At 43.9% G+C, this 144179-nt stretch overlaps 1 protein-coding gene across 1 annotated transcript; it reads right to left on the bottom strand.

The window, feature by feature from the left end:
• Positions 1-48243: 48243 nt before the first annotated feature.
• Positions 48244-140677, bottom strand: skia (v-ski avian sarcoma viral oncogene homolog a). Its single transcript, XM_039800641.1, has 7 exons — positions 139287-140677; positions 59013-59129; positions 57178-57293; positions 55320-55675; positions 54793-55115; positions 51297-51527; positions 48244-49103 (listed from the first exon to the last, which is right to left on the bottom strand). Exons 1-7 carry the CDS (start codon positions 140193-140195, stop codon positions 48915-48917), a joined length of 2241 nt encoding a protein of 746 aa, XP_039656575.1. The 5' UTR covers positions 140196-140677; the 3' UTR covers positions 48244-48914.
• Positions 140678-144179: the final 3502 nt, after the last annotated feature.

Here is a 144179-nt window from a genome sequence, read left to right as displayed (position 1 = left end):
GCCTTCAAAGAGCCTGGGTCTGTCCCAGGTGTCTGCCTAAAAGGAAATTTTTCCTCACCACCATCTGCAAAGTGTCTCGAGAGAACTCTTGTTATGATTTAATACTATAAATAAAATTGAAATTAAAGATTAGCGAGCAGTGGACAAAACAGAGCAACATTTTTAGCCCAGAAAAATGCAATGAAAAATGGGCCCAAAACAAGTTCAGCCGTCCCTCAGTGGCTTATTTAGATATATTAATTCTGTTGAAAGTCACAACCGATATGACTACATTATTGTGTGGTGTATTTGGCCTTCTGCATGACTCTTCTGCAAATATCAGCTACTTGTACACGCTTGTGTAAGCGTGTGTTTCATGTGCATACTATGAAAAGAAATTCTGCCACTAATGACTACCACACTACAGTATGTGGGTGAAGTGATGTTTTAAAGTACCATTGGTATGAAAATATCATGTATCATACATTAATCACAGCTAGAAATCACTGCCGCATATGTTCATATTACTTTTACATAAGTGCTGAATGAATTTAACATGGAAGTGGTACTCTTTTATAGTTCGGAGATTTTAAATATACATTCATTTTGTTCAGTTTTTTCCTCAAAAGTGAACACATTACTGTAGCAAGAGGTAAAAGTAGTAATTGAATTGTGTATTACAACTTTATTTTTTATCTTATCGTGTCAGCTTGTAGGGCATTCTGAACAACTCTATCACCTGACAGAATATTAACCCGGATTACATGTGCTGCTCACGTTTTTCAAAAATCTAGAAAGTGGACCCTGAGTTGGGATTGGGAAAAACATCCACATTACTGCAGCATGTGGTTAAAGTAAAATACTGAAATCTGTTCTGCAGTAATTGTATTTAGAATTTAAAGTGCTCATATTATGCTCATTTTCAGGTTCATAATTGTATTTAGAGGTTGTACCAGAATAGGTTTACATGGTTTAATTTTCAAAAAACACCATATTTTTGTTGTACTGCATTGCTGCGCTCCTCTTTTCACCCTGTTTTAGCTACATAGTGAGGCATCTTAACGTGCATATAACACAATAAAGCATAATATGAGCACTTTAAAAAGGATCTTGGGCGCCTGGGTTTCTCACGTGGTAGTGCGCCCATATAGCCTACAGAGGCTCAAGTCCTCAACGCACGAGCCGCGGGTTCGGTTACGACCTGAGGCCCTTTGCTGCATGTCATTCCCCCTCTCTCTCCCCTTTCATGTCTAAGCTGTCTGGTCACAAATAAAGGCCTAAAATGCCACACAAAAAATGTTTTTGCCATAGCAGTGCAGACCACAGCTCGCAAATCACAATAAAACATTATGTATTCTGTACAAATGTATTTATGTTGTATGTAATTGTATCTATGTTCTGGAGGCCCGCATAATGCATGCTCTGTGGAAAGAAATGTATTATAATCTATCTATCTATCTATCTATCTATCTATCTATCTATCTATCTATCTATCTATCTATCTATCTATCTATCTATCTATCTATGTAGGCTATCCATCTATATGATGAAGACCATGGGACATGGTTAAAATTCTGGAACAAGCTAGTTAATGGACATTGAGTTGGGATTGTTTTGTCAATTTTTCTTTTCATTTTCTACAATATCTGTGCATGGCAGCTATGGTTAAGGTTAAGGAAAGATTGTGTTTTAAAATGAAAAGAAAGAAAGAAAGAAAAGAGAAGAGAGAATCGTTCGATGTGCCACGCGGCCATTCATCTCCCCGACTTTTACATCCTTCTGCACATAAACGGCAAAATATTTCTTGCATTGGTGCTAAATGTTGGCATTGGACATAAATCGTCCTTTATGCTGTAGGAATAGTGGGCTTTTGTAAAAGAGGAGATTCTAGAAAACACATTTCTTATGGAACTAAATGAAATGAAAACACCTTGGTCAAACAATGTTTTCGTATTACATTAAAAATGTAATGAAAGAGAACTCAACATTGAGAAACCCTGAAACTGTTTTAACTTGAATTTTCTCTTCCAACATGTCTGTGTGTATTGTGTTTTGTGTGTGTGTGTGTGTGTGTGTGTGTGTGTGTGTGTGTGTGTGTGTGTGTGTGTTGTCTTGTTTAACTATATTCGCGGGGTCCAAAAACCGGGAGTCCAGTATACTTGTGGGCAGTGTTGTGCCTGAACGCGTTCATTGAACGATAGTTCATGAACTCGTTCATATTTTGGGCGAGCGTGAACTGAACGTACCGTATGAACGTTACTGTGAACTCGTTCATTCTGGTGTCTGTGAACGGCACGCTCTCTCAGTTTAACTTCGTTCAACAGGGTTCCAGATTTCTATAGAGCCTTCTAGGCCAAAATCCGGCTAAAACACACCGTAAACAGACGTTAATATGTAGCAGAGAAAACGCCCAATCTGGCAACACCAGCCACCAGTGTCTCCCCACCGCATGCATCATCAAAACAGAAAGCAGCGTGGAGGCTTCGTATGATCATTTAAACCAGTTTTATGACGAGGTCGGTGAGGATGCGAAAAATCTTACATTTCTGTGCAAACTTTGCCCGCCGGCTTTCAAAAAGAAAATCCGCACTTCAGTCCCATCCACAGCAAACCTGAAACGGCACATTGAACTGATTGGATATGAAGATGAAATCTGACGCATAGTTTCAGTGTTAAAACTGATAAAATAATTGCGGTCTGTGGTTCTATATGAGCGGTGGCAATCATTTTGAAAAATAATAGCTCGCAGCAGGGGCGTAGCACAAGACCCTGGGCCCTATGCATAGGCAGTCCTGATGGGCCCCCATGTTCCTCAACTCACCCCCCTCCCAAAAAAATAAATAAATAATCGGGCCTCTGTACACATGAATCAGTAGGCCTAGATGTTTATAGGGTAATAACTATTAACTGTAATGCTTAGAGTAGCCTGATGACACACATTTCAAACCTCCTTTCTCAACATTCTCTAGCCTACTGTGGTTACTACTACATTTTGTTGGTTTTCTCTGTACCTTTACTTGCCAGCCTGCGTACTATGGTGTCTCTCTGATCATCTGCTAATGTATCTGGCCATAGTCCTGGATCCTAGTCCTGGTCTGCGCTGCTCTGCCTACTTTCCAGTTCCTCATCTCTCATTTCCACAGTGTGCTCAGAGCAACACTCATGCTCCCTGCTGTCTTCACTCCCATCATCCTCAATCACATCTTCTCTATCATCCTTCTCTATGAAGGATACATTTGATATTAACTTCTTACCCTAATTGTAACCTAATATAATACAACACACTAAAATGTTAGTGTCACTTAACACCTTTAAGTCAAAATGGCTAAACATGGTTTGCTTTAATTTTGATATAAGCTCACCTTGTCTCAAATCCAAAGAGGAGGCTGAGGGGTCTGTTGCTCCCTGGTGGGACAGTTTTTGAAACTGAGGGCCATGTGTTTCACAATGTTAACATCTACTGAATCTGACATAACTATAATGTTGACATGATATGTATCTACCAATGAGCTACCAAGCTACCTATGACACTGATTAGCCTATTATTGCTAATTATAGACATTATAGCCTATTCATTTAAAATTAAACATGTTTTAAATTAGGCTATTACAATGGTGTGTTGTATGCAAACAGCATTGTTAGTGTAGTTTATTTATTTAGCCTTTACCTTAGATTACATGTATAACCAAATTATCATTTGAAAGTGTATGTTCTGCTCTTTATATGGGTTGTCTCAGTCCGTTTTTAGCACTAACAGTCACGGAGATATTCAAGCAGTTTAGCACCATGGATTTCGTTTTCTAGTTTGTGCTCACCTCTCTTTGAAAAGAAGTCAGTTACCAATTGTTTCCCCTCATTCTGTTTTCTCTCCTCCTCCTGTCTTTCCTTTCTTTTTGGTAGCCTGATTTGGCTTTCTTTGAGAAAGACATTCCTACTACAGAAGTTTGCGCTCCACCAGAAGCTCAACTGAACTAACGTAAACAAAATGCGTGCAGATGGACTAAACCATTTGGCGCATTAGCAAGGGGTGGGTGAGTCTTTTTTGTATACAAAATGTAGTCAGTCAATCAACCAAGTTATTCAGCCAATACACTAACTTTACATTTCATCTGACATGCATTATGAAATTTAATTAGGAAATGAAAATATCCAGATGAAATAAAATATATTCCAGACTTTTCAAGGGCCCTCTCTCCCCTTGGGCCGGTTTTACCCCCAGTCCGATGCCCCTGGCTCGCAGCAACTTATGGAAAAAAGATCTATGAACTACTTCATTTTTGGAACTGTGAACTTAGTTCAAAATTTTGAAGTATGAACTGAACTAGTTCATTTTAAAATTTGTGAACTGAACTTTGAACTAGTTCATGTAGAAAGTGAACTTTCCCAGCACTGCTTGTGGGGTCCTGACAGCTTTGTGGGGCCAAAATGCTGGACCCCACAAGTTGAAAGGGCTGTTTGAGGGTTAAGACTTGGTTTTAGGATTAGGGATAGAATTAGGTTATGGTTAGGGTGAGGGTAAGGGTTAAGGTTAGGCATTTAGTTGTGATGGTTAAGGTTAGGGTAAGGGGCTCATTATGTCAATGACATGTCCCCACAAAGATAGTGCTACAAACCTGTGTGTGTGTGTGTGTGTGTGTGTGTGTGTGTGTGTGTGTGTGTGTGTGTGTGTGTGTGTGTGTGTGTGTGTGTGTGTGTGTGTGTGTGTGTGTGTGTGTGTGTGTGTGTGTGTGTGTGTGTGTGTGTGTGTGTGTGTGTGTGTGTGTGTGTGAAGGAGGAGCTCAGGCTGAGGAAACACTGAGACCTCAAGGTCTATACGAAGGCCACAGCAGGAAAACACACATCTCAGCTTATGTCAAACGTCTCAATTCCCCGTTTACAGACACCTCACATCATTATACTGACAAATACGTCTCGTTTGTTTATAGATTTATGTCATATGTAATCAGGAATGTCATTTTCATTTGTTTCAATTATGAGATAGGAATGAATGATTCATAAATATTCTTGTACAGAGAAGGTGTTCGTATGTATGCACAATAAATTCACCCCTCTACTCATTTAGAAAACTCCCGAGAGTATTTGGATGTGAACATGAATGAGTATAAAGAAAACTATCACTGCTGATCCACCAATGCTCAGTCCGGTGAAATGGAAGCTCTGACAAAATTGAGGAGAGAGTTGTAAGACAAAAGAGTAAATATAATAATATTCTGCCGCTCTCACCTCAGGTTGATATATCAGCTTGCCAACAACAGGACAATAATATTCAGGTTGTAGTCCGTGGGTTTCTCATATGTGGCCCAACATATTCTGCTTCTAATCTGAATTGTGGCAGTGCCGTTTTGAAAAGATTTTTCATTGAAAGATGTAGGCTATCTATATGCAAACTGAAATGATGTACGTGTTTATTTGTATATAGAGCGGGGCAATGAGATCCGTTCACAAGCGGACACTTACAACACATTCTCACTCCCAGCGCGACAAAGAGCGATGCTTGGTCAGGTGCCTTTGCCGTTTGTTACTGATGCAAAAAGTCTCCTTTATCGTCTACATCTTTGGTGTCATTTTTAGGCGCGCTTGGTCGGGACTCTTGCCGTGGCTTTTGGACGCTCTGGGTCGAGATGTACGTTTCAGTTAGCCTGGCTCCGCCCTCCTATGTACTTCCGCTCAATTTTCATTTTCCTTCAGTACACAGTCTGGGTTTGCGGTATATTCTCGGGTTTCTTCGGCCAAATCTTTGGCGGTCCAATCAAAAGAGGGAGTGGCTGAGAACAATGACGTTGAGGTTGTGCGCTAGTTTGAGTTGTAGTTCTGTAATGGCGGCGGAGAAAGATGTGAGCGAAGCCATTCGGTCCGTTGTGGCAACGCTGCCGAATGTCCAGAAGTTAAAGCCCGAGCAAGAACAATCATGGCTGAGTTGTGTTGGTGGCCATGATGTCGTGGCCCTCCTCCCCACGGGGTTCGGGAAAAGTTTCATTTTCCAGCTCGCTCCGTTAGTGGTAGTGGAGTTGGCTAAGGTGGACACTAGCGATGCTAAGCCGACGTCACGACCGAACGTTAGCGATTGGTTATGGCAGATCCAGAGTGGCTCTGGGCAGATCCAACTTCAACAGAGTACCCGCCTTCAAGGAAGTTAACACTTGTTAATGGAGAGAGGCCAGACTCTGTACAAATGAAATGTACCAGAGTCTGGTAGGACCAGGCTACGTTTCTGTGACATGCGGCACAAGAACGGGACAGTTAGGTTTAAGGAAAGGCCGTGGGTGGGATTACAAAATGTACCTTTCAGTGACACACAGGGAGAACAACGGACATGAACTCCGTTCTCCTCGATGAAAGTCCTGTCCCCCACCCCAACCAACCTCCTTACGCAAATTTTCCGTCTCGTTACCTTTGATGTCATCTGACACCGCCGTGATCAAGCTGCTGCTCCGCCCGGTGCGTTCCATACAGACGCTAAAGGGTGATTTTCGCGTCGGTATCCATCGCTGAGAGCCGCTGACCAAGTGTCAGTAGTTTACGAGTTGGGCGTGAGAATGGGCTGTCACTAAAGAACACACGTGGAGACGCATTCTACTGCCAGGTGTAGACACACGTACTTAGAGAGGTCCACTTGTGATCGGATCACTCAGGACAGATGTTAAAACCAAGTGAAAACAGGGCCATAGAGATGGAGAGTGATAACGCGTTAAAGCAACACTATGTAACTTATAGCTGCAGCTGTAGTTCCAATGAGACAACCTGTAGGGGGACCGAAGTGGCGGGTAGCGTGAGCTGTAGTTCCAATGAGACAACCTGTAGGGCAGGGGTCACCAACACAGTGCCCACGGGCACCAGGTAGCCCCCAAGGACCACATGAGTAGCCCTCAGGCCTGTTCTAAAAATGAAAATTGAATATTGATATTATCTGTTTCCCACCTTGTTAAGTCATTGTTGATAATTATTGTGAGAAATCATTAACATGATCAGTGTCTTCACATAGATGAGTATCATTAATCATTAATAATCATATATAACTAAAGGCAAACTGAGCAAATTTGTTATTTAAGAAGAGTGTATTAAACTGGTAGCCCTTCGTATGACCAATACCCATGAAGTAGCTCTCAGTTTAGAAAAGGTTGGTGACCCCTGCTGTAGGGGGACCGAAGTGGCGGGTAGCGCGAGCTGTAGTTCCAATGAGACAACCTGTAGGCGGTCCGAATCGGGAAAAGTTACATAGTGTTGCTTTAATGGCCCATCAACAAGGACAAAAGTATACAGACGCTCTGAGGCGTCGGGTTTGGCTGATGGAATACCCCCAAAGAGCCTGGCGGTTTAAGCAAGATAACCCTGTTGACTTCACAATGACATCATCAGGGCACAAATAGCCGTCTTCACAGGTGGAATATTCAATTCATATGTCTTTATTCACCCCTCAGGGGGCAATTGAAGGCAAGCACACAAGTTATGGTTTTCAAAGAAATTCATAAAAAATTGTCATCAAAATTACTTGACTACCTACTTGTTCCCTCCCCTTTTACAAATCTCTCTCTCCCTCTCCCTCCCTCTCTCTTCCTCTCCCTCTCCCTCTCCTTCTCCCTCTCCCTCTCCCTGTCTCCCTCTCTCTCTCTCTATGGACTGCCCCTGGTCTAGCCTGGCCTTGTGGAAGCTCAGATAACACAGAGTTTTCCCGTGTTTATCTGCTGCAGCCCAGGCTAAGGACAAAGGGATGCTTATCGCCACTTCAGTGTAAACGCGAAGGACTCTGCTAACTCGGCACAAACAGTACAGACTGTTAAACGCAAATGAATGTTCAGAGCCACAACCCATGCAAGTTTAAAATAGGCAGGTTTTTATTTGTTCTAAGATAAGAATTAAAACATATGAGTCTCTGAGTGCAATTTACAGCTTTCCCATGTGTAATGTGAAAGTTGTGACTCATAGTGACAATCTCTGATCCCTCGGATCTACAGAGCTTTTTAGCCTCTTTTAGCCTCTTTTTAGCCTCATCAACCCTGTTTCCAGCTGCAGACAGCTGTATTCAGTGAAAAAGCTCAGATTAACCCACTGTACTTTCCCGTGCCTACTAAATGATACAGTTGTGTGTTGCGAGCATAGTAGAGCATTTAACAGCTAGAGAGACAGATATTTCCCTCAGAAGTTGGTAGAGACCAAAAACGTAAAAGCTTAAAAAGACACCAGCACCATGCAACTGCCAACATGAGGTGGACACAAACATCAGTCCAAATGAATGACAATGTTGCTATGTATATACTGGATGTGTAGGCATTAACAACTTTTTATGTAACTGTTGTCTACAGCTTACTCCGCTTGTTCCAAGTGGCCAAAAATCAATGAATGCATCTCTAAAGCTGGATGAAATGCTAAAAGGTATCATGGATGTAGGCTGGAGCTGCACTGTGCACATGTTCCCCTAAACAGCAGCGCTCATCAGTAATCACTAATAATTTCTGAAAGGCAGCCGAGTTACAAAGCTGCTAGCTCCAGAAATATATTTAGTCAACCTCAATTCTCAATCGTAAAACCCAAACTAACACTGAAAACAGAAGTCTACTGCGTGGTTTAATAATACGGTAGCGTTATGATTGATATCATTAGTTGTAAATATCTCAACTCTAAGACACCAGTAAGAAGCATAATTCGAGATTTTTAGCATATCATTCTAGCATTTCAGTTCAATCTCTTCAGCAGAATTTTAAGCTCAGTGATGTTAAATAATGGATGCATCATACTACACTGCTCCATGGAATTTGTATTTCCCCTGCTATATTTTTGGAACAAGGGACCGAAAAAAAAAAAAAATGGCTTCTTGTTCGGGGTGTCTTGATTCTCCAAATCCACAGTTCGATTTGATTTGATTCAATTTTCAATTGAAACTTTGTTTTTCCAACAGCGACAACAATCCCTTCATATTCTGTTCATAGTCTAGCCTTGTTAAAAAATACAGTATCTCAAAAAAGTGATTTTAGTACATATTTAGTAGATATATCATTATATCTTTTAATGGGACAACACTGAAGAAATTACACTTTGCTACAATGTAAAGTATTAAGTGTACAGCTTGTATAACCGTGTAAATGTGCTGTCCCCTCAAAATATCTCTCAATGCAAATCAAACCAGCTATTAGGCTAACCGACATAAAACCATGCCAATCTCTAGGTATGGTGAAGGGTATTTATGCAAAGTGTATTTTCTTCAATGTTGTCCCATTAAAATATATAATGAAATAGTTGCTAAAATGTGAGGGGTGTACTCACTTTTGTGAGATACTGTATATGGCTACATGTGGCCGGGTTGGCTCAGTGGGTAGAACAGGCGCACATATACTGAGAGGTTTATCCCCTGACGCAGAGGTCCAGCGTTCTAAATTGACCTGTGATGATTTCCTGCATGTCTTGCCTCTCTCTCTCCCCTTCATCACCATCCTGTCGATTAAAGGCAGAAAAGCCCAACAAAAATAATCTTAAAAAAAAAAGACGAAATATGGCTACATCAGTTAGTGTAGGCATTTGAGCAATCATCAAATGCTGTCGTTGTCTTGTCTCCATTTTATCAAAGGGAGATGATAGTGCTTTTGACATTGTGTGGTTCACATATCTGTCAGCCTGCTCAGCTCTCATCCCATGCCCATTTGCCTGTTTACTGCCTCCCTGACCTTTTTTTACAGGTGAGTCCCTTTTGCTTTCTATCAGCGCTGCTCAGCCACACACTCAATGATCTCTCTCTCTCTCTCTCTCTCTCTCTCTCTCTCTCTCTCTCTCTCTCTCTCTGTACTAGTACCTCGTGAAGGTGGCCTTCTCATTTTGAAGAGACTTGCTATTAAGAAATCTATCCCATCTACATGCAGCCTGCAAGCACCACAGCAGCCTCTCTTTGAGACAGATGGGAAGGCCACCTCCTATAAATCAGCATGGCTGAGATATTTGTGGCCAACTTGGGGAAAGATTTAATGCCGGCTGCATATTGGAGAGCGTCTATCAGGCTCTGGCAGAAGGGCTGAGCGCCGCTGGGGGCGGGGAGTTGGAGGTAGACAGGAGGAGGGGTCGTGGATGGAAGGAGGATCTTTGTCATCAAAGACAGAGAAAAAGATACCAAACGAAAAGAAAAAAAAAAAAAGACATAAACAAAAGAGAGAGGGGAAGACTTTAAACATGTCACATACCCACAGGAGTTCTGAGTGGGGAGTCAGCTGATTTGTGAAGTGCCAGGGAGGTGTAGCAGGCAGAGAGATGGATGGGGAGAGGGTTGCAGAAGGGTCAAAAGGCGGTGCCAGGTTATTACAGAGAGCCATGAATTAACTCGGGCTGTCATACATGGATAACCTTAACAACCCCCACACATAATACCCTGGCTGATCCCAAAGATCGCCAAGACATCACAGGCTACCAACCGGGCTCCGCCGACCAGAAGTGCTCGCAGGTGGCATTGAGACCGTAAATAAAGGCGAGGGAAGAGAGGAGGGCTAAGGGCTAGGCTAAAGCTAACCCCTTATCGGCTATCTCTACCCAGCATTTTCCACGCCAATATACGGTCATCAAAGAAAATAGATGAGCTGCGGCGGTGGATCACCTCTCTCAAAAGGCTTATGGACCCCAACATCATCATTTACACAGAAACACGGTTTAACCGCGGTATTCGCGATAGCGCCTTTACGCTAACAGAGCCCTACGCCATTGGGTACAAGCAGAGGTAGGGGACTGTGCCTTTATGTCAACAAAGCAACCCGTTCTCATTCCAAACTCATCAAATACTGACGCTCGGTCAGTGGCGAAGGTAGCTGGTAGTATTAGAGACCGAAAATAAGGACATTCACCCAGGAGACCGGTGTCCGTGTCCCAATCTTGTCCCGCGTGTCACTGAAACGTAAATTTTGTAACCCCACCCACGATCTTTCCCTAAACCTAACTGTCCCGTTCTTGTGCCGCATGCAGGGCATGAAGTTAACTTTTTTGATCACCAGCCACTTTGGCAGGTGGTCAAAAAAGTTAACTTCATGCCCTGCATGTGGTCACCCCATGTGGTCAGCCCGACAGCTGACAAGATGAAACAGCAGCAACTTTCAGAGACTTAAGAGTGAAAAATCGTTCCAGCGTACATTGATGTTACAATGTCTACATGTTGGCAGGACGGTCTGAAGTGTTTTGACGGTCTTTCGCTGTACGTTTTGTTGGTAATGTGAGATGTTCGAGTCACACACACGTCTCGTCTTCATAACAGAAACAAGGAAATGAATTTGACCCGTTCTCACTCCCGCTTGGTCAGTGGCTGCGCGATAGGGAGCCCCGGCTGTCAATCAATGTCTTCCAGTGATGCGGGCCCCTGATTGGACCAGGCCCGTAAGCAACCGCGTACCCTGCTTACCGATAGTTACGCATCTGAATCACTCAATTCTCATTGGCTAGGTAGATTGACAGTGTTACCCGCCAATTGCAAAATTCACCCGCATTTAGCGGGTGGGCGGGTGTTAATTTCATGCCCTGGCCGCATGTCAGTTAAAGGTACGTCCCGAACTAAGCGCGTCTAAAGAAAGATGTCAAAGGAGACTTTCTGCGTCGGTAACAAACGTCAAAGGCACCTGACCAAGCATATGTCAAACAAATATGTTAAACAAAACTTGGCGCACTGACACTGCTACAATCGAGAGGCATTGCTCGGCTAAACTGGAATATCTTGTGGTGTCCTGGAGACCTTTCTATCTGCCAGAGCGTTTTTACTACGTATTGGGTATGAATTCAGGCAGGGTTTAAAATGTTTACATTCGTCACATAACTTTTTTTGTGCACAATCAACACCATGAATGCCTTTTGAGGAGAGACTGTCTGAAAGTGTGCCATCATCCCAGTCTATTTCATTGTCTCATCCCTCTCTATGACAGCAGGCTTTCCCCCCGGTCTTTGAATGTGGCCGTTTTAAACAAGTATTAAACATTTTTGCCTTTAAGCATGCCATTTAGTTCGTTTGAAGCCAGCTGAGACCTTAACCCTAGCTCTAGCCTCTCTACTCTGATGAAATCTAAGAACCCTGGGTGGGCTTAATTCAGAGACTGTAACAATGCTTTCACACCAACATGCAAAGGCAACACTGAACAAAGCAACATTGCTGTTTTCAAAGAAAATTGCAGCTGCATGAGCTGTAGCGACACAATGTGATTTATCGCCTGATTTTGCAGCTAAAGTTCAAAGAAACTGAACTTGTCCAGAGGCAATGCGGCATAGACATAAAGAACTTGTCATAAAAGCACCAATGTCACTGTAGGGAAGAATGGAGATGTCAATTTTGTCCGGCTCTGAATTCTGGATATGGATTCAAAAAAGAAATCTCAAGAATGTCAGAAAATATCAGAGAGGATGGTGAGTTAAAAAATTTACATTTACATTCCAATATGGGTTGTGGCATCTACCTGCTCTGTAGCAAACCTATCACCAGACCAGAACATTGATATTATATTCTGTAAAATCCTGGATTCAACTGTCACAACTTTTTTTTTATTCTTTCTTCATACAATATCTGCCTGTGACAACGATGGTATGGTTGTGGTTAAGAAACTCAAACAGAGAACATTATTTGCAAGTTTGTGTGGTGGGATGCATCCTACCATCTCCCTTGTGAAAGTGAGACTTGCAACATGCCCATTAGGGCTGCTGATCTGCTACTACACTATGAACTCTGTCCCCCAGAGTCAGAACCAAACAGGGGGAAGCAGCGTTCAGTTTTTATGCACCACATATCTGGAACAAACTCCCAGAAAACTGCAGGTCCGCCGCAACTCTCAGTTCTTTTAAATCAAGGCTGAAGACCATTCTTTTTATGTTGCCTTTATTTAAATAATTGTTCATTTCTTATACTGAAGTTGCATTGTTGAAACTGTATTACAGTCTATATAAGCATATAAAGAGAATTAAAAAGTAAGACCGGTGGGACAAGCCCATTCTGGGAACGGCAAGGATTGCGGGTGAATTACGTGCAGCCTAAAATCTCGTATTTTATCTGCTTTAATATTTTTTACTGTTTTTAACTGCTCTTTAATGTTTAATTTCTTATACTGCACTGTAACTTTTATTCTTGTATTTTCAGTTTTTAAATCTTTTTTATTTAAAGCACTTTGAATTGACCTGTTGCTGAAATGTGCTATACAAATAAAGCTGACTTGCCTTGCCTTGCTGCAACGAATTCCGAAAGTCGAATATAATTTGAATAGTAAAGAAATCAATACTATGCTGAAATTACTATTCAAATGTGATTTTTGGCTAAAGTTAGCTAATCTCCCTCTTCTCATGTTACGTCTGATGAACAATAACTTACGGGAGTGAGAGACACAAGGCATTGTGATCTAACGTTACGTACCGAGTAATGTTAGTACAGGGGGGAGTGACAGGCTGCGGCTGGAAATCGGAAGAAGGATGGGAAATAGTTTTAACATGACTTTAAAATCAACATCCACCGAGCCAAAATGCTGATGTTATCATTAGTTAGCTTGTTCTGGTTTCCCTGAGTTATAGGAGCTTAGCTGGGAGCTTCATGGAGACACCTAAAGTTAACGTTAGCTGGCCTACAGCTGTCAGAGTTAGCTTTGACTTCATACATTACCTTCTAATAGCTGTATTCTCAGTAACGAGACAATCTGCAATAAACAGGTTGCGTTTAAATCACTTAAATAGTAGTGGCAGCACCGTTTGGCTTAGTTATCAATGTTGTTAGCATCGTGGCTAACACTATTGTTACTTAGTTTATGACAAATCGTTTCAGCTGTGCTTTCTAACATGATGTCATTGTGCTAACCGAGCAACGTTAGCCTTTACAACAGAGCCGCTTCACTACACTTATTAGATAATGTTTCATTACAGAGTTCTCTGTTGATTTGTGTTTGTCGCTGTGTGCGTGGTGGAATATAATGTAAACAGAGAGCAGCGTGCCAGAAATGCAATGCGCCATGACGTAGGTCCCCTTCAAGACCAAGCTGATGTTGGAAGTCCCTCTAGTGGACAGAATGTGTAACAACAACCACATGATTGTAGTGGCATTGACAATGCATAAGCCTGAGTAGTGTAGTACATATTTATAACAGGCTACATTTGAGCATTAAATATTTGAATATTAATCGAATATTTAAAAAAATTCCAAATGAAATTCAGATGGTATGAATTGTCCAAAATGAACGTAATACTTTTGTAGGATGGGTAATACTTTACATCATGGTCTTCATACACTCCTCCATACACTCCTCCTTCTAGGAACACTGTCTGGGTACCTGGCCCTGAGGTATTGTTCCTGAACTGCAGACATGGTGCATATCTCAGCTTCGTGTCACAAAAGCCTATAAAAGCTCATACCTACTTGTACTACAACTTGTCTTTGGCATGCTTTCAATAAAACAAAGATCCAGAATCATGTCATTGTGTCACTTTTATCAAAGGGAAGGGGAGTGCAGCCTTTCATACATAACAGAGAGAACAAGAGAAGTATGGATGAATGGAAAATACAAACTGTATGAGCAATAACACAGATACTTGTCCTCTCTGCATGAGATTTTTTTTTTTTTTACTTTAACACATTCTAATCCACAAACATTGTGCGTGGAGGAAGTGTCTGATTTGTGAACCAATGACAGCTTGAGGAGCCAGCGAGGAACAGAAGAGGCCCCAGAATAATCATATTTTGGAATATCAAATTAAACTCCTCTTTTTGGCTGACCCCATATGTTTGATTTAATCTTTTTTTGAAGGAAATTAAAGGGAATAGCATTCACTGGAGAGCACACTCATCACCAGACAACCAGTGATTCCATATGCTGCAGTGCTCCATCTAATTACACTGCTGTGCCGAGGCGCGCTTAAATTCAATCCAAGATGAGGTGTGCATAAATGCATGGAGGTCATGTAACAATGCGATGAATTTTGAAAAGAAACACAAGGCAACAGTAAACATAGTGCTGCCAACAAATTATAGAGTTACACTTTAGGCCAATCAGCAGCAAGTTCTACACATTTGAAATAAGTTAACAGTTAAAGGGTAATTTCGTTATTTTTCAACCTGGATATTTTCCATTGCATTTGTATCGAAGTGTTTGAATTTGAATTTGGTCCAGTATTGAGCGAGAACACTGTAACCGGCAGCCGTGAACCGGGCTGCGATGTAATCATAAAGGGCAAATGTGCACCGTCAATGTACATCCACAAAGTGTTGTTTTTGCCACTGACAGGCTCAGTAGTACAGATTATTATTCTAAGTGTATGACATCATAATGGAAAGGATCCCTAGAGAGATAGACCTTTTTTTTTAAAGAGTAAAATCATTTTTGTTTAACCAGAAACGGCTCCAAAATCGCCATCACCAAACACACCAAACTCCATTTAAATTAACAGTAAAAGGGTGAATAAAGGGTTTATTTCAACCAAACCAGAGTGGTGATAGTTGGAACAGTGAAAAGACAAACCAAAACGGCTTTTGATTAATTGGATTAGTTGTATTTTATATAGAATAGAAAGGACTATTATGTACACAAGGATGCGGAAAAATATGTTTTAGAACCCAGAGAATCAGCAGACCCAGACGCGAGCAGCAATCAGAGCTTTTAGCATGATTTCCTCTTATGTCATACCGGTTGTTAGCCTGGTTGACACCAGACCCTTGTCAGTTGTAACTGAGAGTGGGTTTTGGAAAAGGTTCATTGACAGTTCATTTCCAAAAGGTGTGTCACCAACGGACGCCACTCAAACGCCTCTGGGCGCATTGGATAGTCCTTCAACCAATCAGACCCGGAACGCTGCGCTTCGGTAGCCGTCATGTTGAATGTAAACAAAAAGCTGCTCGCCGTCGCTGTGCTATCGTCGTCGCGTAAAGCCCGCCTCATTGGTTGTGATTGGTTTAAAGCCCGTGATTGGTGCCTCGATTTTGGGGACATTGGAAATGGGTTTGAATGGGCTCTTTGCCAGACTGACTTGCAGAGCAAATTTCAAATTTGCCCGGAAGTTCGTCAGGGTTTACCCAGGCTAACCGGTTGTATTTAAACTCCTCCCCACCTAGTTGCAGCATGTGAAGGCAGGGGCCTGGCATGTTGCAGGGCCTCTTAGCCTGTAGTGCTGTTGAGCCAGTTAACCTGGAACTGACCCATGGCAGAGACAGCAGCAGAGAAAAGGAATAAACGAGACAAATTGCCAGTGAGGGCTGGCGTGAAAGATGGACACAAAGAGGGAAAGCATGGAGAAGGAGTGGGGAAAATCAGGTGAAAGATAAGGAGAGGTTGACAGGAAGACAAAGGAGATGAAGAAAAAAAAAAAAGGAGGTAGGGGTTCACAGAGAGGGGAAACTCTGCCTTTGAACCTTCCAAGGCCAGCTCCTTTCATCTCTGTATCGAGCCACTGCAGTAGGTTTGCACAGGTTCCAAACACTCACAACTCCTCCGGTGAAGCGTGCAGAGAGGGGGCCAAGTCCCAGTTTGGGAAGCGGGTCTGTTGATGCCCCGAGGCATCGAGTCTCCTTCACCACCGCTTCTAGCAGACAGTGGCCCTGCATTAATCATGTGCAATGCGATAGTCGCACCCCATCCACCCCCACCCCGTGGATGTTGGCCACTAAACAGACTCTGACAGAGGGGCCTCTTTCTGGAGCAGCTCAGCACACCTGTGTACTGCTGTGGGTGAATGAAATGATGAAACTGATGAAATGAATAAAAAAAAGACAAGGGCCAAGAACACTGACAGGAAAAAATGCAAGGCGCAATGTTGGCTAGCCAGTGGCTAGTCTGCTAGCTTAACTGACCTTCCAAGTTCAAACCAGTCATACTAGCCTGCAGCTATGCTAATATTCTAATATGCTAATATATCTCCACAGCGCCGCGGAGGAGGGTCTGGCTAGACCACACAGCATTACGGGATAGGAGAAAAACATGCTCTGGTTTATTGGCTTTTCTTTAAACCAATCACAATTGTCTTCACGTAATCAGAAAACTTGAGCGCTTGGCTAAAACACATGACATGATGGCAGGAAAAAAAAACAGGGTTATTTGACCACTAATGCTGTGGAAGCACAACTGTAATATCTGAAGGAAAACACCAAGCTGTCAGTTGGCTCATCCACAGCCAGTAAAATGTGCTGTGCATTTTGAAAAAAAGGTGCATTTGCTTCATTTTCTCACACATACAACATGTTATTGTTCCTGGCCCTCCAGCGTAGCCTCAGGTACCTCAGCCTAACGACGCTTCACAACGTCTTCCATCAGAAAAGTCCCTGTTGTTCTCACCACTGTGACATGTGCGTACGGGAGCCTCAGCGTGGGCGTAGCGAGCCAGTCCGTCTGTCCGTTTAACGTTGAACTCATGTCACACTCAGTGTCTGTTGAACGCCATCAGAGGAGCAGTGAGTGGGTGAGCCAACACGTGTTCACCATCGTTAGAGCCGGTCAACTCACCACAGCCACTCTTCAAGCCTACTTACTGCTCGCTCTCTCCAACACTGATACTGCACTACAAAAGCCTACACACAGAGAAACTGCCTGCTCCCTTAACAAACTGCAAAAACACAGTTTTATATTGTGTACACACACACACAAACACACACACACAAACACAGGCCTCATCTATGAAGAACAGGTAGCGCACATTAATGGGTTATCCAGGAGACTACAAAGGTTTGTACATTAATAATTCTCCATGCAACAAAGCCAGAGGGGCCCCTATAACAGACCCCGAGATCAGAGTCCAGTCTTTGTGTGTGTGTGTGTGTGTGTGTTTGTGTGTGCGTGTGTGTGTGTGTGTGTGTGTGTGTAGGAATGCGTTTGCTGTATGCTACCCGGTTTATGTGCTCTGTCCCTCTGTACATCCATGCAGGATTTGTATCTGCACACACACACACACACACACACACACACACACACACACACACACACGTGAGCTACTTATCAATGAGAAGACAGGGTCGTGAGTTTGACTGTCCTTCTGAACCACATTATTGATCATAAAGTGAAAAGTCCTGGTGTAGTATTGCATGCAGTCATGTGTTTCACTGTGTGATACGGTTGCCGAGTAGTCTAAAGCACATATGGCTGATTATATATACAGTATATAGATTGTATAGCCTATATGTACTACCTCCATATACTGTTGAGAGGAAGATGAGTGTAACAGCAGTTGTTTTTTTTACTTAATAATGAAAATGTGTGAAGAGTATAATGTAATAATTACAGTGGAATTAATTGAAATATTATAAAATGAATTTGAATACAATTTCAATTATCAATCAATTTGCATTATCATATAAAGAATTAAATATATTATTTCTTTTCTTGTTTGTCAAGCAATTCTATTATGTTTACATTCTTGTCTTTTCATAGTCATAGTTAATATTTAATAATAAGCTATTGCACTGTTCAATCCCTGCACTGTTCACTTTTGCACTACCACCATAGCACACACTCTACCATATAGCACCTTATCAAGGTTATCGCATCACATGGTCAGTCCATACCAGACACCTTGGTAATCACTTCACAACTTGTTAACTCTTTAAATTTCTGTGAGTGATTTTTATGTATGTGAGATATATGTGTGTATGTGTGTTTGTTGTGTCATGGTTGTCTAAGCTACTGGATGCCTACAATTTCTATCTATCTATCTATCTATCTATCTATCTATCTATCTATCTATCTATCTATCTATCTATCTATCTATCTTTCTTATCAGCTAACATAAAATAATGATTCTTCAGGGTTGTTTTGTTCTTTGTTTTGTTTTTTCGTTCTGCGCGCTGGTGCCCCACTGCATGCAGCTGGTGCCCTTTTCATTATTTTTGCCCCTGCTTTTCAGACAGCCTTAGTCCGCCACTGTTTGCAAGCAAGCGCTAAAATCAATGTCCCCACAAACTAACCCTGCAGGTAGGCTACAGAGGACAATCGCTGCCAGCTACCAGCTACGGAGGAACAGGCTGGAACAGGCAGATGTTATACATTCAGGGCTCAGCTCAACACTATGGGGGGGGGGGTAGGGCCATGCTCCCTTTAATTTTTCAAGATATTTGATAAAAGAACACCTAAAAATATTTACATAATTTGGGAAAAACATCCTATTTCTTTCTGATGTTTGTCTCGCTTTTTCAACATTTTTGTTGCTTTTTTTCATCCTGTTTTGCACCTTCCTAAAATAATTCTAAATAAGTCATTTTTTAACAAAAATTATTTTGTTGCCTAAATCATCTCCTCATGGTGCTGGCCACCTCTGGTAAAATTGCCTAAATCCTCAGTTGAACAGGTCAGTGATTCTACACCTTTAGTATAATTGCCTATGTCAAGCATGTGACTTAGGCCGTTTTATTTTTTATTTTTTTTTTAAAAACCTGAAAAAATGACTTTTAACAAAAATGATTTTGTTGCCTAAATCATCTCCTCATGGTGCTGGCCACCTCTGGTAAAATTGCCTAAATCCTCAGTTGAACAGGTCAGTGATTCTACACCTTTAGTATAATTGCCTATGTCAAGCATGTGACTTAGGCCGTTTTATTTTTTATTTTTTTTTTAAAAACCTGAAAAAATGACTTTTAACAAAAATGATTTTGTTGCCTAAATCATCTCCTCATGGTGCTGGCCACCTCTGGTAAAATTGCCTAAATCCTCAGTTGAACAGGTCATGTGATTCTACACCTTTAGTATAATTGCCTATGTCAAGCATGTGACTTAGGCAGTTTTATTTTTTGTGTTTTCTGAAAAACCTGAAAAAATGACTTAGGCAATTATTTTAGGAAGGTGACAAATTGATGACTCATTTTCCCTTCGCCACCTAAAGAGAGGCAAAAACTGTCCAGTGTTACCATTTTTAAAGGTGCTCTAACCGATGTTGGGTGATGTCACTTTTTGTTGACGTTCGAAGTATTTTCAAACAAAACAAGGCTAGCTCGCCCCTCCCTCATCCTGTCCCCTCTCCCACCCTTCCGTGCTTCCGCCCACTAAATCTCCCCCCAAACCCCACCCCTAAATCCTTCTTGTCGGTTATTGGCTGGAACGCGGGAAGACTGTTTATCTTCGTGGTGCAGGTTGGCGCGGTTTGTTTTAGTTGGCGTTTGTGGCGCCTGGGCTGTCTACAGAGACCCTGTTTTTTTACAGTGTGTTCAGGGGACATGCAGCTAGCAGATAGTGAGGAAATGTTTTTTTACAGTGTGTTCAGGGGACAGGCATCTAGCAGATAGTGAGGAAATGTTTTTTTACAGTGTGTTCAGGGGACATGCAGCTAGCAGATAGTGAGGAAATGTTTTTTTACAGTGTGTTCGGGGGACAGGCATCTAGCAGATAGTGAGGAGATGTTTGCTGTATGCGACAAAAACTGTTGTAGCCTAAAAAACCCGTGACATCACTTAGAGCACATTTAAGATCCATAACATACTGTATGTAGGGTTGCTCCATTGATTTGCAGGTCCAGTAAGAGAGAGACTGAGGAGAAATTACACAAAGTTGAATGTTATTTTAAAACCCCTAAAAGAATTGGGGCTTTAGAGAAACCATTCAGGGCGACATTCAGAGGAACCATGGCTGCAGTTTGCTGCGCAGGTGTATTAAGGCGGCTGCTGCTGTGCAGGAAGATGCTTTCTCAAACAGAAAACAAAATCAATGCAATCTGCAAATTAGCTTCATCCTGTTGGCTCTAAAAGCAGCCACGGAGACAATGAGAGTCCTTCGAGTGGAGCCAAAGTGAGCAGAGGGAGCACATCTATAAATTGAATTTAATCCCATTTGTTTCAGTGTGAATCATCAGCGCAAACATACAGGAAGTAGAATGTGGAAAATATGAGCCAACTATTCATCCTTCTCATATTTAGGTCATTTTAGCTTAATGGACTGGGACCTTCATACATGTTTCTGCCATTTACAGGAATTCCCATTATGAGAAGAAGAAGAAAAAATGGCCTCATCGCATATGTATCTCTTAATTATTAAATCAATTAATGAGTCAGGTGTGTGACCTGTCACTGTTCCTGAGAGGACTTACTTAGTGGCTCGTAACACTGCGGGGAAATTAGCATTGTTGAATAAGTGTTATGATTTCAATGAAGCAGATCTGTGGTGATTATTCAGTATTCTCTGCTCTGAGACGCTGGGGCGTGTCACCTGAAGGCACTGAGCCAAAGAATGTGTCGCCGCCATGGGCCGCTGTGCATCGATAGACTCTTGTTGCAGTTGTGATAGTTCGCTAGTTGGCTTAAAGGACAAATCCGGCGCAAAATGAACCTAGGGGTTAATAACACATGTGTACCGAGTCGACCGTTCTCTGGGATATGTTTTCATGCTAATCGAATGTGACCAGTTTTATCGCAAACCGCTAATTAGCTTATAAAGCTAGTCATCAGGGCACGGGTAAAGTAAAAAGAAATCTCTATTTCTATACCACTAACAAAGCTCTGTATATACATGACGGTACAGTCTTTCTAAAATATGTCATTTACAAGCTAATTAGCGGTTTGCGATAAAACTGGTCACATTCGATTAGCATGAAAACAAATCCCAGAGAACGGTCAGCTCGGTACACGTGTTAATAACCCCTAGGTTCATTTTGCGCCAGATTTGTCCTTTAAATTAGGTTTAAAAATCAGGCAGGTCCGCTGAACGCTCTGAGCTGAAGAACGAGCCGCCACCATGAGTCACTGTGCATCGACAGACTCTTGTTGCGTATGTGCAATCGCTAGCACATATACTAAAAAAGTAGCACACACAGTCTAGAGCACCCCCCCCCAAACCTCCCCCATCTCAACTGTGCCCTCCCTGGACGAGTCTCTCTCCCCGAACTCGGATTAGCTAAATGTAGCCTAATGGATATTACACGCACACACAGTGTTGCCAACTTGGCGACTTTCTCACTAGACTTAGCGGCTTTTCAGACCCGTTTTTGCGACTTGCTCCTCAGAGTAATATCAGTCGGCGGCTGCGGCTCCTCTGGCAGCAGCACAGCGTGTCTCTCTCTCTCCATTTCATCTCTCGCAGTGCGCACGCTGGGCAGCAGTGTCGCCAGGGCATTTTTTTCAGGGCTTAACCCTGAACGTTTTGAGTGCACAAAAAAAACATAAAAATAAAGCTTATTAATCCACAAAAATTCCCAGAGGAGGACCCCCCCCTGGACCACCCTACATAAGCCTTATGCCATGTTTACTCGTATCACTCTGCTAGTCCAAAATTGCATTGCATCTTGGCAGCGCCCCCAGAAAATAGCTGCATTTCCACTGACCTGCTAAATATATTAACTGCACTGACTTTAGATCAGTGAAAATTCAGTCCAAGAAATGGAAAACAGCATATGACTTCATGTGACGCACATATACTGCTACAAAGAGCTTAGATGGCGAGGATGTGCTAATAATTATATATAGTACTTAGCCTGAGCAATACACTTACATGCCGGTGCCGCATACTATTTTTATATTGGGCCAGCTCACGGAAATCAAATGCCCGCCCACGGATTTATGTCTGCTGCTGGGTCTGTGCAGTAGTACTGCCCAACACCAGGAAACGATAAATCAACAAAATTGATATATAGCGAAATCATATTCTCTCAGATACCATGTCAACAAAAACAAAAATTCTAAGCTTCATAATAATGTTATATGTCTGCGAGGCTTTTCTAATAAATAGCATTCAACGCTACAGGTTGGTCATGATATTGTGTACTCGCCCCTGGTCTGTGACTCCAGTCATTCTCCATCTCAGCAGCAACAACTAACGACTCTGGCTGCCAGAGACTCATTGATTTCTCCTGCGCTGCCCCAGAGGCTGCTGGTCCCTGTCCTTCAAATGTTCCATGATAGGCCGGGGCCAATCTGCAGCCCCGCTGTCACAGCCAATGATCAGGGACTATAGGACGAATTCTCCTGTCGCTTTAATTATGCAGCCATTCACTCAGCGACTCGCTCAGTGTGTCCAGGGTTCACAGTCGGATGACTGCACTGAGAAAACATAAACATGAGCGTAATTCCATTTCAATTCAATTCAATTCAATTTTATTTATAGTATCAATTCATAACAAGAGTTATCTCAAGACACTTTACAGATAGAGTAGGTCTAGACCACACTCTACAGAGACCCAACAATTCCAGAAATTCCCCAAGAGCTAGCAATCAGTGCGACAGTGGTGAGGAAAAACCTTCTTTTAGGGAGAAACCTCAGACAGACCCAGGTTCTTGGTAAGCAGTGTCTGACGGTGCCGGTTGGGGGTGTGATGAACAGTGGCAATAACAGTCACAATAAAGATAATCCATCAGTGACTAGAAATAGTAGTTGTAGTAGTTCATGGCATAGCAGGGCACTGCAGGGTGTCACAGGACATAGCAGAGCACTGCAGGGAGTAGCAGGACGTAGCAGGGCGTAGTAGGATGCAGCAGGATGTAGCAGGGCACTGCAGAGCGTAGCAGGTGTAACAGGGCATAGCAGGGCGTGCAGCAGGACCACGGCGACAGGCTGCAACCATGATTTAGGGGCCACGCTAATCCAAGGAAACATGCTGGGCGTAACATCGCAAGGCAAATGTAATCAGTCATGGTTATGGTTACTTTCATATGATTACCAATGCATAAAACTGATATTGGATGTTTATTAGTTTATTGACATAGTCCTCCGAAGAATACGTTACGTTGTTTGGTCCTACCCTTTAATCCGAGCCATAGCAACATTAATAAATTAGCGCTCCTAGCGGTAGCTGAAAATAAGAACCACAGGAGCGTTTTCCGTCCTCATACCTAAACATAACAGACGCGGTTTTAAAGTCTGGGTAAAGCAAAATCAGTGATTAGGTGATTGAAAAACAGCAATATTAAATCAGGGTTTAAAGGGATACGCCACCGTTTGTTGAAATAGGGCTTATCACGGTCTTCCCTAGCTGTAGATAGGTGGGCCAACGCATTTAATTAGGTTGTTTTTTTGTCTTTTGTTGGTTCACTTTTACTCACAACATACTAACTGGCAACATAGGATTCCATTCACTATGCTAAGCTAACTAGCGGCGGCGCTGCTGGTGTTGCATCGGACTAAAACAATGCATGCACAAAAAATGCGTTGGCCCACCTATCTACAGCTAGGGGAGAACGTGATGAGCCCTATTTCAACACACGGTGGAGTATCCCTTTAATAGTTTGTATAGTTAGATCCTGCAACTCAGAAACATTACATTACACATTTTCATTATCAATAGCTTCCATCACACAGAGATTCTGCAATACTGCGGTAAAGAAGATCTGCCGTTACGCTGGCTTCACTTTTTTTTTACACTGAACCAAACAACGCCGTGTGACTTCGGACAGCATGCCGACATTCCACGAGCAACACAGTGTCGGCGTATAGTGTGTGTGCAAGTGGTCCCGTCATGCCGGCTGTGCCTTTTACACAGACATCCATTCAGCTCTGAGACTACCTCCACTCCCGTCTTAATGGAGGAACAATTCTGCACCCCCACCCCCCCACCCCCTATTCCGTGTTCGTACCTTTTATACAGAACGACAAGGCAGAACAGGCTTTGTGAAATGTCTAATTTCATTATGTCCCTGTCAACTCATAAATGTAATTTATATAAATTCTACATCTTCAGAAGAGATTTACATACTCAGCAGGGTTAAATCATTATGTTATTGTTATGATACACCCCCACTTCAAAGATTATTTTCCTAGATTATATTACTTTGGACCTTTAATGTATATTGAAAGCACTTACCTCGCTTGCCTATCAGCAAAACTGACTGGTGGTCAACAGGGCATAAGTCAAATGTTAGTTTTCATTTTAGAAGAATGTACATTTCTACCGATTGTTCAAACAATCGATGCTAAATCATTTCACATGGCTCATTATTATGTATTATTCCACCTGGCAAGACAAAAGAACGAGCTGTGATAGCTCTGTTTCTGACTGCTAATGCTCCCGTGGATGTGTCTGTGTGTGTGTGTGTGTGTGTGTGTGTGTGTGGGCAGAAGCCATGCACTGCGGGTTGATGGTAGCACTGAAACTGGATGTTGGCAGCGCTCCAGGTGGATGGAGGCTGAGCGACGCCTCGGCACTGAAATATTGATTCAGAAAGCTGAAGCACCCGCGGGCCATGGGCTGAACTTGGACAACACATGCAGAAAAGTGTAAAACTTCAATCCCAGGATCTGCGCACAGTGTCACACAGCTGTAACATCTGACTGAAGAAAGGATTGGTTCAGTGCCACTTTAAGGGCGTTTTTACACCTGTATTGTTTAGTTTGTGTGTAGTCCCGCATTGCCAGACCTCTCTCTACATTGCTGCTGCGGAGGAGGATCTGGCTAGTCCACACAGCATTCTGGAATAGGAGAAAAAATGTGCTCTGGTTTATTGGCATTTCTTTAAACCAATCACAATCGTCTTGGTCGGGAAGGAACTTGTTTTGGTGGAACTTATAACTATATGTCTCCTTGCATGTGTTCCTGTTGAAGCTGAGACCTCAGCAGGTCCAGGTGAAGGCTCGGTCTTCCACGTGGTGTTGGATATAGCTGCTGCAGTTTTCTCCTTTTACATAGTCTCGCATTGCCAGACCTACCTCCACAGCGCTGCGGAGGAAGGTCTGGCAACAACCACAATCGTCTTGGGCAGTGCTTAGCGCCACACGGAGCAAAGGCGCCTCTGCAAAATAGTCTCGGGAAGGAACGTTCAAAAGTTGTTTCAGTTGTCCAACAGAAAACTCTGGATTGGACAGATAGTCTAGCTAGCTGTCTGGATTTACCCTGCGGAGATCTGAGGAGCAGTTAACCATAGTCCTCACAAATCCACCGGAGTTTAGAATGCCAACACAAAGAAAGAGGAAGGTGATAGAAATCCGGCTAAAAATGAGGGACATCCGACTGAAAATGAGGGACATCCGGCAGGACATCCAGCAGAACTATCCCGTAAATGAAACGTTTTCGATATAGACCAAGTTCGGTGGAATCAGACCCTGGAGCGTTTACCCCCATGATGCGGTTCGTCTGGGCAGGTGTGAACCAACCCGGTCTCACGGCAGTTCGTGTAAATGTCCACGTTATTCTTAATCTATTGATACGTGTTCACAGAGACGTTTTTTTTCTTGTTTTTTACGTGTAAATGTCACGTTATTTTCTCGGGGAAGAGGTCGCTCCATAAGCCGGGAGGCGCCCGCAAGCGCCCCGCTGGGGACCCGCTGGATGAGGCGGTCGGGAGGCGTCCGAAAAGGACGCTCCATAAGCCGGGAGGCGCCCGCGAGACGGCCCGCGAGGCGGCCCGCTGGGGACGCCCCACAATAACGGGATGGCGGAGGTTGGGTTTAGGAAAAAACTTACGGGGAAAGGGCGCCTTAAACGCCGGGGAAAGGGCGCCTTAAATGCCAGGGAAAGGGCGCCTTAAACGCCGGGAGACGCGCCACAGTAACACGCGGGACAAAACGCCACACGCAGGGACGCCATCCCCGGGAAACAAAGCGCCGCACGCGGGACGCGATCCCCGCTCGCCCGGACGCCATCCCCGGGAAACAAAGCGCCGCACGCGGGACGCGATCCCCGCTCGCCCGGGTGAAAGTCCTGTGTTGTTTGACCCATCCACCACCCCAACCAACCTCCCTACGCGGATTTTCGGCTTTTTACATCACTCCCTACCATTTCGTGCTGTGGCCACAAAATATGCTTCCCATTGAAATAAATTACTTTACATTTTCGTGTTGTCCACCGCGTAAAAACCGACAAAAACGTCTCCGTGAACACGTATCAATAGATTCAAATAACGTCACATTTACACGAACTTCCATGAGACCAGGCTGTGTGAACACAGCAATCGCACTTGGGTGCAGACCAAAACAACCGGACCAAGACCACCTCGAGTAGGTCCGGTTACAAACAATCTCGGGTACGTTTCGGGACGGTCCGTTAGTGGTGAGAACAGGTCGTCATCACTCGCAAAGTCATGGCAACCAAATGAACAACCGTGCAAGTATGGTAGTTTCTCCTCAGGCAGAGTGACAAACAGCGACAAAAGCCGCGACATGAAAGCCGCACTCACGCGGGTCCCGTGAAATATGACAGCAACAGTTTATTGGAAAATAGCGTTATGGACACTGAATTTGATGAATTTACTCTTTATCAGACCCCAGATGAGACAAGAAGCTGACGTTAGCGAACCCTGCGGTCCCTCTGCCTTTGACTCCCCAGTGCAGGAGACGTTGTATTGGTACTGTATTGTAGTGATATAGGGCTGCACAATTAATCTCAATGTTATCGAAATCGCAATATGGACTAGTGCAATATCCAAATCGCAGGGGTGGGGCGCAATATTTGTTTAAGGCATAAATATGCGTCTAACTTTTCTGAATGAAGTATTATGGGGCTGCAGAGAGACGTCCTGGGCCTACAAATCCCACCTTACAGACTAAAGGAAAACATCTTTGTTTGGTACAGATTCTTGCAAAAATCACACTACATGACTATAATACATTTTTATTTGTGTTTCAATGAAAATGAGAATGATGATCCCAAAAAATTTATCATTCCCTCCAATATCATCAATAATATCGCAATCGCAACATCAGTCAATTTGACACGTTCCTCATATCAGTCCCTCCAGAAAAACGCAATTATGCGATCGCATAATTCAAAGCATAATCAGCCAAAGTCCGCATATTTATGCAGGGGCCGCATTTTTTCAAATACGCCGCACTTTTGCCGCATAAATTGCCGCATAAATTGCCGATTTCTGTAAAAAAAAATGCGGGGCTTGCATGATTTCATAATCTCCACATTTTGCAAAAAAGTACGGTGGCCGGGAAGTGCAATGCAACATTACAAAGAATGAAACACTTTTACATTTTGGAAAACAAATTTACATTTTGGAAAACAAATTTACATTTTGGAAAACAAAATAACATTTTGGAAAACAAATTTACATTTTGGAAAACAAAATAACATTTTAGAAAACAAATTTACATTTTGGAAAACAAAATAACATTTTAGAAAACAAATTTACATTTTGGAAAACAAATTTACATTTTGGAAAACAAAATAACATTTTAGAAAAACAAATTTACATTTTGAAAACAAAATAACATTTTGAAAACAAATTTACATTTTCAAAAACAAATTTACATTTTGGAAAACAAAATAACATTTTAGAAAACAAATTTACATTTTAGAAACAAATTTACATTTTAGAAAACAAATTAACAAGATGCAAAACACTTTTACCAGTCCCAAACAAATTTACAAATGACAGATTCTTCACGGAAAGGGAATTACCACATACCGGAAGTGATGAGGTGTTGTTGGTGAGCGCAGTCAATTTGTGTTGTTGTGAGTGAGTATATGGCGGAATGAAGTTTATGGTGACTTTACGGTGGTCGGTGTTTGGAGTTTTTATATGACGCGGACCTGACGGAAACACAGGAACGATCGACAGCCAGCGCCGGATCGGGGCTACAGCAGGGGGCAGCTGAGTCCGTCTGCAGCTGCAGACCTGGAGCTCACTGCCCATTCCTGGGAGCCAAAACGACACCACGCAGCTGAGACCCAGGCCGTATTGCTGGCCCGCTGGAGGAAGGGAAGCCCGGAGAATCAGATCCAGGACTGAACGGAGGGACTGTCACAGCTGCTGAAGTTTAAATCACAGGTTTCCTAAAGGAGTCTGGCGGACTCGGACTGTGGACACCAAACACTTAAAGTCTCGTTAAATAAATAAATACATGCAGAAATAAATGAATCATTAGTGGGGAGTGAGCCTGACATTTCAGTCTGTTTAAACTTCACTTTGAAGCAGAACCTCTTAGTTCAGAAGGGTGAAGTTTCCGTTTGTACCATATCTGTGAACTGATTATAATAAATATTCTTTGTATTAACACATTAATTAGTCTCTTTGTCTTTTGTTTAAAAACTAGAACATCGCATGAGATTTTGACGATTTATAGTGATTTTATTTCGTTAGACCTTTGCCTACACGCTATGCATTAAGGACGGCCCATAGACGTATATAAGGCAGTGCCTCCCCTGTTCCAAGATGCGGCTCTATTGACGCATTCGATCCATAACTGCCGTAGTCAAGGCGACATGTATACAAAACCTCATCACTCCGGTATGTGGTACATTCCCTTTCCGTGAAAATCTTCATTTGTAAATTTTTCGACTGTAAAAGTGTTTTGATCTTGTTAATTTGTTCTAAAATTAAATTTTTTAAAATTTATTTTTTTTCAAAATTAATTTGTTTTCAAAATGTAAATTTGTCTAAATTTTTTGTTTTCAAAATGTAAATTTTTTCCAAAATTAATTTTTTCTAAAATGTAAATTGTTTTCTAAAATTTATTTTTTTTCCAAAATTAATTTTTTTCAAAATTTATTTTGTTTTCCAAAATGTAAATTTGTTTTCCAAAATGTTATTTTGTTTTCCAAAATGTAAAAGTGTTTCATTCTTTGTAATGTTGCATTGCACTTCCCGGCCACCGTAAAAAAGTCACATATATCTTAGCAGGAAGTTGAAAAATGTTGCGTTTACTTCACACAAGAGCAGCCACGTGTCCATGTTGCCATGGGAACGTTATGAAGTGATGTAATTACGCGATGTGAACATCATCGAAAAGCAGGGTGTTGGGGGGAATCACTTTTTTTTCTCTTTTTCATCAAACCGCAGTTTTTGCAAGTTCCCGCAATATGATTGCATAAAATTGCATAAATATCCCGCATATTCCATCGCATTTCTTTAAGAAAACATGCCGCATAATCAAGGATTTTTGCCCGCAACAATCACAAAAAAACTCCGCATTTTACTGGAAGGACTGTCACATGGTGCAGTGTGATATCTGTAAAGCTGAACAGACTCACAGTAGTAACATTAGGCTAAAAACTGATTTTATTTCGATGCAAAGACTCTTTCTGTGAGAAAGGACAGAGAAGGGACACTAACACCATATCCTGGCATGTAATTGTAAGACATTCGTTGCTTTTGAGAAACGAGTGCAAATAAAGCGAACTGTTGCTAAAAAGGAACTACGCGCTGTTTTCACTCAGCCTAGGTAACGTTACTGTTGACGTTCAAGTAGGAAGGCTGTGAGCTGGGCTCTCTGTCTATCTGTTCTAAAGCCTTTGATTCATTTTTGAATATGCCCCTGCAGCTCGAGCACTATGCTGCCTGTTTCTCTGCCTGTCTTTTTTCCCCCTCTCGCTCTTTTCTGCCTCTCCTCTTTTTTTATCAAAGTCAACACATTTACCACTCCTTCCCTCCTCCTCTTCCTTGTTTCTGCTAACTAAACCGACGTGTACTCTTGGGGTAGCCCGGGAAGTGCTTTGTGCCCCGTGTGAGAGGCGTTCATTTCAAACTGAATAGTGAGGTCCTCTCAGTCTCGCTCTCGGAGCTCGTACACCCCCGCAAGAGACGCGGTATGTAAATGACAAGAGCTCAGTAAGGTATTGGCAGGAGTAGCCGCACTCACAGCGGCTTCATTTGCAGGCAAGACGAAGGCGGCGGCGGCGGCGGCGGCGGCCTGCGTTCGTATTCCTCCATCTCCTCTGAGACAGCAGAGACGGAGTAGGAGGAGGGAGGCAGCCAGCCCGTCGTGTCCCACTCGTCCTACTTCTTTCGTCGCCCGTCCTCTCATCCTTCTGTTTTTTTTTGTTCCCCTCCCGTCGTCTTACGCCTACGCTCTAGCGTGCCGTCTCTTTCCTGCACGAGCTCTGCGCTGTCTTCTCTGCGTGTAAACAAACGCACACATCCAAAGTGCATTACAGGAGCTGTGCTGTATGTTCACGCTGTGCAGCGGGCTGCTGACGGGCACGTCACGCCACCGCTGCCTCATCACTGTGACACTGATGTCCCAGCGCCTCCCTTAACTACTGTCAGTTACGACCCCCACCCTGCACCCACTGCAGGCGATGTGGCAGCCCCCCCCCCCCACCCTTCCCCTGCCTTGCTGGGCGCTGTGTAGTCACATTGCCTTGGCAGAGCCCCCTGCCTCAGCCAGCTTTTTCCCGGGGGAGACTGCGAGATGCTCTAACCTTTGTTTAGGAGTAACGTGTTGAAAGTGAGCTGAAGCTCTTTTTTTTTCTTTCCTTTCTTACTTCTCTCTATTTTTTTTCTCTTTCTTCCCTGTCCCGGATGCCGTTTACAGGGTTTACCTGGATACACTGCGTCCACCGTGTCTCAAGAGAAATCCTCCATACGCTAACCCCGGCTTGAAAAGGAGGAAGTTGACTAGCCGCGGCGAGAAACTGTGGCCATATTCTTCTCATCCCTACAGTTAGGATTTTTTTTTTTGTTGTTGCCACTCTATCTCAGAGCAGCAGAAAGGCCTTCGTGAGTCACCCACAGGTGCCCACAGTCTTTCTGAAATCATGCCCACACAGGCCTCGATGAAAGCTGCCCACTGCCAGAGGCATCCTGTTCACTTTGTCATGTTTCTGCGAGGGCACACCCCTACCACCATCCACAAAAGCTTCAGCTGTGGAACTCTTCAAACACTCGCGTTCGCATCCTTGACTGCTTTTGAGCTGTTGTGGTAATGACTCACGAGCCAGAGACCCAAGACGCCTTCACAGCAGGCACGTCCTGAGGAGTTCATACAAACTCCGCCGTTTTTTTAGCGTCTTTTGCGTTTGGTCAAACAGTAAAAAGCAACCGGGGAAACCTTAGGGGCTTATTTAACCATTCAACGAACGCGCGGGGTTGCGCCGGCGCATGTCCAAAATCCACTTTTCTAGTTCGACGCCCGAAATGCGTTCGCCGCGGTATGGTTCAAAAAGGGTTGTACTTCGTTCTTCTATTATTATAGTGTGTTTTGGGGAGTAACATGCAATAAACCAGTAGCGTCATCTCTCATTCCCGACGCGTTAAAAAAGCCGGGCGCGCGCATTGCTATTTTCTATTTTAGAGGATTTGCAACGTAATTAATTTTTTGTAATCTTTTGCATGTTTGTGTGCTGCGCTGCCCAGCGTTTTACGTAATAACGCTTATTGACTTTAGACCAGGTTTTGTTGGTTGGCGGCGATCACTTCCCACTTTCTCACGATAGCAATACGCCAAGAAGATTCACCTCACACATCCACACCTGTAAGACAGCAACAGCCACATGGGGTGCATGCAGAATGAGGTGCATTGGTATTTAAACGATACACCGTTTGTTGAAATAGGCTATAGGGTTCACCGTTTACCCTGGCTGTAGATAGGTGGGCCAACGCATTTTTTTGTCTCAGTGCAAGTAATTAGGTTGTTTTTTTGTCTTTTGTTGGCTCACTTTTACTCACAACATGCTAACCGGCTACATTGGATTCCATTCACTACGCTAAGCTAACTAATGGCGGCGCTGCCAGTGTTACACCGGACTAAAATAATGCATCCACAAAAAATGCGTTGGCCCACCTATCTACAGGTAGGGGAGACCGTGATAAGCCCTATTTCAACAAACGGTGGCATATCCCTTTAAACGACGCGGGCGCTGGACAGGAAATTGACAACTACGTCGGTCTTAAACTGGCAAAGACACTTGTGTCGGGCTTTGCGCTGCAAGATAGGGCCTTAGTGTAGTGTTAACTACCGTCCCATGCAGCGATGCTTCTGTTGCCTCTAACTTCCGTTTTGGAGCATCTGAGAGCAGCGCAGGCATTTAAGTGGCACCGGAATCCGCGTTGCTATTCGGTCCGGTAGATACCGGTCGTTTATGGAACCGGTGCCGTATTAGCACCAGGTTTTGGTACCCAACCCTATGTGTTAGTGTCTTTCTGAGAGAGATAAGAAGATGGATATCAGTCTCATGTCTGTGAGACTCCACCGCACGCTGAGAGCTCCCGCTTCCGACCTTGCAGACATAAATAATCAATCATGGATCAGTTTTCTTAAAGAGATTAAACTTAACAGATCACAGATACGACATCTTTTACAGGTATAGCCAGAGACGGTTTATAGTAGGCTATAGAGCACATATGTCAAACTCAAGGCCCGCGGGCCAAATCCGGCCCCTTGCAAATTTTTAACCCGGCCCGCAAATCAATTTAGGTTCATAATAAATGTTGGCCCGCCTTGTTCTGCGCCAAATCTAAAAGACGGGAAAAAGTTTGCAAACTGCAATCACGAGTCACTCAAAGCCGAATTTGGCAGATTTGCCGACTTTGAGATTCCCGCACAACCAACGAGTTTGCATATTCAGGCCTACTTTTGAAAATGTAATCAGAATGCATGTTTTTGCTCAATTCTATGATGACAAAGGAACTGTTTTTCCTGACGTTATTAGGACTTTATGTGGACCAAATTGTATGTGACAAAGACTATATAAGACATTCATTAATATAATCAAATATATTAATAGTCGACTATTCGATGATGCGATCTAAGGAGCCTGATTCGACTACCAATCTCACAGTCGTATCTCTGCAGTGTCTGAAAATGTGGTTTTGTAACAAAGTATCATTCCATGCGGGCTATATGCATGCTGAATGTCTGATTTAAATAGAATTGCTTGTTTCCTTTACCCTGGAAATCCAGAGTTCTCGCAAGTGCCCAATTTGAATTTGCTCAGAAAGTCACTCTGGCATTCAGTAATGATGCTCATTAACTATGCCCTTGTAGCCGAGCTGCACCAATCACATCGGTGTATCTGATATAGGCGGGCCAGAGGCAAGCTGAACAGATGACAACAGTTTAATCTACCAGTTAGCTCCGTTGGTAGCTAAGCGTATGGGGCTCTGGAAAAGTCACAGTCGTAGTGTTATCCAATTACATGCAGTGAGATTTTCAAATGCATTCTTGGTGCCGCCCCTCGAGTTGGGCCATTTTCATTAGTCAATGCCAGACCCTAATCTTTCGGATTTGGGTCTGGATTTCCAGGCTATGTTTTCCTTCCCAATTAGCAACGAGTACTAGTACTTTGCGGAATGCGGATGGGGGGAAAAATCAATCAAACTACTGTAAACAACAGGCTGTGCTCCTGCCAATGGCTGTGAAAGAGGTCACGTGGCATGCGGATTGGAACATTTACAAAAAGAGCACTTACTGCTAGGCCACTGGTTGAGCTCCCTAAGGTTGCTGACCCCTGTGATAAGGGGAAGCAGGACAAGAGGGAGAGAGAGGGGAATGAGTGACTAACGTATGGAAGCCTTCCTAACTGAATTTACGCTAAGCTTCATTTGGTCCATTCATCTGAGAACGATCCATCAAGGCTATATTCAAGGAACACTTTTGACAATATGTTTACACAGGCACTGTTTCTCTTGCTGGCTTGCTCTATTTGGGGGGGGAGGGGGGTGGGCACTGAAATCACCAAATTAGCGAAGCACTTTTATTTGACCTTGTGAGCACACTGCCAATGCCACCCATGAGTAAATGTGTGAGTCACTGCTTCAAGTCGCCGGCCAAGAGTTGTTGTCGTCTGTGTTAAACTGACAGCTCAGTTCACCTGAAGGAGTTTTCCTGTAGTGCTGCATAAATGGACGTATAATATTATATATTTCTTGAAGCTGCACTTTCATATGGCTCTTAGTAGCTTTGCTTATTTAAAGCTTATGTACTTGCACTTACTACTTGTTGTCTGGAGTTGGCACCTTCAGGGTTGAAAGCACTTAATTGGAAGTCGCTTTGGATAAAAGCATCAGCTAAATGACATGTAATGTAATGTAATGAAGACGTACCACAAGTTTACACTGGATGTAAGTCTGGCAAAGTGATAATGGCCTTGATATGATCCAGCCGTTGATTCGCAGATTTGCGATTTGAGAGATTTAATTGCGATTTGGATCAGTCCTACACCTGCGTGAATCACTTCACTATCCAAACATGCACATGTATAAGGAGCTGCCATGTGTTTTATTATTAGAAGTCCACTCAGCTCATTGACCCGACTGTTTTTATCAGGATTTATTCTTCCTCTACAAACCTCCCACACATCTCAGGCTACAGTAGTTGACCTCCTGAACTCCCAACGCAAATGATCAATATTTACTGAGATTACTTTGCTGTAGATGAATCCAGTGCAGCTGTGTCTCAATTTTATATACTACATACCAACTCTGAAGCCAGAGATATACTCGCTTTTGACTACTCAAACGCATGGCGGCTGCCTGGCGTATCCTGCTTCCGTTTGGTCCGTCGGTTGTGCAGCAATGGACGCTACGCGGCTGTCTACACCAGTGTGTGGCTACAAAGCAAGTAATTACAAGTAGTAACAATCAGCTTTTTTGGCCTACGATCCGATTTTTTAAATATTGATAATCTGCCGATACCGAGCAGTGTTGTAATGGAACGATTCACAAATGCTTCGCTACTGTACTTAAGTAGAATTTTCACATATCTGTACTTTACTTCGTTATTTATATTTCCGGAAACTTTGACTTTTACTCCGCTCCATTTCCTAAATAAAATGTATACTGTTACTCCACTACATCTCCCCTAAGCATCTTAGCTACTCGTTACTACAAAATAAAATCAGAAGAAATGTATTGGAAAAAAAGCAGGTTTGGCGAATCATTGCTCCTAAATTGCCAAGATAATGCACGCTCCATTCCAGTTGGTGACCTAATGCAAAAAAAACAACAACCATAGGCCAAAACTAAAGAAGAAGAGGAGGAAGCATAATGACTGATAGTCTCATGGAAGCACCTGGTGCCGCCATGGTAACAGACGATGACCACCCCGACGACAGTGGTGATGAAGATAACATCATACACCTTTGGCCCAAAAGTTCATAATCAAAGTTTTTTTTTACTTTTACTTCATACTTAAATACATTTAATATCAGAAAATTACTTTTGATACTTAACTACAGTAAATATCAGATACTTTTTCCTCAAGTAATATTCTAAAAGGAGACTTTAACTTCTACCAGTCCTTTTCTGGTAAGATACTTGTACTTTTACTCAAGTATTGCTTTCGGGTACTTTATACAAGACTAATGCCGAGTCCGATACTTGTATTTGCCTAGATAATGGAGCTGCACTCCTTTTTTTGTATTTAAAATAAAGTAACTTAAAGATGGCTTCAGCTTAACTTAGTAAAGCTATAATGTTCGCAAAACTCACATATTAAATCAACTTCTACTTAGAATGGTGTAGAATTTACTGACATAAAGGATTTGTAGCTTGTAATAAACGCTCCTGTAGATTCAATGCTTAGTGCAGATTTACATTAGTGGTCTACCTTTTCTTCCTCAGTTCGTTCTGTTACATCTACAACATCCATCCATCCATCCTTTCATCCATCCATCCATCCATCCATCCACATCCATCCATTCATCAAACCATCATCCATCCATCCATCCGTCATCCATTCATCCAACCATCTAGCCATCCATCATCCATCCATCCATCCATTCATCCATGCATCAAACCATCATCCATCCATCCATCCATCCATCCATCCATCCATCCTTTTATCTATCCATCCATCTATCCATCCATCCATTCACCCATTTATCCATCCATCTATCTATCCATCCATCTATCCATCCATCCATCCATCCATCCATCCATCCATCCATCCATCCATCCCATTCATCCATTCATCCATTTATCCATTTATCCATCCATCCATCCATTCATGCATCCTTTCTTCCCTGCTGCAGATGTCAGGCTGGAACAACTTTGGTATTGGATCCAGAGTGATGTATCCTTGGCTGGGAAAGCCCAGCTTATTGGCCATCTCTCAGTGACATCCTGAAGGGCTGACTGTGGTTGATGGGATGTGCCAAGCTGCTGGATTGACAGGCAAAGTGCCTGAGATGCTGATCATTTTTGTCAAGCTGAGACAGTAAAATGCTGCAGCGACCCATAAATATTGAACCTGCCTAGGGGCCAATGACCTGCACTGGCTAACTGTGACCTTTCTGGCAAAGGCAAGTGGATGTGTGTGAGTTTTTGTGTGGGAATGTTAGATAAGTCCATTAAGCTGCAGGGAAGTGTCTATTTAGAGGAGAAAGGGGGGAAAGATCAAGTCTGCTGTATTTGGTGAGTTGTTTTCTAGGTGGAATAATGTAATTACAAACAGCATCAACACAGCCTTCACATTTGGCTTATATGATACGAATCAAATTGTAAAAAGTGCAAAACTACTGATAGCATACCATTATCAGCAATCAGTGTCTATCATGTCAGCAACACATTCAGATTCAATCAATGCGTATCATTTATTTATGGATTAAACACCTATCTATTAGAATATTGAATGTAAAAGTTTGCACTCTAATAACATGTAATCCTAAAGTTTTTATTATTTATTTTGGTAACACTTTACAATAAGGTACACAAAAAAATAGGTAGTTAATGATTAGTTACTGTTTTTGAAAGGGTAGTTACCCTTATTTTTTTTGTGTGATTTTACCATGCACTACAGTTTAAAATGCAAATGTTTCATTTTAATAACTCAAAGATCCTAGGTGCTGACCCTGCTGATAAAACCCATTCATAGGATGAAAGCCTATAAATTGTATTGGGATATTGTATTGTATATTGGGGTGGTGATGGCGCAGTAGATATGACACATGCCTTTGGTGTGGGAGACCAGGGTTCGATTCCCACTGTGATACATCAACCAATGTGTCCCTGTGCAAGACACTTAACCCCTAGTTGCACCAGAGGCGTGCGACCTCTGACATATGTAGCAATTGTAAGTCGCTCTGGATAAAAGCGTCAGCTAAATGACATTGTATTTGGACTCCCTCCCCAGGGAGTCATAGACTCATAGATAGATTGTGTGAATAAACATTCCTGGGCTGGTTTAAACCATGACCAATTAAAAACATCCACCTCGTGACTGCACTGAAGAAAAAGTTAAAGGTGCCCTGCCACACAAAACCGTTTTTACTTGCATTTTTTGAAATGTGTTAGGTCCATATGTGTTTGTGTTATGTTGTGAATGTGAAAATGAACTGCTACCTCCTCTGTCAGCTCTAGCCACTGAACAGAAATAAGCAGAGAAATCAGGCCAATTACAAAAGCTGGTCAATCTGACATCATGTTGCCTGAGCTCATTAATATTCATGAGTTCGCCCAGTTGGGCTCATGGATGTATTAAGAGAACTGGAGACAGTGTTCGGCGGGAAGCCCCGTACGTTTCAATGAGAGTGCTCAAAAGCGCATTAAGACAACATGGAGCTCGGCTTTTCCGCATTCTTGGCCCATGACGTCACGGTGGACACGCGCACTAGCAACAATTTGTTTGTGTTGTCGTAGCAACCGGTAGCAACATGCTCGTTCATGACCTTATCTCTCGTGGCTCTTACAAGTGGCGAACTCATGAACTCGCCGTTTTCATTGTCTGAAATATTCACTAACGTTAAACATTGTGTTTTCGTTGTTCCCGATCATTTACATGCTTAGCTAAATAAACGATAGATGTATTTAGCTAGACAACCAAGGAGATTTAATCATTATGTCGTGCTACTAGCTAGCTAGCTACTAGCTAGCGCTAGCAGTTAGCCTGCAGTTTTGTGAACAGAGCTCATCCATGGCTTCATCTCTCATCCACGTTACAAGCTTTACAGCATACAGCCCTCGGATGTATCATAAGAGAGAACCAAGGCCATGTAATCACTATGTCTGTAGTAACGTTATGTAGGCATGATCTTAATACAGCCATGCTAGCTAACCCTGATGTTAGCAACTAGCTAGCTAGCCGATAGCCCCGCCAGTTTGGGAAACGCTAAGGACGTTACATCCACGTAACAGGCTTTACAACATACATACATCCCTCGGATGTATCTTATACTTCATAAGATAATACCATGGACGTATTAATAGAACACATGGTGAATTACAACCATTAGCTATATCCATTATTACAGCTAGCTACATGAGCTCGGGAAAACAGTCATGTGAGCGGACGTGCGCAGTCCCGTGGGTCTGCTCGCGTCCATTATCGCGTTCATCATTTCAAATTTAATAATTCTGTATTCGCTTCTAGTGAATGTTAAAAATGTTAAAAACGTAACGTTTTATACAAGGACCCTTTCAGTGTTCGGGCTGGTAGGTTGATATACCCCGAAACTAATTATCCGCTGAAATATAGATGTTTCTTTCGCCATGTAATGTCTATGTGAAAAGTCTTTCTGGGCCATGGGGTGCAGTACCACCGTTATCCGCTAAGCCCATGTTGGCATATAGACTTAGCGCTCCTCCTGGGGGCTTGGTTGGGCTGGGTAAAGGATGCTGATAGCCAGGCTCTCATTGGCTAGCTGTCAGCCAATCAGAGTCAAGCAGCTTAGCTCGTTGAATATTAATGAGAACTGGCACAAATCGAACTGAGTCTTCCTGCAGGCTTTCTATACCACGCTAGAATGGCTTGAAACAAGGTAACCAAGTCATTATTTCCACAAAAAATGTTACAGAGTCCATGGTAGAACTTCAGACATTACCACAAAGTCATGAAATACATATGGCAGGGCACCTTTAAGGAATCATCATATTCATTAGGCTTCATTCTCTGAGCACCATGAATTTTCTGGGAAATCTAAAGAGAAATTGTTAATGAAAAAAAACTGACTGCAAATTCTGTTTTTGCCTAATGCAAAAAAAGTAATGGCTGACAAAGTATTTCATCATACTGTTAGAAAAACGTAATGTAAAATGCTATAAAGCAGTCCTAACCAATCATTTCTAACATGATCCACAATGGTCTTATCCAAAAAGAGATATTAAAGAATAACCACCATAAACAGTAAGGCAAAATCTCTGATGGTGGACAAATGAATATCATATATTAAGAATTTATGAATGAAACAATGAAAATAGAAAATCGTTAGGACATGAACAATAACAGTAGAGCGATATGGAGACAATAACATGAACACAGGTAACACACAAAGCACCCTAAAAAAACAAGCTTGTAAATACATTATGGTTGTATTTGGATTACATTATATTGTTCATTTTCTTTTGTCCATCCGTTCACACATAATAAACATGTATCCTTATAGCTTCTTCAAACATGCTGGTCCGAAAGACATGCCAGCATATCTAGAAAACGCTTATCCCAGCGTTCATTAAAAAAAAAAAAAAAATCCTCCAAATGCACTAAATGAATTAGACATGACATAGTAATTGACTGTACATTATAAAACAGCAGGAGACATGGAGGCAGAGTAAGACTGAGAGAGCTGCAGAGAGACTCCAGAGACTAATGAGCTAACTGTGGGGCTTCTTCCTCATGTGACTGCTGTAATTGGGTCAGTCAATAGCCTAGTGTGCTGCTGCTGCTGCTGCTGCTGCTGCTGCTGCTACTGGTTCAGAGGAGCCCAGAGCCATCTGACATCTCGGCCCACACTGCGCTGACGATGTGGGCCACAGCAGCAGCCGGAGAGCCGCCTCCAACCAGCCCCAGTGTCTGCTCAATCGCTGTACCCGAGTTATCTGCAGACAATCCCCATCACCAGCCATGTTCATACCACGTCTGACTTACTATTTATTAGTCACTTAGTAGTCTCGCATCGCCAGATCTTCCTCCGCAGCTCTGCGGAATAAGGTCTGGCTAGTCCTAGCACATTCTCACTCCCATCGCGTGAAATATGCACGCTTGGTCAAAATAAGGTCCAGGTTGAAAAATCTCTCCTTTAAGTCAAAGTATATAAAAAACAAACATTTAAAAAAAAATGAAATACCTTTAAGTATGTATCAAAAACAATCCCAAGTGACAGTCCACTTATTTTCCACAGCTTTCAACCGTCTTTTGATTGAAAATGACGCTAGCTAGCTAACAGCTACAGCTAACATTTGTACAGCAGGATTCTGCTACCTGACCTAAACACAGCGTAGGGTTTACAGGCCATTATGTCGCACAAACGCGGGTACTTTTGACTGTGACTGGAGTAGAAAGGACAATAGTAGCTTCTCAGCGGAGCACATGTTTATGTGGGTTTAGTCTCTGCTGTTTTCTTTCCGTTTCTAGCATCCTCTTTTTATTTATTTTTTTTTATAATTCATGGTTTACAAATGCAGTCTGTGCCAGCTCCTTTTGTCTTTATTTTGGTATGGAACCGAATTTAAAGCGGCGTTTGAAGGTTTTTTTTAAGTCTTTAATTTGTGTTTCAGAGAGCCGCGTGCCGTTAACCAAACCAGAAACCAACTTCACTCGCCGCTTCTCCCCGCACTGGTTAGCCAACTGAGAAGCTAACTGCTAACCTAGGTGTGCACGCACGGCCGTGTAACGTGGCTGTGTGTGTGTGTGTGTGTGTGTGTGTGTGTGTGTGTACACACACACTAATGAATGTTTTCATCAAAAGCTGTCAGGCTGAGTGGGCGTTAACTGGAGACCTAGCGCACATTCCTTTCTAGTTAAGTGTTTGCAGCTCATCTTTTTTGTTTTTAAGCTTTTCACAGTAATTATGGAGGTTTCTCCAGCGGCCGCCCTTAGACCATATCTGTGTACATAAACCGGATGAGAGGGTGGAACAAGAAGAATGTTTAGTGTTGTTTTGGTATGCTGAAAAGTGGCCTCTGCACTATACACTGAAACAACTCGTCTTTGCTGTTAGCTGAAAGGGGTCTTATGGATTTCCTTTCTGTCATTTATATATATATATATATATATATATATATATTCTGACGTTACATGTTTTATGAGTTTTTCCTTTTGTTTTGTCTCAGTGTGTGCAGCTGCTTTTATTTGCTCTTTCTGTTCTCTGAATGCTGTAATTAGGGATTCAAGGCTGGGAGGCTGAAACCGACTTCTTTGAGATGTGTTTCCATTGTCTTTTCAGCCCATGAATGCACATATTTCATATTTCAAAATCTCCCCTAATCATTAACCACGTACCAGATGACCAGTTAAGTAGCCCTTGGCTTCCATAAAGTGAATAGCCGCGCAAACAGCCGGGCAAAAGGTATATCATTAGTCTATATCGACAAAGTTCCACTTCCGGGATTGCTCCGTGGCCGCCGGAAATCCCGCCGGATGTCACTCTTTTCGGCCGGATGTCCGTTACCTCCCGCCTTCTTTATGTTCTAAACGCCGGTGGATTTATGAGGACTATGGTTAACGGTAAATCCAGACAGCTAGCTGGACTATCTGTCCAATCTGAGTTTTTGAACCTGTGAACGTGCACACGTTCCACCAAAACAAGTTCCTTCCCGAGGCTATTTCGCAGCGGCGCCGTGGCTCCGTCCGAAGACGATTGCGATTGGTTTAAAGAAATGCCGATAGACCAGAGCACGTTTTTCTCCCATCCCGGAATGCTGTGTGGACTAGCCAGACCCTCCTTCGCAGCGCTGTGGAGGAAGGTCTGGCAAAGCGAGACCAGTACATCTATAGTAATATATGTGTACTATATTATGTGACCAGGTTAACGTAACATTTTTGTCTAGCAAAGAAAAATCCCAAAATGTAGAGACTTTATTTGGCTGAGAGTTGGGGGGGGGGGGCAGCATGCGAATGTGTGTGGCCGGCCAGTAGTTATCTGTCCGTGAATCTGGGGGGGCGTAGCTGCTTCTGAAGGGGGGGGGGTTGTGTACAGTATAATATTAATGGATAATGCATTTTATCTGAAGTCCAGCAGGGGGCGACACGTGCGGTTGCAAAAAGAGTTTGGTTTCTGTAGAAGTCTATGAGAAAGTGACCCACTTCTCACTTGATTTATTACCTCAGTAAACATTTTCATAATGAGTCTACGGTCTCAGTCGCTAGTTTCAAGTCTTCTGCAACACAGAATGATGTTCATTTTTTGAATTATGGTCTCGTTGATTTTAAAATCGGCGATAAAGCAGGGGGTGTTTTAGGGCGTGGCTATGATGTGATTGCCAGTGAAAGTGTGTAACGTTAACGTAGAGTGTAAGCAGCTCCTCCCTCACTAAAATCGTCACATCCGCAACCAGGATGGCATGCGCCCGTAACGGCAAACGCGACGACTCATAGCAGATCAACACAAACCAACGGGTGACGCCACACATGCTCTGTCCATTAATATTATACAGTCTATGGTTCACATATCAACAATCTTTGCACTTACTGCACCGTTAAGTAACATGGTCAGTGCGGGACTTTTACTTGCAACAGAGTGTGGTATTAGTACTTTTACTTAAGTAAAGGATCTGAATACTTCTTCTACCAGCGCTCCCGGGGTCGGGAACCAGTCTTGTAGAAGAAACGATGTGCGTCTCGCTGATTTTGAAGAAGATCCCCTCCTTAGACAACAAATATTTCAGTTGCCCTGAATTCTTTGGTGAGATGAACTAGAAAAAACACTCAGTCTGCAATATCTGCAGGATAATTAGGGTTTATATTGTTGTACCAAACCAGGCAGCAAAAAAAAAAAATAGGAAAACTGGGTCATTCAATCTGGACAAACAACTTTATTTCTGGTAATGCATCTATACACTGTACATTCAGTCACTGTAGTATATAAGCATAGCTATTTTCAAACATAATCTCATAAAGTCCTTTACTTTACAATATAGTCCGTGTCGTGAGAGAAGAGGAAAGGGTGTTGGGAGGGAGGGATGGAGGGAAAAAGGCGTGAAAAGATGATGGGGAAACAAGGAAGATAGATGAATAAGCCAAGCTTTTTCTGTTTGTTCATACTGTATATGTGGCGTTAATAAATGGGAAAGCGTACATAAAAATATTTCTAGAACTGTAAGGTTTATATAGTATTAGCAGCAGCACAGGGCTAAAAAAGATACATGAGGAAGATGAGGGGGTGGGGGGAGAGGGGGAGGACGACACAATCTGCAAGGTGGCGTAGTCGTGTGTGTGTGTGTGTGTGTGTGTGTGTGTGTGTGTGTGTGTGTGTGTGTGTGCGCGACCCGTACGGTAGGTCTGCTATCTGATACTGAACATACTGTTAAAAATATATATATGAACTGGTGAAAAAAGTCATTCGATATAAAGACTCTACAGTAAAAAAAAATAAAATAAAAAGAAATGGATTAAAATGTTTATGTAGGGAATATTCTCTTACGCACTGCTGTTTTTGAAACATCTCAGTTAAAACACAAATTCAAAATTCCAAAAAAACAAACAAAAAAAACAATACAGCTATTGTAAGAAAAGATTTCTTTTTGAAAAAGGAAACACCATGTACATATATTATACAATATCGTAAAATGAAAAAAAAAAGAAATTATTTACATTTGTAAATTCTTATTCAAATCTTCACACTGGCTAGTATTTGTCTATTAATATGGACTGTTATTGCTGCTTTACTGTCCATTGTTTAGCAAAAATGATTCTCCTTTAGAAAACAAGACGCTGTCAAACTGCTTTTTTCCTCTGTTTTTTTTTTTGCGCGGGAGAGCGAGGAGCCAATGTCGTTACCGTCCCCCTTTTCTTTTGTAGAAAACCGTGAGTAAAGTAAACCACGCGCAGGCTATCAACTCGTTTGAGTGTAAAAACGAACTACAAAATGTACCAATTTTTAGGTCCGCCAAAGTCGCAGACGCGGTGTCGTTCTCTGAGCAACATCGATAATGTTCGATAAAGAAAAAAGGGCATTTTTTTTTTTTTTTTTAACATAATGCCCTCTTTATTATCCTCAACAAACTGGGCATAAAACCGTCTTTATATACAACCCAAAGTAACAATTCACCGAAGCCAGTGGCTTTTCAAGATCTTCTATAAAAAAAAAAATTGTTTGAACATGCATATCATTGATTTCAAATGAAGGAGAGAAGAAAAAAAAAAAAGCACTCATTCAGCAAAAAAAAGCCTTCAGCGTTTAGCATTTGCTCAATTGTTCTCTACACTGAAAAAAAATTAAACAAGTTTGTAAACTGTTTTTTTTTTTGTTTTTTTTTAAGAATACTGATAAAAAGAGCTGCTGAGCGAGGGATGGGGCTTTTAATTTGAAACCTGCAAACAGGAAGTTGATGAGAAGCCCGGCCCCCGACGAGATTTTTTTCCCCCCCACTGCGGCCACGCCAAGACCCGCCCTTTAAATAGCTACTATTGGCCAGGCGTCCATGCTTAACGCAAGGTAACGTAACCCCATTTGTTCAGGTCCTGTCCCCTGACCAATCAGCTATCCTAACCGTAACCACTCGAGGTCAAATGCCTAACCTCAACCAATCGGGCTGCGTCGTAGGGCGGGTCTTGGCGTGGCCATTGCGGGATTCGTAATTTCGCGGCCCCCCGACAGCTTCATCATCACTGTTCCTACTCTGGAAACCTTTAGCCCACGTCCAGGCACTTGAGGTTGTCCAGCATTGCATTGACTTTTTTTTTTTTTTTTCGTTTTTTTTTTTTGCAAATGTGAAGTTTTTTCTTCTTCTTAAGAACAATATACTGTGTGTTGTTTTTTTATTTTTCATTACCAATTCCTCTTCTAAATAAGACAAATTGCTTTATATTGCATAATACAATAAAAACTCTTACATGTACGGTATCAATGCCCAATAACTGACTATATGTATGGCAAACTCAAATTTCATGCATAAAGAAAGTATGAGTTTTCAATTGAAAGAAAAAAAAAAAAAAAGTGAACATAACAGACAAGCAATAAAAAATATCTCCACGTTTTAAAAACATCAACAACCAAAAGGAAGGGGAAAAAAATAGCATTAACACAATGTACATTCTGATTGCATTGTACCCACTGTGTGAAGGCAGATTTTCATTTTTTTTGGGAATAAAATCACATTTTATTCTTTGAACATGTATGTGGCTTCTTGTTCACCTTACTGACGCATGCTGTTTTTTTTTTTTGTCAAATTTTTTCGTGAGTTGTAACCGGCTGCTCAAGCGACATTTGTGTCAATTATATTACAAAAAAAAAAAATAAAAAAGAGTGCTTTGCCAACATACAAAAAAAAAAAAACGTTCCAACAATCCGAGAGCGCCTCAGCGGGCAACGGGGAGAGCCTTTTTTTAGATTTTTTTTTTCTTTCCGTTTATTTACAAGACTTTGCCTTAAGGAAAAACAGAACAACAGTATTTATTCGAGATGCATATAATAATCAAACAAAATGCTTACTGGATTTATATGGTAGCAGTCAACGTGTATACGATGAAGTTCTCAAAGTAAGATTTGAAGACAATAGTGGGAGTACAATGCATTATAACAGGATTTTTGTTACGACAAAGTGCGATTCATTATTGTAAAGTCGAAAAAAAAACTAAACAGAAAAAACCAACAACAACATATATTTATATTTACATACCTTAATTTAATTAAAAATGAACATTTTGTGGGGGAGGGAGGGGGGGGGGTGGGGGGTTTGCCAAGGGAGCCCCGTCCAGCCCACTATGATGTCATACATGATGGTTCTGATGGAGTTAAAAAGAAATAAATAAAAAAAAAAACAAAACATGCCGAGTGTTACAAGAGCAGAAAACAAGGCCACGCTCACATCCGGAGGAATTATTATTTATTTATTTATTTTTTTAATCTTTACGAGATACAGACTTCGGGGTTTTAAGCCAAATGCTTAAAAAGAACATTTGGCAACCAAGAGTGTGACTTGGACTGGCGCTGACACTGTCGGATATTATCGCTCATCCCAAAAAACAAGTGCTCGTTTTTTTGTTTTTTTTTTTAAAACACTGCATGTTTTTTTTTTTTTTTTTTTGCTTTTATTTATTTTTTTTACATCCAATTCCCAATCCAGGGCTCGATCCAGAGAGAGAGAGAACACATCAACCCAAACGCAAGACCGCCCGCCCGGAGAAATTAGAAAGAGAGGATTTCATTAAAAACACAACAATGGGAGGAAAAGACGGCTCGCTTGAACTTTGAACTGGATGTCCCCCCCCCCCCAGACTGCGATGGCTTCCTGAAAAACCGACAAAAACCACGGTGGCACTGTGGACAGTTCATTTGAATTTTTTTTTCATATATATATTTTTTTTTAAACAGAACAGAGGGAACAAAAGAAACCGTCTCTTCTACACTTCGCTATGTAGTCTCTCAAATAGCTGACGAGTGTCTTCAAAGTCCTCCGTCGTCGTCGTCGTCGTCGCGGCGAGGGACGGTGGGCGGCGGCGGCGGCGACGACGACGACGCACACAGCTGTAACCCCTCCCGACGGCTGTATAACTCGGATATAATATGATCATCTTTCAGCATTCGTTATCACAGACGTCCGTCACTTGTGTTCTCGTTGGGAGAAAAGCCAGACACGGCCACAGTCTGTCCTATAACGTCTGTGGTTTGTTGTTGTTTCTCTCTTTCATTCTCGGGATCCCGTTTTTCTTCTTTTTTTTTTAGTTCTGTGAGTTCGGAAGGTGCGAGTCAGTGCTTGATTTAGAGAAACACCCGTTTCCTTGTTGCAGCATTGTACTTTGCCGTTTCCAGTCATTTTTCCAAGGAAACCACTCACTTGACTTTTCACGGCCGTGGATAAGAACAGCGCTCCCTCGTTCTTTGTTGTTGTCCTCTTTCTTTTGTCTCTGGTCGGAGGGCGACAGGCTTATCTGGGCCTTCTTGCGGGGCAGGCGTGATGGACAGTGGTGCTCCGGCACATCTGGGTGTGTTTATGGTCTGATTTGGGCAGAAGACGTTGGGGATAGAGACAGAGTGCATTTCAGTCCCGCCCCCACCTCCCCCCCCAACCACCACCACCACCACCACCACCGAAAGGGGAAAAGAAGAACTCTCCGCTCTCCGTTGACTTGTATTGCGGAAAGGTTTCCTCCTCCTCAACTCCGTCTGCTAGCAAACAACAGAAACATTCCTAAACGCTGCTGCGCGGTGCTATTACACCTTCCAACAATGTGAAGAACTCATAACTTACGTTATTTTTATAAGCTGCCGACTCGAAAAAAAAACCAGAGTTTTGATGAAGACTAAAGTGGATACAGGCGTATCAGCAGGAATCAGCAGAGAGAATGGGGAGACTGGGGGACCCTGACACTAAGCTAACGATACGTTCGCTTAAAAGGCGCTCTAAGCGATGTTGGGAGACGTTGTTCTTGTTGACGTTCAAAGTATTTTCAAATAAAACGAGACTAGCTCGCCCCTCCCTCCTCCTCAGCCCGTCCCCCCCCCCCCCAAATCAATCCTTCTTGTCAGTTATTGGCTGGAACCCTGGAACACTGTTTGTTATGTTTGGTGGTGCAGGTTGGCCACTTTGTTGTTGTTGGCGTTTGTGGAGCCTGGGCTGTCTACAGAGGCCGCGTTTTTTTTTTTTACAGTGTGTTCAGGGGACAGGCAGCTAGCAGATAGTGAGGAGATGTTTGCTGTATGGGACAAAAAATTTTGTAGCCTAAAAATGCGTGACATCGCTTAGAGCACCTTTAACCTATAGACATCTAGTTCGCCTAAACTGACGTTTGAATATTTGACTTGGTAACAAAATGTTTTTCGGGTCAGCAGTAGGGATGTAACGATCACACTCAACTCGCGATTCGATTCACGATCCTAAGTTCACGACACGATTTTCTCAAAAAAAAAAAATGAATGAAATGACTGAAAAATATTCCTTTATTTATATATAGAACTGTGCGAAACAGCAGTTGTGTCCTCTTATCGAAAGAAACACAAAAGAGAGAAGACACACTACATGGCAGAAGGGTATTTTACATTAACATTAAACGCAACACAAGCTTACGGAGCCGTACTCAAATGCAACACTTCAGTCCCGTCACTGCAGTAGTCCCCTCTGTGTCTTTAGCTGCAGACTGTTGTACTGCAGACACACTTTACAACCGTTTAGCTGTCAGCGTTTTAACCGTGATTAAGCCAGCTAACGCTACGAGCTAACGGCCGGCTAACGTTACCTGCTGTGTGATGTTAGTAGTAATGTTTGTTTTTTTCATCTCAACCAGTTGGAATCTTTTCACATTTAAATCGATTTTTAACCGATTTTCAATGCATGGTTACATCCTTAGTCGGCAGCTTATAGAAACTTAAGTTCTGGGGTATACACACTGTTGGTAGTGCATCCCACCACACAGCAGCGTTTAGGCGTTCTTCTGGCGTTTGCTAGCAGATGGAATTGACGAGGAAGCGACGTCACCCAATACAAGTCGACGGAGAGCGGCAAGCGTTGCGCTCTGTCTCTATTCGCGGCAATGTGGGTGGGGAGGGGGGTGGGGAGGGAATGGTCGGACGCGGCGGCGAGGTTGGCCGCTGGGTCAGTTGTCAGCGTGCTTGTCCCTGGGCGTCCCCTCCTTGTCGCTGTTGGATTTGGGCCAGAGTTGCTGCTGTAGCTCCTTCACCACCCTCTCCAGGTGCTCCCTGGCCTCCCGTTCCAGCAGCAGGTCGGCTCGGAGCTGCTCGCGGTCGGCCTCGGCGTGCTGCAGCTTCATCTGGAGGTCCTCGATCTGGGAAACACATGGCAGGAAGCAGATGTGACTACAGGGGACAGAGCGTAATCTCCAACCATTGGCCCCGCTCAGAACAACTGAGCTGTCACTGTGTACATCCACTGCTTACATAGCTTTTTCATTCAGACACGCTAAACATGTCATCCTGTTCTAGACAAAAAACTGTTGGACTGTGTGTAGAATTTTTATATATGTGTGTGTCTTGTATGTATTTATATTTGCTGCACACCTAATCGCCCTTCGGGGACACAAATCAAGTTGAAGTTGTACATGCTATCAAGCTGACGTCTAGAAACAGTCGACAGTTAAACTTTTTTAGCCAAGTGATCTTTGAGAGCGCAAAGATAACGCTCCAATCAAATGTCTTCCTCCATCCCCGGGTTGTCTTCCTGTCGACCGAAAAGCAGCTTTTAGTTTTTCTGGGTCAAAATTTTAAATGAAAACTATTTTTTTTTGCAATGTTTTGGTTGTCTCTTTCGTGACTTTTCCTGATTTTGTTGGCGATTTTGGCGAGCCTTTTGACATTTTTGTCACTTTTTTTTTCAAAGTTATTTTTATCATTTTTTTGCCTTCAGATGCTATGAAATAAAACACCCAAATTCAATGTGAACTGATCATTTATTTGACTTGTGAAGAGTAAAGGTTGTAGGGAACCAGTTACTTCTTTTTTTGAAAATGTGGTTGAAAGAAGCCCCAAATACCTCAAAAACTCTTTTGAAAATGGGTCAAATCTGACCCGAGGACAACGAGAGGGTTAATCGACTTCAAATGAGCATTTTGTGTTCATTCGGCCCCAGTAGGATTTCGCAGCTCTGGTAAACATCTCGTCCTAACGACAGCCTTCCCGAAAGCCGACTGCAGTCTCTGCGGGGAGGTGGCGCAGACGCAGCTTGAGAGCATAACCTCCCTCTTGTTTGGTCTAATCTGCATTTCCCATGGTGCCCGAGGGAAGTCGACGTCTCTTCCTGTTTCCTTTCGAGGGGCGGCAGGGGGGCTTATCCTACGTCTGTGCACTTGGGGCTACGCCCATTTATTTTTGACTGGGGAAGAGGAAATGTGTGTGTGTGTTTTTTTTCCTCTGCTGACCTTAACAGCGTTTTGAGACAGCGAGCCTCTGAAACACTGCAATTACTCGGAGGGTGTTGACACAAGCGTCTAGACTTTCTACCGTCACAGTCGCACTCATCGGACTGTCAGCGTCTGTCTCCGTGTCCCACGTTTTCTCAACAGTATCATCAACAGATTGGTCAAATAAAAATTAGTCTGCGCTATTAAATCGTTATTTATGTATTACTCTGCACATCTTACTGTGACCTGTGCAACGTGCCATCTCAGATCCATCTGTATATTCATCTGTATATCAGTATATATGTTCTCGCCACGTGAAAATAATGACGTGTACAATATGCCTTTTTTCATACTCGTATGTATATTCATCTGTGTGCATATTCTCCCCACCTGTAAATACAAGAAGTGTTCATATTACAGTTATTACTACTTTTTGTTATTTTTTGTGCTGTATTGAGCTGCTGTGATGAGTGAATTTCCCCAATGTGGTGTCTATCTTATCTTATCTAAAGTTTCATCCTATGTTAAAAGTTTTTATTTGAAACTTTATATGCATATATGTATCTATAAAGTTTTTTGTGTACTCTTCAACATAGTTACATTCTATCCTGTTTCTACGCTGTTTTGCTGCACCTTTTTCACATATATCTCTAGTTGTTATTGATGTTTTTATACTTATCTTGCTATTAAATGTATTATTATTATGCCCCTAAAACTTATGTATGTATGTGTGTGTATGTATGTATATAGCCAATATGTGTGTGTATATATATATATGTGTGTCTGGGTGTTTTTATACATTTTCTTTTATCTCTTTTTTTCCTTTGTTTAAAATGGAAAACTCAATAACACATTGTTCCAAAAAAATATATATACCTCAAACTTATATTGGGAATTTGTATTTACGCAAAGGGTTTTTTATGTATGTGTGTGTATGTATGTATGTAGACAATATATGTATGTATATACTGTATGTGTGTTTTTATATTTTCTTTTATTTTTATCTTCTTCTTTGTTTACAATGGAAAACTCATCTAACACAATGTTCACATTATTTTGGACCGATTCTTGAAACCCAGCCCGAACCCTTTCTGACGCTGCGTCTACGTGCGGCTAACTGACCTGCGCCGAGTATTTTGCGCGGAGCCGACCGGCCTCGCAGCCTTTATCGCACACTCTCAGCTGCCGGGCTTGCTCCAGCTCCCGCTTCAGACGGATCCGCGACTCGTTGGCTTCCTTCATCTTCTTCTCGCTCTCGACTCGCAGGCGCTCAATTTCCTTCCTGAGGTTCCGCTTCGCCTCCGTGGCCTCCCGCAGCTTCTCCTTCTTTGCCACCCGCAAGAACTCCAACTCCTGGGAACGGGAGAGTGAACAAGTTAGCATTCTGGGCTATATACGATTATTATGCACTTTTTCTTTACATAATTTGAATGTATCGATACAAAAAAATTAAAAAAAAGTCTGCGAGTGGTGAGACCAGTGGGTTTATCTGTCACATGGCTGATTTCAGGGCGGGGATACATACGTGCCAGATTCAATTTGTATTACGATTCTAGAAGTATTGCGATTCGATAGTGTTGAGTATTTTCTTTTCCTTTAACCAAAACAAAAGTTGAATAATACAATATATCATTTCTAAAAACAATTATTTTTATTTTTTTTAAGAATATTTTTTGGGGCATTTTTAGGCCTTTATTGACAGGACAGCTGAGGAAACGAATGGGGAGAGAGAGGGGGAATGACACGCAGCAAAGGGCCGCAGGTAAACTTCTATATATGGGTGCCCACTCTACCAACTGAGCTAACCGGGCGCCCAAAAAAAACTGATTGAAGAATGCACATCACATGTCAGTCAGTCAGTCAGTCAGTCAGTCAGCTTTCGCTCAGTTTGGCTGGATACGGAGATGATGTAGTCACTGTCGGCGCTACCATACAAACAGAAAATATTAAGGGTGAATCATTGGTTAAAAAAAAGTAATAAAAAAAAATATTGTTTCCGGGGGAAAGAATCGATTTTAAAAAAACTCTTAAAAATCCCGATAGATACATGAATCAATTTTTCCCCCCCACCCCCTAGCTGTTTTACCTAGTTGACACCCGAGAGCCTTGCCTAGTTACAGCCGGCTGCAGTGTCACTGTTTACACTGAGCCAGGTAAGGCTTAGGGCAAAGTGTGGGCTGACAGGTTTCCTTCCTCTGAATCACTGGAAGAAAGTGTGTTTGTGTATGCGTTCGCAGCCTTCTCGTGAGAAAGCTAGCAGGTGAGACAAACATGTCCGTTGTCAGGCTTTGTTGGTTCCTTCACAAAGAGTGAAAAGAAACAATCCCCATCACACCCTTTACTCTGCAGGGGGAACTCTGTCAACACCCATCAGGGTTAGTTCAACTCAACACAGCAGGAATGCTATACAGTGGGTTGTTTTAAACTAACGCCACTTCTTATTTAGCTTGTAGATTTGGGTTGGATGTGTGTGTGTGTGTTGCCTCTCCACAGGTCCTCTAAACATTGACGGAAAGTGAAAGTGGAAAGCTGTCAGGCTGGAATTGCTTTTTTTTTTTTTTTTTTTTTTTTTTTTTGCTCAGGATGCATTTTGTGCTGCTCACCCACACAGGCTCCTTCGTCGGCGTTTTCTTGTTCTCAGTCCAAGACCAAAAATAAAAATGGAAGTCTGGCCTTTCCCTTTGCGGCAACATCCCCTCCCTTTGTTAACACTTGCCAACTCATGCTAAGCTTCGCTGACAGTGATAATGACTTCTAATCCACTTCTGCATTTTGATGCCTGAGCTCAAGTAATTTCCTCAGTGTGCCAACTTTGAAAACTTTGTGTCACGTCTGATTTCAGGAACGTAGGGAGAAGCTTAAGGTTCCTATGAGTTGCCACGGGCCGCTCGGGCCGGGAAATCCCTTTCTCTCAGCCAACAGTGATGCACGTTATGGCGTATTCACTGAAATGAAATCATATAGTAGCTATTTATAGCATATCAGTGTGAGAATAGAGACATCTAATCACCAGGGTTGTAGATCTAAATACTGGCAGCTATCCAGTGATATTAGGCTGTCGCTATGGGCAACCTTTGTCACGGTTTGTATGAGTCTCCATCTTTAATTATTTGCCAAACAGACAATCACAACTTTGACACATTTGACTGATTGGTGGCCCAGAATGAAAGCAGTTTGCTCCTATATGTGGTATGAAAATTGAAAATTCCATATTGTGTTTTAAGTTGTCTTTGGAGGAGCTGTTATAAAAAAAACTTCTGGGGCGATTGCAAGTCAAGTCTCGAGTCAGTCAATCCAAACTAGTCCGAGTCAAGTCTCGAGTGAATCAAAGAAGTCAGAGTCAATGGGTCAAGGTCTCAATTCAATAAAGATAAGCTCCAAGCAAAGTGTCAAGTTAATCAACGTAACTCCAAGTCATACCTCGAGTAAGTCGGGACGAGTCCAAGTCAGTTCACAAATTACAAGTCAAGATGTAACTCTTTCCGGGTCGACCGTTAACATGACATTGCAACATGACAACGTTTTCCTTTCTGATCTTAATAGTGGATAGCAAATTTATAGTGCTTTTATTTTTCAAAAGCGGAATCCATGACTTCACTTAAAACACATTCAAGTCTCGAGTAAGGTCAAGTCCAAGTCAAGTGTCAAGTTTGTTGTTTGATGTGAGTACATGTTTCAAAGTCTACAGCTTTGTGGCTCTCTGGCTTTGGAGTTGTTGGAAGGTGTATGTTGTCACTCCTAATGAAGCTATGCTAGCAGTTTCTCTATGCTTACATATATTTCCCTATGTTTTTGTGTGTAAGTGACTGATTGAAACAACAATCTTTGAAATGAGTCCAGTATTTAGCGAGAACACGGTGACAGGCAGCTGTCTGACAACATAATGGTAAAGACCCCTACAGAGATAGACCTTGTTTTTAAAGAGTAAAATCCTCTTTGTATAATCAGAAACAGCTCCGAGATCTCTATCGCTAAATTTGCCAGACTCCTTTTAAATAAACAATGCTTTCAGCGTGTATAGAGCCAGCGTATTTTTTTTACATGTAAAATCGATAAACCATGTGTTTATTTCAACCAAACCAAAGTGTTGATTGTCGGAAAAGTGGAAAGACGAACCAGAACAGCTTTTTAAAAGGTTTTATTTTGTGTCTGCTGACTTCAAATTATATGTATTTTACAAAGATAAAATTACTGTTTATTTACACGGAGTACTGGTGGGTTTAGCAATAGCAATTTCGTGGAAGTTTTTATGTTTAAAAAAAAGAATCTTACTTTTTAACAGAAAGGTCGATATCCGTAGAGATCCTTTCCATAATGTTGTCAGACATTCAGACTAATAATGTAAGCATGTCAGTGGCAAGACAAGCACTTTTGTGGACAGAAATTGAAGGTTTAGCAACTGCCCAATAACATTGTAGCTTGTTTATCTGACTGCCGAATGCAGCGAGCTTGCTTAATACTGGACCAATGTCAAAGATTGTTGTTCACATCAGTCACTTAGACACAAAAGTTCACCAGGTTGAAAAAAAACATGTACATGTATGAATGTTCTCATTTGACAATGGGAAAGATATATTTCGATACACGTCGTACATTCTTACAATAATCTGAACCCTACCTGCTGGAGGCTGCGTTTGGCCTGCAAGGCTGATCCCAACTTCTCCTCCTGCTTCACCCTCATCTTAACAATCTCATGCAGAAACTTCTCCTTTGACTCTTTGGAGTCCAGTCCGCTGTCCAGCGCCTGCCTCAGGCTCTCCAGCTCCGACTCCAGCCCCAGCTCTGAAGGGGTCACGGGGGCTGCGGCGGGCGTGGCCGCGGGGCCCTCGGCCGACGTGACCGTGCAGACGGGCCCCTGGGCGCCCGGCGAGCTCAAGTCCTTGGCCGAGCTGCTGGACGAGGTGAAAGACGGGGACGACAGGGAGGACAGGGACGAAGTGACTGTTCGGAGAGACCAGAGACACGACAGAGGGTGAGGTTTGTGGGAAAGCGGACATGTTCTGGCGGTTGAATTTAGCTGGAGCCTTTCCCGTTGTCAAGACTCCGTTGATCTTGTCAAACCGGGGCTCGATTTAGCTGTGAGGTCGAGCCCCGTAACAAACAATCTACACATATCTAGCTGATGGCATTGAGCTCTTTGCTTACATTCGTCGCGGCTCTCCACTTCGATCTCCACCTCAGAGTCCTTGTCGTCCTGAGGTGGCGGTGGCGGCGGTGGTGGGGGCGGCGCCGGCGCCGGTAGCTTGCTGGCAGCGGAGGACGGAGGGCAGGGGTCCTCTGGCGCCGGGGGCAGGAGCTCCCCTGTGGCTCTCCTCTTGTGAGGCCTGGAGTTGGAGTTGGAGTTGGAACTGGAGTTGGCGCCCTCGCCTGGGGGTTCACCTCCACTTGGATGGGAGGTGCTGGGTACCGACGGGGACATGGGACCCACATTCCCCAGGGGCAGTGGTGTGAGGGCGACGTTAGGGGCCACAGCTTTCTCCAGGCTCTTGTAGTTGTAGAAGCTAAAATGACACGGGACATGATGCTTACGTACAATAACATACATACATTTAGACTCTTTGTTTGTCTCTTTGTGTCACTACACCCTGAGAAAGGCTCCATCCCACAAGCGTTGGTGTGCTTTTAAATGCCTTGCCAAATGAATTAAAGGCCTTTTATTTTTTCGTAACCAACCATGAGTGCCTGGATATGTTGTTTTTTTTGTTTTTTAAAGACTATCTTTTGGGGGCTTTTCCCTTTATTTGAAAGTGGATAGACATGAAAGGGGGGAGAGAGATGGGGAATGACACGCAGCAAAGGGCAGCAGGTCGGAATCGAACCCTGCTCCGCTGCAGGACTCAGCCAACACGGGGCGAACGCTCTTACTGGGTGAGCTAGAGGCGGCCCCCTGGTTATGTCTATTTTTTATTTATTTTTTTGGCTTTTTGGGTCATGACTCTTCCTCTACATCAAGGTTACTTTATGAACAAGATATGAATTCTGCATGCAAGTAAACACAGCCAGTTTCATTTTGTATGGTGTGTTTTTGAACTGCCTATGCCAACCAGGGCAGAGAAACGTTCAAATAAAGTGCCTGCAGCTCTTTCCTCCCACTTAATGACAAACTGGGCAAGATCAGCTGTGATATGGTGCAGCCTGCACTGGCAGCGCCATGCCAAGTGGGTGCCCACGGTATGAGTGTGTGTCAAATGTGTGTGAATGGTGGAGAGTGGGAGGCTGTGGTATAGTCAGACTTGACCCCTCTGACACCTGCCCACCCAGACAAGTGAGAGAGCATGCTGGGAGCTCATCAGATCCAGCTGAACAAAATGGCTGTCGTCTCTTGCAGTAAAAGCTTCTCTTGGGCTACATCCGCACTACTGCTGTACATATATATATATATATATATATATATATATATATATATATATATATATATATATATATATATTCTTTTTTTTTTTTTTTTAAGCATTTAAAAAAAAAAAAATCCCACGTCCCACAAGTGAGTTTTATCTCCATCCATATTAACACGCCTGCCAACGCATATCACATGACCGTTGGCATGTGTGTGCCTGTGTAAACGGGAAGCAGATTGTCTGACGTTGAAAAGCATGGATGTGTAATTTCAAAGTACAGAAAATAATTTGGAGAAAGAACAATGGCGAAAAGTAAGTGTTTTGCTGTAAGGAATACGCCACCGTTTGTTGAAATAGGGTTTATCACGGTCTCCCCTGGCTGTAGATAGGTGGGCCAACGCATTTTTTGTCTCAGTGCAAGTAATTAGGTTGTTTTTTTGTCTTTTGTTGGCTCACTTTTACTCACAACATGCTAACCGGCTACACTGGATTCCATTCACTACGTTAAAAAAAATATAAAATATATTTGTTTTTAAACCAAAATGTAGTAGTGTAGACGTAGCCTTAGAGGCAACATAATGCATTATTCCTTTATGTCTTTTGGGGTCAGTTAAGGGCTGTTTGGTGAGAGTGGAGCTGGCTGTCCGGCCCTGTGCTGAGCTCACCTGTCTCTCAGCAGGGCCAGGGGGTGACTGGAGGGCTCCTTCTCCCCGGCCGAGATGTGGGGGGACCAGGGTCTAAAAGCTGAGGGCCTCTGCCTCGGCTGCAAGCAGTTAAGCCCCTGAAAAAGAAGACAATGATAATACTTTAAATCACAAGTAGGGCTGCAAAATTAATCGCAATTTGATTGAAATGGCAATATTTGTTATTGAGTAAGTATTGTGTTGCTGCAGAGACATCCCGACCGACAAATCATATAATATCCCACAGACTACTTTTGGTATAGATCCTGGCATAAATCACCGAAAGAAAAATGGTAATTCCCTCCAATGTCGTGAATCATATCGCAATATCAGTCAAAATAATTGCAAATTTGAAATTTTCCTCATATCGTGCAGCCCTAGTTACCAAGTAATAAATAGATTACATTTAGTAATGATACCCAGCCAGCGAGCTCAATAACAGTTGTTCCATTTTTGTATCCAGTCGGGGCTGGACATCGTTTGAAATGTTTGGATGCCGATACGATACCTGACTTTGACATAAACATAAACAAAAAATGCGTTATTCTACAAATTAAAATTAATATACAGTCTAATATTGAAAGCCATTTCGATTTAAATCTGATCAAAGAACAAGTAAAAATTATTATGAATCTAATTAGACATTTGGGGCTTTACTCGTGATTATACATAGTCACTTATTAGTGTTACAAAGTGCTTTTCATGTAGACCAGTCCGTAGGGCTGGGTATCCTTCAAAAATCTTTGATACCGGTACCAATACTGATACCAATACCGGGACTTCGATACCGGTCCCTGAACAATACTTTATTCAATACCAATTTTATGGAAATCCGTTTTGACAAAAAGGAATTACAACATGACACATTACAGCACAAAAGTTTAGTTACTCTTTACTTGAAGGTATCTACATAAGAGTGTCATGAACGTGTCATGACAACGTTTATGACATAACGCTTCTTTTAGTAAGTGCCATTCGGTTTTTGCCGTGACAAGTTATGGTTAGAGTTTGGGTTAGGGTTCATGTGTCACGACTGTGTCATGTGTTCATGACAGTGTCATGTCACTCTTATGTAGATACCTTCAAGGAACGTGGAACCAAATGTTTTATACGTGAGCCCCGTCTCTGTGTAACGAAGACTTTTTCCTGCCTGCCTCTATGACGTGTAACGTTAGACAGCCAATCACCAGCATGTTAGATCTTGGCAGAAGCATGCTGCGTGCTCATTGGCTCACTGTTGCCGATGAGATTTGCTCCCTAAGTATTGAAATTTGGTCTGGGCATTTTTTTTCCGATACTCGATCCTAAGGAGGCAATTAGGTCGGTGCCCAAAAAGTATCGAATTTGGTACCCAGCCCGACCAGCCCGTTGATTAAAAGGGTGTGAATATGTCACGGTAAGTAATCGTGCTATACAGATTGATGAGTTATGTGACCGGAGAGGGGTTCGTGTGAAGATTAATTGTCGAAGACGTTCTAAGTATACCTCCATCCTAACTTTATCTCCATAGCAGATTTTTTTTTTTATTAGGGAATATCGATCTTCACAGGGGACATCCATCATTATATTGTGGTTATATTTTGTTACACTGGTCTCTCAAACTTCGCTCCATCTCAGTAAGTCAATCTGCGGGGGCTGGTGGCGTCTACAGTTACCCCCTCCGTTAGCGCGGCTCGCCAAATCTAAATTTAAAACGCTGCCTTCCATCCGAAAACTTCTGTCTAATATTACATGACATCTCATCCCATGCACCATGCATCATCCTCATCGTCGTCGTCGTCCTCAACCCTATCCCCCCTGAGCATAGCAACACCAACCTTATTGGAGGCGCCCAGGGACTGGAGCCAGTCGTGCTGCTTCTCTTTGTCAGCCAGCAGGAATTGCGATGGGAAGTCTTCATGTTTGGGCTTTTTGATCGGGATGGGATCAGACGCCTGGAAGAAAAGAAGGACATTTGCTTTCAGTTAAAAAAAAAAAAGCAAGACAGTGACATTTGGCTGTATTTCACTCAGGGGAAATTTAGCAAATCCTCTTTTTTTTCTCTTCTCACAAAGACATTGCGTGCTTATATAAACTTATGATCGGGACCATCTTCGGTCTGCAAAGCGATACCATTGTTGAATACAGCGATAACTATATTACCTGCGATAAATAAGCAGATATTAAAGTGTTCTCAGTTCTGCTGCTTTCAGTGTTCTGCTAAAATACAACTAAATTGCTTGTTGAATTTAAAACAAATGAAAGGAAATCATTTCCAACATTCTTTGATTGAACAAAATGAAGATTGAATTGAACAAAAAAAAGAAATTATAGTTACACTTTGCAGTTTTCTACTGATATTTTCTTTCGACTGACACAAAAAATGCCAAATGTCTTTCATCGACACATCTGAGTCGATCCCCCGATTTGCACAGGATGTCAACTTGGCAGCTGGCTAAGAGCTGTCACACTATAATGTCAGTGAACTGAGAATGCACCCAATAGTGTCAGACAGACCAATAACGTACGTGTGTGTGTGTGTGTGTGTGTGTGTGTGTGTGTGTGTGTGTGTGTGTGTGTGTGTGTGTGTGTGTGTGTGTGTGTGTGTGTGTCTGATAGCTGGAAGTGCGAGTGTGTTTACATGCAGCTGTGCGGTGCTGACTTTGTTAATTCACACACAATCCAATACAGCTAGGTGTGTTTGCTCATGGGCAGCCAACAGAGAAGGCTAGAGGTGACTGGGGCAGTGTGTGGCCGCGTGTCCAAGCGTGTGTGTGTGTGTGTTTGTGTGTGTGCATGTGCGTGTGTGCGCGCGCGCCTCTCTCCCCCTCTGTCTATCACACACAGACACAACCATACAGACAAACAACTAAGGGTTTGTTTCTCTTCCTCTGTTAGGCTGGCTTCGTGGCTATGACCTCAGCTTCTCCAAGCTGTGGCTGTCACTAGCTGCGCCACACACACACACACACACAAATAGATGCCTATACACATGCTAAAAGCAATTGCTATATATTATAGATTATACACAGTGTATGCATCAGGAAATTAACCAACTTCAAGTCCTACTACTTTGCATGGGTCTTATGTTGACATGTTATGTAAAATAAAAATAAACAATACCTCTTATATCTGGATTTAAAACACTAAAGTACTTTCTTTCCAGGGATTTAAATTCTGGAAACTTTTAGACTTTATGATGTTACAGATACATCGTTTGAAAAGGAACATAACATAAATGTGAAATTTAAAATTAAGTTATTGGACATTTGCATTGAATGGGCATGCAAAAAACCCAAATGAATTAGCATGTAGAGATTTTCGGCAGCAAACACAAGTAGAGGAAAGCTCCACGATTCTAACAGATAGTGTTTAGTCATGGATCCAATGTTTTCCACCCTTTGTCTGTGTTTACAGGTGATGAGGTTAAAGTGGAGCTCACGCATGCGATGCAGATCTGGGCCGGCTCTGTCAAACCTACAATATTTCTGGAGGGGAGGCATTCACTCACTCATACAGTTCTCTCTCTCTCTCTCTCTCTATGGTGTCAGCAGGTGGTCATTTGTAAAGGGGTTAGATACTATCTCTCTCCCCCATGTTGGCAGTGTGTCATGCTATGCCACGTGTGTGTAATCAGAGCTGCTCTCGCAGGGAAGTAGCGTGGCTAGACGAACAAATACCGCCGAGGTCTGCTGATGGGACAGCTGTCCTCAATCCACCACGTCCGCGAGCCCTGATGTACAGCTCCAGGACTTTCGAGAACTTTCCGTGACGGCACCGGAGCGCTTCCATGACGTACTTTTCTGCCGGGGTCTGGCAGCGCACCTCGAGAAGTTTTCATGACGCAAGAGAAAACTATTTCTTTGACGCTGGATCTAAAAGAGGAACACTGTTGTTGTCAGTTTCTTTGAAGAGGCCATTCAAATGTGGAAATCACATTTATGGATTTCTCTCAATCTATCCAATAGTTGGTCAAATATTTCAGTCTGGACCAACTGACTGATATAGCCATTACAGCTGGTATGATAATAATGTGGAAACAATGACTAAGTGGGTAAAGGCAAATAATAAAACAGCTAGTACTTCTGGTACGTTAACATTACATTTCTTTACTGGGATGCTGCCTTTAACCAGGAAAAGACAACACTATCGTCGTGTCATATCACGATGTTAGGACATCCAAAATTTAGACAATATCTAGCCTCATATATCGATGTCGAAATAATATTGATATATTGCCCAGCACTAATAGCCACCCCTAGAGCGAGGTTTTCAAGAAATCCCAACCCAAGACACCCAAAAAAAGACAGCTAAATTACATTTTCAGTATCTGATTTCACTTGCATAATGCATAACCATTGTTGTCATTGTGTTCTCCACAGTGTGTAGGATTCACTGAAATACCTGCCAAACTAGCCAACTACAAACAAACATTTTGAGATTATAAAGCCTTTCTTTGTAACAAGAGGATGGATTTTAATTGTTTAGTATCGTAAAAAAAGCAGTCCTGACTGTGGCTGGTAGGTTTGTGGGTTATCTAGAGATGAAGAGATATGTCCTACATATCAGGACAGCAAATCAGGGCTTGAGGCAAGTGCAGTTTTTTTTGACCCGCCGTTCAGTCCACAACACACACACACAAAAAAAGCACAAAAAAAAAAACACCCACACACACACACCCCCCGCCGCCGTCGCAAGCCCTCGTCTCGTGGATTACCGGTTGCCAACACCGCGGCTTTCCATCAGGGCGAGATCCGGCCGCCGGTAATCTTGGATGGAGGAGAGCGTCGGGGGTCAACAATTGGCAGCTGAGCTCATGGGGGGTCAAGCTTTGGCAGAGATGGAGAAATCTGCATGTCTAGATTACTGAACAGTGGGCTGTGTGGACATGGGGGCTAACAGGCAAAACTGCCAGCTGATAAGAAACCAATTAAAAAATAAATAAAAATAAGCGGCTTGGTGATGTCATTGCACTGGTTCTCTGGGGGCCCTCGGGCTGGTTTTCAGGTGAGCCAGTGCCACACTGAGGAGTGCTGTAATTTCACTAGAATTTGATTCACTTGGAATGATCCCATTAGAGCGCATGAGATCTTCCTATGTGGAGAGCAAAAAAACAGATACACAAGATAAACATACACACAAACACACACACACACACACATAGCCACACAAAGAAGAAAGAGACCCTGACTCCTGGGTGAGTGACACACTTTTATTGGAAACTTTTACATATGCCATACTACGGCAAGAATTTACAGCAGGTTGCTGATGAATAAAAAGCTGACTGAGTGCACGCACCATACGCGAGGCGTTATGTGTGCATATACTGTACATTTTCGTTGCACTTTGCAGCCTGCACCCTTTATGGTCTGGTGTGGATTACACAGCATAGACAGGATGTCACACTTCTAAAATAAGGCTTCCCGATTAGCCGAGCTGTGTGTTAGACGTGCCCAGACTGCACCGCCTATGTACTCCGCTCCAACACATCACGCTGAGAACATGGCATGATATCTACGCTCTAGCATTACACCGGTATCTGGGAGGTGACAATGGCCTTTTTTTTTTATTAAAAGTCAGATCTGGCCTTTCACTGAAAGTCAGATATGTATATATTGTATTGCCGTTTTCCGTGTTTCCAGTGAAAAGTCGTGCTCTCAGAGCTAGTTTTCTTTTGGCACGATATTAGCCAAGCAATGGCACCAAGAATCAATATTGGACCTTTGAAGCTAAATCAGTCAAATGCTAATTTACAGCCCCTTACTTCACACATGGCGGATAGGAATAGCCCCTGCATGAGAAACTCACAAAGCCTCAAGTCATGGGGAAGCATATGTGGAAATAGTGAGAGTGGCAGGCCCGTCTCAGCTGCCAAAGGGGGGCCCCATGCAGGGGCTCATGTGTGAGCATGTGTCTGGGCGAGTGGATGTGGGTGTACATGTCTGTTTGTATGGCTGTGGGGGTTGTGTGTGTGCGTGTGTGTGTGTGTGTGTGTGTGTGTGTGCGTGTGTGTGTCTGTGTGCGGCAGAGACAGGATGGGTGGGGTGATAACAGTCTTCTCGGTTGAAGACTGTCTGTGCCTTCTGAAACCCTCAGTTTCAGAACACTTCCTCTGTCTGCAAGGCCATTGATGTTTGTCACAGTGAGACAAAATACTATGAAATGCATTTGCATTTTTTTGGAGCAATATAAAGTAAAAGGATTTCTTGACGCTCGTACATAAGCAAAACCATATTTGCTGGTCTTAATCAGTCTTTTTTGAAAGCTTCTCTGCGTCTCAGCGCTCTAATACCTCTTTAGCGGACGATCATGGAGTAAAAACAACCCGATTTCTAGAACATTATATATAATTGAATCTATTACTAAATTAAAGGACACCACAGAGCTCCAATTCAAGAGATATTTCCATAAGTATCTGCAGATACATGCAGTTTAGAAGAAAACTTACATAACTGTTAAAAAGACAACTGGGGAAGCGAAAGTTCTAGAACTGACTGTTACACTTTCACTGTGTTGACCTTTAGGCAGTTCAATAATACGTTCCCTCGCCAAGCTGCGGACATTTCTGAAACGCTCCCAAAGACCCCTGAAGGAATGCACGAAATGTTCCAAAATCAGTGGTGCGTTTTGGGGGCGACACACTAGGTTCTTTATCCTGTTCTTTAACCTTTTTTATTTTTATTTTTAATAAATCAAAAGAGTTGTTTCTGTTCGCATGTAAACTGACACAGCAAAGCCACACTGGACTAGAACCTTTTTTATTTTTATTTTTAATAAATCAAAAGAGTTGTTTCTGTTCGCATGTAAACTGACACAGCAAAGCCACACTGGACTAGAAATGAGTCAGCCAGGCGAGAGTTCATGAAGAGTTGCGTACAGCTGATCAAACTCCATCCAAGGAGTCGGTGGAAGAAAAAAAAAAGGAGGTATAGATTTCAAACCCCCGCCCCACCCCCTCAATAAGAACCTCTGACCAACGTATCCACGTTTAAATTCCTGTTTCAAGTTCTCCCTAATTAGAGCAACAAGCAGTCAAGTAAGCAAGACATTTGGAGGAAAGGTTGTTGTTGTTTGACTCCGCTGGAAAGATGCCAGGGGGCTGCGAGGGAGCTCACGGTTTCTGGAATGACTGTCCTCTGAAAACTTGATCTCAGGACATAAGCTGCCAGCTGTGGTTCAACTCGCCTTAGCAGACAGTCTGTGGTGTTGACAACAGGACTGTCACCCAAAAAAAGGTCACCAAATTGTACTGGCTTTGAATAAAGCCGCATGTGACACAATCCATTTCTTGACACAATCTGTCATTTCCATCTATACCCGCCTGCTGGTTTCATTTTCGGGCACTCCCTCCTCTCGCTGTCTATCCGCAACCCCCACCCTATTCGTCTATTTGTCTGAGTGCATTTCCTGTGTCATAGATTACAGGATGTCCTCTACAAATAAGCAAGATTCCAGTCGCAGAGAAAGAAAGCATGCACAATAAGTTTGACAGAAACTTGCAGAAGCATGGCCAAATTAAGTGCCTGGGGCTAAAAGAGCTTCCAGTACAAACTCATGGCAGGATCTATAACACTATCTTTCTCAATTTCTTGTAATGGCCCAAGATGACTCATGTCTTAAACCTTACCCCCAACTACTGCCATAATGTAACACCAAATAGTTAATACAGTACCGTATAAAATATTAAATAAAAAGTAACTTTGTTAGTTTGGCAAACCAGTAATCCACTAAGAAGTAATTATTTCACTAAAACACACGTGATGTCTCAGGAATGTGTGACATATTTGAAAAAAAATGGTTCAGTGTTAACATTTGACAACAAAATCCTGGTCCACCTTGCTAGCTTTTTCTGTAGCTTTTAACTAGTGGTGTAACGGACCATAGTTGATCAGTGGTCCGTACATTTAGCTAGCAGCTGGATTAAAAATGCCGACAGCTAAACGGTGTAAAACGGTGACTGTATTTCATTGGAGAGGATTCCAACACCGGGACTTACAACAGTCTGCAGCTAAAGACACAAACTAGTAGGGCTGCAACTAATGATTATTTTCATGGTTGATTAATCTGTTGATTTTTTTTCTCGATTAATCGTTTCCCAAAAGCTTAAGACGACGGCCTCAAATGTCTTGTTTTGTCCACAACTCAAAGATATTCAGTTTACTGTCACGGAGGAGAGAAGAAACTAGAACGTATTCACATTTAACAAGTTGGAATCAAAGAATGTTTACTTTTGTCTTAAAAAATTACTCAAACCGACTAATCGATTAGCAAAATAGTTGGCGACTAATTTAAAAGTCGACAACTAATCGATTAATCGATAAATCTTTGCAGCTTTACAAACTAGCACTTGGTCACTGCTGTTGTCGGAAAAACAACACAGCATGACTGAATGGTGCGTTTACTTGAAACTGGTAAACCTCGTGGTGCATTCAAAGTTATTGTAAAATACCCTTCTCATCCGTTTTCGTCGTTTAACAGCATATTACTCTGGAAATAAGTTAAATGAATATAAATGGTTGAGTCAAAACTGTGATCCGATCCAAACCGTGAGTTCTGTGATCCGGTGCAGCCCTACTTTTTACCATATCTCATTGTCTGACTCAACGGATGAAGTTTGCTCAATTGTCATTAACATTTTTCACTTCTAGAAGCATAGACAACTGACCAAACTCCATCTGCTGAGGAAGATTGTGAAATGTGGTTGGAAGCTGGAAAGTGGACCTTGAGTTAAACTTGTTTTGTTAATGCGGCTCTCACCTGTTCAATTTAACAAGGCATTGATATTGGGGCTAGTCTAATGGTATGGGTATGGTAATGGGGCTACCCAGCCCCAATACCATACCCCGGTTACCAGGGGTGTTGAAATTAATCATTGCATCGATGCATCGCGATGCGGTCCTAGACGATTCTGCATCGATTCTGTGAGAGACAATAATCCAGTATTCGCCAACTGATGTTTGTTGATTTTTCAGTCGCTGCTTTTTTTTTGTCTGTTGTCTGCTGTGGTCAGACTCCGCTACATTCAGGAAGTGTCTTTTTTTTAAGAGCAGATACAACAAAAAGGGGAAATATATATATGACTGCTTGAATTTGAAGATGAAAACCGTGTGTCGAAATCTATAATAATATTGAGGAGGTGGCGCGTTGTGATGCAATGGGATAACTGTGCATGTAAACGCGCTGAAAGCCAACCCTGGTTGAGCCCTTGGTGTGAAAGGGGTAAAAGAGGAAAAGGGGCAAACAACCTGTTTTCCTTTACTCTTTCTTCACTCAGGAGAGCGAGCAGAGCCGCACCCTGCCTGTGACCTGTATTTGGCCTGCCTGCATGTGTCTCGCGTAGGGGCCCGTGGTGGGGCGAAGCCAGGGAGGGGCCCCTGCTTGAGGCAACATGAAAGCTTAGCTCACCTCGTACAGCATCGTCCACAAAAAAACCCACATATGGTGGCTAACAAACAGGTGTTGGATAACATGGTGTTCCACTATTTATTCCCAAAAAAAAAAAAAAGGCTGACCTGGAACACTCAGGTTCTTTAGAGGCTGAATTCATTAGCTGTTGGCCTTGGAGGAAACAAACAGGCTGCATGCAGCGCTTTAGATTCCCCCTGGGGTTTGAACAGTTTTTATGTCTGCTTCAAGCGGAACCGCTATGAGTGGTGTTAAGACCGTGAGCTGTTTGTAACTTTCTGTGTGTGTGTGTGTGTGTGTGTGTGTGTGTGTGTGTGCAGTTCGACACCCAGACGAAATGGACAGGATAAAAATACAGCGAGCGCCGCGGCTGCTCACTCCGGTGAGATTCCTCGACCGTGTGTTTGTGGGTTACGCACACACGCGCGGAGCTCAAATTTTTTTGGCGACTGGCTCGCCCCACCGTCGTCTCCTTGGCCGGGGAGTCGCCGAGAACAATAGGGCCTCTGTCTTCGACGGAGTAAATAGCAAAAAAAAAAACACTTTACATAGTTACAGTCACAACTTCTGCAGCGCTGCCCTGCGAAAGGATCAAATTCATCTTATTATTCAAGACTCTCGGGTTCTCAGTCTTGCTGAGGCGCAGTTCTGACTTCGAGATGAACCGGTTTGCTGACTAGACTCGAAATGACCTCATCAAATATTCACTTTGATACGGCGGGGAGTAATTTCTCCCGCGCTCAGCACATAAGTAACTGTGTTTATTCGCTCCAAGTTTGGAATATAATAAGTGTAACGTGTTGGACTTGTCGGAGAACTCGAAGGCAAAGACACCTGCCAGGCAAAAACACAGGAGTGTGTGTGTGTGTGTGTGTGTGTGTGTGTGTGTGTGTGTGTGTGTGTGTGTGTGTGTGTGTGTGTGTGTGTATGTGTGGGCTTGTTTTACTATATTCGTGGGGTCCAAAAACCGGGGAATACAGTATACGTATGGGGTCTGCACAACCTTGTGGGGCCCAAAATGCTGGACCCCACAAGGTTAAAGGGCTGTTTGAGGGTTAAGACTTGGTTTTAGGATTAGGGTTAAAAATTAGGTTATGGTTATGGTTAGGGTAAGGGTTAAGGTTAGGCATTCAGTTGTGATGGTTAAGTTTAGGGTAAGGTGCTAGGGAATGCATTATGTCAATGAAGGTCCCCACAAAGATAGTGAAACAAACGCGTGTGTGCGCGCAGACAAATGGCAGATGTTCAGACTATCAGGTAGCTGTATATAGAGCGGAGGCCCAGCAGTACCTACCCGTACCACCGCTCCCCCACATAAGCTATCATTTATCCCATTAGCAGGGAAGCTTCTCCTACATTCCCAGCTATTCGAAGGAAAAACACTTAGTTTCCACAGCCCTCGCCAAAAACAGCTTGTATTGATACTGCTGCTGTGTACAACAACAAAAAAAAAACCCTGCTAGCTCTACTGTCACCTCCCAGCGTTTTTTTCCTGGAGGGACAGTACAACGCTCTGACATTTCTTATTTCAAAAATTTACATTTGAGATGTTTTTCGGCTGTTCCACTGGTCTCCAGAGAGGCTGGTAGAAATAAAAAAGGAGGAGAAGCCTCCCAAAGCTGCCGTCGCTAGCTAGGCTCGAGGTGAAATGCTCGTGGCGACTGACCTAAAAACAACTGCCGGATAACATAACCTTTCAATGTGGAACGAAAGGTGTCTTTGAAGTCAAAAGGTTGTACAGATATCTTTACTGTACATTCACTTCTACATATGAAATGAATGAAGTGTGTCTTCAACTGGAACTTGTACACAATGTGCTTAGCTTGGGCGCTACATTTTTAGCGCCGCGCTGTAGAACCAAGTACAGGTGACAGGTCAGTGGTGAACCTCAACTTTTTTTTTTGGTACTGACCAAAATGTTTTTTCTGCAGCACCAAGGACGCCTAGCCCTATGTATTTTACAAATCATCTACACATTTTGCAAATACCACAACACAGAGGGGGAATTTAACCACAGTATGACCCCTCAACACTAACATTGCTACAATGGCTGGAGGTGATGCTAGATTAGCTTTGCACCCACCATCACCACCTAAGTAGGGAGCTATGCTAGGCTATGCTACGTGAAACCAAGGGGGTAAGCTTCGCTTCAGAACTCGAACCTCCTATGGCACCATTTTGTTGCTACCGTAGCAGACGTTTTTGTAAAAATAGGCTAACGATTGTGTCGCACAGTAGAGGAATTACCGTATAGTACAGGATAAGCTTGCAGGCAGTTTCGACTTACATGAGCTGTTTAGGATTAATTACTAATGTTAACTAGCATTTTAGTTAGCAATAATTAGCCTGGGCCCATGTTATCTCCTTACATATACCTACGCTCTCCGTCTCTGTAAGATTGGGAATGATTGAGATTTCTCTTGGCACAGCTACCAGAAGACTTACAGCTTTCAGACACGTTGCTCACGTCACATTTACGTTGTCTCTGTCAGTTGGAGATTGCGCAGTAAAGCTGGCCATCACCGGAAAAGTGCTTCTAATATCCTTCACTGGTCTCCGTCCAGAGCAACGGGGTCTGCTGGTCCATTATATACTCTCTATGCGTGAAACCAGGCTATGCTAGGCTACGCTACACAATGCTAAACTAGGCAAGGGTTATCACAACTGGGAGGAACAGAGGCTAAATGAGTCCCCTCGGCCCAAAACGAAAGGCATGAGTAAAAACAGAGGGAGGGAGGGACACTAAGGCAAAGAACGGAAGAAAAAGAAAAAAAAAGATGAGGGTGGGGGAAAAAAAGAACAGAAACAAGAGAAGTGTAAACAGTTTGTGGCAAGGGATCAAGTCTGAACAGAGAGCAACAGTCGGACACACCAACACGACGATTTCTCAGATGAAAAAAAGGGGCGTGAAGACAAGCAGCCATGTTTTCTGCTCGACCACCAGAAGTCTGTGACGGGACATAACATGTACCGCAGTAATAAATGTTCTAACTGGAGTTAGAACACGGAAATCTTCAAAGTTATTGTTTCATAAGTTTTCACATGACAACGGTGATATGCATGGAAAAAAACACAGAGAGTAAGAATAATGAGAGGGAAGGCAACGAAAGGACTCCTTGTGTGCCGCAAGCCTTCCCACTGCTTCCTGCACACACACGCGCACACACACACACACACACACACACACACACACACACACACACAGACACACACAGACACACACAGACACACAAATACGGATAAAGGGAAGGAAAGGGAAGCGATTGGGAGGTTTGGGAAGGGAGAAGGGTCTCCATTTCCTCTCGCCAAATTTGTTTTGGCAACTCTTTCCGTGGGAATGGTTAGGGACCAGCTCTTCTCAGCCGGAGAGAGCCAGGGATCGGCCCACCGAGGAGACGGAAAGCTCAAAAGCGTAACATGGAGATGGGGGGTGGGGTGGGGTGGGTAAGTAAATACAGCTGGACTTTTCCATCCCTTTTCCTTTTCCATCCCTTTTCCATCCCTTCCTTGGCTTTTGCTGTTTTTTTAGGAGGGATCCAATGCTAGCATTGAACATGCCAATATCAATATCAATTCCATAGTGAACCTATACCAAACATATTTGGTCTGCAATGTGCAACATCACTAACTTAAAAAATTGTCAGGATAGCCCAACTGATATTGGATTTTTGATGATTGTGAAATAATCCATAAAACGAGTGTATCATGGATTGTTGCTGAGATGTGTACATTTTACCTGTCCTATTGGTCGTTTACATTTCACACACTGTGTATTTTTCCTGCTGGCTTAAACACAGCATACAAGTTATTGAATTTAACTTATAGAAATTTAGAAGTGTGCTTTCATCAATTCTATAGTGGATATTCAATCAATCTTAATCGTCATCATTTTGAAGGTGGATGACACTGATTGGCAGACATTTCATATTTAATGAAAGGACATATCCACAAAAAAAAACCATTGCTTATCAAGTTTATGTCTGCAGCTTTGCCTTTAGACCAGACCCGTTTAGAAACGGACAAATGAATACAGAAACATTATTTTATGTCCCTTCTATGATCTTAGGCAGCAAATGTTTTCGAGCCATCTAAAAGCAGGATAATTCAATTTGCTCCATCTTTAAAGTTGTTCTAATCCCTGCTGATACACTAATGGATAATTCCATTGATCTGTCTGTGTGTGTGTGTGTGTGTGTGTGTGTGTGTGTGTGTGTGTGTGTGTGTGTGTGTGTGTGGTGTGTGTGTCACTTGTGATTGTGTGTCCAATCTCATATAAAGATGTCTTGATGCTTACTAGTTCATAATATTAGATGGCAACCCAAACCTTTATAATTATAACTGTTGCTGATGAACGTCAGCTCCTTCAGCCGTACAGCCGCATGTTTCTATTTGTGGTTGAAAATCCAAAAAAGGCCTGTAGTTCAGTTTATATGGTTCTTGCTGTTATAGTATCGAATATTTTCATAATTCTAGTTGGAAGACGGCTGTAGGCTCAAGTGCGGAGGAATTTGCTGATGGCTCTTTTCCTTGCTTTGGTGCAAAAGGCTGCCCCGTTTAAAAAGGAGGCCAGATGTGAGTCATGGGTAATGAGGGGAGAAGTGCGTCTGTGCGTGCGTCTGTGCGTGTGCGTGCGTGTGTGCGCAGGATCGGGAAATGTGGGGCATAGGGCATATTTCTGCTTGGCGTGTAACGTGCCCTAAGGTTGAGGTTGCTTGTGAAAGGGTTAAGTCGCATGGCTAAGCAAATACATAAATAGCACTGGGGGGGAGGGCGGGCGGGCACACACACACACACACACACACACACACACACACACACACACACACACACACAAGTACACACATATATACACAAACTGACACTTTGATTTCCAAGTATTACGGACGGGGCACTGGAACACAAGCAGGCATTTCGGGTACCGTACAGTCCAGGCTGCTGCACCAGGGTTAACATGTGACAACCTAGCCAAGAGCTCTGTGCAAACACGCATGCGCTCGTGCGCATGCACGCACCCACGAGTCTATCGTTTGAAAATTCATGCTTATTTACACACACACACACACACAGAGACACAAATGCAAAGACACCAAAATAAGCGAACCCGCCTAAGACCCCACATCAAAGGAGCTTGCTGCAGCAGAGCCAGGCTGCAGAGGCTGGCCAAATCCCATAATGATAAATCACATCCCAACACCTTACAACAAACTCTCAACACTTCTTAACTGCACTAAGATGGACACAAAACACAACCGATGACTGGGTGATGACTGGGTGCTCCCAGACCCACATCCTTTAAACACACAGGAAGTTTTCACTAATCTGAAAGGATTAGGACAGGTTTGCGTTCCCCTGGAATGATGTCAGGCTACAGTTTGGAATGTGACATGCAGTAGTGTAACTTGTGTTCCTTACTCATGTCCACAACCGTTACCCATTCACGTTCATTGCATTTAATAGGCTGAGAGGTCCGGGTAGACTTCCTCAAATGGGACAGGCGAATGGCTAATAATGGGTTCGCTGTATTGTCAGTGCACCGCGTGTCCTTGCGGTTTCAGTTTGCAAGGATCCTCCGAGGATGAGGGGGGGATTTAAGGGAGGGCGGGGGCTCGCAGTCAAATCCCCTCTCATCTTACAGACATCATTACGCGTGCTAAAGCCTCATCCCTGGAGCCCTCCGCTACCAGTGCCCGGGACAGACCACCAATTACATTCTTAACCTCAAAGCTGGCCTTCTCTGTCTCTATCTCACTGACACCTACAGCTGCAGTGGGTGGGGGGGGCCGGGGAATAAAGATGCTGCCTCATGGGAGACATTGAAAGCTGGCACCATTATCTGCTTCTTTGGAGTAAGACGCAGCATTTCCCCTACATAGAGCCATCTGTGATTCACCGCCTCAGTTATACTGTGGCTACAATGCATCTTAAATAATGACAATTCCATTATGACATCTTAAACTTTTTATCATAAAGCTGTATTAAATGGCGCATGAATAAAGATGTGTATTTACACGGGGGATGTCTCGGGGTAGTACAGATGGCTCTTCCCAGAGTTGTATAACTGTACTGAGTGATATACAGAATATCACAGTTGACTCCAGGGTTTCCCCCAAAAGAAGTTGTTTAGCCCCGTGACAAGGGCCTCGGCTGGGGCCAGTCACAGCCCAACAGTCTCCGTGACAACAGAATCACGGACGGAACGGCGAAATTGAGAATTAAAAAAATACAATGGGACAGATTCCATAGGGCCGTACGTTAAGTCAGGGCTAAAAGCTAACTGGAGATTTGAAAATATGACTACATCAAAGTTTGCAACCGAATTGGCTTAGTGGCTTAGATCCGGTGGGCAGCCACTGGGGGAAAACACTGGACTCTCTCTATGAACATTATGAAGAATACTGAATGGGAACTTTTGTTATCTCGGGTGTTTCTGGTCATGACTGGGTCTTGAGCCAATTTGACTGCGTTTCTTGACCTGTAATTAACCCTCTGGACTAGCTGGTGTAGCTAGTTAACAAGAGCTGCCATCGTTGACTGAACTGTTCAGGATCATGTTTCACTCAGAACGTTGTATATGATATACATCAAATTTTAATCGTGATTAGGATTCCGGCTCACAAAAACAAATGTAATAGAGCTAAACTATTTTTTGCACGTTACGTTTTGCAAGCAAACTCTTGTATTTTGTCAACAAAAGTTCATACGGGAAAAGTATTCAAGGGAGATATTACAGTTCAAGGTGTTTTCACTGTCGATTTGTTTAACTGTTTCCCTGCTTTTTAAGTTCAATGAATGCAACATCTTTCCAAAAGTCCATTAGTAATCGTCTTAAATAATCGGGATTTCAATACTGTCCAAAATAAATCGTGATTATGATTTTTTTTTTCTATAATCGAGCAGCCCTACTTTCTGGAATGTGTGAATAATACTATAAAACACAACCTCCTGTTCAGGAAGACCCGTCATTATTTGAGGCCCACCCAAAACAGGTATCAGGACTGGAACTTTATAAGGCAGTGGTAGCCTAGTGGGTAAAGAAGCGAGCTTGGGTCCACCGGTTCAATCCCCAGACCGACAGGAAAAAATCTGGGTGGGGGGAAAGTGAAAGAGCAGCGCTTGTCCCTCCTTCATTACCACCACTGAGGTGCCCTTGAGCAACCCCAACCTGCTCCAGTGGAGCTGCTCAGTGGCCAGCAGATCACACTGTGGTTGTACTGGACAGTGGTTGTCCAGCTATGAATGTGACAGGTCGTCACTGCAAATGAGAAGTTGTTCTCAATCGACTTAGCTGGATAAATAAAGGTTATCAAGTATGTATAAGGTGGTTGAAATCAAACTGAATAATATGCATGGTAAGAACGAGGTCTGTAGTGCAACCAAGTGAGAAGCAGCCTGGACTCGTGTGATTTTTTTTTTTCTCCCAAGTTCAGTTCATGCTTCCATATACAGCTACAATATAAATAAAAAGGCTCATGGGGATGATAATTTTCGCAGACGGAGTGGTCCGCTGTGACTCAGTCGCTGTAACTGAATCGTTGATAACATAAACAAGCCTCTGGCACTCCGAGCCAGCGAAGGTGATGCGCTGCGTTAGAGGGATAATGGAAGGTGTGAATCTAACAACGTGTGAGTCTGTTAAGGGTCCTCTCACAACCACGTCCAAGTCCCGTCCACAGGAGCACCTGGAGGAGTAATGAGCCGTAGTAAACAAGCTAGGTCACTGGCTCGGAGTCGGTGAATGAATAAACGTGTGATTACCCAGCTCAGCCGTAATGTGCGACTCTGTGTTTACAGCTTGTGTCAACTGTAAACAGCGAATGGGGTGGAGCAGACATTCTAGTGGAAAACACGTAGTATTTCTAATTCAGGAAGAGGTAGTGTTTTGGCACTCTAGCTATGACGCACGCACACACACAAACCCCCATGTGCCCTGTGCTGCTTGAAAATAAACCATAATCACAATTATTTTGGTCAATATTAAAATTTAAAGGATTATTTAACACGAATGTGAACATGTATGGAACTAAACAGTGAAAACACCTCGAACTGTGATATTTCCCGTCATACTTTCCCCGTATGAACTCCCCTGCCCCCCCCAAATCAGAACACAAAACAGTTTTCTTGCGAAACGTAATGTGTAAAATAATCTTCTTTTTTTTTTCTCGATTATTCTGTTTATGTGATCATTAGGAGCCAAAATCGTAATCGCGATTCAAATTTGATTCGTTGCGCAGCGCCTGAGTGACAGTCGAAGTGTCCGCTATGGTGACAAGAGCTGGCAACACGTTTCCATAAGAGTCAACTCCCTGTACTGGACGCATTTTGGCTAAAGCACTGTCCGGTGACGCGGTTTGGGATCGAGCAGTTGGGCCAGGATGTGGTGGGATTAGGGCCGTTTGAGGGCTTGACACCAGAGAGGGGTCAGCAATGATAGTTAAATCCTCCGGGCCAATTTCTGCTCAATCCCCCTGATTAAAAACCAGGGATCCACCTTCCTCGCAGACAAGACACCGACACAAATGAGTAATGGCTGGTCTTGCTCTGTGCATTGAAGCATGTGTGCAGGGTCAAAGCTTTGGACATATGTAATGTAGAAGGGAAACTACATGTAGTTAGACTAAACACTGGGTATAGGTTCTCGCGACAGACACCGTGAGGGTGAGTGTTTCTAGCTTTAGATCAGCTGGTCTTTGCTTTCGATACTATACTTCGATATATATATATATATTCGATACTATACTTCTTTGAAATGTCAAATTCAGTTCCTGAATACGTTCGAGAGGCGGCCGCTCGCAGATCTGCACACATCCCGTTGGGCAGAATCAATTCTCTGTGAATGTTTTCGACACTTAAACGTAGTAGCAACGACTGAGCTGGTGAGATTTAGTCAAAACATAGGCTATGTGTTGCATATGAAGCTAGAGTTTCAATTTCCAGGTCCTGGTTTATGGTCTAAATCTTGCTTTCACGCTCAATACAATACAATTCTGGAGGGAATTCTGGATTCGCATTGTTTAATATTTGAAATGCAATCCGGGGTTTTCCCTGGCATTATAAGGGTTAGACACGCAGCACACCGGGCCGTTTTGGGCACCACCTAAGCCGAATGAATGTAAAATCAACGTGAGCATCAGAACAAACTAAATGACTTTTCCCAGATCTAACGATTGTAGTCGGTCCCCAGTGGACTTCTTTAGCAAGCTCTGTCTTTCAGTTTTTTCATTCTTAGTTATTATCTGCTCTAGCTTGTCCAGCATTTTAGACACAGATATATTAATAATAATGGGTCTAAAATAATGTGAAATTGCTTCTTTTTTTTAAAATTATTATTACTATTGAAAAACATAGCGTTTTCTTGAGGGAGGGTCCTTAAAACCCCCGCCAAATACAGGCACCTAAGTCTTCCACAAACCTAGGGAAAACAGTGATCAACTCACAATGTTATTTCTAACTAGCTCCTATCCTAAAATATAGTCTCAGACCTGATAACACCAGTGGTAGATGAATGGAAGTAAAGCTTACAGGCTGCCCTTTAGCCAGGCACGTTCTCGGTAAATGTTCTAACTGCTTGCCCAATTAATAAGTACACAAAACAACCAGTCTTTGAGAGACCTCAGCTCAGACGCCCAGAGACTACACTCCTTTTCCTTCCTGTCTGTGGGGTAGGTTTAGGTCAGCCGTCCTGTCAGCTGTTTCAGACACCATGACTAGCCACCGGCCCTGGTCTGACAGGCTCTGCCGCCCCCCGGGTCCGCCTGCTTTTTAGGCAAACCACTGAACACAGTGGGTCCCTTCTATGCTGCATAAAAATTTTTTATAAATGCAGCTGTATCTATTGATGGCTGTGTTTGTTGTAGTTGGGCATTAAGTGGGCCAAGCATGGCCGCACTAATGCATTTGCAGACTTGGCGGGTCAATTAGAGCACTACGCTGGGCCCATCATCTAACATGGGGAAACAACCGCGCACACATGAGGGCTGCTGGGATGCAAGCTGTGATCTTTGAGTGTTATTATGTGGAGAGACAGGGAAAACAAGGGGGAGGGGGAGGTGAAATGAACAAGGTGTGCTGTGTAAAATGTTAAACAATGACTTTAAGCTATATATATATGTATATATATATATATATATATATATATATATATATATATATATATATATATATATACTGTATAATGCAGGCTGCAGAGAATGTATAGCGCTCAACAGTGTGGTTCTGGAAGTAAAAAACACATTTATTTTCTCCATAAGGATTTTGATTATCAGCCGTAATGTCTATCCGGAGTAGACTGACCACGAGCTACAAGGTTGTCAAAGAAAGTTTCTGCTCCTGTAAAAGCAAGAAGCACGAAATCGACCTTCGTTTAAGAAAAACGCGTTTTATTCGCGATCTTATGGAGAAATATTACACTATACTACAATCCTAAGCCTAACAGCGACGTCTCTGATTGGTCCAACTCGTTGTTACCATTGAAATGTTTACCAGCGAATCCGGGAACGGCCAGAGCGAGCTTCTACCCTTAAAAGTCTACGATCGTTTTTGTACGCAGTCTTGTACCTTCGCCTTTTTCAAAAAAAAAAAAAAATGTTGTGCCGAATCAAACGTTTTATGGTCACGATTCCTCTCGTAGCTGGTTGGCTTGGTTCCAGACTTAAAACTCTTTGTATAAGCAATTTTTTTTAAACGTCAATGGAACAATTTAATGGGGAAAAACACTTCTGGAACCAGAGCTGTTAAAAAAGTGGGCGGTTGCTGTTGAGCTCTACTGACAGGACCAATGACGCTAGTTACAGCAGATACAGAATCCTCACCAAGGTCTTGTTTTGTCCACAACTCGAATATATTCACTTTACTGTCACAGAGGAGAGAAGAAACTAGAACAATATTCACATTTAAGAAGCTGGAATCAGAGAATTTTTACTCAAAAAATGACTCAAAGCGATTAATCGATTATTAAACAGTTGGCGACTGATTTAATAGTCGACAACTAATCGATTAATCAAAGAATCTTCGCAGCTCTGGATGCATTTCTTAAGTTCTCTTATACTTCATCACTTCCCCAAATAATATACAGTATATTAAAACAGGAATTCCACAGAGAGCACAGAACGCTGTGAAAATACTGTAGGTTTAGGTTGAAGTCCCCTGCTTGGCGCGGCAGCAGACAGCCTTTCCACTTCCCTTCACATTTAGAGCACAACGCAGTCAGGCAGATGTCTGGGCAGCCAATCCCAACCGCCTGTGACAACCAGCTATCCCACAGTAAACACTGTAGTATCATCAGACCTCATCAGGACATCAGGCAGGAGTAGCATTAGGATTAGCGCTAGCGCTGTTTCCATCAGTTAAAAGCTTTACAGTATCTGTCAAAGGCTTACACCTGATATAGCATTTGCACTGTAGTGTTTAATCAGCATTTCACATCTCACTTGCAACCCACTGAAACATGCAGAGAGGCTCCCCCCAAAATAAATAAATAAATATGCAAACGGTAGTCTGTCAGACAGGAAGTCAGCAATCGCAAGTTGAAAAAAAGGGAACTGCTTCATCGAGAGACATTAGGTCATGTCCTCCTCAAGGCTGAGTGCTGGGTCTTGAGAGACGGCAGCGCTGTTCCTGTAACGCTGCAGCGAGAAACTGGAAAATTACAAGTCATTAACAGAGCAGAGTGGAGTTCCAGCAAAGACTTGAAATATTTACCCCAGGGGGAGGGGGCGGAGAGCATGGTGAGCTCCATCCGCCGCTGCATCCATACAAGTTATTTTAGAGGGGGAGAAACTGTCCGGGCAAAGTCCCAAAACTGTCACATACATTTTCCCCTGAGGTGAGAGACTCTCCGTTGAGACTCTTCACGCTGAGGTGAGAGAAAATGGCTGCCACTGCACATGTGTTACATGTTCCAAAAGCCCCATCTCCATGTGTGCCGGGCTCGGTCTGCTGGCGTACTCGGGGAGCGGCGGCATAATGGTCTGGGTTGTTAGCGAGCACTCCAGTTGCGCTGTGACGGGAACGTTTTTCGACAGCTTTCAGACACTTGGCACTAATGATGTTCTGTATGCCCTATGGTCAGCTGGGAGTATTTTTTTTTCCTTTTTCTTCTTCTTCTTCTCGCTCCAATCAGCATGTTGAGCGATTTTACCAGCAGCCACCCAACTCTAAGAAACATGCCAGCTCAGCCGGACTGCTGCGGCTTGGGCCTACACAAGTTAAAATAGCAATGTGTGAGCTAAAAAGGAAAGATGTTCTATCCATACCCATGATGTTCTGTCCTTGTACTGTATGATATCCTGTTGAATCATATAAAGTGCTTCTATCTACACACTGAAATCAAAGTTGACGACAATTTACTTCATGAAATAGATACAGAAATTCTGTAAATGAAATTGTGTTTTCACAGGTCCACTAGGTGCACCCAGGACTCGTTCAGTCTGTGTGCAAAAGTGAACGATACCGAGAAACCAAGAATCTGCTCCAGGTAGATCCCATTTTGTACTTTATTTTTGATGTTCTATTGAATGTACGGATGTCGTTTACGGTAGGGCTGCCCCCTCTTGGTAGATTAGTCATGTTTTATGCTATTTCATGCTCAATGACTTACAGTATTTCCAAGAAACTTATAAGCAAATCTAAATAGGGGTGGGCCTCACGATACGATATCATCACGATACTTACGTCACGATACGATATTATTGCGATTTTATAACATGTTGCAATATTCTGCGATATATTGCAATTTATTACTTTTTCTTTCCCAACTTCAAATTTTTTCCAATTTCAATTTATGTCCCCAAAAGGAAACTTTGTCAACATCTGTTTTATCTAAAGAGATACATTTCTCTGTTTGATCATCTCACTTTAATTTTATTGCTGCAAAATGGGATTGGCAAGTGGACACACTGAGCAACGCATATATAATAAAAGATCCATACTTGGCGTCTGTGTATCGATACGGTATTGCCACGGAAAATATCGCGACACTGTGCTGTATCGATTCCCCCCCCACCCCTAATCTAAATCTATGATCTAAATGATCTAAAGTGGCATTTTTGCATGACTCTTTGTGGAGAAATTCAGTTGTACAGTTCCGTCGATTAAATCAACTTAATAGTAAGCAAAATCACATGAGTGTTAGTTGTCTTAGATTTTCTTTAATCGAGGACAGCTGTAGTTTTTTTTTTTGGGGGGGGGGGGTAGGCTTTCTTTGGGATCTTTCAGCTCAGTGTCTTTGAATTGTCTGTTGATGAAGTCTGGGATTGTGTGGATGTTGCTTAAACCCAATTCTAGCTTCAAAAAAGGTCCAGTGGATCTTTTGCTGGGAAAGCCCTACCAGACACAGATATTACATCGATATCAATTTGTCCATAGGTGGCAGTCCCATTAGCAGATGACTGTATTGGAAAGTCCAGCAGTAAACCTACTCTCTGTCATGTCGAAGTAGGGTAGCCTATGGTAGGTGAAGGCCTGCTACAGCCAGTCAGACAGAGCAGACAGAAGGAACGAATCAATGAGCACCAGAGGCTCCCTGAGGGCCAGCGAAGCGCAGGAGGAGAGGGTTATTGTAAATCAATTGTCTGCCAATTCATTTCAATTGATAGCATCAGAATAATGACACGCCATAATAAAATGGTAATCAGGGCCTTCAGCTGCGGGCGATGGAGAGTCGTTTGGCAATGTGAGCTGCAGGGGAAGTGGCAGTGGCCCACATTCTCCTCCGCTCCTGCATTGCTGAACATGTGCGCGCTTCATGTGAGCGCCTCGGCGGCATTTGCAGTCTTTTGTCAGCGCGGTTCTTGTTGTTGTTGTTTGTTGTGGCTGGATGAGTGCGTGCGTTTCTCACCATGTGCGAGGAACATCCCACGTGCTGCACAGCCTGTGATTTAATCCCCGAGATATGCAGCCCAACGACGGCGGCAGATGGCTCGCCGAGCAGATTAAAATCTCAACAGCTAACCTTGCGCCAACCCAAACAGACACACTTCACGTAAGTGAGAGTAGAAGAGACAATTACTGCACATTTCCATGCAGAGGGGGAGGGGGGGTGGAGGATTTAAAAATAAAAAAATAAAAAAAAAGACAGAGATGATGTTTGGGTGATTTTGTTTGGCTCCTGAGGAACCACAGACACCCTAAACCCCGTCCAATCAATGGCAGAGGGAGGCGATATTAAAACCACGGGTCAGAGCTGAGGTCAAGCCTCATGAATCAGCATAATTGGATGAGATCTGGGTGTTATGACGGAGCGAGGATAGACAGTAATAAGCTGGGGGGCATCTCGTTGGCTCAGAATGTGGGTGGTGAGGCAAACAACTGCTTTAGCCTCGCTTTTATCGTTGTGGTGGTTAATAAAATGGGGGCAGATTACGGTGAAGCCCCGCTGACTAATGGCCCTTTTCCACAACCAAGACATCCCATAACTTCACCTGAGGCTTTGGTACCAGTGGGGGTGGGGTGGGGTGGGGTGGGGGGGGATCAATACAGCATAGAATTGTGATGTTTATCATATTTAAAATCAGGGAATTCTTACTTTTTTCATAAAGTTTTTTTTTGCTTAAACCGATTAAATCGATTATCACAATAGTTTAGCGATTAATTGAATAGTTGACAACTAATCGATTAATCTTTGCAGCTCTAGTGCATGCAACTCTCTACATTCTATAACAGTGTGTCATTTAATAGCGACAAAACACACACGCGCACACACACACACACACACACACACACACACACACACACACACACACACACAGAGGAGAAGGAACAACTCCCTAGCTTCCAGAAAAAGATAAAAAAAAAAAAGAAAGATTATGCGAAGGGAAAAGAAAAGGGAAGAAAAGCAAACGACAGGATGTTTCGGTTATATGTGTGAGGATGTGTGTGTTTGTGTGTGTTTGTGTGTTTGTGTGTGTGGGTGTGTGTGTGTGTGTGTTTGGATGTGGGGGTAGCAGTTGCTCTTCTTTCCTCACTGGAATCCGTCTTAATTAAAAAGGACTGGTTTTACAGTAAGTGTGCGCCCGAGGGGAGCAAACATGTTCGAAAGCACAGCAGCCATGGGGGGAGCGAGGCGGGGCAGCATGCTTTCAAAGAGCACTCTCTTCCCGAACACACTCCTAACTAAAAGGGTTCAGTAGGGTACCGCAAGAGGGGTCTTTATGCGCCGCCAGAACATTTAAATGATCCGACATCCCAGTAGGGCCACAGATCCACATTAGACCAGACTGAACCCTAAGAATCCGTAGCCGTCGATGAAATCTGCATCTACAGAGCCACTTGAAGTACTTGCTGTATGTTCTTCAGCTCTTTGTTGCCACAGCAAACTGAAAAACCCAGTGTGTGTGTGTGTGTGTGTGTGTGTGTGTGTGATGTTGATGATGGAAGCAGCCAATCAGGTGGGGGGGACCAGAGCCGTAGCCACAACAACCGGTAAACCCATTGCTTTAGCGGAGAAGTGTAGACTAAACTGACAACACAGATTCAAAGCAGACCCCGGGGGGAATGATCCTCTAAACCTGAGTCACCACACGCACACACACACACACACACACACACACACACACACACACACACACAACACACACACACACACACACACACACACACAAACCAGAGAGCAGGGATCACTGTGACCTGCCAGAAACACACACACACACACACACACACACACAACACACATCACACATCACACACACATCACACACACACACACATCACACACATCACACACACTGTTGTTTTTTCGGTTGGAGTGACATCTGTTTCATCTGTGGATTTGGATAGATTTGCAGTGTGCGCGAATGTGTGTGCGTGAAAGGGTGCGTGTGACTGCATGCCTGGGAGAGTGCTGACTGCACACACACAAACACACACACACACACACACAGACAGACACACACATACACACCGAAAGCATGAGTAGAAGGGCAAAGAGACGGTGAGTGACTCACCTTTCCTGTTTGCAGACACTAGTCAAGAGAAGTGTGAATGTGTGCGTGCGTGTGTGTGTGTGTGTATGTGTGCGCGTGCTTGCGTGCGCCAACATACATTCCTGTGCCTCTATGTGCCAATATGTGCTGACTACCTAGTGCTACCTACTAGTTCTGGACTCAGTAACTGTCTCCACTGTGCCAACACACACACACACAAATATGTGTGTGTTGGCACAGTTTGTGTGAGGGAGTTATTTTACTGCAGGTGAGCTGCATACCACAAAGCTTCAGATAGATGGACTGATAACAGACAAGCAGGTACGGGCATGACACACTCACTCACACACACACACACACACACACACACACACACACACACACACACACACACACACACACACACACACACACACACACACACACACACACACACAGATGTGGAATGATGAACAAAGACAGATTCGATGCAGCTGCATATACAAAAGATTGACAAAAAACAACAAGAGCGCTTTGATTTAGTCTAAACATTCGTTTTCCCACACCTGCGCGCGCACACGCGCGCACACACACACACACACACACCAATCAAGGAAATGGCAGAGTAGAACGGCAGCCTTGCACTCAGAGTTGACCTTTTCACTCACTCCAATCTGTTAAATAAAATGCACCCAATCAATCCGGCTTTGACACTGCTAACATACCTCATCCCTCCACACACACACACACACACACACACACACACACACACACACACACACACACACACACACACACACACACACACACACACACACACACACACACACACACACACACACACACACACACACTATCAATCATATGTCAGCATGCGCTAATGCACCTCATCTTTCATTCATGGAGAGGAAACGGCATGAATAAGCAGCAGCCATGTTCATGCTGAAATGTGGGATTAGCGCTGTTAACTGAAGCTCACAATGCATCTGAACGGGCTTCAGGGAAGCAGACACAGTACAGTCCCACTCAGTGGAGGGGTCTGGGTGAGGCTGCATGTGTTAGCTCGGTGTACATCCTTTCAGTTGGTACATCAGGATTATTGAGGTTCAAAACCAAACGCCAAACTATGGCGGGGGGACTGATTGAAGGTTTTTATATCATTCAGGGGTGCAGACTCATCAGGGGTGACAAAATGTGACAGAGATGGAATTTTCTTTCTATATATATATATATATATATATATATATATATATATAAGCTTTAAATTGGATTTACAGTCGATTTTAGCAAAAGCTCACCCCAGAATTAACACGATTACTGCTACAAATGCAAAAAAAATAAACTCATCGGTTAGACGGGAATCGCATAAATGACCTTTTTTTGGATTGAAAAAGGCAATTTTTGCTGAAAGGTGACAATTTTGCACGCCTGCTCAATAGAAATGCAATATCTTTGGTCAGAGAGGACAAACAATTTAAGATGCCACCTTGGCCTCTGGGAACCTGTGATGGGGCATTTTCCCTATTTGTTCTGATAATTTACAGCCTATAATGTCCATGAAATGCAGCTAATAATTACTAATTATACAGTCAATCAACTCAAATTATTTTATTCTGAAAGTGTGCCGTAGCTGTAACCCGGAAAAAAACGACCGCCAAATGCTTCATTCGCTGACCCAAAAATGGTGGATTTTTACAGTCTCCAACTTTACCGCTGAACTGGAAAAGCTGGAAATTGGACCTTGGGCGGACCTTTTTGTTGTGGTCGTTCCACAGCTTTGGCTTTGGCTTCCACGGGACCCGCGTCGCCAGTTTGGGATGGAGAATGCGCAGGTTGCAAACAAATGACGAGGCCACGCCTGATTGCCTCCACTTCTTCCATTGTTTCTTTCAGGAAAGCTCATCGTGCACTCCTGCTATTCACCACCCTTTATGAGCACCTATGCTGAGCAAATAATACAAGCGCTCAAACTTGAAGTGATTCTAATAGAGCTGTCTGTTCTGATATCAGTTATGGCAGCTTCATTTTGTGGAAGCCTTTGTCTGTCAAAGATGTTCAACTCGAGAGACACGCAGAACTCGTCTCATCGGGCCATTTTATTTCCATTTGCCTCGGTTCATTCGCTGACTGACGTGTTCCGGTGCACTGCACATAGACTTCCTTCTGTCGTGTCTCGCTCTCTGTGATTCCACACCCTCCTAATTCTTGGAATTGAGTTTCCCTTGTTAGCCCCCCCCCCCCCACAACCTCTCCCTGTCCCTGCACATGCTTTTTTTTTTTATTCCTTGTACTAGTCAAGTCTGGCATGGCCTGTGTTTTTCACCATAGAAACCGACATAACAGACCAACACAGCCAAGCTCAGGCTCAGCAAACAGAGACCAAATAAAATCCATCATTCAGTCGGTGTGTGCGAAAGCCTTTTTTCTTTTCCTCTCTCTCTCTCTCTCTCTCTTTCAGGCACACACGCCTTATTTTAGAGCAGTTCCAGCAGGACAAGGAGGGCGGGGAGGGGGTGGGGGGCTGAACAAAGTTTTGAACATAGACGTCATTGGGCAAGCGGCCTGCTGAAGGCAATAAGCATTTCAACGTGCAAGGATAATAATGCAAAAAAAAAAACGTGAAGAAACCTTACAGACGCTTCCAAGGCATTACAAAACCTGCAGAGCCAGACGATGCAATAACATCTTCAGAAGATTCCTGTAATGCATGTCACTGATGACCACATCACTCGGTGAGACGTGACATGATGCGCTGCAACATTTGCATCATTCCACTCATCACGAAAATACCCGGACCGGTTCGTACGGAGGGATTTTGTACAGATATTTTGTCCTTAAAACAAAGTGGCTTTAAAACTGCAGCGCCGCACCTCCCCAGCACATCAACACCACTAAAAACCTGCCAATTTGAACCCGCTCTTATGATGTAATCCCCTAAAATGTCGGATATTTGTTTTAGTTATGTAAGCCCTCGGCTCCTCCACTGGGTTCGCCAGATGGAACAAATGACGGATCTCAGACGTTTGGCGTTTCCTGGCCCGGAGAAGCAGGGGGGGAGGGGAGGGCTGCCTCGCGAGCCATTTCCCTAAGACGCAAACTGTTCAATGAATCCCACGCATATCAGACAGAGTCTGTGGAAAACAACAGCAGATAAAAAATAAAAAAGGGGGCTCTGCCTTTCGTTTTATTGCTCACTGGAAGTGGGGAAGCACATGCCAGTGTAACCATCAAATTACTGCAGACTATTGTACGCTGCCAAAAGCGTTGTAGCTGCAGGTTTTCCAAAAGCCAACTGTAAGACTTTTTAAGACTTCATTAATGCTAGAAGGGATCGAATTTAAGACCAATTTGAGAACAAACTGGAAGAAACAAAGCTGATGGAATATGGCTTTCTGGCAATGTATCTGCCTGGGGGGGTGTGTGGTGGGGGGGAGTTGTTTTTTGAAAGTTTTGGCATTGAGAAATCGATTTCCAAAACAACCAACCATCGGAATAAATAGCTGCTGGTCACCAGGCAGGATGTACCAAAGTCAACAAAGAAACACATCGTTACATGCTGAAAAATAAGACCATTAACTAAAATCTGAAAACATTTTTTAAGGAACTGTGGATCCCCCTAAAACATTTATTTTATTTAAAGTATTTACTTCCACTTTCTGGGCTTTGGGAACGTTCTGTCGGCCTACACTTTGATTGCCAAGTCTCATAAATAACGTGCTTTTCTTTTTTCCAAAATGCCACATTCATCAGGGAGGGCACACACACACACACACACACACACACACACACACACACACACACACAAACACACAGAGTCAGCTGACACTGGCCAGCACCAGGCCAATCGGCCAGCCGTCTGTCGCTTTGGACAATCAGCCCCGCTGCCCTGAGTCAACCCCGCGGCCCTCTGGGATATCTGGGCTGTGAGAGAGGGGGGGAGATAAAGGGAAAAGGGGAGGGCAAGCGCCGATGGTGGCTGTAGGAAAAGTGTACGTGACACACAGACAAGAGCCAGAGAGACAGACTCTGGCAGAAGAAGTCGCAGACTCTCTCTATCAGCTGTCTCTGGACTCTGTCAGCTGTCTCTTACCGTCTCTCTCTCTCTCTCTCTCTCTACATATCCTTTAACCTCGATTGCTCAAGTGCCATCCATTTGTTCTGTCTGTCCCTGTCAATTTTAAAACCCCCACGCTATGACAAAGACCCTGCCGCTACTATTATTTACCGTCCAACCTATAAACATGAAAACCTGACGCGTCCTTGTGCTATTTTTACATTCGATCTGGACGCAGTATGACGAGTATGCTGCACTAGGCTGCACGCTCCCCAACGATGCAAGGTCTTTCCTCTTGTCCAGATAACTCCCACCCTCATTTCCACGTCATCCGCGTCCATGACACAGTTACATAATTGCATTTGGCTAACTATGTGACTCCAATCTCACCCATCGGTTACGTCTGAGGCCGAGGAGACGAGATTCCGAGACAGACTTATCACAGTCTGTTTTGTTACTGTGCTTGTGGAACTTTCATCTGTTTCCTCAAACGATAAAAAGTGCTCCCAATCAAAGATTGAATTTGCAGGCCGTCGTTTCAATGCTGAGAAAGTCCAGATAAACTTGCCTGGCTGTAATCTCCATGTAATCAGTTAAGCACAATAGTGCCCAACTTTTTGTATCGGTTGGATGTGTGCGAGTGTGCAGTCTCCTCTCGGAGAGCGTGTTGTTGTTTCTATGGACGTGGGGCTTTTATCAGTGCTGGGGACTGGGCTGGCCTGCTGCTGTTGGCACTGCCAAACCAACCGTCATAAGAGGATGGTACACTTGGGAGACCCGATGGATTTAGAAAACACATTAAGGCGCATTTTCTTCCGTTCAGCGAGTAATGACAACGACGATACTTCTCTGCTACCATCACCACTCTCTGAAGGAAAACAATGACTGACGACAGCGTGCTCTATGTTTACGAGGTCTAGAGAGATCAGTGTTTCCTCTATGTTGATTTGACCGTGGCGCCCCCCGCCCCCCACGGCAACATTTCTGCCTCCCCACGGTATCAGAAATAGGGCTGCATTGTTAGAGTGCATGTCAGAGAATGTTTGTATTTTAGGTGCATTATGTACATGCTGAAGTAGTTACACTGCATTATATAATGTAATTAATAGTGGAGGGGGTGTTCGGACTTGCCCCCACTGCTAAAAGAAATCCTAAAGGAAACACTGGAGATGTTCCATCATTTCCGGTTTTCATTTTTTGGGCGACAATACAGAGCAGCGGCGCCTGCTGTTATGGAGACGTATTACGTCTCGTGCACGCGCAGAACGCGCGCTCAAGTCGGCGTCACTTCGGCGTCGGCATCACTTCGGCGTGTTGCGAGGCACTTTTTTGACCAACTCGGGGAGACGGGAGCCGACTGATCAGTCCGGGTGCCTTTTCTGCCGACTCATCGGCCGTTGTGTTGGTGTGTCAGAGCCTTTTGTTGAAATTGGGGCAAAATTGAGCCAGACTTACTATACATATAGAGCTGAAACTTTTCATAAATTTTTTGATCGACAGAAACTTTATCAGCTAACAATTTAAATAATCAATTAATAGTTGCAGCAATCTAAATATATATATATATATTCCCTGATTTGAACTTCTCAATTTCTATTTGCTGGTTTCCTTAGTCTTCTATGATATGTTGAATATGACTGTTTCTGATCAGACAAAACAAGCAATAATGTCAAATACAAAACCATACAGTCTGGGGTTTTCTTGAGGGCCAGGATCTAGTGGCTATTGGGGGGGGGGGGACTGCTAGCTTAAAGCTTAAGCTTTACATTCCATGTTCGTGTTCCCGCGAGGGTCCATATGACGCCATTTCTGTCGGCTGCCCAAGTTGACAGCAGCCCACGCAAATCGTGTACATCCGTGCGCTGCCCAAAATGTATGCCCATGCAAATCTTTCTGCACACACCCAACGTAGTATGAAAAGAAGTATGCCATGCCCTTTAGGCACTTGTGGGGTGACTTCAATATTCAGCAACGGTGGTTGTCGATTGCATAATGATAACTGGTCAGTGACCAATCACTGATCCACTTTGGCCCCCAGGCGGGGGATGGAAGCAGCGCCGATGGTTTGGTGGCAGACGCCACCGACCCTACGCAGGGACATTTAGCTCTGGGTATTGCTACCATTGCTACAATCAGGCGAGCACTCCTGAAGTTTTTTAGGCTTCTTGTGCAAACTTTTCCTGACCTCTTTTGTTCAGTTTGACATAAGGCCTGGAAGTTGCCGCAATGGCGCCAAAAATTCAAGCTGGGGGGCTAATTTGCCCGCTGGGACACCCTGAAAGGACACGAACAGAGGGGAAATTTGGAGAGCAGAACGACAGAACATCTGTCTTTCTCTTAGAGGACGAGGGAAATAAAAAGTGTTGTGTGCAGAGTTCAGAATGTACCAGTTGGAACTGGCAGACCTGGAGATTTTCCATAAGCTATGCTTCCCTGAGAGTTCTCCCCGGTTCCGCTCTGCCGCGCTCCCAAACTCTCTTTTTCTCGTCATTGTACAGTCGCATCATTTTGTCTTCCACAGGACATGTGAAGATTAACCTTTCATACACACTAAACTAAACAAAGAATGGAGAGAGGCGGGGGAAGACCATAGGATATATGAAGCCGAGGTGGGAGCAACAAGAGGAAATGGCCATTTCCTCAACTTCCCCGTTCCTTTCATTTTGTCTCGTCATGTGGACGGGAGACTACAGTCCCATACCAGAAAGGGAAAGAAAAAAACAAAGGCAGAAAATATCACAATGAAAGGAGAAAGGGGGAGTGAGAAGTAAGGCACAAGAAAAATAAAAAATGCATCAAGAGCTGAGGCAGGCAGGAAGCTGCCCCTGGGCTTGAGTGCGGGTAAATTAACATCAAACTGTCTGTAGCTCGGCTGCTCGCCACAAACAAGGGCCCAGCCTTCTCCCCGACGTCTCTTCGACCTATAAAAAATACATTTAAAAAGGAAGGGAAGCTTGCACGTCCCTCCACTGCCGAGGTGAGACCACGCACCGGTTTGAACTTCCCACAGAATACATAAAAACAAGGCCAAAGTTTACCGCCGTGGAGCAGGGAACATGCAACGGGCAAGCGTGCTCACAACAGCAGATAAGCGCAATGGACTGCAAATAGATGTAGCCAATTAGAAGGAAGCTGAGGTGCTAATGGCCCAAGATTAATAAGGGGCACTTAAGTCAATTAGAGGGAGTACAACTATCGTGTCTCAACTGGCTTCATCCCTCCATTTGTCTAGATTTATGTTCACCCCCCCTGCAAAGCCAATAGCTCTTAGTTATTTAACTGAATTAGTCATTAAAAGAAATACCAACACTTGCCGTGTGTAGAACCGTGTTTCAGCGATACAGTGGCTAGATAAGTGCCTGCGTGGGTGATGGTATCACAGGCCTATCAACCACTGCCATCACACTGCAAAATCACTCCATATTGGTCGCTTTGCTCGCAACGACCATAGGACCAGGATTGGGCATCGAGAACCGCTTCCAATCGTTGGGAAAATTGTGTTTCGAATCCGATCATCGGTTCCATATTTAACATGCGCGAGTTTGGGTTTCCATAGTGGCCACCGTACTTTCAGGCGCTTGTTGTGTTGCAGCCACGGAGCACAGTATGCGACGCTCTAAAGTTTGGCTTTATTTTACATTGAAAAGGCCTGGTTAAAACTGTAAACCGAAAAAAAAAAATGTAATGTCCGCAACACTGCTTTAAACTCCCATATTTAATACAAAAGCAAGCTACTGGGTCTTCTTCATTTGTCCTGCACCTGCCAGAAGGTGGGATGTGCACACAATTACTTTAATAAAACTGTAAATCACCATTGAATCCAAATAAAACATTCCTCTTATTTTCTTATCTGTGAAATAAGCATGTGACCTGTTCCAACTCCACCGCTCAAAGAATCAGAAGGGGGGGGGGGCCTGGCTGGCTGGCTGGCTTAAGTAGGCAACCCAACACTGGCGAGTCTGCACTGGCCGTAGTGAGCAGTGACTCCGATCGATTTCATTGCGTAGATTAGATTTGGGGAGTGCACTAGGATGGAGCGGATGGTGCTTTGAGTGGAGGGGGTGGCAATCATCAGGCGCCTAGTTGGTCTAGCCAACACACACACACACACACACACACACACACACACACACACACACACACACACACACACACACACACACACAGAGGCCAGGGGGTGCCAGATATCAATGTTGGCTGGTGGTGCAGTTAGGCAGCTGTTAGCGTTTCAGAAAAAATTAGCACCAGGTTCAACTGTAAACAATGAGCTCATTCTCTCTGCTAGAGCGCCGCGCAACACACCACATCTGTTTTGAAACAAGCAGTCTTATTCAAGGCCCACACTGAGGTAATCCACACCCCCCTTGTAAAAAGCAAACTGGGAAAAGCACTTGAGGGGACCTTAAAGTCATGTAATAACCTGAAACACTGTGAATGACATTACTAACATGCGAGACTAGCATGTAGGCCTATACTTTACCTACACAATGCACCAGTGAAGAGATAAAGATTAATATTAATGAAGATTATGTACGGAAATGCTTCCCGTTTACTTGGAGGGGGACAGATGATTGGACTTGTAGGCTCACCCAACTTTCAACTACATCACATGTGGAAGGTACAGTATAATCAAGCTTTCTAGCTGATACTATAATTAAATCACCGAGAATGTATTGCCTGCAGATCCACAAAAGGTCTAAGGCAGATTCAAAGAACAATTCAAGTCATGGATTTGACTGTTTAAGTCTGGAAAGATCACTGTTTGAGTTTCAAAAACTACTTTTTTCGAGGTTAGGGAAACCTAGCGGTTAACCGATGAACTGCGTGGTTAGGGTTAGGGATTGATTGTGGTCACGGTTAAAAAGAAACTGTGACCAACGAAACTGACTGTTGGTAGGACATGCTTCCACCCATCTGACCTAGTTCTTCCCTAAAATCTTGGCTGCGTAAAAATGGCCTATGTGTCAATTGTAGGCATTTGAACAAATAACTGATGCTGTCATTTCTTTGGGGGAGGAAGGTAAACCATCACGGGCAATAGGTCAACTTGTAGTTTTTGCCAAGCTTTACTGTTAGGCAAGATCAGCCTAAAATATCTGTATGGTCCTTTAAGTTCCTCAGCATATGACTAAATAAAAGAGCCCAGCTTCACTATAGGGCCAGCCTGGATGACAACGCATTGGAGGGAGACAGTGGGTGAGTCAGAGAGACAACAGGCACTATCTATAGCTAGCTACTGTAAATAGGTCAACCTTTAAGTCTCCTATCGCATGCTGCAAAACAGCTGCAGCAACCACTGGACATGTTCAGGGGTGAACATTACTTTGCGACAATGTCAGTCTGTTTATACTTTTGTCTTGGGTGTCTATAACTTTCAATTACAACAACAAACCGAGAGAAAATTAGGCAGAAAACAAATGTGAGATCTACTTTCTCCTCACAGTTTTTTTTTTTTGATTTTTTTTTAGCCACGCGGTCCCTGGTGTGTGGCTGGCAAGAGGGTCAAACAGACAAGAGGAGCAGGTGGCACCCAGGTGGGTGCTGCCAGGTTGGTGGGTAAGGATTGGTGGGCGCTGCCCTTTCACGATCCACGGGCCATCTGCCTCGGCCGGCAGTGACTAGCGTCCCAGTGACAAAGAGGGAACAGAGGGACGGAGGAAGGAAAGTGAACTGCCGTGTCAGAAAGCCTACAGATTGTTAGCTCATTTTCACCACCTTCCTCCAGTTTGTTCTTGCTGCAGAAACAGCTCCAACAGACTTGCTCCGCGTCTGGTAGCAAACTACATTATGGTTATATTGGTGTGATATTATGCCGTTTTGAAGCTGGGAGTTTGCAGTTTGGCCGTCGCCATCTTGGTATTTTAGATCCAGAAGTGACCATATTTGGACAAAAGGGCAGAGCTGGGGAGGATGGCGTGTCTAACCCAGTAGTTTCAATGGCGCTGTGCTAAGCTAAACGCTAAAAAAGAGGGAAAGTTGCCGATTTTTAACCCTGCAGAGTCACCCAGCAGAGATTTACTGGCAGGTAAACGCGGACCTCTGGGTACTAGTCCTGTCCATCAGCATGTATGGCAGTTCACAGAGTTTACTGAAAAAAAGGCAGACTTTCCCTTAAGTTACCAGCTAGCGCTAGCTAGCTTGGTTGGCAGAACAAGACATTTTATGGCGACCAAAATGTTCCAATTAACTTTGGCAAAGTTAAAAACACACAGTGAGAGGGTCAAAGTTTAAGATAAAAACATGGACCACACCCAAAAACAAGTTCACGGCTATTTTAATGTCCACAGTACCCCGGTTAGCGCCGCTAAGCCTCTGTCCCCTGCTTTATCGTCCCTTTTAAAATGAATAGGACCACCATTTACGAAACGAATGTCATGCTGTATTGAAGAAGACTTCAAAGTATAGCGACTGAGACCATAAACTCAATAGGAGAACGTTTACTGATGTAATAAATCAAGTGAGAAGTAGGGTCATTTCCCCATGGACTTCTATAGAAGGAGCCAGTAGAGTCGCCCCCTGTTGGAGATTAGATAGACTGCAGCTTGTCAGGCCCGGAAGTTGCCGCCTGGTTTCAACCCTAGACAAAACCTACATCTGTTTGTCCTACATCCGTGTTGCAGCATGGAGTAAAGTGGAGGGATTGGTCTCGTCTCCATAGAGACTTGATGTCACACTCTGGCAATTTAATTTGGCAAACCAATTTATGGAATAGTTAATTGCAACACTGCTCTATTTAACAGTTAAATGAGCTCTGGAAGATGTCCTCGGTCTTGTGACCTCAGAAATGTCATATATTTTAATCAGAGCCTGAGCAATAGGTCACTGTGTGCACTGTCCTTGTGAGAAAAGTCTATTTTGTGTGAAGTTTTGATAAAGAATAATAGTCCTTTGCTTCTGCAGCTTTTCAACTTCTACATCAAAACGGGATCAGTGGGGGGGGGGGTCAGGATGTCTGTACAATCTGCTGGCAGCTCGTGTTTATGAGGCTCTGCTACACCTGGCTTTCTTATTATAAAAAAAGGGAGACTGGCAGAAATAAAACTGGGGGCTTGTTGCAGTGCTTAAATCCGTCTCAGCTTTCTATCTTCCTCCCATCGGAACAAGATGGGGGAGAGTTGTATGAGCTATTTACGAGGAAGGTCACAGTGAGAGGGCATGGCGAGGAGCCAGCAGTCTCTCTCTCCTTCTCCTCCTCCCTCCCCATGTCTTTCTTTTATCCTCTCCACTCTTCTTCTCCTCCTGTAACTCTTGGAATCGACACTTTTATTTTGGGATCGAAACTGGAGGTAGTGGATATCTTGCAGCACTATTCAGTATCTTCAATGTGGCCATAATCGTGAGTAAATTTACAAAGATTTACATGTAGGTTACATCAGTCATGTTCACCCTCTTAATGGAAACAAATCTCTCTCTATGGACCACAGACGCTGACATTTGTCCGTTTGGTAAGTTAAAGCAAGTAATGCTGAACAGCGGCCACATTTCAGGATATTGGCCCATTGGATTGTCCTACACTCCCCCCAAGATTCTTTTGAGTCGTTTGCCTTGAAGACATCCTCATTAGGGGACCTTACTGAACAGCAGCGTGGGACCACAAGCAGGAAATGGTGAACTGACCGAGTAATGTCACCAACATCGCAGAAATATCTGTCCAAAGTTTGCCAACAGCAGCCACCAGAAGCAGAAGTAAGAGAGTGTTCAATTTCAACTTTTCAAAATACTAATAATATACCATTTTATTTATATAGCACTTTTCCTAACAAGCCTAAAAAGTTCTGTACAGTAAAAAAAAAAAAAAAAAAAAAAAACAGCACATAAAAACCAGAAGCAACAATAATAGAAAATGCGGAGGGATACTTAAAATCCCGGAGGATAAAATAAGAGAACAAGAATATATATAAAATAGCAAGGGAGGGATAAAACCCTGCAACATATTAAATATTCATAAACACTTCATATTAAAGAATTAAAGAATTTTTTTAAGAAGGGATTTAAAAGAGGCTAATGATGTAGCCCCGTTTGATCTCAATATGCAGAGCGCTGCAGTCTGGGGGGGCTCTGACAACAAAGGCCCGGCCGGTCATCTTTGGCTACAAGCCGAAGATGGAGCAACAACCAGCAGAGCTGCATCCACCGATCTAAGGGAGCGCCCAGGCACACCAGGGGGGACAATGAGGCGCTAGCATGCTAACGGCTAGGCCCCCTAGGCCCCCTCGTTTCGGCTAGTGACGTAGAAAGCCGTGCAGATTGTGAACGGCTCACCCGGAGACTGAAGGCAGGACACATTCAGAAAGCCGAATATCACTCAAAACAAGTTTGCGTGCGTGTGGAAGCACCAGAGACACAAAATAACACCCCAAATCCCTGAAAAAGTGACTTTTTTTTTCATAATATGGGCACTTTAAGCAGGCCATGAGGCCGAAGGCCCAGATTTGGATGAACCAACAATTTAAAGCTGTTAAACATCGGCACAAAATATCAATCGACAGTTTCACTTGAACCCAACATGTTCTTTATCTCTCTCTCTCTCTCTCTCTCTCTCTCTCTCTCTCTCCTTGTAGCTCGCAGCCTCAGCAGCCCCCATCCCCTCCTTCCCCTCCATCCGCTCCCGCCCCAACTCACACACTTCAAAACTCAAGAGAGCACTCCGGCAGGAGTAGGCAGCCGCAGAGGCAGAAGAGGGTTAGATTAGGTGTGAAATACGTTCTGCGACTTTCAAACAAGGAAGAAGAAAAAAAGCACCGTGGCATCGCTGGTAGGAGTGGGCGAGCGAGACAGACAGCACCTAGTGGAGGGCTGTCCCTTTGATGTTTAATTTAGAGAGAGGGAGGGAGAGAGAGAGAGAGAGAGAGAGAGAGACGGAGGGAGGGAGAGGCTGAAAGGGTGGGGGGAGTGGATGGAGAGCGAGAGATGGTGGTTGAAAACTCCACTGTTTTCCCATCAAAGGCTCTGGGCTTCCTCTCCTTTTCATTTATTCACCAACAATGATAAAGGAGTTACTACGGGCTGGAATACAACAGCAGAGAGAAGAGGCTGGGAGGGGGCAGGGGGGAGGGCGGGGGGGGTGAATGAGGAAGGAGGAGAGGATGATGGAAGGAAGCGGGGAGGAAGTGCAGGAGGAAATGGGGAAGGTGAAAAGAGCTTCTTAAAAAAAAAGTTGTTCTGGAGGGTCGAGCCAAATCTGGCTCACGGAAGCATGTTTTTCGCCGCCATTTCCTCTCTTCCTCTTACATCCCCCTCTCCGTCTTTATCTCTTCTCCTTCCCTCCGTCTCTCTCCCCCTGTCCTCTGCTGGGGAGTCCTTCCTCCTCCTCCTCCTCCTCCTCCTTTCTGCTCACTGAGTGAAAAGTGGAGCTGTGTGCCAGGCGGAGGAAGCAATTAAAAATTAATGGAAGCTGAGTGATAGAGAAACCTGCAAGGGCGTGCCGCCCGCCACACACACACACACACGCACACGCACACGCACACACACACACACACACACACACACACACACACACACACACACAAATGCATCTGCACCCACGGACACAGTTCCCCTCCTCTTTTCCTGCGCTCTCTGTCTCTCCCTTCCTCCGTTTCTCTTCACCTCTCTCTGCTTCGGTGCGTCTCGGTCGGAGCGCCGGCCGTGACGGGGGGGGGGGGGGGGGGGGGGGATGAAATGGAAACACAGAAAAACAGCAGAGTCCCAAGCCGGGACCCCCCGCCGTGCGATGGGAGGTTCTGATGGTTCCAACGCATTTCTTTACAGAACGTGATGAAATGTGACATGAAGTCGTGTATTTTTTTGTCGTGATGAATAGGAAGTTACGTAGTCTGCAGACGTGGACATCTTTTGGTTTGTGTTTTCGGACTCCCCGGTCCCCCCCCTTCCCAAAAAAGTGTAGACTAAACTAAATCAACGCATGGTGCATGTGAACAAACAAAATGGTGGACTGCAGTCAAAACAAAGTGTAGCATCTGGTTTGGATTTCAACTTGAACATTTTCAAACAGCTTTGTTTGACCGCTTCCCCAAAAGAAAACAACAACCACTACTACCCAGTTCGCCTGCAGCTGGTCAACATTGTCCATCTGTTGTTTTTGCTTTTTTTTTTAGCGCATCATTGGGTGTGTTTATTACATGGTCAAGAAATACGTGTCAACCACACAGCGACATGCAAGCGCTTTTCATCGATCTGGCACGCCATAAATGAACTGACAGCGGTTGCTCGCGGCACGGAATTCGAGACCAACCTGGACACGCTCGTGGTTGTGTTTATACGGCTGTGAGAGTGTGCTTCGGTGCACGTGTGCAGTAGAGTCAGCCTGCGGTGTGGCGTCTGCACAAATTCTCACGGACGTGGGCAGGAAACACATCTACGTCACACCGACCTAAGTGGTGTGATTGAGTCTGAATCTGAAGGCCTTTTCTCACCGTTTCCCTGTGTCCTCCCCACACCCTCCCATTCTTAAAGCTTTAGTGCGTTACATTCAAGCCATTGCCACATAAGTTGCTAATTAAGACTATCAGCTCCACACAACTCTCTCCGTATAAACAGTATGGCTATGTTCAGAAGATTGTGGCGTCCGGCGACTTTCCCGCGCAGAAGCTTGAGTGAAGATAATGACATATTCTGAAGAGTCCATGTTTTTTGTTAATCCTCCGTGTCCTCCTTGGCTACTAGCAACTGCGCGATCACGGAAGGCTTGTGTCATGTGGACACGCCGACAGTGTTGCTGTCGTTATGCTAATGTCTCCTTGGTACGAGAGAAGTTCCATCAGGTCCTTCTTGAGCTGCTATGATGGATGGATGGATGGATGGATGGATGGATGGATGGATGGATGGATGGATGGATGATCTTTATTGTCACTGTATGCCTTAAAATGAAATTCTGTTGGAGCCATCCTGTCCAAATAGCAGCACAGAGTAAAAGATATATACGACATATACACACATACACCAGCACATTCTCACCCAAGTACATCTCACACATCAACATTCATCTCGCACATACACGTTCATTCCATGTTCTCAGTAAATAGCAAGAAAACCGTAAACACAGCAGTTATTGCAGGGGGCAAGGGATGTGTGTATGTTTTTATGTCTGGATGTGTGTACAGTATGATTTCTGTAATACGTTCACAGCTCTGGGGAACAAGCTGTTCCAGAGTCTATTTGTGCGTGTGCTGGTGGTTCTCAGTCTGCCTGGGGGGAGGGGGGTGGTGAACAGGGATGAAGGGATGTTTTGGGGTGTGAGGGGTCTCCTGCCCGATTGGTGTGCGGCCCGCGTGAGAAGGCGGCTTGAGTATATTTCACTCAGGATTGGTATATATAAGATGTGTGTGTGGCTGTAACCTTTACAGACTGCTTACTAACCATTATCACTTTTATCATATTATCAATTCAAATCACAACTCAAACCCCTTCTCTTCAGATTAGCATACCTGACATAACTTTCACCATATCCACCTTGATTTTATTGTCTTTCATGTTTTTAACCCTAACACCTTGATTTTTTTTTTTACTACTACTTGAGTTAACTATTGATGAAATTGTTGGGCTTGTATCAACGTTTTAATTAGGCCTATGTTTTGTAAGGTGTCCTTGGGCGTTGTGGAATGCGCCAACAAGTAAAATGTTGTATTATTATTGTTATTAGGCCGGAACTATTTTTCAATGGAAATCTAGTTATGCATGTTCAAACAGGACAAATTATGGGTTTACAAGGAAAAAGCAGAACTCTAGTTGGCTATAATTGCCATGTTCACCTCGCTCAGCGCTCAAAGTACACCTTTTGTCTGCAATAACTGTGGCATTTGTTGCTTGCGTCAATTTATATTGGATTTATAAGGATTTAGTTGTTTTTTTTTTCTTTCTTTGTTGGACTTCTCTGTGTAAATGGGTTTGGATTTTTTTAATCACCAAGTTTTGTAGCGAAGGCATGTCACCTCAGCACCTCCACATCATGAAACAATACACTTTAAAATAAGACTTAGAGGTGCTATTTCACACAGCGAATGCCATACACTTATAAGTACAGTATATTGTTCAGTCAGTCAAATTGCAACTAATATGATCTTGGTTATATTCTGCCCAAGATCTTTCAGGATGCATTGTGTGTTTGTGTAGTAGGCTTGTGAATCTGTTTGTTAGTAGTAGGGCTGTGCTGATGAGCCATTACAGATTTTACATCTTTTCATTGTTACATGACAGGGCTGCTGTCCAATGCTTGTTCGTTATTGGGACGCTCACAGATGACAAGCACAGCAATAGTGCTGAGCTGGTTGTCGCTTATTTCTCAACAAAAACCTCATCCCCCCCCTCTCTCCCTCGTTCCGTGGTCCTCAGTGAAGGACATGACCTCTCACCCCTGTCCTGGGATACCCTCACCCACCCCCTCCCCCTTTAACCCAAACAAACACACACACGCACACTGGAAGCCCTCAGGGTGCAGTGGCCACTCTATCAGAATCCATTTGCATTCCTAACAGGAGGATGCAGACCATGCTACGCCCCACACACACACACACACACACACATAGAGCCACCCTGACCCTTGACCCCCCTCCCCAACCACGTCTGCCCCCATCCCACAGATGAGCTGACGCATTATTCCCCAGAGGTGGACGACTACTGGGCCTTTGTTCTAAGAGAAGGTAGCCAGCCCCACAGTGAGAAGAACATCCAAGTCTGTATTTGGTGCAGGACCGAGGTTTTCAGGCTGTACTACACTCATCCTTCTTTGTCAAAAAAAAAAAAAAAAAAAAAAAAGTGCTCCAGTGCAGAGGAGGTGACTTCAGCAACATCGTCCCACAGAAAAATGGATTGGACATCCACTGCAGTACAAGATAAACAGCATGGATGTTCCCTCTCAGGTACAGGTATCTGGACTTGCGTTACCTAAATATGGACTTCCACTGTAGACTTAAGATAGTCCGCACATCCATTTTAAAGGAACGCTCTTCCCACTGATTTTATTTTGCACATGAAGATCATTTTATTTCAGTCATGTGTGCGCTAGTAGTAGTTGCACGTCTTCTGAATTAAAGAAATGCTATTGAGTTGCATTATGGGAAACGTAGGATGTAGTATTACAGACCGCTACTAATTGTAATTTCTCCGCTTCCCATTCATTGTCCATGTGAGCAGCCGCGCAATGCATTCTGGTAGCGCTGCGGTGACTTTTGGAGAAGCGGAGGCGTCCAGTCGCTCGCTCCTCATTTGCATAAAGTTGAATCCAGGCTTACTTTATACAAATGAGGGGCGTCCGGCTCGACTCGCCGCCTCTCGAAAACTCAAGAAAATCTTTTTAACTGGCTGTCTGAAATGGAGACGGAGCCTGTTTCTCACATGAAATGTTTTCAGAAACACATCACAGTGAACTATTTCCGTAGAATAAGTGAGAGATTCCAAATGAGCCGCCGTGTCAGTCTGTTTAAATTCGGGAGCAGACAGCCCCACACGACATGTTCGTCCAATCAGGTCAATAAAAACATGAATTATGGTCCAACCAATGGCTTTTTAAAAAGGTCCCATGGCATGAATATTTCACTTTATGAGGTTTTTCAACAGCTTGGCCCCCCCTCTCTCCTCCTCAATAGTTACACAATAGACACAGAAATGGCACATCCTAAGGAAGCTCATTGTAGGACTGGCTCTAGTGGCGGTAATTCTGCACCAAGGCTGAATTTCGGGAAATATAAAATATATATAAAAGAGATTTCAGATCCAGTATTAGGGGACCACTAATGTCTATATAAAAGAGACTTCAGATCCAGTATTAGGGGACCACTAAGGTCTATATAAAAAGAGACTTCAGATACAGTATTAGGGGACAACTAAGGTCTATATAAAAGACTTCAGATACAGTATTAGGGGAACACTAAGGTCTATATAAAAGAGACTTCAGATACAGTATTAGGGGACCACTGAGGCCTATATATAAAAGAGACTTCAGATGCAGTACTAGGGGACCACTAAGGCCTATATATAAGAGACTTCAGATACAGTATTAGGGGACCACTGAGGCCTATATAAAAAGAGACTTCAGATACAGTATTAGGGGACCACTAAGGTCTATATATAAGAGACTTCAGATACAGTATTAGGGGACCACTAAGGTCTATATAAAAGAGACTTCAGATACAGTATTAGGGGACCACTAAGGTCTATATAAAAGAGACTTCAGATACAGTATTAGGGGACCACTAAGGTCTATATAAAAGCATACAAAGAGCACCATATCATGGGACCTTTAAGATTTCTTTGTCAAACTACTGTTTCCAAGATGAAGAATGAACTTTCAGCCTCAACTTAGGTGACGACATGGATATCATATTATACTATACTATACTATTTAACAGGGACGGTCAGTGGTAGCTTCAAAGGGGAGCTAAAAAGGCACCAAAGTAGATTTCGACTGAACTGTCTCCCCGCAAAACTCCGTCGTGGCTTTGAAGAGCTCTGTGCAGCACAAGTTGATACAAACTGAAAGTTGCGAGAGAGAAAAAAAAACAAAAACGTAAGACATGAGGTTGAACAAAGCAAAAGCCTTGCTGTGCACACACACTAAAACAGTTTGCAGGTCGCTGCGACATGGAGGATAGCAGAAGCATGTGGTTACACCCAACTCCATCTCACTGGGGCCTGTGGTGGGCGGCCATTTTGGTTAAAACCCATGTCGGTCTGCGCTGGGGGTTTCAGTACCGCACCCTTCCTCCCCACACTGCAGCTCCTCCCTCTTACAACACCCACACAGTTTATAACAAAGGGTTTGCCGGTGGGCAAGTGTCTTTTGTTTTTAAAATAATGGCCCGGCTGGGGCCAGTCACAGCCTGATGGCAGCATACGTACCATAGGAATACAATTATTAGAAAGGCCATTTCCACGCAAATCAAAGTAGCAGAATGGTCAGAGCAGCAGCCACTTTTCATGCGTATAAACTTCCGATAATCGTCCGACTTCCAGCAAGTCGGCGAGTTGAGGTTTTGCAGTAACGGTTAGCCAACTAACATCGGCTAGCTGGCTCCGCCGTGCTGTCACGCTGCATAAATTACAGAGAATGAGCTGAACAGCAGGCTGGGTCTAACGTTAGCGGTCTGCTGACCCACTGCTGCTGGGTCTAACGTTAGCGGTCCGCTGACCCACTGCTGCTGGGTCTAACGTTAGCGGTCCGCTGACCCACTGCTGCTGGGTCTAACGTTAGCGGTCCGCTGACCCACTGCCGCTGGGTCTAACGTTAGCGGTCCGCTGACCCACTGCGCTGGGTCTAACGTTAGCGGTCCGCTGACCCACTGCTGCTGGGTCTAACGTTAGCGGTCCGCTGACCCACTGCTGCTGGGTCTAACGTTAGCGGTCCGCTGACCCACTGCTGCTGGGTCTAACGTTAGCGGCCCGCTGACCCACTGCCGCTGGGTCTAACGTTAGCGGTCCTCTGACCCACTGTTGCTGGGTCTAACGTTAGCGGTCCTCTGACCCACTGTTGCTGGGTCTAACGTTAGCGGTCCTCTGACCCACTGTTGCTGGGTCTAAGTCCTCTGACCCACTGTTGCTGGGTCTAACGTTAGCGGTCCTCTGACCCACTGCCACTGGGTCTAACGTTAGCGGTCCGCTGACCCACTGCTGCTGAGTCTAACGTTAGCGGTCCTCTGACCCACTGGCGCTGGGTCTAACGTTAGCGGTCCGCTGACCCACTGCCGCTGGGTCTAACGTTAGCGGTCCGCTGACCCACTGGCGTTGGGTCTAACTGTCCCTTCTCAATCCCTGCAACTCTGAGAACATCTCCCGAACTGTTTTGGGGTGACTATATTACAAAATTTTTCAAAAAGAGACCCGCCCTTCAATAGCATTTATTGGCCAGGCGTCCATGCTTACACAAGGTAACGTAACCCCATTTGTACAGGTCCTATCCCCTGACCAATCGGCTATCCTAACCTCAGCCACTCGAGGTCAAATGCCTAACCCCAACCAATCAAGCTGCTTTGTAGGGCAGGTTTTGGCGTGGCCATAGTGGCATTCGTGAATTCGCTGTCGGGCGGCTCTCCTCCCAGCAACACAGTTTACGGCCCAAACAACTAACAACTAACAACAATCGGCACTTTGTGGCGTTCCAATCAAATGACCACGGGAAACCGTTCAATGGCCTTTCTATCCATTTTATTTCTATGGGCCGTACATTAAGGTCAGTGCTAAAAGCTAACTGGAGATTTGAAAATACAACTGCGACTGAGTTTCCAAACATGCTGCCTTGCTGTAACTGTAGTTTAAAAAAAAAAACGTCATAAAAATACATTCTAATATACAATAAATGATTCACAGATACACTGGGCGAAAGCCTGTAACAGTTTGAACGCAGGTCGCATGTGTGCGAGCGTAGCTGCGGTCGTAAAAAATACAATTATGCAGCATATGTAATATGACGAACCCGTGTGTGTGTGTGTGTGTGTGTGTGTGTGTGTGTGTGTGTGTGTGTGTTTTACTGCAGTTCCAGTGGAAGATATCATTGTGTGAAAGGCAGCCTTGTGTTATCAAGGTGAAAAATAGGCAGCCCGTTGCTACATCTAACACGGTATTGTGACTGCAGCTATGGAAACGAAAAAGAGAGGAGGGCCCTGAGATTGAAAGGTATATGAAGAGCTACAGACAGTGACACTCACCTGTAGATGACAAACAGGACGTGGGAGAGGGAGCGCACCACAGATTCATGGGAAAAAGGAGACAAAAAAGAAAGACAAGTTAGTCAAATCGTCTTCAGGCGTTCAGCATAAAAACCAAAGCAAACTAATTGCACAATAAAAGCCTTGGCTCACAAGGTGGTCATTTCCACCAAAATGAGGAAGAGCTTAATTTCGCTTTCTTTGGAATGATCCTCGTTGGAGCGTGTTTAAGAGTTACTGCTCTCGTCATTAGTTTCACTCTCACTGCTTGTATTTCCCCACAGAAAGTGTAGACTTTGTACATATGGGGCCTCTTCAGGTCTGTGTGTGAGTGCTTAGGCATTCAGGGCATTGAAAAATATTGAAGAGCCTCTTGTATAATGCAATCAAAATACAATATTTTACTCCTATACGTTGCGTTCCCCCGCCATTATACGGTTTACGTGGAGCACCTGAGCTCTTTTGGGTGCCGCCTAGGCCGAATGAATGTGTTCTCTATCTAATGATTGTAGTTGGACTCCAAAAGGGACGCCAAATGACCACAGAGAGACAAAACAACCCCAAAGGACAACAAAAATGACCAAAAAGAGACACAACACGACTACAAAGAGACTTCTTGAGGAAGCCTAAACCCCGCCGCCAAATACGTGCACCTAAGTCTCCCACAAACCCGAGGGGAATGTATGGGTTATGAGTTCTCTCAGTTAGCTAGTGAATTGAAAGTAGGAGGTGGTTTATTTGAGTTTCTGTGAATCAGCGCACACAATGCACATGTGAACGGAGATTTCCTTTCCTTCCTCCCCCTTTTCATCCCGCCAGTCTGGACATGGGCGGCTGCCTCTCTCAGTAGTTCTTTTTTTTTTTTGTCTTCCTGCACTTGGCTTAAGTGACACGGCAGAGGGGGCCTGTGAAATTCCAGACAGCCTCATTAAAGCGCAGTAATTGCTTTGCGAACAGCAGCTCGTAAAAAGGCCCCGCTGCCCCATCTCTTCCTATAAAAAGGCAAGGAGGTAGCAGAGTATTGGGGGTTTGGGGGCGACTCTACTCGCCTTTTTTGGTTTACTTTCTTTCTTTCTTTTTAGTATCATCTCCGTCGAGGTTCCAAGCGAGCTGAGGCGATACCAAAAGGTGACGTGAAAACCTGCAGACTTCTGATTGGTCGGAATGGGCAATCGAGAACCCGATTCCTACTTGGAATCGTTTAAAAAATGACGATTCCAAGACAATCGTTTTCTTTATTGGAATTGGTTTCCAAAAAAAATTTGGTTTCAAATTCTCTACACCCTACACTGGCTCCCTGTGCGTTTTAGAACAGATTTTAAGATCTTATTGTTTGTTTTCAAGGCCTTACACGGCCTGGCCCCGGAGTATTTGTCCGAAATTTTAACTTTCCGTGAGCACAACCGGTCATTGCGGTTTTCAAATCAGCTGGTTTTAGAATTCCCAAGGTCAAGGCATAAACGAGTGTCCAAACTCTCCTGTTTCTTTGTAACCTTTTCGGATTTTACTGCGTTATATGTTTCATTCTTTTTATTGTAGGATATGTTGTTTTATACTTGGTTCCTGATGTAAAGCACTTTGGATACCTGCAGGTTGCTGTAATACTTGTAATACATGTTCCTGATAATACTTACACACTTTTATTTAAGTAACATTTTCAATGCAGGACTTTAACTTGTAACGGAGTAGTTTTTAGTATTAGTATTTACAGTGTGGTATTAGTAAAGGATCTGAATACTTCTTCCACCGCTGATCTTTTTATTAATGTGACGACATGCTGAGGTGTGAGCCATTCATCAGCTTATCGGTATGGCTCTATTGATCACGGACGCCTCATCAAAGACACAACTTTTAGCTCTGGGGAGCTTTAATCCCAAAAATATCAGTACTGGTTGTGGTATCAGCTGGGGCTGTCGCCTGGATTATAGAAAAAAAATCCCTATCTCAAATATCTTTGGTCAGTATTGAAATCACGATGAGTCATTGACTTTTGGAAATTAAAAAAAATGTGAAACAGTTCAACAAATCAACAGTGAAAACACCTTAAACTGTGACATTTCCCTTCATACGTTTTCCTGCTTGAACTTTTTGAATTCCCCTTCAGAAAACGAGACAAAATAAGAGTTTACTTGCAAAACGTAATGTGCAAAATAATGGCTTTTCTCGATGACATTGCTTTCATATAGACTGTCTTTTCATATGTATATTGTGTTATAACTGATCTACATCAATAACTAGACCACAACTGTATTTTGACTCCTTACTACATCTCAGCAGTGTTATAGACTGTCTATTCATGTATATTGAGTTATTAACATATCACTTTGCGCCGGCTTTGTAATGCCTACATATTCTGCACTTTATGTAGCCCATTGTATTCTGTATTCTTGTATTGTATTGAATGTGAAACTGTATGTTGTCTTGCACGCTTATGCTTTTCTTGGCCAGGTCGCCGTTCCAAATCCTCCCAGGTAGACCTTTACTCGACGGCCTACCTGGTTAAATGAAGGTAAAAAAATAAATAAAAAATGGATCGTTAGGAGCCAAAATCCCGATTCAAATTCAATTGATTGCACAGCTATAGTATGAGCCTGTTTGAACCCCCAGCCACGTACACATAAACCGACGCTCTCTCACACACATACACACGCACGCACACAGATTAGCCACTAACATACCAAACACAACTACATCTGCCATGACTTTATCGTCTCTGCGGAGAAGTTGTGACCCCCAGCGCAACATGCCCCGCGTCTTACTTTCATTTTTCCTGGATTTCTGTCTCGCAGATATTTTTTTTTTTTTCTTTTATAGCGTACTGCTAACTGCCTTCTTCTCAAACACCAAAAGAAAAAAAAAAAAAACTTTTAAAAAAAAAAAAAAAACAAAAATAAAAAAAATTTTTTTTTTTTTTTTTAAAAAAAACCACCTGTGGAGCGTTCTGACAGGGGGATTTGAGTGAAAACGGGTTTCTCACGCAGTCCAGACACCCAAAGCGCCGCTGAGTGACAGGTGCTAAACGTGAGGTCGGATGCAAAATAAAGAAACAATAGCACAATGAGGGGAGCTGCAAATGTTAAGGTGGAGAAATCCCTCAGTAGGTTTCACTTTCACATGGTGATTAATCACTTAAGAAGATTGCACCATCCCACAGTACCCTCCCCTAGCCCCCAGCCCCCAGCCCCAGTACTGATGCTCATAACAGGATTGGTCTGGCTAATGTCTCCACACTTAACATATTTCGAGCCCCGGCTGAGAAGCGGCACGTTTTAATCTGAAAAGGCAAATGAATCGCAAAGACAAAAGACGGATGATAGTTCTTGACTTTCTCTTCTCTCGGGGGGGGTGGGGGGGTTTGGGAAGGCTCCCCCCCCCTGTCATTTGCTTAGCTTTCCTCTCCGCCTAGCTTTCCCTGTGTAGTCAGAGCGAGCTAGCATGGGGTCCCCACTTTCTCTCCAACTAAAAGGATTAGCTGTAATTGGGACAAAAGTACTGTCCTTAAGCTCCCCTTTAGTCGGCCGCTAACTACTGTCAGCTCCTCTGCAGGCATCTTATTAATTCTGACAAGTCAAATTTGTTCTGCTTGGAGTACTTTTGAATTTCAGTTGCAGGAAGAAAAAAAAAAAGTGCTCTGAGAAGCTCCCATTTAGACACCATTTTGGGTTAGGTATCCTTGAGTGGTTTTGTGTTGTGTTTGAGGTTAGGAATACATGTCATCTATCTGTGACCCCTTTCCACTGCCCCGGCTGTTTTTTTCCCCTGCCTTGTCTAGTTCTGGTGGCGCTGAGAATGCTTGCATGTTTCCTTTCTCACTCTCTTATCTGAGCTGTCTTTGCGAGGCCCTGCCGCCCCTTGGAAGTGATGTCACCGAGGCTGGTGTGGAAGGCCGCGGCGGGGGGGGAGAAGCAGTGTCAGAGAAGCAGAAGATGATGAGAGCCGGCAACCGTTTCTTGCATGTTATCTATTTTAAGTCTCGTGAAGGGCTTCTTCGCTGTCGTCAGCTGTTTTGAAACGGGATGCGTATATTGAATACCGAAGCAGCATCCTCCACGTAACCTTCAGCGAGCGTTCTGCTGCGAGAAATCAATAAATGATGCAGAAGGCCGGCCCTTTCGGCAGGTTGCTGCATTTGTTAAGATGCTCGGGTCAGTTGTGGTGACAAACCACACAACAATTGTTGCAGCACTTAACTTAGGCTACATCTCAGTGTTTCCTCTATGTTGATTTTGTAGTGGCGGCCCGCCATGGCAAAATTTCTGCCACCACGGTATCAGCAATAGGGCGGTACAAAAAATGTAGTCACGGTTGCCTTTTAAATGATCCTGCCGACATAATGCACCCCCCACATTGCAATGTAACAACAAGTAGAACTATTCAGAGGTTACTGGGCCCGTCCAGTTTAACTCCATATACTGTTGTGTTGATGTAGTTTATCGTCAAAATGTTCGCTTTCTTCCAAGTCGACTATTAAACGACCAAAAACACGCCATGGTCGTTCTTTCTCCAAAGTATTGTCTGTATTTTCAACTCCTACATCCATGATTTTCAACCGCAGAGTAACTTCACGCAATCTGCTTCCTGTTTACACCGGCACGCGCATGCCCGGTGTGTGTGTGTGTGTGTGTGTGTGTGTGTGAACGGTCACGTGATGTGTGTTGTCAGACGCGTTAATATGGACGGAGATTAGTTCTGCTGCTGGAGCGGGAAACTCTGGCGTGGATGGAAAAACGCCGCTTAAAAATGAAAACGTAGCAGTTTAGATGTAGCCCTAAACGCTTCTTGCTGCGACACCATCCCCTCCATCGTGTGTAGGGTCGGGTAACGTTTGGATTTTTACGATTTCGATTCCGATTCCTACACCGATTCTTGAAAAACTGAAAAATGACATCAAAGATGTAACAAGTTTACTAGCGATCACGTGCAGTCAATGGTTAATATGCTTTTACGTCCGTTTTGGTGAGCCCAGAGGGAAAATATGGCATTTTAAAAAGTAGCCTACATCTACGGTAGCTAGCTAACGGTAGACTACAGACATAGCTGCAAACTCAGTCCAAAATCCCTAAGCTGAATCAAAATCAAACAGATGCCACGGGCAAACGTCTGACCTTATCCTGTTCTGAGGAGGAATTAAAGTGGGCTCCTGATGTGTGGGAGCAAGGGGCAAAACAGAAGTCCAACATCTTCTTCCAGCTAAACTCACCCCCAGAGAGCCCCATTAAAATGGTACAAAAGTCAGGCTTACTGGCTGACTTTATGGCTACCAGATGGCATGAGAGGGGGCCTGGGCTGCCTGTGAACTAGCCTCCACCCCTGTAAAACAATGACCAGTTGACCCTGGAGCCATATAAACCTGGCGTCTAAGACAACAAGGCTCCAACCAACGAGACACGTCACCCCCCTCCCGCCCCCCACCCCGGTCAAGTCACCTGAGGAGGCCGGATTGTCGTTTGGTTTCCAGTCCTCTCCACAGAGTTCCCGTTATGAGGGTGAAATGGCTGTGCGGAGATCTCAGTGGCCGCCCTTCTATTCATGAGGAGAATAGTAGTCTTGGAAAAGTCTACAGCTGACAAGTTTTTTTTTGGTTTTTTTTTCAGCATGGAAATGTTTACCAGGGCTGGATGTCCCGATTCGATTTGCGTTGCGATTTTCATTTACTGTGCTTCTTGAAGTATTGTAAAATCAAGAGCATTGAGTTATTGCCATTTTCTTTTCCTTTAACAAAAACAGGAGTTGAATTATACACTTCTAGAGACAATATGTCATGAGACATAAAAAAAAAAAATGATTTTTTAAGAAGAATGCACATCACATGTCAGTCATAACATGTATTTTCTGCATTTTTTTTCTGCTTTCGTTCAGTTTTGCTGGAAACGGACATGATGTAGTCACCGTCTGCGGTACCGTATAAACCGAAAATATCTAGGAGAACCATTGGTAAAATAAAAAAATACAGATTCTGGGGGAAATTTTTTTTTTTATTTTGCAAAGAAAATATCACGATACATACGCGAATTGACGTTCTGCTTTTGCCGCAATAAAGAAAACTCGAGACAGCCGTTCTGCAGCAGTCGAGTAGCTCACGAAGCGGCTGTAGTCGTGCAATAACAGAGAACCGTGCAGTTGGGTTTGCACCTTATTGCACCTTATTTGGAGCCCTAGTGAGCCAAAGTGTATTGGACCCAGACTGGCCCCCACCAGGCTCATTTCTAGGTGTCACAGAAGGTTCACGACCCCTCGTGACCTCACCACGAAACAGCCAAAGCCACCTCTTGACCGACTTTATGGTCTGGGCCACTGTAAAAATAGAACAAAAAAAGGAAAAGGGGGTGGGTGGGGGTGGAGGGGGGGGGTCTGGGTGGTGATTGCGTCTGGCCTTTAGAAATGCAGGCTCACTCTACAAACACTATCTTGAGAAGTAATCAAGGGAGGGGACACTTGAAGGCTTAATTGCGCCAAATGTCCTTTAATGACCAGAAGTCACAGCCCTTCTTTACGTCCTTAAGTTTTAACGGCCGGAGAGGCCCGAGACAGGTCAGGGAGGGGTCAGGTTGAATAACAGGCCAACGGAGAAAGTTTTGGGATGCATCCAGAGCAGCCAACAGCTGCATACAGCCCGCTTTGGGTTGGGCTGGGGGGGGGCTAAAACTGAGGAGCTTGTTTTTCCCCTAGGGTTGTAGAAGCTCATTAGGACTAACAGACTGTTATTTCCGTTCGGGGGATTAATATGGTGAATTTGTTACCTACTGAACTTAACAATGATCCTGACTGGGATCATTTTAAACTGCATGTGAAACTGGTTATTAAAGAGGGAGCAGTCATGTGGTCATAATCTGGTGATGTATTGTATTAGTCTGCGCTTTGTATTGTCTTGTGTGTATTCTCTTGTGTGTTTTGCATTTTTAAGGTATGTATCTACTGATGAGTTGATGTTCTCTACTGTCTTTTATGTAAGTGTTGAGTTATTGTATTAAAAAAAAAAAAAAAAAAAAGGATCCATCTAGGGACATTGTAAATTAGCTTAATCTGCAGACACACCGACCAGACGGCCGACCCTCGGCAGAGAAGGTCTCAGTCTCCCCGAGTTGGTTCAAAAAGTGCCTCGGAACGCACCGAAGAGACGAGACGTAATACGTAATGGCGCTAATCTGTATTGTCGCCCCAAAAATGGAAACCGGACGATTGATTGAGTGCTAAACGTGAGGTCGGATGCAAATTGGACGAACGCGTCACGCAGGTCTGGTTTCTCCGGAAATTCAAAGCCAGACTGTCATGGCGGCTCGTTCAGAATACGATCTCATATTGTACTAAAATAGTTCACCGAGACGTGTTCCTGAAAACATTTGAAGCGAGAAATAGGCCGTGCAGTTGCTGAATCGGTCTTCATTTCAGATCAACAAAGGTCAGTTTACAAGATTTTCATCAGATTTTGAGAGACTCTAGTCACGCTCATCCCGCTCCCTGTTTCCGGGTCAGCGCTCCACCAATCAGATGGGTCATTTGAGTCCGACTGCCGGCAGTGCCCGCCCCGCCGATGTCAAAATGAAGGCCGACGGCCCCTCGGACGGACGACGGCACGGAACACGCCGAACAGACTTGGAGTCACCGACCTCGCCAGACTGTCCGACGGCCGATTATCGGCTCGCTGTGTCAGCGCCTTCAGGCTATAAATGCTGTGGTGTGTGGCATTATGTCTATGCTACATAGTTGTCCCAATACAAATAAATAAAAGACAAATAAATACAAGAAAACTTAGGTGCATGTATTTGGCGGGTGGTTTGGGGGTCCTCCCTCAAGAAAAGGTTAGGTTTTTCAATTTCATATCACCTTGGACCGGAAGTATTTCCATATCTGTGTCCAAAACGTTGGAAGAGCTAGAGCAGATATTAAATAAATACCAATGCATTATCTGTTCAGGTTGAGGGGGGTGTGGAGGCAGAATATTCAAGGCCAAGGGTACATCGAGGAAAATAATTATTTTTTTTTTTTAAACTAATAGCAGCGTTTACAAAATGGATTCCTTTGCAGAGCGAGAAAATGAGGAAACGGTGGTTTAAAGAGGCTGTCGGGCCCCGCGGTCAGATATGCTCATACCGCACGGGGTTCAGCGTCAATAAAAAGGTGACAGGGGATCCACGTCCGACCTGGGCAAATGCTACGGACCCCCGAAACTAAGAAACTGAAAACCGGGGGGATTCTTTATGTCGGCGATGAGTCTGTTTGGGTCGTCACGCTCTTCTTTTCTTTTGTCCATCCTGTTCATTTCCCTCTATTCCTCTCACATCTGGAAAGCAGGACTGGTTTCTCTGCCATTCCCCATGCCTCGCACGCACGCACACGCACACGCACACGCACACGCACACACACACACACACACACACACACACACACAAGCACACACAGACGTCATGTAGATCGCTCTGCCTGATGGGAAGCATATGAGCTGAGAAAGGAACATTGGAAGAAGGGGGTGTTGTCACCAGAACACACAAGTTATCTGCCAGAACTAAACTGGCAGAACTAAAAAAAAAAAAAAAAAAACTCTACTATAACTCACTTTTTCCAGGACTTTTTTTTTTTTTATTTTTTAAATCATACAAGCTGCTGCTGATCTGATTCTTCCTGTGCTGATTGCAGTCTAATAATCCCAATCTCTAAACCAGGCAGATGCAAGTGTTTCTTCCCTCGGGTTTTAAATCTTAATTCAGTTCATCACATTCCAAAAGCAAGCGATTTGAAATCAAGAATCCCACATCTGCTCCTCTAGGAGTGACCAAGACTACTGCTTCCACCAATGACAGCGACAGGGATTGTGCATTCAATTTAAAAAATAAAAAGCCAATAACTCTGGCTTGCGCATTTAGCTTTAAGTAACTAGTTTGTGGAGCAGGAATTGCTGGCTGTGCATGTGTGGAACTTCAGACCAGAGTTATGCTGCACTCCTCCCTTCGGTCCCTCTTGCGAAACAGTGCAGAGCTCTCCTTGGCTCTGACAGGACAACGGTTTGCTGCCTCCCCACCGTTCATTGGCTTAGGGCTAAATCTACACTTCTACGTTTTCTTTTTTCTTCTTTTTTTTTTTTTTTTTTAATCAATCGCCGTTTTGAGACAAAAAGAACGATTTCTGTCCGCACAAGTTTTAGCTCAGCCGCGCAACTAATCTCCGTCCGTAATAACACGTCTTGACAACACCTATCACGTGGCCGTCCACACACGCTGGGCGTGCTTGTGCCGGTGGAAACAGGAAGCAGATTGTCAGATATTACTCTGTGGTTGAAAATGATGTAGGAGTTGAAAATCCCGAAAATACTTTGGAGAAAGAACAACCATGGCGAAAGGGATTTATTTGCTTAGGCCGATAAGCCTACCTAACCAATAAGACTGACTGACATGCATCGTCATTTCCAAAAGACTACAATGCAACCGTGGAGTTTTAAAACCAAAACTAGGGGGGGGGGGGCAGCAGTGTGTCCAAATGTCTCTGTTTTAGGGGCTCAGAAACGCCAGAGATGTGTGTACAGAAGGCGTAAATGTAGCAAAAGATATTCTTCTTTTAACCAGTCCCTCCAGAAAAACGCGATTATGCGATCGAATAATTCAACGCATAATCAGCCAAAGTCCACATATTTATGCGGGGGGGGGGGTGCATTTTTTCCAAATACGCTACACTTTCGCCGCATAAATTGCCAATTTCCGCGCAAAATATGCGAGGCTTGGATGATTTCATAATGCCTGCATTTTCGTTGCAAAAAAGTCACATAATATATCTTAGCAGAAAGTTGAAAAATGTTGCGTTTACTTCGCACAAGAGCAGCCATTTTCCTCCGTTGCCATGGGAATGTTATGAAGTGACGTAATTACGCGACGTGAACATCATCGAAAAGCAGGGTGTTGGGGGGGGGGGGAATGGCTTTTTTTTCTTCTCTTTTTCATCAAACCGCAGTTTTTTGCAAGTTCCTGCAATTTCATGGCATAAAATTGCATAAATATCCCGCATATCCCATCGCATTTTTTAAGAAAACGTGCCGCATAATCAAGGATTTTTGCCCGCAACGATCACAAAAAATAAATAATTTTGCACATTTTTTTGGAAGGACTGTTTAACAAGAAACGTAGTAGTCTAGATGTAGTCTTTCAATGGCTGCACCAATATATCGGAGCCAAAACAAACCCCCTATGCCCCCCTTTCATCACTACTTACAACTGGTCTATGTCGGGGGACGTGGAAGGATATCTCTTTAATTGATAGGTTTTCATTAGAACGTTGCAACCAAAAAAATAAAAGAAAATTGACCTTTCAGATGTCATCTCCTATCTATCATTTCTGGCACTTTTGGCCACACTCTGCATTCTCCCTTCCTTGTATGTATCCTTGGTTTACACTTAGCACTGTAACACCATACCGGTGCCACCTGCCACCAGGAAAAAGCTGAGAAGGCTTGAAATGATCAGTCCCGTAAACACACAGACACACACACACACACACGGCCCAGCTCACACTCCCACTCTCACATAATGTAAGCATAAGCGCTGTGCATCCAAACAAGAAGGAGTGGTAAACAACGGCACCCACTCGCACAATAGTGAGAACAAAACGGCATAAAAACAAGAATCGGATTAAAGCAGCGAGCAGGGTGAGGTGGCGCTGGGGATGAATTGTGCGTACTTTGCAGTTGGTATATAAGCCCTTTCGTGCTGAGGGGCGATTACCTAGTTTGCAGCGCTGGTAAGCTGAAAAGCAGCTTGGAGAGAGTTTTTAAAGACGCAGCAGTGGTGGCAGCCTGTCCCCTCTCCCCCCTCTCCCCCCCGACCAGGATGGGCCGGCCTCGCAAGGCTGCTTCAAAGAACCACGTAGAGGTGCAACGCACCACATTTACAGATCCAGTGTGAGCAGGGTTTCTGCACGTTTCCCCAAGTCAAATTGAAGACTTTGTAAGACCATTGGGAATGACATTTAAGCCCTATATCACAACATTTAAAAATAAATAAACGTACAAAGGAAGCTCAGAGTCACAAAATCACAGGGCTGGGACGATATATGCTTTTGTCCCGATTCAGTTCTTTCACGATACAAAAAAATATCAATTCTAGGGAAAAGAATTGATTCCAGAAAAAACGTTTTTTTGATATGTATTATCTGCATAAGAAGCAGTAGGTTTTAAATGCGTCATTAGCAACTGGCTTTAACCAAGCCCTAAATTCAGTTTGTTAAGCCAAGTATCGCTAAAGTGGCAGTCCATAGCTGAAGAATAAAATCTGTTTTATGTCTATGGTACAATCAGAAAGAGAGTCGCGCCAATTACACGAAAGCTGATTGGCTGCGAGATAAGTCGCAGGTCGGTCTCCTTTGTAGTTGTAATTCTGCACCAAGGCTGAATTTCGGGAAATAGACTTCAGATACAGTATTAGGGGACCACTAAGGTCTATATAAAAGAGACTTCAGATACAGTATTAGGGGACCACTAAGGTCTATATAAAAGAGACTTCAGATACAGTATTAGGGGACCACTAAGGTCTATATAAAAGAGACTTCAGAAACAGGTATTAGGGGACCACTAAGGTCTATATAAAAGAGACTTCAGATACAGTATTAGGGGACCACTAAGGTCTATATAAAAGAGACTTCAGATACAGTATTAGGGGACCACTAAGGTCTATATAAAAGAGACTTCAGATACAGTATATAAAGCATCCAAAGAGCACCATGTCATGGGACCTTTAAGACTTTTCAAGGCCTAACATTTTGATTCATAGAACCGTAGTTCCAATCGTAACTTTTGTTTTTGATAATTTATTTTGGACTTCTCGGAAACACTGATGAGTACAAAGTGCTGTGTGAAGCAGGTCAGCCGATAACTAGCAGGTCCCCCATACGCTTGATGGGCCTCCCACAAGGGCATCAGTGCTGTTCACACATTGTGTAAACACCGAAGTAAAAGATAAGAATGTAAAAAAAGCTTTGTCAGAATTCCTGGCAGCCGTTTTTTTTTTTTTGGTGTTGTTTCCAACACGGCAGACAGCACCAAATCACTCCTGTGAGCTCCAACCAGAGCATGCCCACAGGAGGAAGAGCTGGCGCTGCTCCATTTCTGAGGCTGCTGACCTTTGTCTCATTTCTCCTCTGGAGAATAAAGACAAGCCCGGGCTGGAAGTGATATCGGACTCTGTTTAAGCTGCCACCGACTCTAAGGCAACGGGAAAGACACTGAGGAGTTGCGAAGCCTCAGTATGCTTCAAACTAACTAGGCGGTATGCAGGATCGGGCATCGAGGACAGTTTCCAACTCGGAACCGTCTAAAACAATTAAACTAAACTAGAACACCTCTGCATACTGGACAGGTCGCTGTACAAACTCTGACAGGCACTTTTGCTGGAAGCATGTTTCTATTGGAGTATAAGGTGGGGCTGAGTGATTTAATTGTAACTGCAGATGGATTATAGTTTTTAAACAAATCAGACATCTTTAAAGCTGACCGTTTTACAATTTCTACGCCACAGGGACCTCCGCGCAAAGAGCCTTAAAGTTTCTACAGTTCTCAAACAGCTACGTGCTGCTGCCATTTGCAGACACCAGCACAATAACTTGCGCAATAACCATCTTAATAATGTAATCTTTAAGGTTGCATAGTAATCTTACACACACACACACACACAATTCTTGCACAACGCTGAGGGTATTTTTGAACTCTAAAAAGGTCTATTTATGCTGTGCGCCATAATAAAACGAGGTGACAACCAAAGAAACCAGCAGTATTATATGTCACGCATACTGTATATGCCTTAATAACCCTTATATAAATAATGACGTTTGCTTGCCCTGCTATCTTTTTGTGTCCCAACCGGAAGAATAGAGAGGAGAGAAAGAGAGAGAAAGAGAAAGGAGGGGATTAGTGGGAGGGATAGAGGCAGAGGCTCACATCTGGGTAATTGGGGTTGACAGGCCTTGGATCATCCCTCCCCGACAACAGAACCTCTGAAAGATGGGGAAGGGGGGGGTTAGGGTGGCCCAAACCCTATGGAGTGCATAATGAGGCACAGTATACAGTAGTGGCTGCTCGGTACAGTAACTGTTAAAGGATGTGTTTATATGAGGGCTGTGCAATGAATTTGAATCTTGATTGCTCTTTTGATTTCGGCTCCTACAGCGATCACAAAAGAAAAGCGATTATTTTGCACATCCCATTTCGCAAGCAAACTCTTATTTTGTCTTGAAGGGGAATGCAACAAGTTCAAAAAGCGGGCGTTAAGGGACATTTCACAGTTCGAGGTGTTTTCACGTTTTATTGACTTCAATAAATGCAACACCTTTCCACAAGGCAATGAGTAATCGTGTTAAATAATAGTAATTCAATATTGACCGACATACTTGCGATTATGATTTTTTCCCACCCCCATAATCGAGCAGCCCTAGTGTATATGCTTTAAATCGACTTGCAAAGACTTGAATATTTGGACACCTTTGTTTTTTGTTACGTTATCAGCGTGTGAAGAGAAAATTCAATTTAGAGCCAAGATTAAACATCATTCTGTGTTGCAGAAGACTTAAAACCATAAAGTCATTACTGAGGTAATAAATCAAGTGAGAAGTGGGTCACTTTCTCAAAGACTTCTACAGAAACCGACCTCCTTTTGCAACCGCACGTGTCGCCCCCTGCTGGAATTCAGAGAGAACGCAGGCTTAAAGGCAACGTCCGCATTTGCAGCACTTTGCCGAACCGGATGCGTTGCCCATTAACATTTACAGTCTATGGTCCACACAGCATTCTGGGATGGGAGAAGAACGTGCTCTGGTTTAATCGGCATTTCTTTAAACCAATCACAATCGTCTTGGGCGGCGCTAAGCTGGAGCCCCGGTGCCTCTGCAAAATAGCCTCTGGAAGGAACTTGTTTTGGTGGAACGTGTGTACGTTCAAAAGTTGTTTTAGTCGTGCAACAGAAAACTCAGATTGGACAGATAGTCTAGCTAGCTGTCTGGATTTACCCTGCAGAGATCTGAGGAGCAGTTAACCATAGTCCTCACAAACCCACCGGAGGTTAGAACACATCCGGCGCGACCTTCGGTGGCACCGGACCAATCCCCTGAATGAATCGTCACCCAGACTAGACTAGTACTAGACTCGAGACTCCCCAATGAGGACGGTTTTGCATCCAACACTGTACAGGAAACCAATTTTATTAACTGGACATTCCCGTTATTTTTGAAAGAGCAAATACAATAATATTGAGGTTTGATATCTAAAATGGAAAGAAAAAAAAAAAAAGATTATTTCCTATTTAATCAAACATTTTGACCCAGATGTGTAAACCTGTATTCCTGTGTCGTTGTACAGCACGGAGGCAGACAGTACTGTCTGATATGAAGCCGCCTCGAAATTCTTCGGTTCAGCTCCACTGAGGTAAGCATGCTGGGAGCTTGTGTGTGTGTGTGTGTGTGTGTGTGTGTGTGTGTGTGTGTGTGTGTGTGTGTGTGTGTGTGTTCGTGTGTGTGTTCGTGTGTGAGCATGAAAGAGTTTGTTCAAGTGAACTGTGCAGCATGGGCGGTGAGGCACACTGTAATGTGGGGAAAAAAGGAGAGAGAGAGAGAGAGAGAGAGAGAGAGAGAGAGCAGGAGAAGAATGGATGAGAGTGAGAGGGATGGGTGGAGCAAGGGAGCGAGGGATGGATGGATGGATGGGAAAGAGAGAGAGAGAGAGAGCAGAGAGACGCTCTGGTCAGGCACGCGATGCTTGGCTGGAATCAGGTCAGGCCCACATGAGGCCTTTCCTCGCTAACCCACTCAACGAAAAGGGTTCCACGGAGCAGCCGAGAACACTTCTGCGGAGCTGATCTACATCATCTGGCGCTGTAAAGGACCATATAAAGGAACAGCCAAACATTTCAGGTTAGACCCCTACTTCTTTTTTCAGTGTAGAGGAGCTGTGACAGTGTGGAGCTCCACTATTCACTTGCCTCTAAGTTTACACGATTATACACACACACACACACACACACACACACACACACACACACACACACACACACACACACACACACACACACACACACACACACAGTCAGCCACATCCACCGGCACTGGTCTTTTCTTCCCCCTTTGGGTGTCTCTGTCGAGTCTAAATTGAATAAGCAAACGGAATGTAAATGACTTTATTGGTATTGAAAAGACAAATTATCCACAAAAGCACAGCGGTTTGGTGTGTTTACAACGCCTACGCTGGGTGACTCACAGAAAGTGCGCTCTGTGTGTTCGAGTAAGACGCGCAGCAGCAGCAGTCGGCCGAGCGGCTCAGACGTAAGGTGAGGAAATGTGACACTGGCGAGTGTGAAGCTAAAAGTAGGTGACATCCTGCTCTCGCGCACAAACCCATGCACAGATATAGACAGCACTACTACCCCAAACACGTCTGAAAGTGGATCCCCGCGTGCACCTTTCGGGCGGGCCCTCCACGTTGCCACTCCTTGACGTCTGGACGGGCTTAATTTGCCGGCCCCTGTCGCTCTTAGGTCTCCTGACGAGAAGTCGTGCTGACCGCTAAACCCAACCGGCTGCTGCTTTAATTAAAGTCGACTTTTAAGAACTGATCTCCCAGCCTGTCCCCACCTTGCACTGGCCAGGACAGTTGACCCCCCCCCCCCCCCCCCCCCCTCCCTCCTCCAGCTACCATCTCGCCTTACCGGAAACACGAGACTTCTCAACATGACACTATCTGCCTTTGTACTGTGTACAGCATCTTTTCGGAGTCTGAGTCTGCTTTAAAAAACTGTGGCCAAGCAGGCTGTATCTTAGAGACGAGGCAGGATGTAGATCTGTATGTATCTGTAAAAAAAAATGTATTTGGAGAATTTTTTAGAACAAGCATGGGCTAAAAAGATAGACAGCTTTGTTTCAGTGATTTTCTGTCTGGAAGTGACATTTTATGGCTTACACTATTGTGTTGTGGCTTATTTTGTGCAATGTAGAGTAGGTTGTGTAAGGACATTGGACCGGAAGCTGTAGATAAACTATCTTTTGTATTCCACTGAGTGGCATGATGACACATACATAAATATATCACTGTCATCGTTGTTTCAGTAACTAGCAGTGTTACTGTTTCAGCTACAGTAAAGTTACGAGGCCACGAATACACACTGCAGCTGCTTTCGTCGAATCGTGAGAAACCTTTCGTCGTGCCTACTAGTGTCTGATTTGTGTAACTCATTATTCAACTGCTGAAAGAGCCAACTATCATTTGGTGGAATTTGTCTCACTACTGGGTTTTTTCCCGATTTTATAACGAGCGAAATGACGGAAAAGGGCGATGACTCGCTTGATGAGCTCTAAGAAATATAATTGCAGCTCTGAGAAATGAATGAGTAGTCTGAACATGTTTAAACAAAAATGGTGGAGCACGGCCGCAATGTTTTATCCACTGGACAAATGTAAACACGGGGGAGACTAATAAAAGCTACTTTCTGAGGTTCAGCCATGTGCGTGGGTCATGTTAGCATGCAGCAGCAGCATCAGAGGCAGCAGCAGCCAAGCCCGGCCCACCAGCCAGCCAGCCAGCCAGCCAGCCAGCCAGCCAGGAAGCCGTCTTGCCCATTCCGATTTAGTCCAAGAAAACTGCATTTGCTTAGCAACAACATTACTGCTCCAATCACAGCAGCAGCATTTGGGATAATGCAGGACCAGAGCGCTGTGCTGTGTGAAGGCGGTGCATTATAGACTCACAAGCGTGCGCACGCCACACACACACACACACACACACACACACACACACACACACACACACACACACTAGTCTGATGCCTCTCTCACTTAATGCTGCAGCTCTCTCCAAGCATGAAAGGGAAAGGAAGAGTATTTTTTTCACACAAGACTGCCTTGCCCTAATGCTCAAGCTCCTGCGTAGCCCACTTTGAGTAAGAGAGAGAGAGAGAGAGAGAGAGAGAGAGAGAGAGAGAGAGAGAGAGAGAGAGACACTGTCTGGCACCTTGAAACACACACTAAAGTAAATCCATTATCGCGTTTCCCCTCCCTCCCTCTACGCCACAGAGGTGTCTGACTGTCTGCAGCCCCATCGAACTAACAGACTGAAATAGAAATGTCCGTGGTAGCTGGTTCTGGCTGTGCCCTGTAACGTCGACCAAAACGCACACAAACATACACGCACGCACGCACACACACACACACACAACACATTTAAAGCCATCCTTTCTAGGACCTCAGTGCTATTTCTGTAATGAACTGCCGTCGCTGAACTTTAGGTTAGCCTAATTAACACCCTGAATGGGACTTTGTACGACGCGCCCTGCACGCAGCCCGCAGTCAACACTTAGGTGGCCCACACTGTGTGTTGTGTGTGTGTGTGTGTGTGTGTGTGTGTGTGTGTGTGTGTGTGTGTGTGTGTGTGAGAGGTACTGAGGCGTATATGTATCTGATGCCGTAAAGCTGAGAGGGTGGAATGCTCAGTGGTTGGCCGCATTATCAAGGGCAAAAAAAGCAACATTCACGGGGGGCTGCCGACTGGGTTTTTACTATCGCAGACAGCTGCCAGGGCCTCAAGACAAGGCTCAAAGTTCATTAGCACTACTGTATGGAAACACACAAACACACACACACACACACACACACACACACACACAGTGCAAATAAAGCCCAGTCAAGGTGGGGTGAATGGAGATGTAGCAGCTAGCAGATTGTGTCTTGCTATCTGTTTATGACAGTCAGAGGCGCTGATAGTCATGAGTTTGTTATTTCTTTCAAAATACTATCCCTGTTGTCTGGTGCCCTGGTGTCACCGTCTGGGCTTTAAACCCGATTTGCTCTGGAGCGCAATTACCTCATGTGACAAGAGGAATTTCACTACACACGCTCTCTCCGAGAGAAAACCCAAGTCTCGGTTTCAAGCCAAACGTCGGACCAAATCCCAATCATTATCGCTGGATGAGACAAACGTGAGCGTTCTGCGAGGCCATCGTGGCTGAGTACATGAGGAAGAGGAATGGGGGGGGGGGTGGGGGCTGGGGTGGGGGGGTGCTGGAAGCCGACCACGTGAGGCCTTTTTCCCTTTTCAGTTCAAACGGAAAACTTCCTTCCTCTGTTTTCTCTCTGGCTTATTCACCGGGTTTTATTTGTAACCTCCGATTCTGGGCAGCTCCTCCGCTTGGACCCTGCGTGTCGGGCTGCAGGCAGCCCCCCCCCCCACTGCTGTTGGTTTTGTTTTTGGGCGTGTTTTTTTTTTTTTTTTTTTTTTTTTTTTGCGGCTCAGAGGGTACATCTTTGTGAGGGCAGAGCACAAAGAGGCCCTTTGGTTCACTGCAGGGTTCTGGGCAGCCTCAAAAAATCGAGCCGGCCTGGCCAGCACATACTGGTGCTTTCCACTCGGGAGCTGGACATTTTGTTCCACTGTTGAATTCTGGGAGAGGCCGAGCGAGTGAAAAAGAAACATAGGGAGAAAAGAGAGAGCAAGAGGCTTGACTCGAGAGCCAAATCACATGCTTTCCAGTGGTGAGGGAGAAGGGCCTGGAGTTTGTTTTGGCACGTATAGGTTTTTGGAAGGCTGATACTGGAAGCAGAAGCTTCCTTAAGCCGGCATTTTACGACATCCAATATCTTTCAAATTTGACATAATTCGGTTTTAGAACAACTACTTGGGTTTTAGTGGCTAAACGATCCCCTTGGTGCGTTGGGGGCCTTTAGTAGGCACAGACTGACATTGTGACAGACGCTCTTAGGCAACAAAGTGTAGACAACCCGGGGGACTGTTGCATCAGGAGCGCTGAAGAAACTTCAGACAGCAGGGCGGAGGCGCAACAGGAAGTTGGCGTGGTGTCGAAACCAGAAGTCTAAGTCACTGCCTGTCACGGCTCAGCGGTGCGAGTTCACGCCGACGGAGTCTGCAGGGTTGTTGTGACCGACAGCCGACATGTTGCTCACCCTGCTGATGAGAAAAGGGGAAGTGGGAGGGATTGCAGCGCGGCAAGTGAACACACGTGACACTGCTATGGGGTTCACCGGTTCATTTGTGTGTACTGTATATGTGCTGTGTTTTCATTTTGTACAAAAAAAAAAAAAAAGGCCCTAGGCCCTAGGCTTCTGGCTGTTGTCCGCTGACAGTCACCCCACACAGGGCACATGATGAAGGGGAGTAAACTCTGGCATCAGCAACCTCTCTGATCCCCCAGCGGTGATCTGTAGGCCGGGGCGAGGACCAACAGGCTCCCCCCCTGTAGGAAACATTTACACAACCACAAAGACAAGGTCCCTCGGTTGATGTTTGACCGATACGTGGGGGGGTCAACGATGGTTTTATTCAGACTTTCAGTAGAAAGGTTTTGAATATCAATAGCTGTGACAAAGCTTTGGGGTGTTTTGGGGTGTAACATGCAATCAACCATTTGATGGACATTGGCACACTGCTATTATGATGGAGGATTTGCACCGTAATATTTTTATTAGTAATCTTTTGCATGTTTGTGTGCTGCTGCGCTTCACTGTGTGTGTGTGTAACAAGCACAGTGTGGGCGCGCTGTGCACGACCCTAGGCTCATTTTACTAATGCTCTGTTAAAATAACAATGACATGCTGCGCTATTGACTTTAGTCCAGGTTTTTGTTGGTCAATGGCGCGATCGCTTCCCGCTGCATCAAGATAGCAATACGCCCAGAATGCACCTGAACACACCTCCCTGTAAGACCAGCACGCCCATGGGCGCACAGATGGGCGCAGGTGCATTTGCTATTTAAACGACGCGGGCGCTGGACGGGAAACTGACAACTGGGTCGGTCTTAAACTAGCAAAGACACTTGCGTCGGGCTTTGCGCCGGGTGCGAGATAGGGCCCAAGGTGTCAAATCATCAAAATGATGAATTGGCAAAGATCCAAAAACAGTATTTGCACATGAAATCCTAACATTAACACCCAAAAAGAAGGCGATCTGAGACAAAACGCCACAAAATCAACACAAATGAGGATTCGGTTCAGTTCGGTCAAAGCAGTCGGCCCGAGAGGAAAGAGAGCAGGGCTTGCGTCATTTCCTGTCCTCCATCTCATCCCTCTCCCAGCCAGGTTGGTTTCTTCCTCCGGCAAAGGGAAGACTAATGGACACATTACCCGTCGGCCTGTCCCTCCGCGGCGATTATGTGGCTGTGAGGTCATCCCTTCACTTCGGTTCCCATCCACATCGGGGATCTATCACTTCATTACTGCCGTTGGGGAGGAGGAATAGCCGAGGCATCGGGCCATCTATGCAGCTTCTTATTCAATGCAACGTGACGGTGAAAGACGATAAGTCCTACCGCTGCTGTGAGGCAGGAATTCTCGATCCAAACTCTTCTCCTGTGTGCTCCCGCGGGCAGGGGAGTTACCAAACTCTGTCAGCAAAATCCCTTTCTGTCCTAAGAAATCTCTTAAACACCCCTGCCGGCCTCTTCCCAAAGTACTTCCTCACCTAATATCAGCTATAGAGCGATTCTTTGGACAACGACACGATGTTTACTGATATCACAAAGTCTGCCCCCATAACGATGTCGATTCGATTCAATTCAGGGGTCTGCGACCGACACGAGACGATACCATAAGCCCATTTAACACAATCAGTTACATTTATATATAGATTTACAAAAAGCAACTAAAAAAAGATTTGATAATTTCATTACTGAGCTCTCAGACATTTAAATTAAAAAAAACCTACTCTTTTTAATAGAAAGAATAAATATAAAGTAGGAATTTAAAAATAAAGGTGCATCTTGAAGATAATATGTATCAATATTTTTACTTTGGGTCGATAATATTGGATCGTTGAGGACTGAATCGATATATTGATCCAGATCGATGTATAGTAAGTAAGTATCTCTCTCTCTCTCTCTCTCTCTCTCTCTCTCTCTCTCTCTCTCTCTTTCTCTCTCATGTCAGGAGAAACGTGGAACTGTTAATCCACTTATTCTTGATCTACTGTGGCTCAGTTGAACACCACTTTGGACCCATGGAAGACCCTCCAGGAACCCTACCCACCTATTAAGTACTGTGCCATGGGTGACTGCTTATTAAGAGGGAAAGTAGCTTTTTTTGACAACATTACATGGTTCCACAATATAAGCATTTAAAGATGGTAGCTGACTCACTCAACACCATTCATTTAAATAATTGGGTGACGGACAGCTGACAGCTGACCTCATCGGATCATTTAAAGGACTTCCAGGCCTTCGCAACCTTTCGCCTTCATTCTATGCCCTCAGAAATAGAGTCCGATCTTGCGGCTGTCAGTTTTTCTGGACGAAAGCCCTTCTTACATGCATAGCCTACAGCATGAAATCACACCAGGTGTGTGTGTGTGTGTGTGTGTGTGTGTGTGTGTGTGTGTGTGTGTGTGTGTGTGTGTGTGTGTGTGTGTGTGTGTGTGTGTGTGTGTGTGTGTGTGGGGAGAGAGAGAGAGTACACGTGTGCCTGAGCATTCTCAGCCCTGGGTGTGTGCCTGTAGGAGCTGAGATGTATCGATTGCTGCAGGAAGTGGAATCTGATGTTTCGGAGCACTTCCCGAGCTGGATGGCTTCACCGCCGAGAGGGTGAAAGCAAGTGAAAGGTCGGGTGGGGGGCTGGGGAATCTGGCAGGATAGAGGAAGGGGTTCGCGGCAGGGAAAGTAACCCTCCGAAAGGGTGAGAAAAAAAGCAAAAAAGACAGAGAGAGACATAACACCTCTGGCTCTGTCCTTGGGCTGAGACTAAACACTGCCGCCCCACTCGGCTTCTTGTCAGAACTCTGCTCTGTGGAAAATCGAGCTAACTCTCGGCGCTCTCTCCTCTTGTCTCGGGCCCGGTGTGTCACGGTGTGTCCAGATAGTGTCTAAATCTAGATAAGAGGGACCGCAGTACACCCCTCAACTTGGCTTTAAAAACACCAAATGCATGTGGATGTGTGATTGGATCTTACCTCTTTTGCTCGCATTTGATTATATCTACGAGAAATGAAAACCACTTCTGAAAAGAAAAAAAAGAAAAAACTAATTTCACACTTGGCCATGCTGCGGGAAAGGGGGGGGGGGAAAAAATTCCACTGCTCGAGCTGAAGACAGATCACACTACCGGTAATCCAATTATTTAGATGTTTGCTTCTTTTTAAAATTTTCCTGATGATTGGTTCTAAATGTTTTTCGAATTTATAAAAAAAAAAAAAAAAAAAAAAAAAATTGTATAAAGTGTTTTTTTTTATTAAAAAAATTTTTTTGTTTTTTTTTTTTTTTTTTTATTATTTTTTTAAACAAAAACAAAAAAATTTCCATCATGTTCTAATGTTTTTTGCATTATTCTGGGGGAGTAGAATTTCTTTTTGGATTTTTCACCATAGCGCTACGTTGTTCTTGGTGCACACACTACAACGTTGACTGGGTGTTAAATCAGTGCATTGAGGGATGCATTTGCGCTTGAGCTGGTATATCAGCAAATCAATATGGTTTCACACTCACACAAAGCAACGAGAGAGAGAGAGAGAGAGAGAGAGAGAGAGAGAGAGAGAGAGAGAGAGAGAGAGAGATGCCACATCAAGCGATGTAACCAGTTGAGACCAGGTGCAACCCTCTCAGACACATCTTAATCATATAATCAAATAGACTGGCTATTAGTAGCGGAATCTGATGGTCTTCTTAACCCACATTCTATAGGACAGAGGCGTGGAGGCAGCTTCTTAGAAAAGTGTGACGGCTTTGCAAACCACAAGTGCTGCCACACACCCACACACACCCACACCACCACACACACACACACACACACACACACACACACACGGAGCAGACATATATAAATGGCAGTGGGCTTTATATAAACAGATGCACTACTGATACAAGATAGCCTTGGCAGTGTCTCTTTGAAGGAAGACGCTGAGAATAATGTCTTTGTGCTCACTGGGGGTCAGAGGCAGTTACACTCGCCACACATTACACTGTCTTAGAGATCTACAATTACATTAATTATAAGCCAAGGGCTTCAAGAGGTCTATTGTCTGCTCTGCGTAATGAGTGTGTGTGTGTGTGTGTGTGTGTGTGTGTGTGTGTGTGTGTGTGTGTGTGTGTGTGTGTGTGTGTGTGTGTGTGTGTGCACGTTTGTGTGCCTGGAAAAGTGTGTGTATAGACAGATAGAGGATGCCTGGAAAGCCACGTGCATGTACTGTATGTGCAGGAGTTTGTTGAGATCTTTTCTGCGTCTGCACGTGTATGCGCTTCGCAATAAGAAATGAATAGTGTGGGTGACGGGGGGGGGGTGGGGGGCGTGGGATGTGAAATCAACGTGTTGAGTTTAGGGGGGTGGGGGGGTTGTTGGTTAAAGCAAAGAAGGAACAAGTCTGGGCCTGGTGAAGGCTTCCTGAACCTGAGAAGCAGGCATCTGTGCCAGGAGGAGGGATCTCCTTTCAGCATATTGTTTTATTTAGCATCGGCATGGCCGCTTCATTTGCCAGAGTGCGGCTGGGATGGATCAATTCACGAGATTGGTGACTTGTAGGGGAGGAACGGCCCGGGCTAGCCTGGAGGAAGGATGTTAACCACAGTATTAAACCTTTGTTTGCAACACTTTATTCCAGAGGAGTAAACTGAGCCTTCTGAGCCCTTGCCTCAACCAAGAGGCCCTGGTTTGCTCAATCAATCAATCAAACACACACACACACGCACGCGCACACGCACACAGACCGAGACAGAGACAGACAGACAGACACACACACACACACACACCTTCCATGTTGACTTCCTGACAAGTTGCAGCTGAGGTGTGGCTGCTGTTCACCGACTTTGTTTCTGTTTCGGCCCGGGCAGCCTAAATTGAAAGCCAGTCTCTGCCAGTCTAAACTGTTCTCCCCCAGCTGGGTTCAACCCTGCTCTCCAGTCTGCACTCACCGACTGGAATCAGCCTAAACCTGTCCTTCGCCGACTGCTTTCACTTCAAAACCCTCGATGATCTCACCCTCCAAACTTCTCAGGTGTTACGCTGCACTGACACGAAACCCACTTTCGGTTGGATCTTTTTCCTATTGTGGCGCACCTGGCCTCATAAAGCACTGCTTATGAAAAGATAAACACGGATTATCTGATACACTAAGAAAGGTTACACTGGCCAATCACAGTTCAGGATGAAGTTGCTTTGTTGGATCAATAGGGCAAGTTGGTCCACTCCCTGATTAATCCGGTTTAAGATTAACCCATACCGCCTTAACTTAACCAAGAGCGGCTAGACATAGCTGTGAGTCAGAGCAGACTAAACAAAGATCAGAGGTGATTGTAGTTTGTACTTTACTGTTAGGAAGATACACCTTTTCTTAGAAAAGAAGTGCACAATACAGCTCTGTGTTCGTGGTACATTCTGAGTGAATGGCTCATTCATTAGGCTACCGGAATAATCCCTGCAAACGCCTGTAAAGAAAATGCACTGCTTGCAGATTCTGGTGTATTGTCCAGTGTTGGAATTGAATTTTTTGAAGCTATGTCCATAATCCTCAAATTCAGACTCTTATACCCTTCTAGTATGCACATCCTCCCTCAGGAAGGCACTGAAGTAGAAGTTTAAAGCATTTAAAAAAGTTGTATTCTGACTTTGAAAAGTCCAATTTACAAATTCCAAGAGTTGTGTTAAACACATTTACTCGTATCGTGTCGTCCAACCTGGCCATACGCAAACAGGAGATGAAAAGCCCATGAGGCATGTCTATGAGGTGTTAACGCTAACTGATCTGGTAATACAAATCGGTTGCACACACAAAAGATGACCCAAGTAGTTGTTTGAGGAATGAAAAACGACAGCTTTAAGGACAAACCTTGCCTACTTTCTTAACTCCACACACCTGACCAATCCCTCCATGAAGTAGGCAGGATTTTTGGCTCGTTTGTTTCAGAAAATTACAAAAAAAATTGTCGGACGCCGTCCAACCAACTCCACCAAGTTACCATGATAGTAAATTACATATAACATGTGAATAGTTAATAGGGTTGGGTACCGGAACCGGTTCTTACCCAACCGGTAGGAATCGCACCGGATTAGAACGCAAATTTCGGTTCCTCATTTCAGTTACGGACGTAAAAATATCACACTTTCTCTGTAGTCTACCGTTAGCTAGCTACCGTAGATGTAGGCTACTTTTTAAATGCCATATTTTCCCTCAGGGCTCACCAAAAGACGTGAAAGCATATTAACCATTCACTGCACGTGATCGCTAGGTGACTTAGGTTTACTTATAATACATTTAAGTACTTTAAAACGTTAATATATTGTTCAATTGAAATAATTTTCAATATATAAAAAAAAAAAAAACTCTATAAAAGAGCCTTTCTTTGATGTCATTTTTCAGTTTTTCAAGAATCAGTTTAGGAATCGCAATCATTTTAAATGTACCGGTTCGGCATCGGAATCGTAAAAATCCAAACGATACCCAACCCTAATAGTTAACAGTCATTATTGGAATATCCAAGTTAAACCTTAAAGCACACCATATTGTCATTGGCCAATTTAAATTTCAATTGCAGAACTGGCCAGTGAAATCACAAATAGGTATTTCTATTCGGCCCAACTCAATACACTCAATTAGGGCTGGGCAATATATCGATATTATATCGATATCGTGATATGAGACTAGATATCGTCTTAGATTTCGGATATCGTAATATGACATAAGTGTTGTCTTTTACTGGTTTTAAAGGCTGCATTACAGTTAAAGTGTTTCTGAACTTACCAGACTGTTGTAACTGTTCTATTATTTGCCTTAACCCACTTATACATTATGTCCACATTACTGATGATTATTTATCTAAAATCTAAGTGTGAAGATATTTTGTTAAAGCACCAATTGTCAACCCTAGAATATCGCTGCAATATCAATATCAAGGTATTTGGTCAAGAATATCGTGATATCTGATTTTCTCCATATCGCCCAGCCCTACACTCAATTAACGTTTTATCAATGTTTCATATGAATCAGTTTTAGATTAGCAAAAGTATGTTTTGTATGAAAATTATCAATTATTGCCATTAGAGATTGTGAATACAGGGTACCCAAGGACGTTCTCCAAGTTAAATTTAAGACTCGTTAAGACCTTTTTAATACCACCTAGGATGAAATGTTATGCTAACTTCACGACCATATAATGGAAAATCAGTGTGGCTGTTAAGCCCGAGAAAATAAGTGTTTACCAAGTAACGTTACCTGAATTACAAAAAACAACATTTTATTATAAAACTCCACATTCATAATTAATACACAATAGCTTTGTGAGGTGTGCTTGTACTCTAATAACATAAAGTGAATCAAATATGTGTCGCATTTAGAGCTCTTATGCTATGAAATAAAAAAAATAAATAGAATAATGTGAAATGAACCTATTGCAGTATGAGTTGTTACAACTAGTTCCACCTTAGCTAGATAAGATATGTAATGTTATATAAAATACCAATATGTAAACGCCAGTTGCTTCAGTGGTTATGACGTTACTGTTCTTATTTAATCATACGAAAGGACAAGAAAACATTCAAGAACTTTGAAACATTGAATACTAATAATAATTATATAAAATTGAGTACTTGTCTTTTTAAATTTTTAAATTTAAGACTTTTTTTAATACCTTTAAAACCCCGTGGGTACCCTGTGACGAACGTGAATATATAAAGGACGCGTGCCTACATGGCTACCTCTTTGTTAGTTTGTGCTGGACAGCAGCAGCCATGACGCTTTCAGGAAAAGATGAGCAAACAGAAGCGAGAGGGCGGATGGAGGAGGGGGAGGCAAACAATGAGCAATGGTCCATGACTCAGGCGCTTTGGGAGCATTGATCACCCCAACAGTGGGAGGGGGTGGGGGGGGATGGGGTGCTGGGTTATCATCTCTATCTGTCCCACAATCACAGATCCACAGCTGATACCCACCACAAAAGAGGTGACAATGGCTAGCCAGCATACAGCCATCCCCCCCCTCCCCCCCATACTCTTACAATCACACCTCGCAGAGCTGCCCTTCCACATGGCTGAGGCCAAGCCAGTGTGACCCCACCCCCCCCCACAACAAAAAAGCACAACAAAGAGGTTTCCCAAAGACCCAGCCGGCCTTCACAACAACAGAAAATACACCTCGAGCCCTTTCAAACACTTCAATCAATGTCTGCCTTTGGAATGGACGCCAAATGCTTGATTTGAGAGCTGACGCACCATTATTTATAACGGGGGGTAGTGGACTATTTAATGCCCGCCTTGCCACAACATTTGTGCTCAGAAGAAAAAGGTGAAAGCTCTGTGAACAAGGCTTTGTGCTCAAGGAACTTCAATGGCGATGGACACGACGGCTGAACGAAACCTGCATCTTCTTAGCGAACCATAAATCATAATGTACCTTCATGTTAAAGACAAGCCACATGGTAAAAAACACTCAAGGCCAATGTTGGCTCTGGTTAATCCTCTTTTTTTTTTTTAGACAGGTAGATTATGCACTACATAGCTGTAACTGTGGTCAAAGGTTTAATATTTTTAACTACGCATTTTTGACAAAAAAAATCTCTATTAATGTGACCAGAACAGACCGATCATAAACCCCAATGTGTCCACCTGCCATGGGTACCCAAAGCAGAATTCCAATAGGTGTTTTGGATAAACACACAAAAGGATATATGAATAAACAAACATAGTCAGTGGTGTCATTCTGCACCAACAGATAGTTATATTTACTTAAGTGTTCAACGCGTTTAAAAGTAAAGCTTCGCTGCTGTGATAATCCATATCTTTCACAATCACCCATCAACCCATCCACTTGTCAGAGATTTTGCAAAGCTGCTGAGTCGACTTGGCAGCATCCTCCTTGGTGGAATCGTGCCAGTTCAATCAGAAATAAGATTAGCGCAGCTTAATATTAGCTTGAAAATCTCCCTGTACCTGCCTTCTCTGTCTCTACCTGTCCTTTGACACGATGAAGGAAAAGCTCCTTGAAGAAAACCCGTCAATTGTTGTCCCAACAGTAGGACATGGACCACTGGCTTCTGACATGACACTATGGGAGGATATTCTAGGCCATGCCTGGTGGATGTTGCTACACAGCTGACAAGTGTGTGTGTGTGTGTGTGTGTGTGTGTGTGTGTGTGCATTTGCACGTGATTCTGTCTGCTTCTGTATTCATTATAAGACTAGGCATTGCGGGGGTGGGATCTGGGTGCTGTGTGGATGTCTGTGCTCATGCATGTTTGTAGTGTGTGTGTGTGTGTGTGTGTGTGTGTGTGTGTGTGTGTGTGTGTGTGTGTGTGTGTGTGTGTGTGTGTGTGGAAGCATCACTGTGGGAGACAGGCAGATGGGGATGGAAATAAGTAGGCAGTGAGCTCATGCTAATCTCCTCCTACAGCTGATCCAGGCACAGAACATGCACACAGACACACACACACACACACACACACACACACACACACACTCACACTCACACACATGAACGACTGCAAATCATGTACTCAACCAGCTCCATGCACAATCGCACACCAAATGAGGCACAGGCAGCCTTTGCTATTCAAACGTTCCCATGTGTCTCGCATATTTTGTATAAGCCCAAAATCTTTCGACGAAATCTGAAACACATCTGAGCGCACATCTCGTCACGCAATTGTTCCTTCGAATGCGTCGCAGTGCCGGTGGATGTTGATTTGTTGGATGGAAGTGTGTGTGTGTGTGTGTGTGTGTGTGTGTGTGTGTGTGTGTGTGTGTGTGTGTGTGTGTGTGTGTGTGTGTGTGTGTTTGTCTGCGAGTCTAGCTGCCTTCGTCAGACAGCCATCTGCCCCGTGGGAGTATTTCAGCGGCACGCAATTGGCCAACTGCGCTTCAAGAGAGGTGAGGGGTGAGGTGGGTCACCTCTTTATTTGGGGAGGGAAAGGTCGCGTGCTGCTGGCTGCTCCTCCAAACATATGGGTGCGAGGAAGGGGGCGGGGGATATGGATGGGGGTTGGGGCAACTCCAGAGGCCAACACTGCTGTCATATACAAAGGGCGCTCCTGGGCTGACGCAGCACAAAGTAAAAAAACCCCCCACCCAACCAACCATTCCATCTCGCAATGAAAGCCATTGCCCTGGCAGTGTTTTCCAGTTTGAAAACTCACTTCCTTAACCATCAACCAGTCCTGCTGTTTCCCCCCTCAAATATTTACATGTTCTTTGAATGGTTACATCTTTGGGGCTAAAAGTGCTGATTGCAGATTGAGAAAAACACAGCACGACAATAGGATGACTGGTACCTTCCTAAGCAAAAGCATGTCCTACATGGATATCCGGTGATGCCTCTCAAGCATCCTCACAGACATCAGCATAGATGTTGGGAGGGGGATCTGGGATCTCACTTTGAGCCCCGTGATAATGTGCAACACAAGCCACCACGTCAAGCCAAACAGATAGCATAACAGCTTTCAGATAGGACTTGGAGGTTTATAATGTGTGCGCTCCATACACAAATAGCGGAAGAGACAAAATCGTCTTTTCCAATTTTTCAAAAGCCCAGACGTCTTTTCACCTGCAAATCACCAATCGCAATATCGCTCAGTGGTAAACTGTGTGAACTTCGCCGTTTCGGTCTGACTGGGAAAGTCTGTGTGTAGCTTGAAGCCTTTCTGCCACTTGGCAGACACCGAAATGCTAATTCAGTGCGATGCTGGTCTCACATCTGAGCATCACCGACGCATCCTCGGTGCGGCCGCCTCAGGGCAGGTAAGGAGGCGAAAAGGTTAGAGGATGCTGCTCGACGGGGATGTGTAGTTAGGAAAATAGCTGGGCTAACAGTGCCATGTGCGTTGATGAATATTTCAGAAGATCCTCTCATTAAATAAACATGCGGGACCTCGCCGCCTACGGTAACCTACCATCAATATTGAATGCCCGCAAAAAAAAAATTGACAGAGTGCCGTTTACAAGCCAGCGGTCAAGTCATACATCGAATTGCACCATCTCACAGAGGAAAGAGCTTATTTTTCACGCAACACCTGAAGGAGGTCACCGGGTTCGGTCTTCTGTGCCCCTCTTACAATAATTCCAATGAGACACGCTCATGGTCCCGTAGAGACTTCAGAATAGCCACGGCAAGCTGAGTGTGCTTGTTAGTTTTCCGCTTTATTGGAAGGCTATGAATGTTCGGAGAAGGGGTTTCACTTAGTGGGAAGAAATACTTCATTTCCACGCATGCTCTTGGCTCCTCAAACGCACTTGCTCTGAGCTTCGCATGAACCACTTTACCAGACAGCTTGCACGCATGGTTTCTCACAACGGCAACATGGACTACTTCTTTGGATCCTATTTTTTTTTCCTCCGTCTTTTTTTTTTTTTTTTTTGAATGGACAGGCGGGTAGGTGGGAGGTAGCCCAATAGCCCCAGAGCGCCTTGTTTTCCTTCCCCTTGCTCCTGGTTTCCTCCTACGCACAAAGACTGACCACAGCCAGCCAGTTCTTCATGAAGTAATTGGCCGATCGCTGCCCGTCCCGTTTGTCACATGAAGACGCTGCTGATGGATGTAAAAGCCAGCGGGGCCGGGGATGGGAGCGCAGCAGGCGCGGGGGAGGGGGGGGGGAGGAGGGGCAGACGACAGCTAGCAATGAGGGCTTGAACTTCTCCTTTTCTTGTTCTCCTCAGTCACTGTCTCCTTCTGAATGCGACTTCTGCTATTTGTCAAAGATAGCTGTAATGTCAAGGTTTTTGAACTCACCGGGCATATAAGATTGCCTGAGAAAGGTGCCCAGAGTTGGTGATCGGAGGCCACTATGGGTCTGCAATGCCATCTAAAGTAAACTAATGACAGATTAGTTAATTAAGTTTAGTTTATTATTAGGTTTTATAATGCTTTCAAAGTTGTCTCCCAAGAGAAGCTGGATTTATTCTTTGGAAATACAGCAGGACAGATTTTTTTGCACCTTAAATCAAGATCAAACTCTAGGTAGGGAAAGGCACTGTTTGAAATGTTTTGGGACCAATACGACAACTGAGATTCGGTACCAATAGTGTTAGCGATTCCAACTTTTTTCTTGAAAAAAACGTTCAAAAATGGCAAATACTGTCTGAACACTAGCAGATAAACTAGAGTTTAGCCTAAATAACATTCAGGATATAATTGGGCAGTAGCTCAGTCTGTAGGGAGTTGGGTTCGGAGACCGGAGGGTCACCGGTTCAAGTCCCCATCGGACCAAAGCATGGTGGTGGACTGGTAGCTGGAGAGGTGCCAATTCGGAGCACCTTTCCATGGGCAGCCCCGTCACTCTGACATCTCTCCTTTAGTGCATTTATAGGTTCTGAGCATGTGTGTGTAATTCAGACCTGTGTGTAATAACAACAGAGTGAAAACATTGGAATTTCTCCTCGCGGGATTAATAAATTATATTATTATTATGTATTTTATCAAAGAATAAGCAAACAAGATAACTAATCTAATCATATATTCAATGAATTCATGACAGTTATCAGTACCATTTCAGTGAATACCAAAAAAGAACTCGGGGGGGGTATGGTTTAGAAAGTCTTGCCTGGTTGGTTTAAATAGAACTTTCTGAATTATCAAAGGGGCATTTTGAACACTAAGAGAAACACACAAGGTAATCACGGCATGTCAAGTGACAGTAAAGTCAGGATCCTACAAAAAGCAGCCACCACCAACACCTACTGTTTTTTCTACATGCTTTCCTCCCATGTGCACAATCGAGCAGAAACAGGGAAAATCCCCTTTTGCTCGCACAACTTTAAACACTTAGAAAGAAAGGGAGACATGCTGTGTAAAAAGAATCGTGTAAAAAAAAAAAAGCCTTCTAAAAATGTTTCCAGACAACACAACAACCTGTGATGCTTTGCCTCTCTCTCTCTCTCTCTCTCTCTCTCTTAAGTGTGCTGTGGTGCTTTCCTGTCCTGTCCTGTGGTGGAAACAGACGTTTAAAAGGCACATCAAAATCATCGCGCAGACCTTTCATCTCTCGACCCAATTGTTTCTCAGAGATAATGTCGAGGAGCCTCGGAGCAAAGTCGCTCTTTACGGAGCGGGGTTTTTTTTTGTTTTTTTTTTCCCAGAAAGGGACAAAAGATCAAACCGAGTTTCCTGCAGAGGGGAAGAAAAATGAAAACAGCTTTGGAAAATCCACGACCAACATGGAAGCACAGCCGCCACACAAACTAAACGACTAATTAAACAAACACCCGTAACCTTAATTTGCATACCATTCAGGCTAAGAACAATTACAGCCCAAATCTTAAAAGAAAAAAAAAAGTGCGTTTCTTTTGGAAGAAGAAACCTCTTTTTTCTCAGAATGTCGCCCGGTCAGCTCCACTTAGGGAGCGCTCTCCGTTGTTGCGTCCGTCAGTCCGCTTCGATTAAGCTCAGAAGTGATGGAGTTTTCAATCCCACTTGATTTAAAGACACTTGAATGCCAATTTGGCATTGATCTCTCTGACCCTCGGCCCATGCCTCAAAGCAGGGACTGACTGTCCTCCATTAGAAACCCAGACTGGCAGCCTGGCCAGGCAGCAGAACTCATTACACAGGCCCTAATTGAATCGGTGGCTTCCTCCTTTACAAAGCACAGAGAGCAAATTGTAAATTATACTATTTTGACAGGCAAAAAAAGAGAGCCATCAAACAGAAAGGGCAGCATTCAAGCTCTAAAACCGGGACCAAATTGCGGCAGATTTTTGCGACTGTTAAAGTTTTTTTTTTTTGCCAAACACCCATTCAAAATAAAAATGGAAATATTCCCTCAGCAGCAATTGAAATGTGCAGCTTACCAGCTGTTGTCCTGTCCACTGTGTGGACATGGCTGGCTGTCAGCAGGCTTAGCCCGACACCGCGCCTTGCATATGAAACAGGACATGGGCCTATATCCCCTTGGGGAGTTCACTTCCTCTGGGCCTCCACCACCACCACCACCACTGCCCCACCTCCCTCCCTCCTGAATGAAACAAGCGGCCTCTTCAGCTGGAGGCCAGATATCCCAAGCAGCAGTGGGGGCGTCTCAGGGGGTGGGGGGGGGGGGTTGTGGAAGTAGAAAAGGGGAAGTTTTAGCTCCTGCGCATTAGAGAATGGCTGCCAAATATTGGACTGCAATGTTTGTTTGTTTGTTTTGCCATTTTCAGGGTTTAATGGTTGCTAAAAGAACACTGGTCCGCTTTAGTTTCAGATTTTACAACTGCAGGATAAAGCACGGAAACAGCCTGCAGGAACGCGTCGGGTGTTAGCACAGTAACATAATGGAGCATAAGCATAAGAATTGTCCCGACCGATTCTCAAAACACCACCCCCCCCCCCAAAAAAAAGAAACCGAAGGGCTGGCGTGAGCAACTCTCGAGACGTGTTCCACACCCAGCACATAAACTGATTTAACAATTCGACCGGTCGCTGCACTTGCTCTCGCTGCCGTTCACAAAACGTGGCTCACGTCCTCTGAGATAAAGAGGGACGGAGAATGAACTTCAAGTGCAAATTCACACCTGCAGAGAAAAGTAATAAGCCAGGTTTCACTCACAACGGGTCTATGATTCAGACGTGTGCATGTGCGAGCCTCAGAAGGAAGCTCTCAAAAAGAGCATCTGCAAAAAGGGAGGGAAGTGCGACAGCAACGCTTCCTGTGTCTGTCTGCGTGCCAGACTGCCGCTAACACTTTTGAAAACGCCCTCATTAATATTCACAAGAGCTGCCCCGGCACGCAGACGATGGCGTTTTTCTCGTGCGCTGAGAAAAAAAAAAAAAAAAGGTAGAAAGGCTGCACGACACGGTGCAGCACTCTGCCTCGCATCCCCCGAGAACATTTCTCAAAGGGGCCTCGGCTGGTGCCGAAAATGTGCTGACAAAGGGGGAGGTGGGGGGGGCTCTGTTGCCATAAGTTAAGCAATATTCCTCAACTCCTGCCCAGCGTGTATTCTCCTCATTAGCGTTTTTTTTTTTTTTTTCGAAACAAGGTTCTTGCGGTGGGGGGGAAAAAAAAGAAGGGAGGAGTCAACTTAAAAAGCAGGGTATAGAGGCTCAAATGAGCCTGGGGCTTAACACTCGGGTGCCCCGTCGGCACTTATAAAAATAGAAGAGGCCCCCTGAAAGTGGGGGTACTCGAGGTGTGTCCACTTGAGTCTAAATGAAAGTGTGTGCCAGGAGTGGGTTGTTCACCATGCATGGCGGGACTTTGGCACTCTTCGGGAAATTCAATGGTCTCCCCGATTTCTCTTTCTTCGGCAGATCCCTCTGAAAGGAGCCTCGGCGGAGAGCTAGATAGAAGCGTCTTGTAAACACTTTTTGCTTTCTGTGCCTCATCAACAAGTGTGCTGCCCAGAAGTACACTCTGGATTCAATCAGAATGGAGTAAAAAGTAAGTAAGAGAGTGGGGGGGGGGCCCGAGGATGATTATGTGTGTGTGTTTGTTTGTGTGTCTGTGTGGGTGCATGTATGCCAGAGGTGGGTGGCTGGCCTGGGGTAGGTGGAGTTTGGGGGGCGGGAGGGGGGGGGGGTGGGTCCGATGTTTGCTGAATGCTCTCCTTTGTTGGGATCATATTATGTTTCCACCACAATACTTCTAAACCCTGCTCCATCAACTCCATTCATGTGTAACAGCTCATGCAAATGGCTGCACTAGCCTTTTTTTCTAAAGGAGTGGGGGGTGGGATTTCTTTTTTTTTTTTTTTTTTTAATCAGTCTACCACCCAACTACTCTCTCTGCAAACTCCTGCCTGCAGACATTATAATCCCTTCATACAGTTTTTACAGTCAGCCAGCCCCAAAAAGCGGAACTGGAGGAAGCATGGGACACCAGATTCAGATGTCTGAACTACTTCATTTGGTCTCGAGTCTTGTATCTGACCACAGAAAAACAACAACAACAACAACAACAACAACACAGGAAACATGCAGAGCCAATACCTGCATGGATGCCCTAATTCTGGTTATTCAAACATTTTAGAACTATCTCGTGCAAAAAGAGAATCAGATGTGGAAGGATGTGTGTGGACACAACCAGAAGAGAAAAAAAAAAAAGAGAGACAGAAAAGCCTTTAACACTGATAGTAGCGCTGATTAAACCCACAGGAAGTCAGGCACATGACAGCCACACAAACATTGCATTACAGTGTGACACATAACGCTTCACAGACACACACACAAAATTGGCAAATTTTAGAATAAGAATAATCACACTGCTGTGGGAGTGTTATTCCTTACAATGGGATCACATGCAATAAAAAACAACCAAAAATGTAGACTGTGTAAGAGTGTGTGTGTGTGTGTGTGAAAAAAGAGTGGAATGAAATGCCATTTAATCTGGGGAAAGGAAGACAAATTATTTCCTCACTTACATCCGAATTCATGTTTATTCGCCACACTCCCCCTAACTGTAGTTTACTACGTCCCATTGAGCCATTTGTTGGTAAATTATACTGTATTTACAGTGTGGGCCAATAAAAGTGAGCCTGAGAGGTGTTTCACTGGCAAATAATGGCTTTATTGCCACCAGAGGCGTTCTGTTGTCACTGCTGGATGAGGCCCAATTAGTAACAATATGTCAAAGATGACCAAATCCTGAGTGGTTCCTCTACAGGAGGTTAACACATAGTGCACGACAGACATCCATATGATAAAGGTTAAACCCCGGATTAATTATGGAAATGTATAAGTGGTTGTGGAATTAACCCCCTTTTTTTATGCATTATGCAACTGGGGCAAATTTCAATTTTGCTGGGGCCCCCACAGGGAACCGTCTCAAAGACAACTGGGATTCCCAGGACCACAAGCTGAAAATCACAACCATGAAAACGATATCTACAGCACACCCTCCAGCAGCTGGAACAGTTTCTAGCCGGGGACATTTTTAATGGGACCCCCCCCGCCGCTTCCAAACCCTCCAAAGATGTTGAGAGCCATAGGTTTCCATCTGAGGAGAGGTACACTACCTGCTAGATATGAATGCTTTTTGAATGTGTGGATAATACTGTATTTGAAAAGCAACTTCTAAACAAGCTGTGTGCCGTTAGAGGGAGGTATATATAACACTTAGACATGCTGAAGCGCATACACTGGATCTTGAGGATGGAGGATAATGTGGGAAAAAAAAAATCAAAAAAAACGTAACTTCACGAGCTGCAAAGCGCGCAGGAAATAAAGCAATCAGAGCTCCATGGTGAGGTACAGTATATGTAGCATGAAGTCCAACTCACCCTGGACGAGGCTTTCCTCTTGTACTTGTTTGCGAAGTCAAATTTCTCCTTGATCTCGTCCAGGAGCTGCTCCAAGCGGGCCTTCTCCTCTTTCCCAGAGTAATCCTGGCCCAAGAGGATGTACGCCCTCCAGTTGGCCGAGTCGAAGCCCCAGTGGCAAGTCCTGTTCTCCTGTGCCTTGTGGCTGTGCACCACGAACTTGTGCGTCGGGTACATGAGTCTGCAGTCCATGCACTGGATGCACGCTGCGTTCGGGCTGGCGTACAGCTCCGGCACGAACAAGCCCTTGCACTTGCCGAAACACTCGTGGTATACCTTAAAGCTCCGCTCGGTGAGCTCCAGCTCCAGCGACGAGCCTCCGCTCGGCTCCTTCTTGCAGCGCGGCGGGTAGGCGCCTCCGTAGATCAGGGCGTTGCAGAGCCGCTCGGCGTCCGTCTTGGTGATGAGGCCGCAGGACGGGGCCGAGAAGGGCAGGATCCCCATGACTTTGAGGATCTCCAGCTGGTCCGCCGTGCACCGGGAGCAGTAGATGTGCAGGTCGTCGCACACCGAGTTGATCTGCTGCAAGGTGAAGTCCCGCAGCACCGTGTTGAGGATCTGCGGCAGGCACAGCCGCTTCTCCCCGCCGACCACGAAGCACGAGATGGTCTCGCCTTCCAGCACCGTCTCGCAGCGCTCCGTGGAGCGGTCCGACGGGATGAACAGCGGGCCCGGCATCACCGGCGGCGGCAGATGCTGCAGAACCTGCTCGGGCTCCTTACCGTCCTTCTTGAAGAGAAGCTCATGTTGCCACCGGGCAGAGAAAGCCGCCGGTCCGCCAAGAGAGCTCATAGAGCTGAGGTGAAACTGCTTGAGAGTTTGTTGCAGTCCCGGATGAGGCTGGAAGCTCTGCCGACTTACAGTCTCCATGTTTTTCCTGCAACTTTAGAAGCGTAAATCCTTCTGGTCGTCGACAGGAAAACACCAGTATCTTTCCGTTTCTGAGCCCGGTAAATCCACGGTGTACCAGAACTGACCGAAATTGCGAAGCGCTTCATGAAAACATCCAGTAAAAAAAGTCCCAAACGGCGAGTTTTACAGTTTTTATTCCAGCGACTACTGAGTGTACACCGGCCAGTCGCTCCCTGCAGCGGGTCGCCGACTGTCCATATCTCGGGGGGTAGGGGGGGGGCTCTCCAAACTCCAGAGTAAGCGAAAAGTTCCGTTAGTCGAATCCAAAAAAAGAAGTAGGCGAAAAAATGAAACCAAAGCGTGAGTTGTGAGTCGATACAGCTCGATAAAAAAAACAACCTTATTTGAGGCTCTTTCCGCTGTCGAGGACTGCCGCAATCCACTCCGTCTGCCCCCGCAGTTCACTCTGACTGTATGGAGAAGACAAGTCTGAGAGCCAGCTCCCTCCCTCTCGCTCTCTCTCTCCCTCCCTCTCGCTCTCTCTCTCTCTCTCTCTCTCTCTCTCTCGCTCTCTCCCCCAGTCTATGGCTTTCTCTCTCCCTCGCGCTCCGTCTACGTCTCTCTCTCTCTCTCTCTCGCGCCCCCCTCCCTCCCTCCCTGTGTTTGTGTGTCTGGCTCAGTCATTGAATCCCAGCCAGGAATGTGAGTGACTCTGCAGGCAGGCTGGGCTCTTCCAGGAACAAGCCGTCACCCCCTACTGCCCTGCAGAGAGTAGAGTAGAGAAGAAGAGAAACAAGTGAAGGGAGAGAGAGGCGAAGACGAATGCTGCGTTCACGTCGTATGGGAAAAAAAAGTACTAAGCGTCCACTTTAACTTTTTTTCAGTAAATGCTGCACTGGTGGAAAGTAGGCTAACTTAGCACGTGTAAGCTACTTGTTCTTTACTTAAGTATTTCCATTCAATGCTACTTTATTCTTGATTCTTATTTTTTTTAAATCTATTTAGGCCTATCATAATGTTTTTTTCTGTGTATAATAAGAATGTGAAAAATCTTAGGTGCAATAATTATATCTGAAAGTATAGTCTTTTTTTTAATACAGTGCATGTTTCTGGTGCACTTTTACAATTATGCTATAACTTTATTTATCTTACAGCTGTTTTGTCTTTTAAATAGTTTAAAATTATTTAAAATTTTAAATATTTATAAAGCTTTATATTTTCACTGTATTTTTTGTATTGTATTTCTTATTATATTTTTTGTAGAGCTGACTTTAGGAGCAATGCTCATAAATTCCGATGTAGGCTACCTGTACGGCCCTGTACCTGTGCAAATGGCAATAAACTAAATATTGTGCTTTTACTTTACTACACATAGGCTATTTGACTGTAATTACTTGGCAGATTAAAGGTTTAAATACAACCAAGCTGCTACATTTGACTTACACGTTAAGGCATCAGTAATAATAGATTAGATAGCATTAGATTACATGGACATTATGTATCGCAAATTTGGAAATTTCAGTGCTACAGCAGCAAAATATCAGACACACAGCATACATACATACAAAATATATAAGAAATAATAAATGGGATGGAATACAAGAACAACTTGTAAAAGGTAGAATGTACAAACATATATACAAGTGGTGTATAAAATGTACAACCTACTTAAAAGTTAATAGTATTTATAAAGATATAAGTATAAGTTTGTTCAAGTTGCACTTTGTGCAGTACTGCAATGTGTAATAAAAACACATCAGGCTACTATGACATATAGGCTAACGGCAAAAAAAGAGGCCATTCTGCCTAATAGTTTTAGTTTTGATAGTCTACTTAAGTGTATTTCTGTAGTATTCCCTAAGGCAAGTTTTGAATGCAGGATTTTAATCAGCTGTAATTGATTGATTTTTACTAATACTTCATTACTTTACACAAATTTCATTTTGCAAATAATCCAATACTTTTAATTCTGAATAGGCTAATAAAAGATAAATAAAAAAAATAAAGATAAATTACAAGTTACAGTCACACACGTAACTTTATAGCTTTATAGGTAACTTTTTGATATTAATGAACGTCCGTTACATTCAAGCCATTGCCAAATGAGTTGCTACAAAGCTAATTAAGACTATCAGCTCCACACAACTCTCTCTGGATGTCTCAGTATGACTACGTTCAGAAGATTGTGGCGTCCCGCGACTTTCCCACGCAGAAGCTCGAGTGAAGATAATGGCCTCTTCTGAAGAGTCCATCATGTTTTTTTAATCCTCCGTGTCCTCCTTGGCTACTAGCGTGGAGGAGGGGTGGGGTGCGCGATCACGTAAGGCTTGTATCATGTGGATGCCCCAACAGTTTTGTTGGCATTACTTAGAATTCCTCACGGGGGCGACAGACACTACGCACTATAGCTTTAAGTTGTAATTTTTTTTTACATTCTAGTAGCCTATTTCCTACTTTTACTTCATTTAAGGAACCGGGTAGTAGTTCCATCACTGAAATCACTGCTTGAGAAAGTGAGTATTTGGTGCTGAAACAGTTATTTTGTTAAAAATCATTAAAGCTTGGACTAATGCATGTGTATTATGTGGCGTTAGAGGCATTTCGAAGGCATGTAGCCTACCGTCGACTTGCAAAACACATTTGTTCCAGTTACTCCTTCATTCCTTTCTTTCTTCCTTTACTCAGATCCCCATCAGCTGCTATCAATGTAGCAGCTATACTTTTCCTGGGCTCCACATACAACATATACATAAAAATATACCAAAAACATGCACATTTTACGTACATTTAAAACAAGAGATAGAGTGCAAGTAAAAGGATGTCACCGTGTACATACATAATGTACATAAATTAGTGTCAAATAAATTTAACATCACATTCCGACAATTACAGTCCATTATAGATATACACTTAGATTCAATAATGTTAAGTTATTGTTGAAGTGTGTTCTAAGTAGGGAGACCGGGGACAGTTGTAAGACGGGTCAGTTGTAGTTGTAACACGTCCAATTTCTCCAATCAGGAACACGTTTTTCATTTTAGAAAGAAAAAATTAATTTTTACGTAAGAAAGGTTTTTTTAAATTTACCTCATTTATTTTTGTGATAGCATTGCCGACTTTGTAGTTAAACACAACACACTTAGATCATGTTTATTGGGTGTCTATATGGATAGCTTTCATGCAGGTTTAGCAGCGGCAACGTGGCTCTGTCCGGCGCTTAGCACCGCCCAAGATGATTGTGATTTGAAATGCCAACAAACCAGCGCACGTTTTTCTCCCATCCCAGAATGTCGTGTGGACTAGCCAGACCCTCCTCCGCAGCGCTCTGGAGGAAGGTCTGGCAATGCGAGACTAGCTCTAAATTCAGTTGGTTCATGGCGACAATCGTCTGGGTTAGTTGTAACAAGAGTCGGGGTTAGAAAATGTTACAACCTACCCCAAACTAAATTTTGGTTGTATTTATGTCCTTTCTCAAAATTTCAGACGGACCGAGGGGTGCCTCTCAACACATACACACACAAATAATGTGTTTAATTAATTTAATTTAATTTAGGTTTTGAATAAAAGTTTCAATATCAAGTTTTTGTCATAATCCTCATTTCATAATGTTACATTTAACACCATGTGTGTATATCATAATGTTACATTTAACCCCATGTGTATATCATAATGTTACATTTAACCCATGTGTATATCATAATGTTACATTTAACCCTATGTGTATATCATAATGTTACATTTAACCCCATGTGTATATCATAATGTTACATTTAACCCCATGTGTATATCATAATGTTACATTTAACCCTATGTGTATATCATAATGTTACATTTAACCCTATGTGTGTATATCATAATGTTACATTTAACCCCATGTGTATATCATAAAGTTACATTTAACCCCATGTGTATATCATAATGTTACATTTATCCCCATGTGTATATCATAATGTTACATTTAACCCTATGTGTATATCATAATGTTACATTTAACCCTATGTG

Source organism: Perca fluviatilis, chromosome 5 (assembly GCF_010015445.1).
Source record: "Perca fluviatilis chromosome 5, GENO_Pfluv_1.0, whole genome shotgun sequence".
Taxonomy (NCBI): Eukaryota; Metazoa; Chordata; class Actinopteri; order Perciformes; family Percidae; genus Perca; species Perca fluviatilis.
The sequence above is the reverse complement of the archived record's forward strand: the minus strand, read 5'-3'. Positions and strand labels throughout refer to the sequence as shown.

Bases quoted from the DNA above. Each gene is read 5' to 3' on its own strand.
- skia (XM_039800641.1), bottom strand. From the start codon at position 140,195: ATGGAGACTGTAAGTCGGCAGAGCTTCCAGCCTCATCCGGGACTGCAA. The intron at 51,528-54,792 runs GTAGGGTTCAGA...TCCCGTTCCCAG, and splicing joins CCAAACGCAGCCTCCAGCAG to GAGTTGGAGTTCTTGCGGGT. The intron at 49,104-51,296 runs GTCAGTTAGCCG...TGTGTTTCCCAG, and splicing joins GCGCAAAATACTCGGCGCAG to ATCGAGGACCTCCAGATGAA.